Source organism: Vipera berus, assembly GCF_964194415.1.
Source record: "Vipera berus genome assembly, chromosome: 4".
NCBI classification, from domain to species: Eukaryota; Metazoa; Chordata; class Lepidosauria; order Squamata; family Viperidae; genus Vipera; species Vipera berus.
Window position 1 is genome coordinate 4,935,409 of NC_138206.1, and position 139,364 is coordinate 5,074,772.

At 46.2% G+C, this 139,364-nt stretch overlaps 5 protein-coding genes across 6 annotated transcripts in view; 1 reads left to right on the forward strand and 4 right to left on the reverse strand.

Annotated features, from left to right (window-relative positions):
* Window positions 1–8,769: 8,769 nt before the first annotated feature.
* Window positions 8,770–29,693, forward strand: LOC308668077 (2-acylglycerol O-acyltransferase 2-A-like; the record flags this gene model as incomplete). Its single annotated transcript, XM_081327734.1, has 6 exons — window positions 8,770–8,863; window positions 12,204–12,382; window positions 24,030–24,231; window positions 26,980–27,154; window positions 27,495–27,694; window positions 29,539–29,693. The coding sequence occupies 6 exons, from the start codon at window positions 8,770–8,772 to the stop codon at window positions 29,691–29,693; spliced, it is 1,005 nt and encodes a 334-aa protein (XP_081183860.1).
* Window positions 29,694–36,333: 6,640 nt separating this feature from the next.
* LOC308668165 (2-acylglycerol O-acyltransferase 2-A-like) lies at window positions 36,334–51,073 on the reverse strand (the record flags this gene model as incomplete). Its single annotated transcript, XM_081327865.1, has 6 exons — window positions 36,334–36,699; window positions 37,912–38,111; window positions 44,220–44,394; window positions 45,526–45,727; window positions 47,532–47,710; window positions 50,980–51,073. 6 exons carry the CDS (start codon window positions 51,071–51,073, stop codon window positions 36,545–36,547), a joined length of 1,005 nt encoding a protein of 334 aa, XP_081183991.1. The 3' UTR covers window positions 36,334–36,544.
* A 10,283-nt stretch (window positions 51,074–61,356) lies between these two features.
* On the reverse strand, window positions 61,357–76,241 carry LOC308668163 (2-acylglycerol O-acyltransferase 2-A-like; the record flags this gene model as incomplete). The annotated part of the gene is made up of 6 exons (XM_081327863.1): window positions 61,357–61,511; window positions 63,358–63,557; window positions 63,899–64,073; window positions 71,856–72,057; window positions 72,799–72,977; window positions 76,148–76,241. The coding sequence occupies 6 exons, from the start codon at window positions 76,239–76,241 to the stop codon at window positions 61,357–61,359; spliced, it is 1,005 nt and encodes a 334-aa protein (XP_081183989.1).
* Window positions 76,242–81,205: 4,964 nt separating this feature from the next.
* Window positions 81,206–111,822, reverse strand: LOC308668038 (uncharacterized protein; the record flags this gene model as incomplete). The annotated part of the gene is made up of 13 exons (XM_081327698.1): window positions 111,686–111,822; window positions 107,889–108,067; window positions 105,096–105,300; window positions 103,834–104,008; window positions 99,898–100,097; window positions 95,892–96,037; window positions 94,504–94,731; window positions 91,833–92,112; window positions 86,812–86,990; window positions 84,208–84,409; window positions 83,062–83,236; window positions 82,573–82,772; window positions 81,206–81,360 (listed from the first exon to the last, which is right to left on the reverse strand). Exons 1-13 carry the CDS (start codon window positions 111,777–111,779, stop codon window positions 81,206–81,208), a joined length of 2,418 nt encoding a protein of 805 aa, XP_081183824.1. The 5' UTR covers window positions 111,780–111,822.
* Window positions 111,823–129,203: 17,381 nt separating this feature from the next.
* Window positions 129,204–139,364, reverse strand: part of PAK1 (p21 (RAC1) activated kinase 1) — an 83,331-nt gene continuing 73,170 nt past the window's right edge. For both annotated transcript variants that reach the window (XM_081327831.1, XM_081327832.1), the window contains 5 exons: window positions 137,257–137,374; window positions 136,488–136,587; window positions 134,374–134,570; window positions 133,343–133,480; window positions 129,204–131,323 (listed from right to left, as the gene is read on the reverse strand). In XM_081327831.1, the coding sequence (XP_081183957.1) occupies window positions 131,237–131,323; window positions 133,343–133,480; window positions 134,374–134,570; window positions 136,488–136,587; window positions 137,257–137,374 (640 nt within the window). In that variant the 3' untranslated portion in view covers window positions 129,204–131,236. The remainder of the gene's footprint in view (window positions 131,324–133,342; window positions 133,481–134,373; window positions 134,571–136,487; window positions 136,588–137,256; window positions 137,375–139,364) is intronic.

The following is a 139,364-nucleotide window of genomic DNA, read 5'->3' on the forward strand; positions in this document are numbered from 1 at the left end:
CCAGATTTCCAGATGTTAAGTGAGTTTGTCCCCATTTTACAACCTTCCTTGCCACTGCTGTTAAGTGAATCACGGCAGCTGTTAAATTATTAAGATGGTCGTTCAGTGAAACTGGCTCCCCCCTGTTGTGTAGTGGGTTCTGGAGAGCAGGAAGGATGCCGAGACGATGAGTATAGCATAGCAGCTCTTTATTAGGTGGAAGGGACTGTACTGGGGAATAGGGGCTACCTGCACTCTTATATATACCTGGCCAGCACCTGGCCAGCTACTCAACCAACCAATCGGTTTGAACCTCTTTCCTGCCAAAATGCTTCCCGCCAAAACAGTTACAGTTCAATGCCTCCTGGTGGTGATTCTTATACACAGCTTTAGATGTTGCAATAAAGCTTAATACATAACACCCCTTCCCCCTTAAGGATGGAACTATATACACAAACAATGAACGTACATTCATGGCAACAACTTCCCCATGGACCCAGCCACCCGGCTTCCCTTATTTACACACATAGTCCGTGAGGTACGCAGGTGGCCTATGGGACCGCGAGGAACTGGAGAGTCAGCAGGTAAAATCTGGCTGGCCGTCTCTGGTGGACCCACCCCATAGTCAGACCCTGTGGCAGGGTTAGTCTCCCGGTCCTGGGGGTTTTGCTGTCCAGGTTGATCGGGGTTCTCCTGGTCCTCCTCGGCCTCGGATGCAGTTGTTTGTTGGTGGTGCTGGTGGGGGGACTGTGAGCTAGCTTGTGTGCCAGCTTGGAAACTCCATGAGGAGTAATTTTCCCAGTGGTTGCTTGTTGACCATTCTGGAACTCTTTTCCTCACTTGGTCTATGTGCCGTCTGACCTGACGACCCCCCCACTACGTAAGATAGGGGCCCAGTTTTGTCAACCACCACCCCCGAAATCCACAAGTGTCCCGGACCATAGTTTCTGGCCCAAACCAAGTCACTCGGTTGCAGTTCTCTTGGGGTTTTGGGCTGCACAGCCTCAGAAGCCACTCTGTCGGGGTGAGGCCTGTCCAGTTTGGTGATGAGGCATCTGCCCCAACGGAACTCCACAGGATTGTTCCCCGTGGCTGTGCATGGTGTGGTGTGCTCTGATAATAGGAATTCCGAATCACTGACGATAATGCGCCTGAGTGCGTCTTTGGTTGTTCTCACCATCCTTTCTGCTTGTCCATTAGTCGACGGGTGGAAGGGCGCGGATGTGACGTGTCTAATCAAGTTTGCTCTCATGAAGGCCTGAAACTCAGCAGCGGTAAATTGAGCCCCATTATCTGATACCATAACGTCAGGCAGACCATGTGTGACAAAAAGTCTCCTGAGCACTTGGATTGTTTTGGCTGTGGTCATATTTGGGACTGGCACTACCTCCAGCCATTTTGAGTGGATGTCTACCACTATTAGGAAAAGCTGTCCTTGAAATGGACCAGCGTAACCTATATGGACCCTGGACCAGGGTGTATGTGTTGCCTCCCATTTGTGGACAGGCGCTTGGGGCATCTCAGGTCTGGACCTTTGGCAAGTGTAGCATCCCTGTACCTGTTCTTCCACTGCCTTATCTAACCCTGGCCACCAAAGGTACCTCCTTGCTAAAGCCTTCATGCGAACTATGCCAGGGTGCCCTTCATGTAAAGACTGCAGAATTCTATCTCTCAGTGTTGATGGTATAATAACCCTACTACCCCACAACAAGCATCCTGGGCCTGGGCTTTTATCCTGCCACCCTGTGAATACTCAGGACTGAACTCTGCTCAGGATCTTGTCTGAGGCTGTGTCAGCTGCTATGTCCCCTGCATGGAGGGGGCATTCAGGTAGCTCCTGGATTGCTAGTATCTGGGCAGCCGGCGCCAGATCTGGCTCTATGTTTGCTAGGGGTAGCCTACTTAGGTCATCTGCACGGCCCATTTCTTTCCCTGGCTTATGAATCAGTTTAAAATTGTAAGCCAATAGGAATATGGACCATCTGAGCATCCTAGGGGAGAGTATTTGTGGAGTTTGTTTGTCAGTGGTGAATAAGCCTAATAGAGGCTTATGGTCCGTGAACACTGTGAATTCCCTACCATACAGGTAGTCATGGAACTTTTTGACCCCAGCCACTATTGCCAGGGCTTCCTTGTCTATTTGTGCATAGTTCCTCTCTGCCCCTGACAAGGTTCTCAAGTAGTATGCAATGGGGATCTGTTTGCCATTTTCCTCCAGATGACTTAGCACTGCTCCCACTCCATATGGTGAAGCATCGCAAGCAATGCAGATGGGCTTTGTTTCTATGAAATGTGTGACTGTTGAATTGCTAGACAGTAAGCCTTTTAGGTCCTGGAAGCTTTTTTCATGGACATCGGTCCATTACCATGCAGCTTTTTTTATCCAGAAGCCTATGCAGTGGTTCAGCTATTACTGCTTTGTGGGGTAGGAAAGAGTGATAAAAATTTAATAATCCCCAAAAGGCTTGCAGTTCAGCCTTGTTTTTGGGAGTTGGGGCCATCTTGATTGCCTTCACTTTGGATTCTGCGGGGTGTTGCCGCTGTACGCCGCGCCCTCGTAGTGTACCGATTCGTCGGCCTTGTGCAGGGGTGTCTGGACCGCTCGTACCGCGCCTCCAGCCGCCTCGTTGGCAAAGATCTCGTCTTGGGCATCTTGGAGGGTGATATTGGGCCTTGCAAAGAGCCTCTGTTGCAGTCGCTTGTCTCTTAGGCTGCACACAAGCCTGTCTTGAAGCCTCTCGTCCAGGTTGGAGAACTGGCAGAGGCGGGCAGCCAACCTTGGCTCTTTTATGAGTCACGGATTTCAACTCCCAGAATTCCTGAGCTGGTATGGGGCAACTATGGCCCCTTCATGACTAGTGGACTTCAACTCCCAGAATTCCTGAGCCAGCGTGGCTCAGCTTGGAAACTCTCCCTTTCCCCTCAGCATGGCTGGCTCAGGAATTCTGGGAGTTGAAGTCCACCAGTCATAAAAGAGCCACGGTTGCCCTAACCCTGCCCTAGGAGCCCTCCTGGATCACCTGCGCCATGTGGATTCATCCTGATTGCCGGGTTTTAGCAGCCTGTGGGAACAAAGCCATTCGAATGCAGCCTTGGTCCCGGACCTGACCTGCATGACCCTCTTCGGGGAATCCCTCTCTTCCTGGGTGACCCCTCCCCTGTGTACCCCCTCATTCTGTCTTTGTCTGGTCCTGGCTCCCCCCGTCTTTTAAGTGACCCCCCTCCCATGTGTATCCCCCTCTTTCTGCCTGCCCCTGGTCTTGGGTCCCCCCCCCTTCTGGGCTCCCCCCGGGGCATTTTGGCCCTGGCGCCCCCTCCCCTCCCTCCGCACCCCCTCCTCGCCGGACGGGCAGGGGGGGCGGAGGGCAGCAGGGGGGGGTCGCACAGCCTCACAATGCCCGGGCGGCGCACAACGGCCCCGGCTCCTCCCGCCCACCCAACTCCACCCCGGGCAGCTGCTCTAAAGGGCGGCGTGGCAGGCGCTGCGCTGGCCGAGCCGAGCCGAGCCGGGCGGCAGAGATTCCCCCTCGGCCTGCCTTTCCTCCTCCACTGCCCGCCGCGGCATAGATGGGCGCTGAAGCCATGAAGACGCTTCTTCCCGCCTACGCGGGGGTCCTGCGAGGTAGGGCGGGGGGCTGGGGGGGCACGGAGGATGTGGCCGGTTTTTCCGCAGTTCCGGCATTTTGCGTTGCGGAACCTGCAGGTTGCCCGGGGGTGGTTGCCTCCGCAGCTTCTGCACTTAGCTTCGGGGTCTCTCTTGTCGGTTCGGACCCTCCCTCGGTGGTCTGTGCAGTTGCGGTGGTGGTTGTCTCCTGGGGCAGTCGGCGCCTTCCGAACGGTTGGTCCTCGCTGGAATTTTACCGACTCTCCGGGTGATCTCATCGATGTCTGTTTCCCATGGGTAGTCCTCCTCCCCACCGTCCACATGGCTCTCTTGGTTGATTTCACCCGCTGCTCCATTGCTGTTGTGGGGGGGGGTCGCGTTTCGTACGTGATTCGTACGTGAGCAGTTCATCCAGAACTTCTTGTAAGTTTCCGGTGGGCTTCGCGATGATTCTGTTTTGTAATTGTTCATCGCGTAGCCCTAGGACCACTCTGTCCCTGATTCGCACTTCCAGGTTGTCGTATTTACAACGGAGTGCAGCTTCCCTTACTGCGGCCACAAATTCGGTTATAGATTCGCCCGGTTTCTGGTTCCTTTTTTCGAAAATCCTTCTCCAGAAGAGCTCCGACCTCTTGGGGGTGAAGTGCTCCTTGAGTTTGGCTAAGAGTTCGGTGTACGACACGCTGGCAACGGCGGCCGGTTGGCACAACCCCACGGCGACCCGGTAGACTGGTGTGCCGCTGATTGTTAGGAGTGCTGCAGCCTTCTTCCGGTCATCGGTTATGCCATTCACCAACATGTACCCCTCGACCTGGCCGACGTACTCGTCCCAGTCCTCCGGGTGTCTGGGGTCAAATTCCTTTACTGAGCCGACTTGAGCCATGCTTACTTCCTGTCTGCGATTCGGCACCGCTGGGCTGAAGACACGCTGTGCAGCTGACAGCTATTCGAATTTCCCGCTCCGCGCGCTCCTTGCTTCCGCGCCTTTTCTCCGCTGTTCTGCCGCGATCCCACCTTCGTCGCCACTGTTGTGTCTGGATCAACGACATTAACAGGGAGGCGGATTCAGGTTACATTGCTTTATTGACTGCACGTGGAGACCTGGGACTGGCAAGTCCTGGGTAGCTTTTATGCCCAGCAGCCGCTGGACACTAGCCAACCCCCTGGCTGGAATCTCCCGCCTTGCCTCTGGCACCCAACCCGGTGTCCAGGAATACCTGCCAGTAGGAGTGACCAATCCCAGGCTGATTAACTATGTACATAACAGAGGGGGTACACAGGACCAGGGACACCCAGGAAGAGGGGGACATCCAGAAGGGGTCATCCAGGTCAGCTCCGGGACTAAGGCTGCATTCGGATGGCTTTGTTCCACAGGCTGCTAAAACCGGGTAATCAGGATGAATCCACCTGGCACAGGTGATCCAGGAGGGCTCCTAGGGCAACCGTGGCTCTTTTATGACTGGTGGACTTCAACTCCCAGAACTCCTGAACCAGCCATGCTGAGGGGAAAGGAAGAGGTTTCCAGGGTGAGCCATGCTGGCTCAGGAATTCTGGGAGTTGAAGTTCCCAAGTCATGAAGGGGCCATAGTTCCCCCATTCTTGCTCAGGAATTCTGGGAGTTGAAGTCCGCAAGTCATGAAGGGGCCAAAGTTTCTCTCACACTGGCTCAGGAATTCTGGGAGTTGAAGTCCATGAGTCATAAAAGAGCCAAGGTTGCCTACCTCTGCCTTATACCATTTCTATACCATTTGATGTACATCGTTTGATGATAAAAATGGAACAAACGTTCTAATTCAAAAAAGATGTTGAGACTATGGGATGGGGAAAAATGTGCAAAGAAGAGCAACTAAGGTGATGAAAGGCCTGGAGGCTAAAATCTATGAAGAACGGTTGCAGGAATTAATTATGTCTAATTTAATGAAAAAACGACTGTTTTATATTCTATGTCAGGGGTGTCAAACTCAATTTCATTGAGGGCCGCATCAGCATTGCAAGGGGCCGGGTGGGTATGGCCAGGGTGGGCGTGGCCTACTGGGTGGGCGTGGCTAGAGTGCGTATGGCCTACTGGGTGGGCGTGGCCAGCTCTGCATCGTTCACATCAAGGGTGCCTATGGGGGCCTGGGCAGGAGTGGGACAAATCTGAGGGTCTCTGGCAGAAGGAGGGTCTCTGGGCCAGGGCCAAGTCAGCGGGGGCCGTTCCCTCACTGTTTCCAGGGTGGCTTCGGGGGCCACATGAAACCACTTCATGGGCCGGATCCGGCCCCCGGGCCTTGTGTTTGACATGTCTGTTCTATGTTCTATAACTAAGGAGGAATTTCCTGAGAATAATTAATCAGCGAAGCTCCAGATTTTCTGCAAACGTGGGACCTTTGACATGTTATTCTTCAATCTGCTTTAGAAAAGCTACACAGGAGAGAGCTTGTTTGTTCTGGGGTCCTTGGAGCTCTCTGAGCTTGGTTGTCTTCTGGCAGACGTTTCATGACCCCACTAGGTCACATCATCAGTGCACTGTTGAGTGTTGGGACATGAAACATCTACCAGAAATCAACCAAGCTCAAGAGAGCACCAAGGACCCCACAGTTCAACCTGGAGCCACAATTATTCTCTTCTCTTGAGACCTTGTTCTCCAAAAGAGGCACCCGAGAATCTGTTCAATTCCGGGGGTGGGCAAAGCAGAGAGCTGGGAGAAGGACAACGCTCCAGAAAGTGTCGCCTCTAACCAGGAATCCAAACCTAGATTTGCTCCCCTGCCCTACCCCAAATTCATTCATCTTGCGTTTGCGACGTGATTTTTTTGGCTTCCTCTTGACGGCCTGTGTTATGCCAGTTTGCTCTATTTTTACACATGGCTCCATATGCGGCTTTGGCAATTGGTGCCAAAATATTCACTGTGTTCCTAGAGAGGCACCACATTAATTCTACATTGTTGGGAATCTGTTTGCCCCCTTTTGGGGCAGTAAATTCTGATTTTTTTGTTTTTTTCCTTTAGACTTTTAATCCATTTTTATTACTTTGTAAATAACTCAAGGCACTGGGTATACATAATACGTCTTCCTCCTTTTTCCCCACAACAACATCCCTGCGAAGTGGGCTGGGCTGGGAGAGAGGAACCAGCCCAAAGTCACCTAGTTGGCTTTCCTGCCTAAGGCGGGACTAGAACTCATAATTTCTTGGCGATTGGTCCAAAGTCAACCCAGTTGGTTTTCCTGCTTGGCAGCTGGCATGTACTTAGGACGGTTGCAGCGTCCCGGGGTCACGTGATCCCTTTTTGCGACCCTCGGACAAGCAAAGTCAATGGGGGAAGCCAGTTTCACTGAACGACCGTCTTAATAATTTAACAGCTGCCCTGATTCACTTAACAGCAGTGGCAAGGAGGGTTGTAAAATGGGGCCAAACTCACAACATCTGGAAAACTGGGGTTCAGCTGAGGTCGTAAGTCGAGGATTGCCTGTACTGTCTGTTTCCACTTTTGCACAATTGTGATATTTAACCCTGACCAGGGTTTTTCTTCCTAAGACAGACCGTCAAGCAGAAACTTCCTAAGGATGGCGACATGTCAGTCACAGCCACACTGGAAGACTTGCTTTTTTGTTGTTTTTCCCAAGGTGTGCGAGGGACAGGTTGGGCGACCCCACCCCAGCCTCATTCTTCTCTTGCTTGCAAGTACATGCAGCCCACGACATAAGACCACAATTGGGCTAAAAATTCCTCTTGCTAAACGAGTCAAGTCTCGTTGAGTGAATTTTGCCCCATTTTATTACCTTTCTTGCCAGAACTGTTGTGAACCTTTGCAGTTAACTTAATAACACGGTTCTTCATTGGTTTCCCCCTTGACTTTGCTTGTCAGAAGGTCGCAAAATGAGGACACTGAAACCGTCATAAATATGAGTCGGTGGCCAAGTGTCCGAATTTTGATCACGTGACCACGGGGGATGCTGCATCTATTGTCATGTGTGGAAAATGGTCATCAATCGCTTGGGTGCCGTTGTAACTTTGGACGGTCAGTAAACGAACGGTTGTAAGTCCAGGACATTAATTTTTCTCATCTTCTGGATCTCTGTCGAGCAGAAGAACGTTCTTCTGCAAGGTAAAGAAGGAAATAAACGTGGCAAAGGTTTCGTGTGGGTTGTGGATTTTTTTTTAGTTAGGACAAAGTGGTGTCTGGGTGTGTAAATGTCCCGCCTCTCCTTGCACAATTCTCTCTGTAGCCCTCTGCAGAGTGCAAGGCATGGCCATTTGACCACCACCGCTGGATGTCTTCGGATTGGGACACCAGGCAACATGGAACGTTCCCTCGGGACAGAAGGACACGCCGGATGGAAAAAAAATCAGCTTCAACGTTTCTGCCGTCTCCATAACAAGGCAGGCTCTAAAACCAGCATTCCAATATTTCAAATATTTGAGGATTCTGATCGTGGGAAGAAGCATTGGAAAAACAGGAGAGCTGGCTCAGCAGAAGACTCCGACCCAGGAGTGGCTCCTTAAAGGTGCTTTGGGCATAGGAGTCTGGTCTAGTGGTTAAGGTGCTGGCCTAGAAACTGGGAGACAGTGAGTTCTAGTCCCGCCTTAGGCATGGAAGCCTGCTGGGTGACTTTGGGCCAGTCACCAGGAGATGGTGAGTTCTAGTCCTGCCTTAGGAGATATGAAAGCCAATTGGGAGACTTTGAGCTAGTCCCTCTGTCTCCCAGCCTATCCCACCTCACAGGGTTGTTGTTCTGGGGTTCGCAGGGAAGAAGGAATATTATGTATGTTTGCCCCTTTGTATTACTTATAAACTAATAAAGCCAGGTTAAAAGGAATCTAATAAATCCATGAAGAGGGGTGCAGCGTGCTTTCCAATGCGCCGTTGGCATCTTTGCGAAGAGGAGAAGGCGTACCAGAAGGAAGATGGGTCCCTTCCAAAAGTTCTCGTGAACTTTTCTGCTGCTTTTGGGTGAGGTGGTTGAGACACAACAGAGAAGCAAGAATTTATGACCCAGCCCTACACACTTAACCGGTCCAGTGTGCCAAAAAAGGGGCCGAGTTTCCTCCAGATTTCCACATTAATTACTGTAATTGCACCCAGCACCCTGTTCCTGCTGGACGGGCAGAAGCCACAGACTTTGCCCCTTCCTTCCGCGACCAGCGCCACAACACTGGGTCAGCGTCTTCAGTCCGAAGACAGTGGAACGGGCTCGGCTGCTAGGATGAAGATTGAATTCGCTCCTCGCCACATCCCGTGGGAGAGACGGCTTCAGACGGCTGCCGTGCTTCAATGGCTCTTCTGTTTATTATGCTTGGGTAAAAAAAGAGATGGTTACTCCTAATTAAGGGGACGTTTTTAAGGATATGGAGGTTGCCGGGGGGGCAGGAGGAAGGGTGGGGGCTGTCTTAAGGCAGAGGTCCCAACTTTTGGGCACCAGGGACCGGTTCCGTGGAGAGAGGTTTTTCCGTGGACTGGAGGGTGCGTGGTTTTGTGTGCTGCCAGCATCCCACGGATGGGGCTTTGCTTGTTTGTGCGGACCACTTGCAGGCACGCCACAGCCATATACCGGTCCACAGACCGGGGGTTGGGGACTCCTGTTTTAAGGGGTTGCCAGAAAAATCTCCACTGGTGGCTGCATTGTGCATCAAAACCGAGGGGTAGATTTTGCAGAAATAAGACTCTTGAGATGGACAGGGATCAGTTTTCCAAGCTCCCTCAGGCAGGCATCTGGTTTTCTTTCCTGTTGGCCTCGACGTACAATAATTCATTTAGTGACCGACACAGCAATGTCACTGGAAAAAAGTGTCTTATAACTGTTTTTTTCAAGCTGACAACTGTCACAGCAGTCCCTCGGTCAGGTGATCAAAATTTCAAACACTTGGCAACCGACTCATATTTATGACGGTCGCAGTGTCCCCGGGGTGTGTGTCAGGTGATCCCTTTTGTGACCTTCTGACAAAGTTAATGGGGGATGCCGGATCCACTTAACAACTGTGTGTCTACCTTAACTACAGTGTTTCATTTGTGGCAAGAAAGGAGTAATACAGGGCAAAATTCACTTCACAGCTCTCTCGCTTCATTTTGAGTTCAATAGGGGTCGTAAGTCGAGGACTACCTTTATAACATATCCTGGATGAAGCTAATCAAGTAGAAAAGCAATCTGGAATGAAGGAGAAATTTCCTGACAGTGAGAACAATGAATCAGCAGAGTGACTTTTCTCCAGAAATTGTGGGGGCTCCATCCTTGGACGTTTTTAAGGAGAGATTGGACAGTGTTTATCAGGAATGGCATAAGATCTCCTGCTTGAGTAGGGGGTTGGACTAGAAGACCTCCAAGGTCCCTTCCAACTCTCTGTTATTCTGTATTCTAAATTGCATCATGGGAGGCAGGGGGTAAATCTGCATTTCTACTCACCACCAGCACTTATTTAATTTACCAAGAGAAAGTCCGTGCAAAAAAGGTTTTCATGGGGTAGGACAGAGGTAGGCAACCTTGGCTCTTTGACTCGTGGACTTCAACTCCCAGGATTCCTGAGCCAGCATGGGGGAACTATGGCCCCTTCATGACTTGTGGACTTCAACTCCCAGAATTCCTCAGCCAGCGTGGGGGAACTATGGCCCCTTCATGACTTGTGGACTTCAACTCCCAGAATTCCTAAGCCAGCATGGGGGAACTATGGCCTCTTCATGACTTGTGGACTTCAACTCCCAGAATTCCTCAGCCAGCATGGGGGAACTAGGGCCCCTTCATGACTTGTGGACTTCAACTCCCAGAATTCCTGAGTCAGCATGGGGGAACTATGGCCCCTTCGTGACTTGTGGACTTCAACTTACCACGCTGCTTTTATTTTGAAATAGAGCACTGAAATGTTTTTCCATTGAAAAAATGAACAGGGGTCAGTTTGGAAGCGTAGATCAAGGGGGCACTTCTTGTCCCCAAATATTTGGCATCTGTTGCCAAGGGTGCATCTCTATCCTCAAAGGTCATAACTGTCCCAAAGGTGATTTTTCAAGAGGCAACTACTAGACTTTCTTGTTTTTCCTTTGAAGATGTTTCGCTTCTCATTCGAAAAGCTTCCTCAGGTTCTGACTGGATGTTGGGGAATGGAAGGATTTATACCCCTTGCAGTAAACACTGGTCATTTGCATCCTTTTAGAGAATCGCTGAGGCCACTTGGAGGTTTATCTGTGTCCTCAGGGTCACCTGATTGGTGGAAATGGGGGTGGAGCCTTCTTGGAACTGCTGAAAGGACTGTGCTGTAGACTGGAGAGAGATAGAATCCCATCCATGGTTCTCCTGCTCGAGCAGGGGGCTGGACTAGAAGACCTCCAAGGTCCCTTCCAGCTCTATTCTATTCTATGCAGAAGGTGTGCACACTGATCTGTTCTTCAGGTTCTATTTATATGGTGCCTGGTTGTGTGTTGCTTTTAGTTGCTAATTAGGGTGTTGGTGGGTAGCTATTAAGTTGTTAATTGCCACGCCCTTGGCTCCTAAGTACCTGGTAGGCAGTAATAAATCAGCATGCCTATTGGCTGACAAGGGGCCCGTTTCTCAGGCTTCAATAATTTCTCTGGCTGTTTTTCCCCCTGCTTGGCCAACAATCTTAATAGATGTGAAATTGAATGCATGTCCTTTTTCACCGCAGTGTGAGACTTCCAATGAGTCTGGGTCTCTTCATTTAACCCAGGGGTAGCAACCTTGGCTCTTTTATGACTTGGGGACTTCAACACCCAGAATTCCTGAGCAACTACATTTAAAGTTTCACCCACCTCCAAATAATCTTTGTAGTTCACTAACATTTGATCTAGGTTTGGGAGAGACCAACACAGGATTGCATAACTGTCCAATATCTTAAAAAACCACCTTTCCACGCTTCAGTTACGGACTAGGTGAATCTTGGCTTAACAGCAGTAACTGCAAAAGGGATCTCAGAGTCTTAGTGGACCATCCCTTAAATATGAGCCAGCCATGTGTTGCAGCTGCCAAAAAGGCCAATACTTTCCTACAGTACATTAACACAGGGATAGAATCAAAATTACGTGAAGTGTTAATTCCACTTTTTAATGCCTTGGTAAGGCCACTCTTGGAATACGGCATCCAGTTTTGGTCACCACGATGTAAAAAAGATGTTGACACTCTAGAAAGAGGGCAGAGAAGTGCAACAAAGATGATTGGGGGACTGGAGGCTAAAACATATAGGGAGCGGTTGCTGGAATTGGGGATGTCCAGTTTAATGAAGAGAAGGGCGAGGGGGGACAGGATAGCCGATGTTCCAATATCTCAGGGGTTGCCCCAAAGAAGAGGGAGTCAAGCTGTTCTCCAAAGCACCAGAAGGCAGGACAAGAAGCAACGGATGGAAACTGAACAAAGGGAGAAGCAACCTCGAACTAAGGAGAAATTTCCTGATAGTGAGAACAATTAACCAGTGGAACAGCTTCCCTCCAGAAGTTGCAGGACATCCATCACTGGAGGCTTTTAAGAAGAGACTGGACAGTTGCTTGTCTGACATGGAGTAGGGTTTCCTGCTGGAGCAGGGGGCTGGACTAGAAGACCTTCAAGGTCCCTTCCAGCTCTGTTATTCTGTTATTCCTGATTAGGGAACCAAACGTGTTAATGTGAAAGACCCCTAACAGTTCTCCCTTCTTTTCCTCCAGGTCCGTGCTCCGTTGCCGTCTTCATCCTCCTCCTCTTCACGCGCTTCTGGCTGATCTGCGCCCTCTATGCTGCCTGGTGGGCGTTCGACTGGGACACCCCAAGGAAAGGGGGGCTGCGCTCCCACTGGATGCGGAACAGCGTCGTCTGGCGATACATGAAAGACTATTTCCCGATCACGGTATGTGTCCCCCTACAGGGAAGGAGTATAATGGCGGGGGAGAAAGACCTTGGGAGACTGGGACAAAGAGATGCTGCGTAGGGGACAAGCGGAGAAGAGGCAGCACAGCCTCCAGCTGCATAATGGGGTGGAGAAAGAGGCTGTCAAGGAGATGACGGGAGATTGATACAAGGAGTCCTTGACTTACAACCGTTCATTTAGTGACCGCTTGAGGTTACAACGGACCTGAAAAAAAGTGAGCACTTTACACAGTGCTCATTGCGCTGTGGCTAGTAAACAGCTGGGATCTGCTTGATGCGCCTGGTGATCAATTAAATGCAGTGAGCAGAAGGAGCTTGGAAGTTCAGGAGGGGAAAAAACGTTAGGTTAATTTACAATTGGCTCAGATCAATGAGTGTGGCGGGGGGGGGAAAGGCAGCTGTGCTTTGAGAAACAAGGCGAAGGGTCATCTTAGCCTCATAGAATGAAAGACTCAGAAGGGACCTTAGAGGCCATACAATCCAACCCAGTATAACCCATCCTTTCAACCTCTTTCTTACAAAGCAGAGCCGAGACAGCATAAAAGATCCAGTTTGGTCTAGACTCTAGTGGTTAAGGCATCAGGCTAGAAAGCAGGAGATGAGGAGTTCTAGTCCCGCCTTGGGCATGAAAGGTGGCTGGGTACTTTGGGCCAATCACCAAGAGATGCTGAGTTCTAGTCCTGCCTTAGGCATTGTTGAAAGAAAAATCTTCATCAGGGTCCAGTCCAAGCCAGGGAAAAATAAAATGGAGGCTGACAGAAGGTACTTGTTTATTGAAGAGCAGAACCACAACAGCATATGGCTCTGGGGCAACTGACCACATGTTGCTGGGAGTGGTGGGTTTTTATACCTTCTTGGGCTTTTGTGTTTGGACTCGTTCTTGTTCCTGGGGCATGAACTTTGACCTGAGGTCCAGTGTGCCCTTTTGGTATCCTGATGGTGTCGGGTTAATCCTATTATGTCCTAAAGGTCATATCCTGCTTCCCTGGGGTTGTGGCTGACGGCTATGTCCTGTGTTGGATTTTGGGGTGAGGGGTTGCTGATTCTAGGGGCCTTTTTCTAATCCCATCAGCTCCAAGCTTCCTGGCTCCAGTCTTTCTGAAAGGATTATCAAACCTGCATTTCTACAGAGCTGGTTTCTGCTTGGAGCAGAGAGACTTCTGGGAGAGTTGTTTCTGACTAAGATTTTCTCCATTATTCCTTTGGGGAAATATAATATTCTGCCTTTTTAATAGTCCCCAAAATATTTCTTTCTCTGGGGAGAAAGCTGGCTGGGTGACTTTGGGCATCTCTCTTTCTCTCTCTTTCTCTCTCTCTCTCTCTCTCTCCCCCTCTTTCTTTCTCTTTCTCGCTTTCTTTCTCTCTCTCTTTCTCTCTCTCTTTCTCTCCCTCTCTTTCTCCCTCTCTCTCCCTCTTTCTTTCTCTCTCTTTCTCTCTCTCTCTCTCAGCCCAACCTACCTTACAGGGTTGTTGTTGTGGGGAAAATAGAAGGAGGAAAGTGGGCTGGATATGTGGATATTTTTTTGCCCAAAATAATGGAATTGGATTGGATCAGATTGAACTGAATCCTTTATTCGGCCAAGTGTGATTAGACACACAAGGAATTTGTCTCCGGTGAGGAAACACATGCAAAGCAACAGAATCCTTATCATCATCATCATCCCACTAATAAAAGGAAGAGGGGAAGTAATTAAGGCTGGATATAAATAAAATAAATAAATAAGAAATGGAACAAGTGTTATGTTCGGATTGACGCGCACACACAGCGAGGTTGGTAACAGTAGTGTTTATTCAGTACACGTGCAGTCAACTGGGGATCCCCGTCCGGGTGGCCAATATATACGTCCAGCAGCCGCTTGACGCTAGCCAACCCCCGGCCGGGAATCTCCCGCCAAGGAAACAACACCCAACCCCAGCTCGTGGATTTCCCGCCGGTGGAAAACCACTCCCCTGCTAGTCTACCAACACAACACCCCTTCCCCCCCAGATAAGTGTTATTATCTAACATAGTCCTTTAAGTAAATTGGTGGCTTATGAACTCTGGCAGGGTATCTCCCTGTTGGACTGTCCGCTCTGTTGTTTGTTTCCTCGTCAGGCCTTGCTGTCTGTAGGGGTGTCGCTATTGGTGGAGCACCTGTGGGTTTTTGTGTTACTATGAGTGCCGATGACTGTGGGGTCGTGTTCCCCTGAGGGGATGGTTCCGCCCCTCTGGGTTGTGTTTCTGACCCCCCCCCACAAGGTGCTATGACCCCCCGGTCCTGTCTGTTGTTGTCGTTGTGTGTTAGGACGTCCCTATCATTCGCCACCTGCGAGAATTCAGGAGACCTTTTCCTCAGTTGATCAATGTGCCTCCTGATCAGTCGGTCCCCTTCCCCCTCTATGATGTAGGATAGAGGCCCCGTTTTGTCAATGACTACCCCTTGTGTCCACTTATCCCCCTGCCCATAGTTCCTGGCCCACACTAAGTCCCCAATGTTCAGAGACCTGGTTGTGCTGTCCTGTTCAGGTTCCACAGGTAGCCTGTCAGGGTGGAGTCTGTCTAATTTAGTTGTCAACCGTCTGCCCCACCTCATCTCTGCTGCGCTTTTTCCCGTGGCCGTGCAGGGTGTGGTATGTTGAGCCAACAAGAACTGGGCCAGTCTCTGGTGCCAATCACCCTGGATGATCATTTTCAGTGCTTCCTTGGTAGTCCTGACATTCCTCTCGGCCAATCCGTTGGAGGAGGGGTGGAAGGGTGCCGACGTCGCGTGCCTAATCCAGTTGGCCTTGAGGAAATCCTGAAATTCATTAGACGTGAATTGGGGCCCATTGTCGGAGACTAGCACGTCGGGTAACCCGTGGGTGGCAAAGAGTCCCCGCAAGACCTGTATAGTTTTGGCGGAGTTCATGGACTTTACAGGCACGACCTCCAACCACCGGGAGTAACTATCTACTACAACCAAGAATATCAGGCCTTGGAATGGTCCCGCGAAATCTATATGTATGCGGGACCATGGGTTGCGAGCCACCTCCCACTTGTGTACTGGATTGTGTGTCTGTTCTGGCCTGGACCTCTGGCACTGGTAGCACCCTGCTATTCTTTCCTCGATGGCCTTGTCCAGCCCTGGCCACCATAAATGACTTCTGGCTAGGGCCTTCATTCGCACTATCCCTGGGTGCCCCTCATGCAGTTCCCCGATGACTGTCTTCCTTTGTCCCTCTGGTATGACTACTCTATTCCCCCACAATAGGCACCCGTGGTGTGACGACATTTCGTCCTTCCTCCTGAAGTAAGGTGTGAATTTGGGGTCTGGGTTCTTGTTGGGCCACCCCCCTTGGACCCATGCTGCGATCCTGCTGAGTATGTGGTCCTTACTGGTGGCTATGGCGATGTCCCTAGCTGTCAGTGGGCATTCAGGCAGTTCTTGTAACGAAAGGATTTTCCCTGCTGGTGCTGGGTCTGGTCCAGTATCTAATAGTGGCAGTCTGCTAAGGGCATCAGCGTGACCCATCTCCTTCCCCGGCCTATGTTTGATGGTGAATGTGTAAGCTGCTAAAAAAATGGACCATCTGAGCATCCTAGGGGACATGATTTGGGGTGTCTGTTTGTCTGTAGTGAACAGGCCTAACAGGGGTTTATGGTCTGTATATATCGTGAAGTCCCTGCCATAAAGGTAATCATGGAACTTTTTAACACCAGCCACTATGGCTAGTGCTTCCCGGTCAATTTGCGCATAATTCCGTTCAGCTTTGGTTAGGGTTCTGGAATAGTATGCGATTGGTCTCTGTTGCCCCTGGTCATCCATGTGGCTTATTACTGCTCCCACCCCATAAGGTGAGGCATCGCAGGCAAGATAGATTGGTTTGTCCTCAATGAAATGTATGACAGTGGACCTGCTGGACAATATGTCCTTCAGTGTTTGGAAACTCTGTTTGTGTTTTTCTTGCCACTGCCACGGGGTCTTTTTGTCTAACAGCCTGTGTAGGGGTTCAGCTATAGCTGCTTTATGTGGCAAGAATGAGTGATAGAAATTTATTAGACCTAGGAATGCTTGGAGCTCTGCCTTATTTTTGGGTTCAAGTTAAAGTTAATGGGGAGGCCCTTGTATTTCCCTAATGACCCATCAAATACGTCTGCGAAATTATCGCAGACGGATTTGAGGGTCCGTCGGTGTATTGTGTTAATTCCCCCCACCCAAATACCGAGGGCCGTGAACCAATTGAGGCCTACTAGGCTGGTTCTCTGGCCTTCGGTGACCAAGAGATCTAAGGGGCCCCTGAATCCCTTGTAGCTAACGATGACCGTGGCCTTCCCTTTTATGTTTATGGGTGATTTTTGGAAGTCGGCTAATTGGATTCGGGTTGGTTTTAGGGGAATTCTTTGGCCGCTTCTGCTTTCGATGTATTTCAAGGTACTGCCTGAAATAATCGATACTGAGGCCCCCGAGTCTACTTCCATCTTGCAGGGAATACCTTGCAGCAAGACTTCTATTTTTAATTTGGGGCTCAGTATGTGGTTGATCCTAGGGTTCACTATATGGTTGACCCCCACCCCCTCCCCGCGGTTGGAAGAACGTGCCGTCGGCCTGGGGGTCTCTCTGCTACTATGTCGGGGGGTTACCTTACCTGCGGCCCACGCGTCGATGTCGTGCAGCTGGTTGTCGCAGGGTCTGCCACGGCAGATTGCCTGGATGTGGCCCGTTTTTCCGCAATTTCTGCATTTAGCGTTGCGGAATCGGCAGGTTGCTCGGGGGTGGCTGCCTCCACAGCTGCCACATCTTGCTTCGGGGTCTCGCAGTCGGCTTTGGTTGTCCCTCTGGAATCTTTGTTGCGGTCGTGGTTGTTGTCTTTTCCCGCGGTCGGGGCTGTCTGCGCGGGGGGGCCTTGCCGCCATCTTCCCAAACCTCCAGGCGATTTCGTCAACGTCAGCTTCCCACTGGTAATCCACCTCCCCACCGTCCACATGGCTTTCTAGGTTAATTTCTGCTGTGGCGCCCATGCTGTTGTGGGGGGGGTCTCGTCTCCCGGTCGATTCGTAAGTAAGGAGTTCGTCTAGGACTTCTTGCAGATCCTGTGGGCTTCGCGATTATCCTATTTTGTAACTGCTCGTCTCGCAGCCCCAAGACCACTCTGTCGCGGATTCTGATTTCTAGATTGTCATACTTGCAGCGCAGGGCAGCTTCCCTGACTGCAGCCACAAACTGCGTTATCGTCTCGCCCGGCTTCTGGTTCCGTTTCTCAAATATTCGCCTCCAGTATAGCTCCGATCTCTTTGGGGTGAAGTGAACTTTTAGCTTAGCCAGCAGATCGGCGTACGATACGCTGGACACTGGCAACGGTTGGCAGAGTCCTACGGCGACCCGGTAAACCGGTGTGCCGCTAATGGTGAGGAGTGCAGCCACTTTTTTTCCGGTCGGTTATGCCGTTTACAAGCATGAATCCCTCGACCTGGCCGACGTACTCTTCCCAGTCTTCGGGGTAGTTCGGGTCGAATTCCTTCAGAGATCCGACTTGTGCCATGTTCCTTCTTTCCGTTCGCGGTGATCGGCTACTTCGGTTGACTGTGATTCGAATTTCCCGCTTCGCGCGTTGCTAGCTTCCGCCGCTTCCTTCGTTGTTCCGTCGTCGATCCCACCTTCGTCGCCACTTGTTTTTTTTTTTTTTATTGAAAAGTTTTAAAAATACAGTTTTCCTTTAAAAAAACCCCTTCCCCCTCCCTCCTCCCCTCCCTACCTCCCCCCTTCCCCCCCTCCCCCCCTCCCTCCTCCCCCCCCACCTCCCCCTAACCCCCCTCCCCCCCCCGGACTTCCCAGAGCTAAATACAAGGTATATATATATAAAAAAGCAATCATAAACAACCATATACTAACAACTATAAATTCTAAAATCCCTCACTCTCTAACTTATATAGGATCAAACAAAACTTAACATTATTAAATATATATAGAAGACAAAATAAAAAAGAAAAAAGAAAACGAAAGAAGACTTATTCAAATGCTAGATAAAACTTCTTGACCCTATACTTATTCTGGATAAACTCAATCCATTTTCTCCATTCCATAATATAATGTTCTTGCGAGTAATCTTTCAAATAGGCCGAAATCTTCGCCATCTCTGCCAAGTCGGAAACCTTTAAAATCCACTCTTGTATAGTCGGCAGTTCCTCTTTCTTCCAATATTGACCTATCAAAAGTCTTGCTGCCGTAACTAAATTCAACATCAACTTAGAGTCCACAACTGTAGCGTCAACAATTATTCCCAACAAAAAAAATTGCGGACAAAACTTTATCCTCCGTTTAAAAATCTTCTGCATATTCCACCAGACTTTTATCCAAAAAGCCTTGACCTTTTTACATGTCCACCATATGTGAAAATATGTTGCCTCTTCATCACCACACCTCCAACATTTAGGCTGATAATTCGGATACATACTTGCAAGCTTTTTAGGATCTAGATGCCATCTATAAAACATTTTGTAAAAGTTCTCTCTTAAACTTTGAGCTTGAGTGAATTTTACATTCCTCACCCAGATCTTTTCCCACGTGTCCATTGTAATAACTTCCTGAATGTTTTGGGCCCATTTTATCATACAATCCTTAACAAGCTCTGTTTCTGAATCGATCTCTATCAATGCAAGATATATCCGTTTAATATGTGCTGGTCCTTGATTTCTAATTTGCTTTATCAAATTTTCATCAGTCGTTGCAAATCCATTTTTTTGGTCTTCTTTCCACCTGGCCTGTAACTGAATATATTGAAACCAAGTCTGAACAACCTTCTCTTCTCGCAAGAAACTATATGATTTCAAGCACCAAATATTCCTTTCCAAACTTAAAATTTCCTTGTAAGTAGTCTCATCATGTTTGAAACCAGCATGTATATTTTCTATTGCGTGTTTTGGGATTGCCCACAATGGTATCTTGCTGCTTAACTTATGTCTATACTTCTTCCAAACTCTCAGCAATGCCTGTCTTAAAATATGCATCCTAAACACAGTATCTACCTTCTTATCATACACCAAATATGCATGCCAGCCAAACAACAGATCATGGCCCTCAAGATTTAATAACCTCGATTGTGTCAAATTAATCCAATCACTTATTCCCACTAGTGCAGCAGCTTCATAATATAATTTAAAATTAGGCATTTTAAGGCCACCTCTCTCACGAGTATCCTGCATAATCTTAAGTTTAACTCGTGGCTTTTTCCCTGCCCACACAAATTTATTGATACCACGCTGCCATTCCTCCAAGTTAGAGTCTTTCTTAAGAATCGGTATCATTTGAAATAAGAATAAAAATTTGGGCAGGACATTCATTTTCACTGCTGCAATCCGTCCCAACAAAGACAATTGCAATTTTTCCCAACTCTCCAGTTCTTTTTGAATTTTCCCCCATAACTTTTCATAATTATTTTTATATAGCTTTGTATTAGAGGGCGACAAAATCACCCCCAAATATTTAACCCTTTTAACAATCTCAAATCCAGTTAATCCTTCTAGGAGAGCCTTCTGCGAAACTGTCATATTTCTAGCCAAAATTTTAGTTTTCTGTATATTTACTTTAAATCCAGAAACCTTCCCATATTGTGTTATTATCTCCATCAGGTCCACAACAGAGTTCTCTGGCTGGGTCACTGTAACAACCAGATCATCTGCAAATGCTCTCAATCTGTAATCCTGATCTCCAACTTGTATCCCCTTAATTTTTTCCGAATTCCGAATCTTAACCAATAATATCTCTAATGTTAATATAAATAACAAGGGCGATAGCGGACAGCCTTGCCTTGTGCCCTTCTCAATATTACATACTGTTGTCAAACTATTGTTAACTATAATTCGGGCAGTTTGTTTTTGGTATAATGCCCTAATCGGTTGTAAAAAATTTTCCCCAAAATCCATTTTGTCTAAAACTTTCAACAAAAATTGCCAGTTCAATTGATCAAAAGCCTTTTCAGCATCTAAAAAGATTAGCGCAGCAGAGATCTGGTTGTGCCTTTCCAAAAACTCTAACACATCAACTATATGTCTCACATTAGTTTTCATTTGTCTTCCACTAATAAACCCCGTTTGGTCCCCATGAATCACCTGTTGCAGAACCCTCATCAGTCTATTAGCCAAAACCTTAGCAAATATCTTATAATCTGTATTTAAAAGCGATATCGGTCTGTAATTTTTAACTAAAGTAGCATCCTGGTCTTCCTTCGGAATCAAAGAGATAAAAGCTGTTCTCCAAGACGGGGGCACCTTTCCCCCCCTCTGGATTGTCTGGAACAGTTCCTTTAACGGTTTTATCATCTCTAATTGTAAGTTTTTATAATAGGCCGCAGTCAAGCCATCAGTGCCTGGTGCTTTATCCACCTTCAGTTCCTTAATAGCTGTAAAAATTTCTTCTTCTGTAATCAGTTGGTTAATCCCCTCTTTTTGTACTTGCGTAAGAACCGGGATGCTAGCCTTCTCCAAATACGTATCAATATCTTTTGCATTAATGTCCTCTTTAGTATATAATTTCGAATAAAAATCCACAAAGGCATCCTTAATAAGATTCTGTTGATACACAACCCTTCCTTTATGCTCAATCTTATCTATATTAGATGCCCTTTGTTTTTTCCTCAGTCTATAAGCCAACCATCTGCCTGGCTTATTAGCATTGCAAAAAGTATTATGCCTAGCAAACCGCAGATTGGTCGCCACTTGATCAGCCATTAATTTATCAAATTGTCCTCGTAACAGTCTAATAGCCTCCTTGATCTTCACCTCCTCTGGGTTCAAAATCAAAGCCTTTTCTTTTTCCTTTATTTCATTCTCCAGTTCTTTCCTTCTAGTTTCCACTGCACGTCTATGTCTATTATTCATATATATCAACACCCCTCTCATATAGGCCTTGCTAGCATCCCAAACCATATCCATAGAGGTACCCTTATTCATATTCATCTCAAAAAAATCCTTCATCCGCTGTTTGCATTCTTCCACATTTCTCTGATTTCTAAACAAATTCTCATTTACGCGCCATGAGCGTCTATCTCCTCTTTCCTTATCAATCTCCAACCACACTGGACTGTGATCAGAGATAATTCTTGCGCAGATTTTCACCTTTTTAGTTCTCAAAAGAAGATCATTAGTCAACAAAATAAAATCAATCCTCGAAAAAGATTGGTGTCTATCAGAATAAAATGTATAATCCTTCTCCCGCAAATGTCTCTCACGCCAAATATCTCGCAATTCCAGGTCATCCTTCATTTCAAAAAAAGATTTAGGCAGTCTAGCGTGACTTGGAATGCGTTTAAAGGCTCCAGCCTTATCCAACTGTACATCCATAACTCCATTCCAGTCCCCCATAAAAATAAAGGATTTATAATCCAACTGGGTAAGCTTTGTATGAAGTAAACTAAAAAAGTCAGCTTGTTGTTGATTTGGAGCATATAATCCAACTAAAAGCGTCTTTTTACCTTCAAACAACAGCTCGATCATAACATATCTTCCATGCTTATCTGCTTCAATTAGGTCCGCTGTTAAGGCACTTTTAACATAAACAACCACTCCATTTTTCTTATTCTCTGCAGAAGCAACAAATTGCGTACCCAGCCTCGAGTTCAATAAATACTTTTGATCCAAAACTCTAATATGCGTTTCTTGCAGGCATATAACATCTATCTTAAATTGTTTTAAATATTGAAAAACTTTCTTCCTCTTCTGCGGTGAGTTTAGTCCATTAACATTCCAGGTTAAAAATTTAGTTGCCATGTATATCCTCGAGAAGCTCTTGGACCACAGCTTTGATAGGACTGGTTACTTTAGGCCGTGCTCCTCCCACAGCTTGGCTATGAATGCGATGTGAAGAATCTGAAGACTTTTGCTGATCTTGTTCTTTTATTTTCTTTGCTCGTTTTAAAGCAGCACGCGTCACTCTTTGCTCTCTAGGATCATCCAAAGAGATTGTAGCTTGATCTCCTCCAGCACCATTTTCCTCTGTTTCCTCCTCTTGTTGTTCTTCTTCTCCAGATCCCTTTCCAGCTTCCAGGAGCGTTAATGGGGTTGCTTTTAAGACATTATTGTAGAAATCACGTGCTTGTTTCACAGTAATCAGCCTATACCTTTTACCTTCATACATCACCATCAGCCCCTCTGGAATCTCCCATCTGAACCTTATATCTCTTTGCTTGAGCTCTTGCACAAGAAATGTATAGTCCTTTCTTCCCCTTAAAATCCTTGGAGGAATTTCTTTTAAAACCAAGACTTCTTGTTCAGCAATCACAACCTTAGCATCATAGGCAGCTTGTATAACTTGATCTCTAATTTCTCTTTTTGCAAAATAAACCACCACATCTCTAGGCAACTTTCTCTGTCTGGCAATCCATGAATTCACCCGAAACACTTTATCCATAGCTGCTCTTATTTCAGATGCTGGCTGGTTCAATACCCCTTCGAGAGCCTCAGAGATCAGCTGCTTTAAATCTTCTTTAACATTCTCTTTTAAGCCTCTAATTCTGACAGCAAACTGCATCTGGTAATATTGGGCATGGCTTAACTCCCTTTCCAACTTGCCTCTTTCAATTTCATTCTCCCGTGCTTTTACTTCTAGTATAGCATTCCTTTGAGCCAAATCATCCACTTTTTCATCTAAATCTTCCACACATTCCGCCACTTTATGCACTGAAGTCAAAATGTCTACCTTCATCACGCTGTACTTCTGTTCCATCCTCTCTTCCATTCTTTCCTCAAATTTCTCCAATTTCTCCTCCATCTGTGCAAATTTATCAGCAATTGATTGATTAATTGATTCCAAAAGTACCTGGGCATGTTTATCCAAGGCATCTCGCAAATCCTTCGATGTCAGCACTTCAGGAGGGTGCAATGCCTGTAGTGATGATTGTTGCACCGGCGAGGATCCTCCACTCCGAAGAGTTTTAGAGGGAGGTTTAGCCGCCATCTTTTAATCCTCAATTATGACGCACTTTCAATTAAAGTTTAAAAAGTCCAACAAGTTAGAGAGTACAGTAAAATAGTCCTCTTCACCTTTTCCTCTTGTACCGCTCTGCCTGCTCCTTTAAATCATAGTCCTTTCTTCAGGCAGGGATGGTTCGCAGACGCCTGGCTCTGCTCCAGGAAGCTCGGAGCAGAGACGACGGCCAGCTGGGAGCAACCCAGGCTTCGGGGGAGTTCGATCCTTCAGCCGCCCAAGCTCGAAGCTCAGGCGGCCTCGGAGAACTCTACCCCTACCTGGGGCCTCACCCCCTCCTCTTCTCCCGAGGAGGGGGCTTCAATTTTGCCCGAACAGCTGATCGGCGCTGTTTCGGGCGAAAAAACAAACAGCTGAGCCGCGGGCAGCCAGGGGAGGCTGTCTTCAGCGCCGCGCCGCCAGCGGAAGTCCTCCGTCGCCACTTGTTATGTTCGGATTGACACGCACACATAGCAAGGTTGGTAACAGTAGTGTTTATTCAGTACACGTGCAGTCAACTGGGGATCCCCGTCCGGGTGGCCAATATTTACGTCCAGCAGCCGCTTGACGCTAGCCAACCCCCGGCCGGGAATCTCCCGCCAAGGAAACAACACCCAACCCCAGCTCATGGATTTCCCGCCGGTGGAAAACCACTCCCCTGCTAGTCTACCAACACAACAACAAGTATCCTAAATGTCTTTGGTCTTCCAGCTAGTGAAGACGGCAGATTTGGATCCATCCAAGAACTACATCTTCGGCCTTCACCCTCACGGCATCGTGGCGATTGCCATCTTTAATTTCTGCACCGAAGCCACCGGTTTTTCCAAGCAGTTCCCAGGCCTGAAGCCTCACCAGATGGCGTTGAATACTTTTTTCCGAGTCCCCGTTTTCCGGGATTACTTGATGAGTATGGGTAAGCCGACTTTAAAGGGGTTTCTGATTCATTGGGACACTTTTGGAAGAGCAAAATCAATCAATCAATCAGAATAGAGCTGGAAGGGACCTTGGAGGTCTTCTAGTCCAACCCCCTGCTCAAGCAGGAGACCCTATGCCATTTCAGACAAATGGATGTTCAGTCCATTCTTAAAAACCTCCAGTGATGTAGCACCCACAATTTCTGGAGGCAGGTTGTTCCACTGGTTGATTGTTCTCACTGTTAGGAAGTTTCTCCTTAATTCCAGGTTGCTTCTGTCCTTGATCAGTTTGTCCTGCCTTTAGGCGCTTTGGAGAATAGCTTGACTCCCTCTTCTTTTTTTTTTATTGAAAAGTTTTAACATACATTTTATCTTTAACAGTCCCCCCTCCCCCTCCCTTCTCCCTCCCTCCCTACCCCTCTCCCCCTCCCCCCCCCCGACTTCCCAGAGCTAAGTACAAGGTATAAAAACAAAAAAACAAACGATCATAAACATCCATATGCTAACAACCATAAACTCTAAAATCTATCACTCTCTGGCTCATATAGGATAATACAAACACTATTAATATTAAATATATATAGAAAAAAAAGGGAAAAAAGAAAAAGAAAAGGAAGACTTATTCAAATGCTATATGAAACTTTTTAGTCCTATATTTGTTCTGGATATACTCAATCCATTTTCTCCATTCCATAATATAACATTCTTGCGAGTGATCTTTCAAATAAGCCGAAATCTTTGCCATCTCTGCCAGGTCAGAAACCTTTAAAGTCCATTCTTCTATGGTCGGCAGTTCCTCTTTCTTCCAATACTGACCTATTAAGAGTCTTGCTGCGGTAATTAAATTCAACATCAACTTAGTGTCCACAACCGTAGCATCTGTAATTATTCCCAACAAAAAAAGTTGCGGGCAAAACTTTATCCTTAGCTTGAAAATCTTCTGCATATTCCACCAAATTTTTATCCAAAAGGCCTTAACCTTTTTGCAAGTCCACCATATGTGAAAATATGTTGCATCTTCATCGCCACACCTCCAGCATTTTGGCTGATAATTCGGGTACATACTTGCAAGCTTTTTAGGATCTAGATGCCATCTATAAAACATTTTATAAAAGTTCTCTCTTAAATTTTGAGCTTGTGTACATTTTACGTTCCTCACCCAAATCTTTTCCCACGTGTCCATTGTAATAACTTCTTGGATGTTTTGGGCCCATTTTATCATACAATCCTTAACAAGTTCTGTTTCTGAGTCAATCTCTATCAATGCAAGATATATCCGTTTAATATGTGCTGGTCCCTGATTTCTAATTTGCTTTATCAGATTTTCATCAGTCATTGTAAAACCAGTTTTCTGGTCTTCTTTCCACCTGGCCCGTAGCTGAATATATTGAAACCAAGTTTGAACAATCTTCTCATCTCGCAAGAGGCTGTATGGTTTCAGACACCAGACATTTCTTTCCAAGCTTAAAATCTCCTTATACGTAGTCACATCATGTTTAAAACCAACATTTATATTTTCTATTGCGTGTTTTGGAATTGCCCACAAAGGTATCTTACAGTCTAACTTATGTCTATACTTCTTCCAAACTCTCAGCAATGCCTGTCTTAAAATATGCACTCTAAACACATTATCTACCTTCTTATCATACAACAAATATGCATGCCAGCCAAACAACAAATCGTGGCCCTCAAGATTTAATAATCTCTCTTGTGTCAAATTAATCCAATCACTTATACCTGCTAACGCAGCAGCTTCATAATATAATTTAAGATTAGGCATTTTAAGACCACCTCTTTCACGAGTATCCTGCATAATCTTAAGTTTAACTCGTGGCCTTTTCCCTGCCCAGAAAAATTTATTGATACCTCGCTGCCATTCCTCCAGATTAGAATCTTTCTTAAGAACCGGTATCATTTGAAATAAAAATAAAAATTTAGGCAGGACATTCCCTCTTCTTCTTTGTGGCAGCCCCTCTGATGCTGGAGCTCTGCTATCATGTCTCCCTTATTTCTTCTTTTCTTTAGACTAGCCAAACCTAAATTCTGCGACCGTTCTCCATACGCTTTAGCCTCTAGGCCTTTAATCGTGTTAGTTGCTCTTCTCCTCTTCTTTGTGGCAGCCCCTCAGATACTCCATCTCTGCTATTATGTCTCTCTTATTTCTTCTTTTCCTTAAACTAGCCAAACCTAAATTCTGCAACCGTTCTTCATGTTGTGTATGGTTTTGGGGGACAACATAGCAACAGTGCTACTTATACCACCAGGTGGCGCTGTACCGGGACTGATGCGGATTGGGCTATTTCTCGGTGGGAATACCAGGTTCAAATGGATTGGCCAGGTGGATACCTGGCCAGGTATATATAAGGACTCAGGTAACCCCAAATCCTCAGTATAGTTCTACCATCAATAAAGAGCTGCTATGCTGTACTCATCGGTCTGGCGTCATTCCATGCGGTCTAAAACCCACTACACAATACTTCATACGCTTTAACCTCCAGGCCTTCAATCATCTTAATTGCTCTTCTCTGCACTTTTTCCAAAGTCTCAACATCTTGAGACTGAAATAGTAGGGTCTCCTGCTTGACCAGGGGGCTGGACTAGAAGACCTCCAAGATCCCTTCCAGCTCTGTTATACTCTGTTAATGCTATTTAGTGTGTGTGTGTGTGTGTGTGTGTGTGTGTGTGTGTGTGTGTGTGTGTTGTACAGGGCTTTAATGTTCTTCTTTTTCCTGCTTTGCTTCACCCAGGTTGTATTGCCTCGGACAGGGAATCTGTTTCCTATGTCTTGAGGAAGAAGGAAGGAGGGAATGTCGTAATTATAGCTGTGGGAGGGGCCCAAGAAGCCCTAGACGCCCGTCCTGGAGCTTACACCCTCTTGTTAGAGAACCGCAAGGGCTTCGTTCGGCTGGCCATAGAGAATGGGTGAGTAGGAGCAGCTTCTGGGGGGTCCTGACCTTCTTGTACAATGTACATCACATGCAGCGGTGGGATTTAGCCGGTTCGCACCACTTCGGCAGCACTGGTAGCTAATTCATTGTTGCCCAGGCCCAGAATGGACTTCCGGAAGCAGCATCCACGCAGAGAACCGGTTGGTCACAGATTTGAATCCCACCACCGATCTCAAAAGTATTACCGTGTTTCCCTTAAACGTGCAAAGGTTGAGAAAGAGGGCTGGGATCCATTATTTGCAGCCACCCAGCCTTCCTCAGTTATCTCAACCGGTTTGGTTCCGTCTCTCCTTCTGCTTCCGCTCCGTTCCCAGCACTCCGCTTGTCCCCGTCTTCTCTTTCGGAGAGAACGAGCTGTATGATCAGGTCGAAAACCCCAAAGGATCCTGGCTGAGGTGGACACAAGATCGTTTGCAGAAGATCGTGGGAATCTCCCTGCCTCTCTTCCACGCCAGAGGGATCCTCCAGTACACTTTTGGGTTTATTCCATACCGGAAGCCGATCTTCACCGTGGGTAAGTCCGTGTTTCTCCCGTGGGATCCAGAAATGAGAGACAGGTAAAACGAGGAAAGATCAGCTGGACGCGTTCTTCCTTCTTTGAGGATTGTTCGAGGTTTCCTGTTATTAGCCTTCCCAGGTAGGCGAGAGAGGAAACACAACCGGATCTGCTAAGGCGACATTAGGTAAAGGTAAAGGTTCCCCCGCACATGCGTGCTAGTCGTTTCCGACTCTAGGGGCCGGTGCTCATCTCCGTTTCAAAGCCGAAGAGCCAGCATTTGTCCAAGGACGTCTCCGTGGTCATGTGGCCGGCATGACTAGACGCCAAAGGTGCACGGAACGCTGTTACCTTCCCACCGTAGTGGTCCCTATTTGTCTACTTGCATTTTTACGTGCTTTCGAACTGCTAGGTTGGCAGAAGCTGGGACGAGTAACAGGCGCTCACTCTGTTACGCGGCACTCGGGATTCGACCCGCCAAACTGCCGACCTTCTGATCGACAAGCTCAGCGTCCTAACCCACTGAGCCACCGCGTCCCTTAAGGCGACATTACTCGACTTATAAACATTAAAGGTTAAATTGGAATATCAATGAGAAATTAAAAATTGAGTAAAAATTAATAACAGGATAGGGATTGTTTATGACGATTGAATGTAATTAAGATAAGCTAAAAATGTTGATAAATGTACTAATGATGTTTTTGATTGAGTTGATATAATTAGAAATGTGCTAACTCGAATACGAGACAGTAAATGTTAAGGGGAAAAAGAGGAGAAATATCTGATGTTGTAACCTAGACTAAGATTTTTCTATTGAACTATTTATTAACCGTCACTGCATTGCTTTTTAAATATTCAAACGTAAAATTGGAAAATTAGTAAAATATTTAAAGAAAAAGAAAAAAAAGAAGAAAAGAAAGTCCTCGACTTATGACAATTGTGCCCGACTTTTCTGTGACTGGGACATTTGTGAAGTGAGCGATGTCCCATTTTATAACATTTCTTATCACGCTCTTTAAGTGGATCGCTGCAATTGCTAAGTTAAATCAAACAGTTGTTAAGTGGATCTGGCTTCCCTCTTGACTTTGCGTGTCACAAGGTCGCAAAAGGGGATCACGCGTGACCCCAGGACGCTGCCACCGTCGTAAGTACATGCCAGTTGCCAAGCCTCTGATGTTTGACTATGTGACCATGGGGAGGCTGCAACGGTCGTAAGAGTGAAGAGTGGTCATAAGTCACTTTTTTCAGTGCCGTTGTAACTTTGAACAGTCACTAAACGAACTGTTGTAAGTCAAGGACTAGCTGTAGTGCATTCTAAACAATGTCTGTACATTGCCTATAGTCGCTTTTGGTGAAATGGGTGGCACACAAGTTTAAATAAAATGAAATAATAAAATGAAGTAATAAAATAAAATAAAAAGTTCGTCAAATAAAATAAAGAATAGAGTAGAATAGAATAGAATAAAATAAAATAAAGTAAAATAAAGAATAGAATAGAAATAATAGAACAGAACAGAACAGAACAGGTCAAAACAGAACAGAACAGAATAGAATAAATTAAACAATTAATCAGTGGAACCACCTGCCTCCAGAAGTGGTGAATGCTCCAACACTGGAGGTTTTTAAGAAGAGACTGGACAGCCATTTGCCTGAAATGGTATAGGGTTTCCTGCCTGAGCAGGGGGTTGGACTAGATGACCTCCAAGGTCCCTTCCAACTTTATATTATTATTATTATTATTATTATTATTATTATTATTATTATTATTATTATTATTATTATTATTATTATTATTATTATTATTATTATTATTATTATTTACATTACATTACATTAAATTAAATCCTGTTTGGTCCCTCCAGTGGGAAAACCCATCCAGGTGGGGAAGAAGCACAATCCCAGCCAAGACGAAGTTGATGAGCTGCATAAGAGATACCTGGAGGAGCTTTGCAAGCTCTTTGAGGAGCATAAATTGAAGTACAACGTGTCAGAAGACACGCATCTCTCTTTCATATGAGGCACCAAAACCCACAAAGTTTGGCACCGACAACAACGATCTGAAAACATCGAAGCCGCAAGAGACAAGCGAATCTTCCATGGAAACCAAGAGATATATTCCTTTTGGGTCAACGGACAAATCGTTGGAAAAAAATAAAACCTCACGCAGATTTGTTTTTATTTAGGATAACAGTCGTGAGACTTTTGTGGGCATAACAGTGAAAAGATTTCACACGACCCACAATGGAAGAAAGGATGGTGGAGTCAATGGAACTGGCAGAGACGGCAAAAATTGGCAGCTTTGGTTTTATTCAGGGTAATCAATGTGGCCCCTTTAGACCTGTGGACTTCAACTCCCAGAATTCCCGAGCCAGCCAAGGAAATTCTGGCTCCGGAATTCTGGGAGTTGAAGTCCACCGTTGGTAAAGGGGCTATATAGATGAGCCACCCCTGGATTAGAGAAAAGATTCATTTTAATGCCGATTGGAATCCCCTTTGGGACTTTCTGTGTGAAACAGGGAAAAAATGAAATTACGAAATATGAATTCGATGATTAGATAGGGTAGAAAACAAAAATGAAAGCTATGTTGTCAATTTAGATTAAGAGGTTCCTGGAAGCTGATATTTACGTCTTGTGGGGAAAAAGTTGGAATTTTTTTTGGTATATTTCTGCTTAATTCTGCACTTTTGGCTTTGTAACCTGTTTCACTCTTTGCTTCCCCCCTCCTTTTCTATCTTAATTATTGGTTCCTGATAATTTTCATCTCTCTCGTTTAAAACAGGGATCTTCAAACTTGGCCCTTTTATGACTTGTGGACTTCAACTCCCAGAATTCCTCAGAGTCTGGCTGAGTTGAAGTCCATAAGTCATAAGACCTGAAAACCTGGCTTTTCGATCTATCTGGCCTGGACTGAGGGGGTTTTTAGTTTTAAGTTTTAACATCGTTTTATTGTTGGGCTATTATTAATTTAATTCTTTTTAATTCTATTTGTATCTTAATTTATATTGTCTTTTAAATATTGCCCTGTAAACTGCCCTGAGTCCTTTGGGAATAGGGCGGTATAGAAAACTAATTAAATAAAATAAATAAAATAAAATAAAATAAAAGGGCCAAGTTTGAAGACCCCTGGTTTAAAAGTTCTAATGAAGCTGTTTAAGAAAAAGAATCTGCAAGTGACAGATCAAACAGGAAACAATTCTTCCTATCCCAGTGGCTGTCAGACTGTTTCTTTCTTCACCCCTGTTCTGTATCGCTCCTTTTTTTGTTATAGGGGTGGGGATTAAAAATAGGTTTTTGAGTTCACGAGAGCATTTATAGTCTGAACTGGACAAGAATTGGAAGAAAATGAAGAATGTATAACTTATATTGTATTTCACATTATATCATATTAGCTTATCTCTTATCTTATACCTTTATCTGATACCTTCCTCTTATATCTATTTCTTATATTACTTATACTGTGTATCTTGTATATATCATATTAAATCCTATAAGATCCTATATGTGTTGTTATCATCATCATCATCATCATCATCATCATCATCATCATCATCATATTATTATTATTATTATTATTATTATTATTATTATTATTATTATTATTATTATTATTATTATTATTATTATTATTATTATTATTATTATTATTATTATTATTATTATTATTATTATTATTATTATTATTATTATTATTATTATTATGCTCAGGATCTCCATAAAGAGGAAAGTCGGGCGAAATAATAGGCTGATCCTAGGAGTCTGGAGGAGGGGAAGGGGCGGTTTCAGAGGTCCGGATCCTTCGCCTCCCAATCTCCCCTTCCCACCTTACCCTGGTGCCGGTCCCGCCACGGGAAGCCCCCAAAGGAGTATGGAGTATGCCTGGAGTATGCCCTTACTTTGATGATGTATTGATTGCAGGAAAAACCGAGGAAGTCCTAGCAGAGAGACTGGAAAAGGTACTGGGGAAATTTAGAGCTGCAGGGCTCAAATTAAAAAAAGAAAAATGCTCCATTGGGGTAAAATCCACTGAATTTTTAGGATACAGGATTGATGCTCAAGGCATACATCCTACTGAGGGGAAAATTAAGGCAATCAAATTAGCTCTAGAACCAAAAAATAAAGCAGAAATTCCAAGCATTTTTAGGTCTCATAAATGTTTACCATACATTCTTACCACACAAAGCAGCCATAGCTGAACCATTACACAGACTACTTGACAAAAAGACCACCTGGCAGTGGCAGGAACAACACAAACGGAGTTTCCAAACACTGAAGGACATACTGTCCAGTAGGTCCACAGTCACCCACTTCATCGAGGGCGAACCAATATACTTAGCATGCGATGCATCACCATAAGGGGTGGGGGCAGTGATCAGCCACATGGATAGCAATGGGGAGCAAAGGCCTATAGCATACTATTCCAGAACTCTGACCAAGGCAGAGAGGAATTATGCACAAATCGACAAAGAAGCACTGGCAATCGTGGCAGGTGTAAAGAAGTTCCACGATTATGGTAGGAGCTTCACAATATTCACAGACCACAAACCCCTCTTAGGTCTGTTCACAACCGACAAACAGACTCCCCAGATTATGTCACCCAGAATGCTGAGATGGTCAATCTTCTTATCAGCATATACATTTTCCATCAAACATAGACCGGGGAAGGAAATGGGCCATGCAGACGCCTTAAGCAGGCTACCCCTACCAGTCACAGACACGGACCCAGCTCCAGTGGGCCAGATCTTCACACTACAAGAACTCCCAGAATGCCCTCTGACGGCCAGGGACATCGCCACTGCCACCAGCAAGGACCCAATACTAAGCAGAGTAGCAGCATGGGTCCAAGGGGGGTGGTCAAAGGAAAGCCTAGACCCAAAATTTGCGCCATACGTCAGAAGAAGGGATGAAATGTCATCACACTTAGGGTGTCTACTATGGGGAAACAGGGTAGTAGTGCCAGAGAAGCATAAGGACAAGGTCATCCAAGAACTACACGAGGGACACCCGGGGATTGTTCGCATGAAAGCATTGGCCAGGAGTCATCTGTGGTGGCCGGGATTAGACAAGGCAATCGAGGATAGGGTAGCAGGGTGTTACCAGTGCCAGAAGTCGAGGCCAGAACAAGCACACGCACCAGTACACAGGTGGGAGGCAACACACAACCCCTGGTCCCGTATACATATAGACTTTGCGGGGCCCTTCCAGGGCCAGACCTTCTTAGTAGTGGTAGACAGCTACTCCTGGTGGTTAGAAGTAGTGCCTGTTAAATGCATGACGTCTGCAAAGACGATACAGGTCCTGAGGGGACTCTTTGCCACTCACGGGTTACCTGATGTAGTTGTATCCGACAATGGTCCTCAATTCACATCTAATGAATTTCAGGATTTCCTCAAGGCCAACTGGATTAGGCACGCAACATCAGCACCCTTCCACCCCTCCAGCAACGGATTGGCTGAAAGGAACGTGAGGACAACCAAGGACGCTCTGCGAAGAATTATTGTTGGGGACTGGCACCAAAGACTGGCTCAGTTCTTGCTGGCACAGCACACAACACCGTGCACGGCAACTGGAAAAAGCCCAGCGGAAATGAGGTGGGGCAGAAGGCTGACAACCAAATTAGACAGGCTTCACCCAGATAAGTTGACAGCGGAAACTGAACAGGACTGCTCAGCCAGATCGCTGAACATTGGGGACTTAGTGTGGGCCAGGAACTATGGCCAAGGGGACAAGTGGACACAGGGAGTGGTAGTTGACAAACTGGGGCCTCTATCATACATCATAGAGGGGGAAGGGGAACGTCAGATCAGGAGGCACATTGACCAACTCAGGAAAAGGGCTCCTGAGAACACCCCATTGGGCCCCGGAGAGACTCAATCACTGCATAACAACACACAATTCGAACCACTTCAATATCAGATGCAGACGACCCAACTGAACACGGTGGGCCGGGTCAACCCACCAGCGGCCAGGTCCCAGAGGTCACCCTCGAGTGGGGCAGAACCTACTGAGGTTACCACAGTCAGTGCCGAGGGTTCTCACAGGAGCACCGCAGCCAGAGGGTCCCCGGCAAGGGGGGGTCCCACAACAGACCAATAGGCCAATCCTGGAGAGGAGCAATAGGCCGGACAGTCCACCCGGGAGATACCCTGTCAGGGAACATAGACCTCCGGCATACCTAAGGGATTATGTAAGAAAATAATTCCACAATTGGGGGGGGAAGGGGTGTTATTGTTGTGATTCAGGGTCAGCCTGTGGGTTCGGCAGTTGGGTTGGACGACTCAGAGGAGGAGGGGGGTGTTGAAGAGCTTGCTGAGGGGATTGGACAGCTTGATGAGAGCCCCCAGCCAGGCCCCTCTCATCTGGTCACGACGCAGACCCAGCTGTGTGAGCCTGACAGCGTGGATGAAGATGACCCACAGCTGGCCCTGTTCAAGGACGCCCGATGCAGGAGGCAGTCAATCAGGAGTAAACAGAGGAAGGCAATGGGGCTCCTCGGAAGGAGGCAGAGAGAAGCCACGCCCTGAACTGTATTTAAGGGGGAATGCGTGGGAGGGCTGGTTTGCTGAAGGCAACCACTTGAAAAGCTCCTGTTTCTTGTTTTGTGTCTTGTTCTATTTGTTTTTGTAGCAATAAATTTGGCAGGCGTAATTCCAGCCTCTTGCCTTCTTGTAAAAGGGGTTGTCCCTGCTTTTTCTGCAGGGCCGGTAGCAGGCTGGTACAGAACAGTTATGTACATAGTTAATCAGCCTGGGATTGGTCACTCCTACTGGCGGGAATTCCTGGACACCGGAAGCTACCCAGGACTTGCCAGTCCCAGGTCTCCACATGCAGTCAATAAAGCAATGTAACCTGAATCCGTCTCCCTGTTAATGTCGTCGATCTGGACACAACACCCTCATTCTGTCTTTGTCTGGTCCTAGGTCCCCCCCTCTTTTAAGTGACCCCCTCCCATGTGTATCCCCCTCTTTCTGCCTGTCCCTGGTCCTGGGTCCCCCCCTTCTCGGCTCCCCCCACCGGGGCATTCCTGGCCTGGGAGCCCCCTCCCCTCCCTCCGCGGCCCCTCCTCGCCGGACGGGCGGAGGGCGGAGGGGGGGCACAGCCTCACAATGCCCGGGCGGCGCGCAACGGCCCCGGTTCCTCCCGCCCGCCCAGCTCCGCCCCGGGCAGCTGCTCTAAAGGGTGGTACGGCGGGCGCTGGGCTGGGCTGGCCGAGCCGAGCGGGGCGGTGGAGATCGGAGCGCCGCGCTTCCCCCTCGGCCTGCCTTTCCTCCTCCGCTGCCCGCTGCGGCATGGATGGGTGCTGAAGTCATGAAGACGCTCCTCGCCGCCTACACGGGGGTCCTGCAAGGTAGGGCGGGGGACTGGGGGGCCCAGAGGATGCCACGCATCTCTTTGGGGGCTCCTTCCCCACGTGGATTCCCGTGGCGGGACCGGCGCCGGTGTAAGGTGGGAAGGGGAGATCAGGAGGCGAAGGATCCGGACCTCTGAAACCGCCCCCTCCGCCCCAGATTCCTAGGATCAGACCTGGATGGGATTGGGCTGCTCGGTGGGACGCCTCGAAAGAAATAATAATAATAATAAAAACAACGGATGATCATGATAACACATATAGGATCTCATAGGATTTAATATGATATATACAAGATACACAGTATAAGTTATATGAGAGATAGATATAAGAGGAAGATATCAGATAAAGGTATAAGATAAGAGATAAGCTAATATGATATAATGTGAAATACAATATAAGATATACATTCTTCCTTTTCTTCCAATTCTTGTCCAGTTCAGGCTATAAATGCTCTTGCGAACTCAAAAACCTATTTTTAATCCCCATCCCTATAACAAAAAAAAGACCGATACAGAACAGGGGTGAAGAACGAAACAGTCTGACAGCCACTGGGATAGGAAGAATTTTTTCCTGTTTGATTTGTCACTTGCAGATTCTTTTTCTTAAACAGCTTGATTAGAACTTTTAAACCAGGGGTCTTCAAACTTGGCCCTTTTATGACTTCAACTCCCAGAATTCCTCAGCCAGGCATGCTAGCTGAGGAATTCTGGGAGTTGAAGTCCACAAGTCATAAAAGGGCCAAGTTTGAACACCCCTGTTTTAAACGAGCGAGATAAAAATTAACAGGAACCAATAATTAAGATAGAAAAGGAGGGGGGGAAGCAAAGAGTGAAACAGGTTACAAAGCCAAAAGTGCAGAATTAAGCAGAAATATACCAAAAAAAATTCCAACTTTTTCCCCACAAGACGTAAATATCAGCTTCCAGGAACCTCTTAATCTAAATTGACAACATAGCTTTCATTTTTGTTTTCTATCCTATCTAATCATCGAATGCATATTTCGTAATTTCATTTTTTCCCCTGCTTCACACAGAAAGTCCCAAAGGGGATTCCAATCGGCATTAAAATGAATCTTTTCTCTAATCCACGGGTGGCTCATATATGTAGCCCCTTTACCAACGGTGGACTTCAACTCCCAGAATGCCTGAGCCAGAATTTCCTTGGCTGGCTCAGGAATTCTGGGAGTTGAAGTCCACAGGTCTAAAGGGGCCACATTGATCACACTGAATAAAACCAAAGCTGCCAATTTTTGCCATCTCTGCCGGTTCCATTGACTCCACCATCCTTTCTTCCATTGTGGGCCGTGTGAAATCTTTTCACTGTTATGCCCACAAAAGTCTCACGACTGTTATCCTAAATAAAAGCAAATCTGCGTGAGGTTTTATTTTTTCCCAGCGATTTGTCCGTTGGCCCAAAAGGAATATATATCTGGGTTTCCATGGAAGATTCGCTTGTCTCTTGCGGCTTCGATGTTTTCAGATCATTGTTGCCGGTGCCAAAGTTTGTGGGTTTTGGTGCCTCATATGAAAGAGAGATGCTTGTCTTCCGGCACGTTGTACTTCAATTTATGATCCTCAAAGAGCTTGCAAAGCTCCTCCAAGTATCTCTTATGCAGCTCATCAACTTCGTCTTGGCTGGGATTGTGCTTCTTCCCCACTTGAATGGGTTTTCCCACTGGAGGGACCAAAAAGGATTTAATTTAATGTAATTTAATTTAATTTATTCTGTTCTGTTCTGTTTTGACCTGTTCTGTTCTGTTCTATTATTTCTATTCTATTCTTTATTTTATTATTCTATTCTATTCTACTCTATTCTTTATTTTATTTGACAACCTTTTTATTTTATTTTATTACTTCATTTTGTTATTTTATTTTATTTAAACTTGTGTTCCACCCATTTCACCAAAAGCAACTATAGGCAATGTACAGACATTGTTTAAAATGCACTACAGATAGTCCTTGACTTACAACAGTTCGTTTAGTGACTGTTCAAAGTTACAACGGCACTGAAAAAAGTGACTTATGACCACTTTTCACACTTACGACCGTTGCAGCCTCCCCAGGGTCAAGTGGTCAAACTTCAGAGGATTGGCAACTGGCGTGTACCTACGACGGTTGCAGCGTCCTGGGGTCACATGTAATCCCCTTTTGCGACCTTGTGACACGCAAAGTCAAGAGGGAAGCCAGATCCACTTAACAACCGTTTGATTTAACTTAGCAATTGCAGCGATCCACTTAAAGAGCGTGATAAGAAATGTTATAAAATGGGACATCGCTCATTTCACAAATGTCCCAGCCACAGAAAAGTCGGGCACAACTGTCATAAATTGAGGACTTTCTTTTCTTCTTTTTTTTCTTTTTCTTTAAATATTTTACTAATTTTCCAATTTTACGTTTGAATATTTAAAAAGCAACGTGGTGACTGGGCTAATAAATAGTTCAATAGCAAAATCTTAGTGCAAATCTCAGGTTACAACATCAGATATTTCCTCTCTTTTTCCCCTTAACATTTACTGTCTCGTATTCGAGTTAGCACATTTCTAATTATATCAACTCAATTAAAAACATCATTAGTACATTTATCAACATTTTTAGCTTATCTTAATTACATTCAATCATCATAAACAATCCCTATCCTGTTATTAATTTTTACTCAATTTTTAATTTCTCATCGATATTCCAATTTAACCTTTAATGTTTATAAGTCGAGGACTTCGTGTAATGTCGCCTTAGCAGATCCGGTTGTGCTTCCTCTCTCGCCTACCTGGGAAGGCTAATAAGAGGAAACCTCGAACAATCCTCAAAGAAGGAAGAACGCATCCAGCAGATCCCTCCTCGTTTTACTTGCCTCTCATTTCTGGATGCCATGGGAGAAACACGGACTTACCCACAGTGAAGATCGGCTTCCGGTATGGAATCAACCCAAAGGTGTACTGGAAGATCCCTCTGGCATGGAAGAGAGGCAGCGAGATTCCCATGATCTTCTGCAAACGTTCTTGTGTCCACCTCAGCCAGGATCCTTTGGGGTTTTCGACCTGATCATACAGCTCGTTCTCTCCAAAAGAGAAGACAGGGACAAGCGGGGTGCTGGGAACGGAGAGGAAGCAGAAGGAGAGACGAAACCAAACCGGTTGAGATAACTGAGGAAGGCTGGGTGGCTGCAAATAATGGATCCCAGCCCTCTTTCTCAACTTTTGCATGTTTAAGGGAAACAGGCTAATACTTCGTGTGATCTTTGGTGGGATTCAAATCTGTGACCAACCGGTTCTCTGCATGGATGCCGCTTCCAGACATCCATTCTGGGCCTGGGCAACAAAGAATTAGCTACTGGTTCTGCCGAAGTGGTGCGAACCGGCTGAATTCCACCACTCTATCTGTCTATCGTCTGTCTGTCTATCTATCTGTGTGTCTGTCTATCACATTTATCTATCTATCTACCTATCTTATCTACCATATCTATCTATCTATCTATCTATCTGTCTGTCTATCTATCTATCTATCTATCTATCTATCTATCTATCTATCTATCTATCATCTATCTATCTATCTATCTATCTATCTATCTATCTATCTATCTATCTATCTATCATCTATCTATCTATCTATCTATCTATCTATCTATCTATCTAGTGGTGGGATTCAAATCTGTGAACCACCGGTTGGTTCTCTCTGTGGATGCCGCTGTTCTGAACCAGCCTGCTACCGGCCTTGCAATAAGGCAAACCCCTGTTCAAACAGTAGAGACTGGAGAGCGTCTGAGGCTGAAAAGCGTCTGCCAAGATTTATTACTCAAACAACAGAACAAGAAACAAAAACACTGGAACTTGAATCTTCAAACGGAAGGGTTGCTTTCAGCAACCAGCCCTTCCCCAAACACTCCTTTTATTTAGAGATCAGGGCGTGGCCTCCCTGTGCCTCCTCCCGAGGAGTCCCACAGCCTTTCTCTGTTTGTTCCTGCTCGACTGCCTCCTGCGTCGGGCGTCCTTGAACAGGGCCAGCTGTGGGTCATCATCCTCCGCACTATCGGGCTCAGGCAGCTGAGAAGAGGGCCCCGGCTGGGGGCTCTGCGAAGCCTCCAAACCATCATCAGCCGGTTCGTCTTCCACACACTCCTCCTCCCCCTCATCTGAGTCATCCGAGACATCTGAGCCGGCTGCCGGACCCACAGGCTGGCCCTGAGTCACAACACTATCCCGCACCGCAGGGCCCTTCCCCCGGGGCTGCCGATCCGGATGCGGTCGAGATGGGAATTGTTCGTGAAAAGCAGTCACCAACGCAGGGGCATGAACGGCGGTCGCGTCTTCCCATGTGAAGTCCTCCGGCCCGTACCCTTTCCACTCGATCAGGTACTGGAAGCGACCTTTCAGCCAACGGGAATCCCTGATGCTGGTGACCTCGTACTCAGGGGTGCTGCCTCCATCACGAGGTCCTGATGGGGGAGGTTCCGCTTGGCGAAGTGGACAAGCCGGTTGTTTGGGGACCAACAAGGACCGATGGAAGACGGGGTGCACGCGCAGGGAACGTGGCAGAGTTAAACGATAGGCGACCGGATTGATGACAGCCTCGACTGGGAACGGTCCAAGGTAACGGTGGTCCAGCTTCCTCGCCGGCCGTGTGGATGGTAGGTTCCTGGTGGACAGCCAGACCCGATCCCCCACCGCTAGTGGAGGCGTATCCCTTCTCGACCGATCGGCGAACCTCTTGTAGTCGGCCTTGGCCTTCTCCAGCTGCCGTCGCACCAACCGATGGATCGCCTGTAACTCCGCCATGAAGTCGTTCACTGCCGGCTCCGGTGAGTCCACGGGAGAAAGGGGGAAAAACCGGGGGTGATAACCCACATTGGCCAAGAATGGTGTCATCTGCGTGGAGGTGTGCTGCGAGTTGTTAAAAGCAAACTCGGCTATGGCCAAATAGTCCACCCAATTGTCCTGCTGCAGGTTAACGTAGCAGCGCAGATACTGCTCTAAGATACCGATGACCTTCTCGGTACCCCCGTCAGTTTGAGGATGATGCGCGGACGAGAGGCAAACCTTAATGTCCAACGCACGCATCAACTCCTGCCAGAAGCGGGCTGTAAACTGGGCCCCCCTATCGGAAACGACTCTATCGGGAAGGCCGTGCAGCCGGAACACCTGTTGGATGAACATGCGACTAGTGGCGCGAGCTGACGGTAAGCCGCGACAGGGGATGAAGTGCGCCATCTTGGTCAGCATGTCCACCACCACAAACACTGTCGTGAAGCCGGAGGATGGGGGTAGATCCATCAGAAAGTCCATAGACACAGCCCCCCAGGGTCTCTTGGGTGTTGGCAAAGGCTGCAGTAAACCAGGCGGGGCCCCTGTCGCTGACTTGGCCTGCCTGCATGGGATGCAGGAGGTGACATAAGACTGGACGTCGTGTCGGACTCGGGGCCACCAGAAGGTACGGGAGACCAGGTTCAGAGTCTTGAACAGGCCAAAATGCCCCGCAGCCGGGTTATCATGACACTGGCTGAGGACGAGTCCCCTGAGTGGCCCTCCCGGAACATAGAGCCGGTCACGATAATACAGAAGTCCATCCGTGACCGACCAAGGCGAATCTGGCCCCACCTCTTCCTTCCGCTGAGCCACCCACGCCTCCTGCTGCTGCGCCTCCCAGATCCGAGCCCGTATATCAACCGGCTCCCGCACCGCAGCAAAAGACTCGACGGGGATCACTGTCCTGGGCAGAAGCTTGTCTTCCACTCGGGTGTATTCGGGCTTCCTGGACAGAGCATCCGCTCTCTGATTGTGCCCGCTTCGTATGTACCGCACCCGGAAGTCAAACCTCGCAAAGAAAAGGGACCACCGGATCTGGCGTTGGTTCAAATTCTGAGCGGTCTGCAGGCTTTCCAGATTCTTGTGGTCCGTCCGGACCTCGATTTGATGCCGCGCCCCCTCCAGATGATGCCTCCAAGCCTCGAACGCCGCCTTGATGGCCAACAGCTCCTTCTCCCAGATGGTATAGTTGCGCTCCGAGGGGTTCAATTTCCGAGAGTGATACGCGCAAGGGAAAAGGGTACCGCTGGGCGTCGTTGCCTGGAGTAACACGGCCCCAATGGCAATGTCGGAGGCGTCCGCCTCCACGACAAACGGCCGTTGCAGGTCGGGATGCTTCAAGATGGGCTCCTTCATGAAAGCGTCCTTCAAAGCCTGGAACGCCTGTTGTTCGGGGGCGTTCCACTGGAACCGAGTCTTCTTCTGCAGGAGCCGGGTGAGGGGGGCTGTCAAGGCAGCAAAGCCAGGGATGAATGTTCGATAGTAGTTGGCAAATCCAAGAAGTCGCTGAACATCCTTCACGCGACGCGGGGGTTGCCAACTCTGCAACGACTCAACTTTACTCGGCTCCATGGCGATGCCCTCAGGAGAAATGCGGTGACCCAGGAAATCGATGGTCACCTGGTAGAACTGGCACTTCTCCAACTTGGCAAACAGCCGATGTTCCCGGAGGCGCTGCAGGACCTGACGGAGATGCTGATGATGCACTTCACGCGACGGGGAGTAAATCAGGATGTCGTCCAGATAGATCACGACAAACTGGTCCAACAGATCCCGAAAGATGTCGTTCATAAAATGCTGAAACACAGCGGGGGCGTTGGTCAGGCCAAACGGCATCACCGTGTACTCGAAATGTCCATAGCGAGTACCAAACGCCGTCTTCCACTCATCACCCGGCCGAACCCTGACGAGGTTGTAAGCTCCACGCAGGTCCAGTTTCGTGAAGATCTTAGCCTCCCGGAGTCGGTCCAAGAGCTCGGGGATGAGGGGCAGCGGGTAACGGTTACGCACCGTGATGGCGTTGAGTTTCCGGTAGTCACAGCAAAGCCGTAACTCGCCCGACTTCTTTTTGACGAAGAGCACGGGCGCAGACACTGGCGAGGACGAGGGCCGGATGAAACCACGAGCCAAATTCTTTGTCAGGAAGTCCCGCAATGCAGCCAACTCGGGCTCCGACATGGAGTACAAACGCCCCACTGGGAGAGGCGCATCAGGGACTAGATCAATGGAGCAGTCATAGGGCCTGTGCGGGGGTAATTGATCCGCCTCTGACTCGCTGAACACATCAGCAAAGTCGGACAGTTCGGGAGGCAAGGAAACCCCTGGGGAACCCTCCACCTGGCCGGCACAGATATGGCGGGTGTGGTCCACGCACTGCAAACTTGGGAAGGTGACCAAGTTCTGAGACCAATAGATCTGTGGATCATGCGCCCGGAGCCACGCCAGTCCCAAGACCACGGGGAAGTGCAGATCCGAAGTGATGTAGAACTGGATGGCCTCCACATGGGAGCTGATGGCCATACACACTGGTTGCGTGGCGGCCGTAATAGGCCCGGACAGGAGCACTCGACCATCGATAGTCTCCACTAGCATGGGCGGATCCACCGGACACTGGGGAACAGCCCATTTGGCCACAAAGGCCGAGTCCATAAAGTTTGTGGTAGCCCCAGAGTCAATTAAGGCATGGACCGGAATCCCCTCTGGCTTGCCAGGAAGGATCAGACGTGCCTCCAAAATCAAATGCCGTGGAGGTTCACAGGCACCATCGGAACGGCGTCGCTCGGTGTGGTCGTTGTGGGTCGCCCGATCTATCACACCGTCTAGATCGGGCTCGGGCCGTTTCCCGACAGCAAAGTAGGGGACTTTCTCGGGGCAGGCTTGGTCACTGATGCCCGCTGACGCTTCTTTGGGCAAGAAGCAGCCAAATGTCCAGGGTCCCCACAGTAAAAACACAACCCCCCCGATCGTCGTCTGTCCATTTCCGTCACCGATAGACGGGACCTGGCGGCACCCAGCTCCATTGGCTCCTCCCTCTGGACTGGGGGCTCACGCTCAACAGGGGCGGCAGGGGTCTGTGGGGTGGCACGGCGACTCTTTCGCTGCTGCAGCCGGGCATCGATCCGCAGACAAAGATGGATCAGCCCATTCAGGTCTGAGGGAATGTCCACGCGGGCCAGCTCATCCAACATCTCCTCCGACAATCCATCCTGGAAGGCATCCACGAGCGCAGCCTCATTCCAGGCGGAATCCTGGCTAAGCAGCCGGAAATCGCTGATATAGGCCTGTAGGGGGCGCTGACCCTGCCTCAGAGCTTTCAGGCGTCGGGTGGCAGTCTGCGCCTTAATTGGGTCCTCGTACATGAGGCGCATATGGTCACAAAACCCCACAAAGTTATCCAACAAAGGGCTAGGTTGTGCCAGCAGAGGCGTGCCCCAACGAGCTGCATCCCCCGACAGAAGGCTTAACACGAATCCCACCTTATCCCGGTCAGTGGGGAAATCAGCTGCTCTCACGCTGATAAAAAGCTGGCATTGTCCCAGGAAGGCAGGAAACAGTTCTGGATTGCCAGCAAATTTATCCGGCATAGCTATCTGACATTTCCTCCTGGGTGGGGGTGCAGCATGTACCTGAGCTTGCAGTTGAGCCACCTGAGCTGCCAGCAAAGTGAGTTGCTGGGTGAGCTGAGCATTCTCGGCACGAAGCTGCTCCATCGTAGTAATAAGGGGTGGGAGGCTGAAAGCAAACTGTTCTAAACCAGCCTGCTACTGGCCTTGCAATAAGGCAAACCCCTGTTCAAACAGTAGAGACTGGAGAGCGTCTGAGGCTGAAAAGCGTCTGCCAAGATTTATTACTCAAACAACAGAACAAGAAACAAAAACACTGGAACTTGAATCTTCAAACGGAAGGGTTGCTTTCAGCAACCAGCCCTTCCCCAAACACTCCTTTTATTTAGAGATCAGGGCGTGGCCTCCCTGTGCCTCCTCCCGAGGAGTCCCACAGCCTTTCTCTGTTTGTTCCTGCTCGACTGCCTCCTGCGTCGGGCGTCCTTGAACAGGGCCAGCTGTGGGTCATCATCCTCCGCACTATCGGGCTCACGCAGCTGAGAAGAGGGCCCCGGCTGGGGGCTCTGCGAAGCCTCCAAACCATCATCAGCCGGTTCGTCTTCCACACACTCCTCCTCCCCCTCATCTGAGTCATCCGAGACATCTGAGCCGGCTGCCGGACCCACAGGCTGGCCCTGAGTCACAACAGCCGCTTCCGGAAGTCCATTCTGGGCCTGGGCAACAAAATATTAGCTATCGGTTCTGCCGAAGTGGTGCAAACCGGCTGAATCCCACCACTGCATGTGATGTACATTGTACAAGAAGTTCAGGACCCCCCAGAAGCTTCTCCTACTCACCCATTCTCTATGGCCAGCCGAACGAAGCCCTTGCGGTTCTCTAACAAGAGGGTGTAAGCTCCAGGACGGGCATCTAGGGCTTCTTGGGCCCCTCCCACGGCTATGATTACAACATTCCCACCTTCCTTCTTCCTCAAGACATAGGAAACAGATTCCCTGTCCGAAGGAATTAAACCTGGGTGAAGCAAAGCAGGAAAAAGAAGAACATTAAAGCCCTGTACAACACACACACACACACACACACACTAAATAGCCTTAACAGAGAATAACAGAGCTGGAAGGGACCTTGGAGGTCTTCTAGTCCAGCCCCCTGCTCAAGCGGGAGACCCTACTCTTTCAGTCTCAAGATGTTGAGACTTTGGAAAAAGTGCAGAGAAGAGCAACTAAGACGATTGAATGCCTGGAGGTTAAAGCGTATGAAGTATTGTGTAGTGGGTTTTAGACCGCATGGAATGACGCCAGACCAATGAGTACAGCATAGCAGCTCTTTATTGATGGTAGAACTATACTGAGGATTTGGGGTTACCTGAGTCCTTATATATACCTGGCCAGGTATCCACCTGGCCAATCCATTTGAACCTGGTATTCCCACCGAGAAATAGCCCAATCCGCATTAGTCCCGGTACAGCGCCACCTGGTGGTATAAGTAGCACTGTTGCTATGTTGTCCCCCAAAACCATACACAACATGAAGAACGGTTGCAGAATTTAGTTTTGGCTAGTTTAAGGAAAAGAAGAAATAAGAGAGACATAATAGCAGAGATGGAGTATCTGAGGGGCTGCCACAAAGAAGAGGAGAAGAGCAACTAAGACGATTGAAGGCCTAGAGGCTAAAGCATATGGAGAACGGTCGCAGAATTTAGGTTTGGCTAGTCTAAAGAAAAGAAGAAATAAGGGAGACATTATAGCAGAGATGGAGTATCTGAGGGGCTGCCACAAAGAAGAGGAGGGGGTCCAGCTATTCTCCAAAGCGCCTAAAGGCAGGACAAAAAGCAATGGATGGAAACTAGTCAAGGAGAGAAGCAACCTGGAACGAAGGAGAAACTTCCTAACAGTGAGAACAATCAACCAGTGGAACAACCTGCCTCCAGAAATTGTGGGTGCTCCATCACTGGAGGTTTTTAACAAAAGACTGGACAGCCATTTGTCTGAAATGATACAGAGTCTCCTGCTTGAGCAGGGGGCTGGACTAGAAGACCTCAAAGGTCCCTTCCAGCTCTATTATTATTATTATTCTGATTGATTGATTGATTTTGCTCTTCCAAAAGTTTCCCAATGAATCAGAAACCCCTTTAAAGTCGGCTTACCTATACTCATCAAGTAATCCCGGAAAACGGGGACGCGGAATAAAGTATTCAACGTCATCGGGTGAGGCTTCAGGCCTGGGAACTGCTTGGAAAAACCGGTGGCTTCGGTGCAGAAATTAAAGACGCCAATCGCCATGATGCCGTGAGGGTGAAGGCCGAAGATGTAGTTCTTGGATGGATCCAAATCTGCCGTCTTCACTAGCTGGAAGACCAAAGACATTTAAGATACTTGTTCCATTTCTTATTTATTTATTTTATTTATACCCAGCCTTAATTACTTCCCCTCTTCCTTTTATTAGTGGGATGATGATGATGATAAGGATTCTGTTGCTTTGCATGTGTTTCCTCACCAGAGACAAATTCCTTGTGTGTCTAATCACACTTGGCCGAATAAAGGATTCAGTTCAATCCGATCCAATCCAATTCCATTATTTTGGGCAAAAAAAATCCACATATCCAGCCCACTTTGCTCCTTCTATTTTCCCCACAACAACAACCCTGTAAGATACGTTGGGCTGAGAGAGAGAGAGAGAGAAAGAAAGAGGGAGAGAGAGAAAGAGAGAGAGAGGGAGAAAGAGAGGGAGAGAAAGAAAAAGAGAGAAAGAGAGACAGAAAGCGAGAAAGAAAGAGGGAGAGAAAGAGAAAGGAGAGAGACAAAGAGAGAGAGAGAGAAAGAGACAGAGAGAGAAAGAGAGAGAAAGAGAGAGAGAGAGGACCAAAGTCACCCAGGCAGCTTTCTCCCCAGAGAAAGAAATATTTTGGGGACTATTAAAAAGGCAGAATATTTTATTTCCCCAAAGGAATAATGGAGAAAATCTTAGGCAGAAACAACTCCCTCACAAGTCTCTCTGCCCCAAGCAGAAACCAGCTCTGTAGAAATGCTGGTTTGATAATCCTTTCAGAAAGACTTGAGCCAGGAAGCTTGGAGCTGATGGGATTAGAAAAACACTCCTAGAACCAGCAACCCCTCACCCCAAAATCCAACACAGGACATAGCTGTCAGCCACAACCCCAGGGAAGCAAGATATGACCTTTAGGACATAATAAGATTAACCCGCCACCGTCAGGATATCAAAAGGGCACACTGGACCTCCGGTCAAAGTTCATGCCACAGGAACAAGAACGAGTCCAAACACAAAAGCCCAAGAAGGTATAAAAACCCACCACTCCCAGCAACATGTGGTCAGCTGCTCCAGAGCCACATTCAATAAACAAGAACCTTCTGTCAGCCTCCATTTTATTTTTTCCTGGCCTGGACTGGACCCTGATGAAGATTTTTCTTTCAACAATGCCTAAGCAGGACTAGAACTCAGCATCTCTTGGTGATTGGCCCAAAGTACCCAGCCAGCTTTCATGCCCAAGGCGGGACTAGAACTCCTGATCTCCTGCTTTCTAGCCTGATGCCTTAACCACTAGAGTCTAGACCAAACTGGCTCTTTTATGCTGTCTCAGCTCTGCTTTGTAAGAAAGAGGTTGAAAGGATGGGTTATACTGGGTTGGATTGTATGGCCTCTAAGGTCCCTTCTGACTCTTTCATTCTATGAGGCTAAGATGACCCTTCGCCTTGTTTCTCAAAGCACAGCTGCCTTTTCCCCCCCTGCCACACTCATTGATCTGAGCACATTATTTATTTTATAAATAACCTAGTTTTTTCCCCCTCCTGAACTTCCAGGCTCCTTCTGCTCACTGCATTTCATTGATCATCAGGCGCATCAAGCAGATCCCAGCTGTTTAGTAGCCACAGGGCAATGAGCACTGTGAAAACTGCTCACTTTTTTCAGGACCGTTGTAACCTCAAGCGGTCACTAAATGAACGGTTGTAAGTCAAGGACTCCTTGTATCAATCTCCCGTCATCTCCTTGACAGCCTCTTTCTCCAGCCCATTATGCAGCTGGAGGCTGTGCTGCCTCTTCTCTGCTTGTCCCCTACGCAGCATCTCTTCGTCCCCGTCTCCCAAGGTCTTTCTCCCGTACCATTATACTCCTTCCCTCTAGGGGGACACGTACCGTGATCGGGAAATAGTCTTTCATGTATCGCCAGACAACGCTGTTCCGCATCCAGTGGGCGCGCCGCCCCCCTTTTCTTGGGGTGTCCCAGTCGAACGCCCACCAGGCAGCATAGAGGGCGCTGATCAGCCAGAAGCGCGTGAAGAGGAGGAGGATGAAGACAGCAACGGAGCACGGACCTGGAGGAAAAGAAGGGAGAACTGTTAGGGGTCTTTCACATTAACACGTTTGGTTCCCTAATCGGGAATAACAGAATAACAGAGCTGGAAGGGACCTTGAAGGTCTTCTAGTCCAGCCCCCTGCTCCAGCAGGAAACCCTACTCCATGTCAGACAAGTAACTGTCCAGTCTCTTCTTAAAAGCCTCCAGTGATGGATGTCCTGCAACTTCTGGAGGGAAGCTTGTTCCACTGGTTAATTGTTCTCACTATCAGGAAATTTCTCCTTAGTTCGAGGTTGCTTCTCTCTTTGTGCAATTTCCATCCGTTGCTTCTTGTCCTGCCTTCTGGTGCTTTGGAGAACAGCTTGACTCCCTCTTCCTTGGGGCAGCCCCTGAGATATTGGAACATCGGCTATCCTGTCTCCCCTCACCCTTCTCTTCATTAAACTGGACATCCCCAATTCCAGCAACCGCTCCCTATATGTTTTAGCCTGCAGTCCCCCGATCATCTTTGTTGCTCTTCTCTGCACTCTTTCTAGAGTCTCAACATCTTTTTTACATCGTGGTGACCAAAACTGGATGCCATATTCCAAGAGTGGCCTTACCAAGGCATTAAAAATGGTATTAACACTTCACGTAATTTTGATTCTATCCCTGTGTTAATGTACTGTAGGAAGGTGTTGGCCTTTTTGGCAGCTGCAACACATGGCTGGCTCATATTTAAGGGATGGTCCACTAAGACTCTGATGTCCGTTTTGCAGTTACTGCTATTAAGCCAAGATTCACCTAGTCTGTAACTGAAGTGTGGAAAGGTGGTTTTTTTAAGATATTGGACAGTTATGCAATCCTGTGTTGGTCTCTCCCAAACCTAGATCAAATGTTAGTGAACTACAAAGATTATTTGGAGGTGGGTGAAACTTTGAATGTAGTTGCTCGGGAAATCTGGGTGTTGAAATCCCCAAGTCATAAAAGAGCCAAGGTTGCCTACCCGTGGGTTAAATGAAGAGACCCAGACTCATTGGAAATCTCACACTGCGGTGAAAAAGGACATGCATTCAATTTCACATCTATTAAGATTGTCGGCCAAGCAGGGGGAAAAACAGCCAGAGAAAATATTGAAGCCTGAGAAACGGGACCTTTGTCAGCCAATAGGCATGCTGATTTATTACTGCCTACCAGGTACTTAGGAGCCAAGGGCGTGGCAATTAACAACTTAATAGCTGGCCACAAACACCCTAATTAGCAACTAAAAGCAACACACAACCAGGCACCAAATAAATACAACCTGAAGAACAGATCAGTGTGCACACCTTCTGGATAGAATAGAATAGAGCTGGAAGGGACCTTGGAGGTCTTCTAGTCCATCCCCCTGCTCGAGCAGGAGAACCAGGGGTGGGATTGTATCTCCAGTCTACAACACAGTCCTTTCAGCAGTTCCAAGAAGGCTCCACCCCCATTTCCACCACTCAGGTGACCCTGAGGACACAGATAAACCTTCAAGTGGCCTCAACAACTTGCTAAAAGCAGGCAAATGACCAGTGTTTACTGCAAGGGGTATAAATCCTTCCATTCCCCAACATCCAGTCAGAACCTGAGGAAGCTTCTCGGATGAGAAGTGAAACATCTTCAAAGGAAAAACAAGAAAGTCTTGTAGTTGCCTCTTGAAAAATCACCTTTGGGACAGTTATGACCTTTGAGGATAGAGATGCACCCTTGGCAACAGATGCCAAATATTTGGGGACAAGAAGTGCCCCCTTGATCTACGCTTCCAAACTGACCCCTGTTCATTTTTTCGATGGAAAAACATTTCAGTGCTCTATTTCAAAATAAAAGCAGCATGGTAAGTTGACGTCCACAAGTCATGAAGGGGCCATAGTTCCCCCATGCTGGCTCAGGAATTCTGGGAGTTGAAGTCCACAAGTCATGAAGGGGCCATAGTTTTCCCCATGCTGGCTCAGGAATTCTGGGAGTTGAAGTCCACAAGTCATGAAGGGGCCATAGTTCCCCCATGCTGGCTGAGGAATTCTGGGAGTTGAAGTCCACAAGTCATGAAGGGGCCATAGTTCCCCCATGCTGGCTCAGGAATTCTGGGAGTTGAGATCCGCAAGTCATGAAGGGGCCAAGGTTGCCTACCTCTGTCCTACCCCCTGAAAACCTTTTTTGCACGGAATTTCTCTTGGTAAATCAAATAAGTGCTGGTGGTGAGTAGAAATGCAGATTTACCCCCCTGCCTCCCATGATGCAATTTAGAATACAGAATAACAGAGAGTTGGAAGGGACCTTGGAGGTCTTCTAGTCCAACCCCCTACTCAAGCAGGAGATCTTATACCATTCCAGTTAAACACTGTCCAATCTCTCCTTAAAAACTTCCACGGAAGGACCCCCCACAATTTCTGGAGAAAAGTCACTCTGCTGATTCACTGTTCTCACTGTCAGGAAATTTCTCCTTCGTTCCAGATTGCGTCTCTCCTTCATTCGCTTCATCCAGGATATGTTATAAAGGTAGTCCTCGACTTACGACCCTTATTGAACTCAAAATGAAGCGAGAGAGCTGTGAAGTGAATTTTGCCCTGTTTTACCCCTTTCTTGCCACAAATGAAACAATGCAGTTAAGTTAGACACACGGTTGTTAAGTGGATCTGGGTTTCCCCGTTGACTTTGTCAGAAGGTCACAAAAGGGGATCACCTGACGCCCCCCCCCCCGGGGACACTGCGATCGTCATAAATATGAATCGGTTGCCAAGTGTTTGCAATTTTGATCACCTGACTGAGGGACTGCTGCGACGGTTTTCAGCCTGAAAAATACTGTCATAAGACACTTTTTCCAGTGCCGTTGCGATATCGGTCACTAAATGAATTGTAAGTTGAGGCCAACAGGAAAGAAAACCAGATCCCTGCCTGAGGGAGCTTGCAAAACAGATCCCTGTCCATCTCAAGAGTCTTATTTCGGCAAAATCTACCCCTCGGTTTTGATGCGCAATGCAGCCACCGGTGGAGATTTTTCTGGCAACCCCCAACTCCTGGTCTGTGGACCGGTATATGGCTGTGGCATGCCAGCAACCGGTCCGCACAAACAAGCCAAGCCCCATCCGCGGGATGCTGGCAGCACACAAAACCACACACCCTCCGGTCCGCGGAAAAACCTCTCTCCACGTAACCAGTCCCTGGTGCCCAAAAGGTTGGGGTCCTCTGCCTTAAGACAGCCCCCCCTTTCCTCCTGCCCCCCCCTTGGTAACCTCCATATCCTTAAAAAGGTCCCCTTAATTAGGAGTAACCATCTCTTTTTTTACCCATGCACAAAGCACAGAAGACCCATTGAAGCACGGCAGCCGTCTGAAGCCGTCTCTCCCACGGGATGTGGCGAGAAGCGAATTCAATCTTCATCCTAGCAGCCGAACCCGTTCCAGTGTCTTCGGACTGAAGACGTTGACCCAGTGTTGTGGTGCTGGTCGCGGGAGAAAGGGGTAAAGTCTGTGGCTTCTGCCCGTCCAGCAGGAACAGGGTGCTGGGTGCAATTACAGTAATTAATGTGGAAATCTGGAGGAAACCCGGCCCCTTTTTTGGCACACTGGACTGGTTAGGTGTGTAGGGCTGGGTCATAAATTCTTGCTTCTCTGTTGTGTCTCAACCACCTCACCCAAAAGCAGCAGAAAAGTTCACGAGAACTTTTGGAAGGGACCCATCTTCCTTCTGGTACGCCTTCTCCTCTTCGCAAAGATGCCAACGGCGCATTGGAAAGCACGCTGCACCCCTCTTCATGGATTTATTAGATTCTTTTTAACCTGGCTTTATTAGTTTATAAGTAATACAAAGGGGCAAACATACATAATATTCCTTCTTCCCTGCCAACCCCAGAACAACAACCCTGTGAGGTGGGATAGGCTGGGAGACAGAGGGACTAGCTCAAAGTCTCCCAATTGGCTTTCATATCTCCTAAGGCAGGACTAGAACTCACCTTCTCCTGGTGACTGGCCCAAAGTCACCCAGCAGGCTTCCATGCCTAAGGCGGGACTAGAACTCACAGTCTCCCAATTGATAGACGAGCACCTTAACCACTAGACCAGACTCCTATGCCCAAAGCACCTTTAAGGAGCCACTCCTGGGTCGGAGTGTTCTGCAGAGCCAGCTCTCCCGTTTTTCCAATGCTTCTTCCCACGGTCAGAATCCTCAAATATTTGAAATATTGGATTGCTGGTTTTAGAGCCTGCCTTGTTATGGAGACGGCAGAAATGTTGAAGCCGATTTTTTTTCCATCCGGCGTGTCCTTCTGTCCCGAGGGAACGTTCCAGGTTGCCTGGTGTCCCAATCCGAAGACGTCCAGCGGTGGTGGGTGAATGGCCATGCTTTGCACTTTGCAGAGGGCTATAGAGAGAATTGTGCAAGGAGAGGCGGGGCATTTACCCACCCAGACACCACTTTGTCCTAACTAAAAAAAACCCCACAACCCACACGAAACCTTTGCCAGGTTATTTCCTTCTTTACCTTGCAGAAGAACATTCCAGAAGATTAGAAAAATTAATGTCCTGGACTTACAACCGTTCATTTACTGAATGTCCAAAGTTACCACGGCACCCAAGCGATTGATGACCATTTTCCACACATGACAATAGATGCAGCATCCCCTGTGGTCACATGATCAAAATTCGGACACTTGGCAACCGACCTTCCTTGCCACTGCTGTTAAGTGAATCACGGCAGCTGTTAAATTATTAAGACGGTCATTCAGTGAAACTGGCTTCCACCATTGACTTTGCTTGTCCGAGGGTCGCAAAAAGGGATCTCGTGACCCCGGGACGCTGCAACCGTCCTAAGTACATGCCAGCTGCCAAGCAGGAAAACCAACTGGGTTGACTTTGGACCAATCGCCAAGAGATTATGAGTTCTAGTCCCGCCTTAGGCAGGAAAGCCAACTAGGTGACTTTGGGCTTGTTCCTCTCTCCCAGCCCAGTCCACTTCGCAGGGATGTTGTTGTGGGGAAAAAGGAGGAAGAAGTATTATGTATACCAAGTGCCTTGAGTTATTTACAAAGTAATAAAAATGGATTAAAAGTCTAAAGGAAAAAACAAAAAAAAATCAGAATTTACTGTCCAAAAAGGGGGCAAAAAGATTCCCAACAATGTAGAATTAATGTGGTGCCTCTCTAGGAACACAATGAATATTTTGGCACCCATTGCCAAAGCCACATATGGAGCCATGTGTAAAAATAGAGCAAACTGGCATAACGCAGGCCGTCAAGAGGAAGCCACAAAAATCACATCGCAAACGCAAGACGAATGAATTTGGGGTAGGTAGGGGAGCAAATCTAGGTTTGGATTCCTGGTTAGAGGTGATACTTTCTGGAGCGTTGTCATTCTGCCAGCTCTCTGCTTTGCCCACCCCCGGAATTGAACAGATTCTCGGGTGCCTCTTTTGGAGAACAAGATCTCAAGAGAAGAGAATAATTGTGGCTCCAGGTTGAACTGTGGGGTCCTTGGTGCTCTCTTGAGCTTGGTTGTTTTCTGGTAGATGTTTCATGTCCCAACACTCAACAGTGCACTGATGATGTGACCTAGCTGGCTCAAGAAATGTCTGCCAGAAGACACCCAAGCTCAGAGAGCACCAGGGACCCCACAGATCTTCTCTATCACTCCTCCTCCTCCAGCCCCACTACATATTATCACCGATGATGTTACCTAGTTGGATCATGAAACGTCTGCCAGAAGACAACCAAGCTCAGACAGCACCAGGGACCCCAGAACAAACAAGGTCTCTCCTGTGTAGCTTTTGTAAAGCAGATTGAAGAACAAAATGTCAAAGGTCCCACGTTTGCAGAAAATCTGGAGCTTCACTGATTAATTATTCTCAGGAATTTCCTCAGTTATAGAACATAGAATATAAAACATAGTCCTTTTTATTAAATTAGACATAACCAATTCTTGCAACCGTTCTTCATAAGTTTTAGCCTCCAGGCCTTTCATCATCTTAGTTGCTGCTCTTTGCACTTCCCCCCCCCCATAGTCTCAATATCTTTTTTGAATTAGAACGTTTTTTCCATTTTTATCACCAAATGATGTACATCAAATGGTATAGAAATGGTATAAGGCAGAGGTAGGCAACCTTGGCTCTTTTAGGAGTCACAGATTTCAACTCCCAGAATTCCTGAGCCAGCGTGGCTCAGCTTGGAAACTCTCCCTTTCTCCTCAGCATGGCTAGCTCAGGAATTCTGGGAGTTGGTCCACCAGTCATAAAAGAGCGACGTTTGCCCTCCTGGATCACCTGCGCCAGGTGGATTCATCCTGCTTACCCGGTTTTACCAGTCTGTGGGAACAAAGCCATCCGAATGCAGCCTTGGTCTGGATGACCCTCTTCTGGGGATCCCCCTCTTCCTGGGTGACCCCTTCCCTGTGTATCCCCCTCATTCTCCCTGGTCCAGAGTCTCCCCCTCTTTTAAGTGACCCCTCCCCTGTGTATTGAAATGTCTTCACAAAGACAAGAGCGAGACCGTAGGCAAGGGTTCACAAGTTTATTCGGTTCAGCTCCGGGCAGCTGACTGTCAAAACAATCCCGGCTTTTATAGAGAACTGTCAAACGTTACAACCAATCAGATAACAGTATTTTTCCCGCCGCTCGGACGACAGCCAATCGTCATGCGGCATTCTGACAGCTCGTCGGCTGTCGGGGAATTCCTCTCAGCTGAGCGCTTGGCTCGGTTCGGAGGACCAGATTGTGAACTGCCGATTTGACAGTTCCGGGAACTGTCAAATCTGGCACGTGCGTGTTTGGTCCCGGCAGCCCGTTTGACAGCTGTCAACGGGAATGGCGGCCGGCGGGGCGGCGCGCATGCGCTGTTGCTTCCGGCAGCCATTTGACAGCTGTCAACTGTCAAAAGTCTGCCGGGCCGGTGTTTCTCTTGCTGTTTGGAAGCCCCTGGGTTCCTGATATGAATCACCCCCTTTCCCCCCCCCTGAACTGGTATGTTATTTGTAACAACAGTTGAACTTTTAAAACAAGTACTATTAACGGGGTTCTTGTCTGTCGGCGAGTTTCCCTCCCATTCAAAGTCCGCAAGGTATGCGGGGGGTCTTCTGACTCGGCTGGACCGTCGGAGGCAGGGGGTGCTTTCTTCGGGTTGCGTTGCCGGTGGAATTATTTCTGGAGGGATTTCGGCTGGCGGTTGTAGGTCCTGGGGGGGGGGAAAGTTCGATGGGTCCGGGGGTGTCGGATGGCGCAGGCTCCTCCGGGGTCGGTTGCAGAGTGGGGTTGGGGGGGTGACCTGGGTCGGAGCTGATCTGCGTGTCTGCGTTGTGCTAGCCCCGTCCCCGTGTCCACTGTGTATGACAATGGTCCTGTTTGGTCCAGGATAACCCCCTGGACTCACTTATCCCTTCCCCCATAATCCCGAGACCAGACATTTTGACCCTTGGAGAATGTTTTTGGCTGGGCGTTGGGGGTCATTTCGGCTGCAGGTCTGTCTGGGTGGAGTCTGTCGAGCCTTGTCACCAGGCGGCGGCCCCAACGCAGTTCGGCAGGGCTTTTGCCGGTAGAGGAGCAGGGTGTAGCGTGGTGGGCCAAGAGAAATTGTGCCAGGCGACGGTGCCAGTTCCCCGTGATGATTCTTTTGAGGGCGTCTTTGGTGGCCCTCACCATAACCTCCGCAAGGCCGTTGGACGATGGGTGGAAGGGAGCCGACGTTGAGTGCCTAATACAATTGCTCCTCATGAAGATCTGAAAGTCATGAGAAGTAAATTGAGGGCCATTGTCTGATATTATAACGTCGGGGAGACCGTGTGTCGCGAAGATTCCCCTGAGGGCTTGGATGGTTGCGGCGCTTGTCGTGCTGTGAACCGGGAGAACCTTCCTGCCCTTGGAATGGTCCAGCATAATCTATGTGGATGCGGGACTAGGGGTTTTTTGTGAGTTCCCATTTGTGAATTGGAGCCCTGGGTTGGAGCGGGCGGGACTGCTGGCACAAATAGCAGCCAGCGATGTGTTTTTCTATGTCTTGGTCGATTCCAGGCCACCAAACGTAGCTGCGGGCCAAGGCTTTTGTTTTTACGATGCCAGGGTGGCCCTCATGTAACGTGTGCAGGACCTTGGGTCTGTGTTTGGGTGGCACGATTACCTTACACCCCCAGAGTATGCATCCCAGGTGAGAGGTTAATTCATTTTGCCTGGAAAAGTATGGCTGGAATTCTGTGCCTGGACAGGAGGATTGCCAGCCAGTATGTACCCACGCTAACACTCTGCTAAGTGTCTGGTCTTGAGATGTTGCAGCAGCGATATCGTTCGCAGTCAGTGGGCATTCCAGGAGTTCCGGGAATGGCCAAGATGTTGCTTGCCGGGGCTGGGTCTGGTTCCATGTGGGGTAAGGGAAGCCTGCTGAGGCCATCAGCGTGACACATTTGGTGTCCCGGTTTATATATCAGTTGATATGAGTATGCTGCGAGGAACGTTGTCCAGCGCAGCATCCTGGGGGACAAGATTTGAGGGGTTTGGCGGTCCCAGGTGAACAATCCTAACAGGGGTTTGTGGTCTGTGTAAATCAAGAATGGGCGGCCGTAAAGGTAGTCGTGAAATTTTTTTATTCCCGCCACTATTGCCAGGGCTTCCTTATCTATCTGGGCATAATTTCTTTCCGTTTTGGAAAGGGTCCTAGAATAATAGGCCACCGGGGCTTGAGTGCCGTCACTGTCTAAATGGCTTAAAACTGCTCCGATCCCGTATGGGGATGCGTCGTAGGCTATGCAGAGAGGTTTGTCTTCTTTGTAGTGGGAGATGGTGGTGTTGCTGGATAGCATTTGTTTGAGCGATTTGAAACTGTTGTCATGGACTGTTGTCCACTGCCAGGCTGCTCCTTTATCGAGCAGCCTGTGGAGAGGCTCTGCGATTGTTGCCTTTCCAGGTAGGAAGGCATGATAAAAATTCAAAAGCCCGAGGAAAGCCTGGAGCTCTGTTTTATTTTTGGGAGTAGGGGCGGCTTTGATCGCAAGGATTTTTGAGTCGGTGGGGTGGATTCCTTGCGAGTCAATTTTGTAGCCCAAAAAAATCTGCGGATGGGACGCCTATAGAACATTTTTCCCGTTTGAGTTTTAACCCCGCTTTCCGAAATCTGGATAGTACCTCTTGCAGCCTGGTTGCTAGGTTGTTTTCTGATTCCCCTGCGATGAGCACGTCATCGAAATAGGGGCAGACCCCTGGGATTCCCTTTAAGGTTTTTTCCATGACTTCCTGGAAGATACCAGGAGCCACTGAGATACCAAATTGAAGGCGGTTTACCTTAAAGGCGCCGCGGTGTGTGACAATGGTTTGGGCCTCAGCTGTTTCTTGGGTGACAGGTAGCTGAAGGAAAGCATGCGCCAGGTCGAGTTTGGCGAATATTGAGCCAGAACCTATTTCAGAGAGCACGTCCCTAACTGCGGGGACTGGGTATGCATGGGGATTTAATGCGCGGTTTAGAGTTGCCTTATAGTCTGCGCATATTCTCACGTCCCCATTTGGTTTGACTGGTGTCACGATGGGTGTTTCCCAGGTTCCCCCATCTGTTGGTTCTAGGACCCCGAGGGCGACTAAACGATCTAATTCGGCCATGATTTTTTGTTTCAGCGTGAAGGGGACCCTTCTTGCCTTAATGCGGATGGGACCCACTTCAGGTTTAAGTTTGAGGTCGATAGGGGTGCCGGTATATTTGCCAAGCGTCCCGTCGAAGACATCAGCGAACGCTTGGCAAACCTTTTCTAGGGTTTGGGATTGTATGCGGTTGGTGCCCTCCAGGTGGATGCCCAGAGCCTCGAACCAGTCTAAACCGATGAGGCTAGTTCTGGGTGCCTCTGTGATCTGGACTGTTAAGTGCCCTAGGAATTTTTTGTATTCCACTTTTAGTTGTGCTTGTCCCTTTAATTGGATGGCGGCCCCCTGGAAGTCTGCGAGGAGTATTTTGGAGGGCTGAAGGGAAATACGGCGTCTGCTTTTAAAACCAATTTTTTTGAGAGTGTCCCAGGACATTATTGAGACGGAGGACCCGGAGTCAACCTCCATTTCGCAGGGCACCCCTTGAATCTTAACCCAGATCTTAATTTTGGGTTGTAAATGGTGGATGGACGAGATTTTTTGTTTGGCCCTGATAGACAATACTGAGGGCTGGGAGGTTTCCCTGGCAGGGGGAGGGATTTTGGTCCTACCTGCCGGAATTTCCTCAAGCTCGTGGAGGGTTTCCCGGTTCAGGCTGCGGCACGCGGAGCGAATGTGCCCGGTCTTTCCACATCCGTGGCATTTTGCGTTTCTGAAACGGCATGTAGCTCTGGCATGAGCCCCGCCGCAGCTGGCACACTTCGGCTTGGGGCCGGTGGAGGTGGGTCTTTGGCCTGGACCGGCCGGTTTGAATGGCCTGCGGTTCCTTCCATGGTCGGCGCTCATTTTGTTGAAGCGGGACATGATGTCGTCGATGCCGGTGTAGGCCTCCGGTTGCTCGTTGTCCGGTTCCCAGGCGTGGTGGACTGACCCGGCCGGGCTGCCTCTGAACACAGGGGAGCCCTCATGGTGGCTGTCTTCGTAGGCCATGATCTCTAATGTGAGTTCAGCGAGGTCCATCGTGGGCCTGGCTACCAATTTCCGCTGGAGCCGCTCGTTAGAGAGACCGGCGATAACCTGGTCTCTGATGTGGTCTTCCAGGTCGGGAAATTGGCACCTGCGGGCGGCGTGACGTACCCCAGCAATGAAGGCTGTGGACGTTTCGCCCGGTTGCTGGCGGCGGCGGGCGAAGTGGAGGTGCCAATACAGCTCAGACCGACGGGGCATGAAGTGCTTGCTGAGGCGGTCGGTCAACACAGCGTATGGGACGGTCGCGACGGGGTCTGGACTGCAGAGCCCTACAGCGATGTCGTAGACGGCGGGCCCGCTGAGACACAGAAGGGCTGCAGCTTTGTGGCAGTCCTCCATTATCTTGTTGACAACGAGGTAGCCTTCAACTTGCCCCCAGTGCGACTCCCATCCCTCGGGATGGCGGACGTCGAATTCTCTGACGTGACCCAAATTTGCCATGGTCTGGGTCCACAGTACTGTTAAAGCTGCAGAAGGGTTCCTTTGCCCTCAAAGTGGCTTCAGCAGTGACTTGTCAGCGAGAGGGATCGGAACTCCTTCGCGGTGTGAGTTAGCTCAGCAGGCAGCTCTGTAGTACCGGGATCCCATCCTCGTCACCAGGTGAAATGTCTTCACAAAGACAAGAGCGAGATCGTAGGCAAGGGTTCACAAGTTTATTCGGTTCAGCTCCGGGCAGCTGACTGTCAAAACAATCCCGGCTTTTATAGAGAACTGTCAAACGTTACAACCAATCAGATAACAGTATTTTTCCCGCCGCTCAGACGACAGCCAATCGTCATGCGGCATTCTGACAGCTCGTCGGCTGTCAGGGAATTCCTCTCAGCTGAGCGCTTGGCTCGGAGGACCAGATTGTGAACTGCCGATTTGACAGTTCCGGGAACTGTCAAATCTGGCACGTGCGTGTTTGGTCCCGGCAGCCCGTTTGACAGCTGTCAACGGGAATGGCGGCCGGCGGGGCGGCGCGCATGCGCTGTTGCTTCCGGTAGCCATTTGACAGCTGTCAACTGTCAAAAGTCTGCCGGGCCGGTGTTTCTCTTGCTGTTTGGAAGCCCCTGGGTTCCTGATATGAATCATGTATCCCCCTCATTCTCCCTGTATCTCAGGGGTGTCAAACTCAATTTCATTGAGGGCTACATCAGCATTGCGGTTGCCCTCAGGGGGCCGGGTGGGCATGGCTAGAGTGCGTATGGCCTACTGGGTGGGCGTGGCCAGCTCTCCGTCGTTCGCATCAAGGGTGCCTATGGGGGCCTGGGCAGGAGTAGGACAGATCTGAGGGTCTCTGGCGGAAGGAGGGTCTCTGGGCTGGGGCCAAGGCAGAGGGGGCCGTTCCGTCACTGTTTCCAGGATGGCTTCGCGGGCCATATGAAACCACTTCGCGGGCCGGATCCGGCCCCCGGGCCTTGTGTTTGACATGTCTGCTGCATCTGGTCCGGAGTCTCCCCCTCTTTTAAGTGACCCCTCCCCTGTGTATCCCCTCTTTCTGTCTGTCCCTCGTACTGGGTCACCCCCCCTTCTGGGCTCCCCTCCCCTGGGGCATTTCTGGCCCGGGCGCCCCCTCCCTGCCGGATGGGCGGAGGGCGATGGGGGGGCGCAGCCTCACAATGCCCGGGCGGCACGCAACAGCCCCGGCTCCTCCTGCCCGCCCAGCTCCGCCCCGGGCAGCTGCTCTAAAGGGTGGCACGGCGGGCGCTGTGCTGTGCTGGCCAAGCCGAGCCGGGCGGCAGAGATCGGAGCGCCGCGCTTCCCCCTCGGCCTGGCTTTCCTCCTCCGCTGCCCGCCGTGGCATGGATGGGCACTGAAGCCATGAAGACGCTCCTTGCCGCCTACGCGGGGGTCCTGCGAGGTAGGGTGGGGGCAGGGGGGGCGTGGAGGATGCCACGCATCTCTTTGGGGGCTCCTTCCCCGCTTGGCTTCCCGTGGCGGGACCGGCGCTGGTGTAAGGTGGGAAGGGGAGATCGGGAGGCGAAGGATCCAGACCTCTCAAACCGCCGCCTCCCTCCCAGATTCCTAGGATCAGCCCTGGATGGGAGTGGGCTGCTCGTTGGGACACCTAGAAAGAAATAATAATAATAATAATAATAATAATAATAATAATAATAATAATAATAATAATAATAATAATAATAATAATAATAATAGGATGATCATGATAACAACACATAGGATCTCATAGGATTTAATATGATATATACAAGATGCACAGTATAAGTTATATAAGAGATAGATATAAGAGGAAGATATCAGATAAAGGTATAAGATGAGAGATAAGCTAATATGATACCATGTGAAATACAATATAAGATATACATTCTTCATTTTCTTACAATTCTTGTCCAATTCAGGCTCTAAATTCTCATGTGAACTCAAAAACCTATTTTTAATCTCCACCCCTATTAAAAAAAAGGACCGATACAGAACAGGGGTGAAGAAAGAAACAGTCTGGCAGCCACAGGGATAGGAAGAATTTTTTCCTGTTTGATTTGTCACTTGCAGATTCTTTTTCTTAAACAGCTTGATTAGAACTTTTAAACCAGGGGTCTTCAAACTTGCCCCTTTTATGACTTCAACTCCCAGAATCCGTCAGCCAGGCATGCTAGCTGAGGAATTCTGGGAGTTGAAGTCCACAAGTCATAAAAGGGCCAAGTTTGAAGACCCCTGTTTTAAACGAGCAAGATAAAAATTAACAGGAACCAATAATTAAGATAGAAAAGGGGGGGAGGGGAAGCAAAGAATGAAAGAGGTTACAAAGCCATCATTTTTGTTTTCTATCCTATCTAATCATCGAATGCATATTTTGTAATTTCATTTTTTTTCATATTTCACGCAGAAAGTCCCAAAGGGAATTCCAATCGGCATTAAAATGAATCTTTTCTCTAATCCAGGGGTGGGTAACTATATAGCCCCTTTACCAACTGTGGACTTCAACTCCCAGAATGCCTGAGCCAGAATTTCCTAAATAATCTGCGTGAGTTTTTATTTTTTACGATTGTCCGTTGGCCCCAAAAGGAATATATCTCTGGGTTTCCACAGAAGATTTGCTTGTCTCTTGCGGCTTCGATGTTTTCAGATCCCTGTTTGTGCTTTTTCGTGTCTTATATGAAAGAGAGATGCATGTCTTCCGGCACGTTGTACTTCAATTTATGCTCCTCAAAGAGCTTGCAAAGCTCCTCCAAGTATCTCTTATGCAGCTCATCAACTTCATCTTGGCTGGGATTGTGCTTCTTCCCCACCTGAATGGGTTTTCCCACTGAAGGGACCAAAGAGGAGAAATAATAGTTTAGTTTAATTTAATTTAATTTAATTTAATTATTTAATTTAATTTAATTTAATTTAATTAATTTAATTAATTTAATTTAATTTAATTTAATTTAATTTAATTTAATTTAATTTAATTTTTTCTATTCTTTTTTATTCTATTCTGTTGTTGTTAGCTGCAAATTCATGTCCGATCCATCACGACCCCATGGACAACGTTCCTCCAGGCCTTCCTGTCCTCTACCATCTTCTGGAGTCCATTTAAGCTCACGTCTCCTGCTTCAGTGACTCCATCCAGCCACCTCATTCTCCGTCGTCCCCCTCTTCTCTTGCCCTCAATCTTTCCCAGCATTAGGCTCTTCTCCAGTGAGTCCTTCCTTCTCATTAGGTGGCCAAAGGATTTGAGTTTCAACTTCAGGATCTGGCCTTCTAAAGAGCAGTCAGGGTTGATCTCCTCTAGGACCGACCGGTTTGATCGCCTTGCAGTCCAAGGGACTCGCAGGAGTCTTCTCCAGCACCATAGTTCAAAGGCCTCGAATCTTTGGTGCTCAGCCTTTCTTATGGTCCAACTTTCACAGCCATACATTGCATCTATTCTATTCTATTCTATTCCATTCCATTCCATTCCATTCCATTCCATTCTATTCTATTCTATTCTATTCTATTCTATTCTATTCTATTCTATTCTTGTTGTGTTCTGTTCTATTATTCTATTCTATTATTCTATTCTACTCTATTCTATTCTTTATTTGACTTGATTTTATTTTATTATTCTATTCTATTCTTTATTTTATTTGATGACTTTTTATTTTATTTTATTACTTCATTTTATTATTTTATTTTATTTAAACTCGTGTGCCACCCATTTCACCAAAAGCAACTACAGGCAATGTACAGACATTGTTTAAAATGCACTACAGATAGTCCTTGACTTACAACAGTTTGTTTAGTGACCGTTCAAAGTTACAACGGTACTGAAAAATGTGACTTATGACCACTTTTCACACTTACGACCGTTGCAGCCTCCCCAGGGTCACCTGGTCAAACATCAGAGGCTTGGCAACTGGCGTGTACTTATGACGGTTGCAGCGTCCTGGGGTCACACGTGATCCCCTTTTGCGACCTTGTGACATGCAAAGTCAAGGGGGAAGCCAGATCCACTTAACAGCTGTGTGATTTAACTTTGCAATTGCAGTGATCCACTTAAAGAGCGTGATAAGAAATGTTATAAAATGGGACATCGCTCACTTCACAAATGTCCCAGCCACAGAAAGGTCAGGCACAATTGTCATAAGTTCAGGACTTTCTTTTTTTTCTTTTTCTTTTTTCAAAATACTTTATTAATTTTCCAATTTTACATTTTAATATTTAAAAAGCAATGCAGTGACTAGGTTAATAAATAGTTCAATAGAAAAATCTTAGTCCAGGTTACAACATCAGATATTTCTCCTCTTTTTCCCCTTAACATTTACTGTCTCGTATTCGAGTTAGCACATTTCTAATTATATCAACTCAATTAAAAACATCATTAGTACATTTATTGACATTTTTAGCTTATCTTAATTACATTCAATCGTCATAAGCAATCCCTATCCTGTTATTAATTTTTACTCAATTTTTAATTTCTCATCGATATTCCAATTTAATGTTAATAAGTCGAGGACTTTTTGTTATGTCGCCTTAGCAGATCCGGTTATGTTTTCTCTCTCACCTACCTGGGAATGCTAATAAGAGGAAACCTCGAACAATCCTCAGAGAAGGAACAACGTGTCCAGCAGATCTTTCCTCATTTTACCTGCCTCTCATTTCTGGATGCCATGGGAGAAACACGGACTTACCCACAGTGAAGATCGGCTTCCGGTATGGAATCAACCCAAAGGTGTACTGGAAGATCCCTCTGGCGTGGAAGAGAGGCAGGGAGATTCCCATGATCTTCTGCAAACGGTCTTGTGTCCACCTCAGCCAGGATCCTTTGGGGTTTTTGACCTGATCATACAGCTCGTTCTCTCCAAAAGAGAAGACGGGGACAAGCGGAGTGCTGGGAACGGAGCGGAAGCAGAAGGAGAGACGGAACCAAACCGGTTGAGATAACTGAGGAAGGCTGTGTGGCTGCAAATAATGGATCCCAGCCCTCTTTCTCATCCTTTGCACGTTTAAGGGAAACACGGTAATACTTTGTGTGATCGGTGGTGGGATTCAAATCTGTGAACCACCGGTTCTCTGTGCAGATGCCACTTCCGGAAGTTCATTCTGGGCCTGGGCAACAAAATATTAGCTACCGGTTCTGCTGAAGTGGTGCGAACCGGCTGAACCCCACCGCTGCATGTGATGTACATTGTACAAGAAGGTCAGGACCCCCCAGAAGCTGCTCCTACTCACCCATTCTCTATGGCCAGCCGAACGAAGCCCTTGCGGTTCTCTAACACGAGGGTGTAAGCTCCAGGACGGGCGTCTAGGGCTTCTTGGGCCCCTCCCACAACTACCACTACAATATTCCCACCTTCCTTCTTCCTCAAGACATAGGAAGCAGATTCCCTATCCGAGGGAATGCAACCTGGGTGAAGCAAAGAAGGAAAAGGAAGAATATTAAAGCCCTGTACAACACACACACGGACACACAAACAAACACTCACATACACACTAAATAGCCTTAACAGAGAATAACAGAACTGGAAGGGACCTTGGAGGTCTTCTAGTGCAGCCCCCTGCTCAAGCGGGAGACCCTACTATTTCAGTCTCAAGATTTTGAGACTTTGGAAAAAGTGCAGAGAAGAGCAACTAAGACGATTGAAGGCCTGGAGGCTAAAGCGTATGAAGAACAGTTGCAGAATTTAGGTTTGGCTAGTCTAAAGAAAAGAAATAAGAGAGACATGATAGCAGAGTTGCAGTATCAGAGGGGCTGCCACAAAGAAGAGGATGTCATTGCATTTTTGTGTTTGTCAGCTAAGCACGTTGCAGTTTGCTCTTTGCCAGCTGTGTTATTATCTTATCATTGTAACTATGGTGTTTGTCACATATTCAATTTTAGTTTAATCTCTGTCTCTACTATTGCATGCACATGTCTCCGGTTTAATCTCTGTCTCTACTACTGCGTGTGCATGAAAGAAAAAACAATTGTTTGTTTTCCTTCCTTCCTTCCTTCCTTCCTTCCTTCCTTCCTTCCTTCCTTCCTTCCTTCCTTCCTTCCTTCTCTTTGTGCTGTTCGGTAAGCCAGAACATGTAGTCAGTTAAGAGTTTTTTGATTAAAGTGTTGTTATAGTAAATATGTTTCGGGTTTTCTTTATCTTACTTGCTTTGTACCATGTTTCGGATGAACCACGGTTCATCGACCTCTGATAAACAAAGATACGGAGTTTTTGATTTACACTTCCGACATGGTAGCAGAGGATGGTTTGTTTTCACATTTAAGAGATAATTTTTTGATGCTGATAAGCATATAGGCTATTAGTCGGTTAGTTAGTTCAGCGACTGAGGAACGCTGTGATTAATTACCGGAATATGCCAAGAAAAAAGAGCAGGAAGAAAGGCAGAAAGGAGGCTAGTTATTAGTCTGATGAAGAGGATGAGGCCACTTCAAAGAGGCATCTCCCTTCAAGTTTACAGACTCCACTTGCTTCTGCAACGCGTCTTGGAGAAGAAACTGCAGCCCCTGTCAATGATTTAAGGTCAGTTACACCGTCTTTGGATTTTACAAACTCAAGCAGTTGCCCCTGAAAGAGTTCACACTCAAGAGGCCCATGCAGATTATGAGAGGTTCGGTGCTAGACCTAAAGTTTCACTAGGAAAAGATGAAATTTATTATTCACCTCTTAGCCTGCATGGGAAGGCTGTGCAAAGTTATTTTGACCAAATAGAGGCATTTGAATAGGGGCTGCTTCAGGCAAAGGTATATGCATCATTGATTAAGCAGAATAAGAGGGATTCTAATGTGATTCAAATCCCAGAATCCACCATATTGCCTTCTTCTTCCAAGCCAAAGTCACTCTCACAAGTGGGTGTTGTGTCAGACGAATGGGAACAGAAAGCATCTACATCGCAGTCCCATGATGCTGTGCAGGATCAAATGATACACAACATCGTCAAGGCTACAGTGATGCCTGAATCTAATGTTATAACACCATCTGCTGGTGAATCCGTTCTACAAAATAGAAATGAATTACTATATGTACTACAGGAGCAAATACAGAGATTGCAGCACATTTTTTCACAGATGTCTATTAATCATTGCTCCAAGCTGCAACACCTCCTCGAAACGTTGTATCTGTACAAAACCCAATCCATTCATCGGGAGCCTCAGCCCCTGGTGGTGCTAGAATTCCTATTAATATTGCTACTATCCAAGTTCCTGTTCCAGATGGAGCACAGCAGTGTTCAGCCCAGGTGCAGCTACCACTGGGCTCTCAAATACAAAGACCAGTGCCATCTGTAGGCCAATTTAATGTTTCAGCTCAAGCGCCAGCACTTCCTGCTGGCCAGGGTGAAATTGCAGCTCAAGTACAGCTACAGCCAGCACCGGTACCTGCGACAGCTCCAATTCAACTGCTGCAAGTCCTGGCACAGGTGCCACTGGCGCCTCCTGCAGGTCAAGTTCACATTGCGCAACCTGCACAGCCAGTACCTCAAATGCATGTTTCTCAAGAGGCATCTTCTATTGTACCACTGGTTGGTGATTCGAAATTGAAGCGGTCAGGACAAAACTATAAGGCATGGGTCAGTGAAGTTGGACTTTTGCTCCACAGATAAGGTACCCATTGCATGGTTTTTAATCCTCCTGACCAGCCGTGGACTCCTGACATATGGGACTTAAATACTAGAGCATGCACAACATTATTGATGTCAATGGACACTGAATTACGGCTCACTTTTTCACAAGATACAACTGCCCAACAAATTTGGACTCAATTAGAAGCATGCTATCGACCTACTTCAATTGAGTCTACATGTGTACTTTTGTCTGAGTTCCATGGTTCAAGATTAAAACCTGGTGAACAGATTGGAGAACATTTAACTAAAATGAAAGGAATAAGAAAAGAACTGGGTGAAAAAGGCTATCCTATTGATGATTTTCAAATGATCAGCATTATTATTAACTCATTGAATTATGAATGGAAAGATGCTATTACAAAAATTAATCAAGTGCCCATTACTCAATGCACAGTGGATCATGTATGCAGAATTTTAACCGAAGAAGTGGCACTTATGCAAGCCGCGCCACATTTAAGAGGACCACCTACATCAAGAGCTCCAGTGAGGCGTCCTTTCCGTGGAAGAGCCTATGGAAGAGCCTACGTTCCAAGGATGCCAAAATGCTACGTCTGCAATCGTGTGGGATATATTATCCGGGATTGTCCCCAATGATTTCAAGCGCCCCCCACGTACCATCCTAGAGGACCAGAGTCCAGAGGGGGCATAGGTAGAGGCGGACAACAAGGTCGTCGTGGTCCCAGGCATGATCCGCAAACTCCACTTGCCACATTAGCTTTAACTAACGATCCACAATCTCAACCAGAGTACGACAGACGACTACTTTGGACTTTAGACAGTGGAGCAGCATTACATGTTACTTATAGAAAGGAGCTTTATACAGAAATGCACGAGCCTGAACCTGAACTTCGTGAACTTTACTCTCTTTCAAATCTTCCTGTTCAGGTTATGGAAAAAGGAACTGTTTATATTGAAGAGCTCGATGCATTTATTCCTGATGTTTATTATGTACCATCAGCAAATAGTAGTTTGCTTAGTCAGAGCCACTTGTCTAGAGTATTAAAATTTCAGGTCCACCATCTTGAAAAAGCAAGCTATTTAGTTAAAGACGGAGATATTATTGCTGAAACCATGTTGATTGGTGGTCTTTATTACATAAAGCCAAAGTTTAAGCCGCAAGAGCAGGCAAATATACAAGATCCAAAAGAGGAGAGTGCAGGCTCAGTGAGAGATGTCCCAGAGAGAGATTCTGTTGCTACTCCAAAAGCTCCTAAAACCAACAACAACAACAAAAAAGACACAGATTGCTCACAGCAAGCCTGAGGTTTTTAATAAAAATGTTAACGTTGAGAATTCACTAATAGGTAAAACTTTGCATTACAGATGTATCCATAAATGGCATAGACAATTAGGTCATGCCAGTTTCTGTGTTCTTAAGAAGATGCCAGAATTTGTAAGAGGTTTAGATCTAAAGAGGTGTAAGGTGTTTTTGGATTGTGCTGTCTGCAAAAAATCCAAATCCAAAGCAGCAGCCATTCCAAAGCGCGCTACACGCCTGTCAACATGCATTTTTGATTTGGTACACACTGACATAATGGGTCCTTTTGCACCAACAATTGGTCGTAAAAAATATTTCTTGACAATTGTTGATAATTATTCTAGATATGGATATGTATTTCCTATGAAAGAAAAATCTGAGACCTTTCAGATCTTTAAAGACTTTGCCGCTCTTGTCTATACCCAACACGATGTTAGCATAGCTAGAATTCAGAGTGATCGCGGTGCTGAATTCATGTCTCAGCGTTTTCAGGACTGGATGCGTAAGAATGGTATACTACACCAGACCTCAGCTCCTTACACTCCAGCTGAAAATGGAGTGGCAGAACGCAGAAATGGGGTTCTGCAAACAATGATGCGTTTGTTGTGATTCAGGGTCAGCCTGTGGGTTCGGCAGTTGGGTCGGATGACTCAGAGGAGGAGGAGGGGGGTGTTGAAGAGCTTGCTGAGGGGATTGGACAGCTTGATGAGAGCCCCCAGCAAGGCCCCTCTCATCTGGTCACGATGCAGACCCAGCTGTGTGAGCCTGACAGCGTGGATGAAGATGACCCACAGCTGGCCCTGTTCAAGGACGCCCGACGCAGGAGGCAGTCAGTCAGGAGTAAACAGAGGGAGGCAATGGGGCACCTCGGAAGGAGGCTCAGAGAGGCCACGCCCTGAACTGTATTTAAGGGGAATGTGTGGGAGGGCTGGTTTGCTGAAGGCAACCGCTTGGATTGTTCCTGCTTCTTAGCTCGTGTTTTATGGTTGGTGTCTTGTCTTGCTCTGTTTTATGTGAATAAATTTGGCAGGCGTAATTCCAGCCTCTTGCCGTTTGTAGAGGGGTTGTCCCTGCCTTTTCTGCAGGGCCGGTAGCAGGCTGGTACAGAACAGCGTTGCCTCCTTGAAGATGCCAACCTCAGTCTCCCAGACTGGGGTGAGGCTATTAAATATGCCAATCATATTATCAACCGTACTTGGAGTAGTGTAATAAGTCAGACCCCTTACTTCATGTTATATGGATACAAGCCTGATCTCTCGCATCTCCATATTTTTGGTTCATACGCTATGGTGAACATTCCTTTAGCTCAAAGAAAGAAAGGAGGTCCTGCGGCAAAAAGAATGAAATTTATGGGTATTGATGATAATTCAAAATGGAGCAAATACATCGACTCTTCTCATGTAATAGTGATTTCCCAATCCGCTACTTTTGAGGAAGATGCTGACTGGTCCAGGATTCATTCTAACGATCCTGGAGTTTATTTTCCTAGAGATGATGCTGTTGATGCCACGCAGCCTGATGATCAAGATTCACAGGCAAATGTTCCTTCCACGAGTTCTTATCAACCTACTGTTCCGTCTTCGCAAGCCGCCGATGCTAATGCTAGCGACGATGATGAAGACGAGGACGAAATGGAAGAAGAATAGACGGTTGTTCCAAGACGTTCCAAGAGGACCACAACGGGGATCCCTCCAAAACGGTATTCATGGCAAGTAACGAAAGCACCTTAACCTTTGATTTGTAATGTTACACTTCCTCCTGAGAAGTTCACACAAATCAAACATCTTCCTGAACCAGAGCAAGATAAATGGTATAAGGCAATGCAGGCTGAAATGGACAGTCCAAAGAAACTTCAGGTGTTTACGCCTGCAAGCCCTCCAGCAAACAAGAAAGTTATTGGCACTCGGTGGATCTACAGAATTAATAAGAAGCCGAATGGTGAGTCATTGTATAAAGCCAGACTTGTAGCTCAGGGTTTCACTCAACGTTATCCTGAGGATTATACAAATACTTATTCACTTTCGGAATGAAAGTGTGAAAGTGTCACTGCAACTATTCTTGATTTAGAAGTTTTCCAGTTCGATGTTGAAACGGCTTATCTACATGCTGACCTAGATGAAGAAATCTACGTGAAAGGTCCTCCAGGATTCCGACAGCAAGAAGGAGATACGTGGATTTTACACAAAAGTTTTTATGGTCTGAAAAAAGTCTGGTTTAATGTGGTACTTATGTCTTTCGGACAAACTAAATTTAACGGGCTTTATTAAGTCCGAATCTGATGAATGCGTGTTTACTAAAAGATCTGACAATAGGTATGAGATAGTTCTTGTTTATGTCGATATTGTTTATATTGGTCCAAATAAGCAGATGAGTGAGAACTTTGCTAAAGCTTTACAAAAGTATTTCACATTGAAGTCTTTAGGATATATTAATAATTATTTGGGTGTTCAGGTTGTCAAAACGCAGAAGGGTTAGGGTTAGGTTTAGGTTTGAACAACTTTTGCATCACTGTAACATGAAGGATGCTAAGACAGTGAGTGCGCCTGCCCTCTGGAACCAGCTGCCTGCGGAGCTTAGGACAGCCCCCGACCTCCGTTCGTTCCGCCGGGACCTGAAGACCTGGCTCTTCGAGCTCTCTGGCCCAGGTTGAGAATTTTAATTTTAATTTTAATTTTAACTGGGGTTTTATTTGTTCAGGGATGGATATAATTTTTTAATCTGTTTTTAACTTTTGTATTTTTTGTTTTAACCACCCTGTAAACCGCCCTGAGTCCTTCGGGAAAGGGCGGTATATAAATATTATATAATAAAATAAATAAAAATAAATAAATACCCATGCAAACTGATTTTCACAACTTGGCATATGAACCAAGTCCTGAGTTCGAAGAGCAAACACTTTATCACTCAGTAATTGGGTCGCTGCTGTATATTAGTAGTTGGACTAGACCTGACATTGCACTTAGTGTTAATCTCTTATCATGACATGTAGGCAAGGCAAAACAGTTTCATTGGACATGTGTTAAGAGATTATTGAGATACCTAAAACACACTAAAAACATAAATTTATTATTAGAACCCACACATAATGATTATGTAGAGTTATGTTGTTATGCAGATTCTGATTGGGCAAGTGATAGGAAATCACGTAAAAGTACTTCAGGTTGTATGATGTTTTTAAATGGATGTCCTGTTTACTGGCATGTACGTAAACAGAATTTTGTTTCCTGTTCATCTACTGAAGCTGAATATGCTTGTGTTTCAGATGCATGTAATTCTTTAACGTGGTTTGATGCTTTAGTCACAGATATCTGGACACACCCAATTTGACCAATCACTGTGATGGAAGACAACGAATCTGTGGTTTATATATCTGAAACACGATTTTCAGGTTCTAGGTCTAGACACATTGACATCCGTTATAAAAATATAAAACAAGTAGTTAAACAGGGCTTTGTGAAATTGCAGTATGTGCCTACACACGATCAGATTGCTGATATGCTTAATAAGCCACTTCCTACAGCTCAGCATAAGTATCTGGGTAAGAAAATGTGCCTTACCTGAGTTCTGCTTTACTGACAAAGAAGGGGTTGTCACTGCATTTTTGTGTTTGTCAGCTAAGCACGTTGCAGTTTGCTCTTTGCCAGCTGTGTTGTTATCCTATCATTGTAACTATGGTGTTTGTCACATATTCAACTATGTTTTAGTTTAATCTCTGTCTCTACTACTGCGTGCGCATAAAAGAAAAAACAATTGTTTGTTTTACTTCCTTCTTTCCTTCTCTTTGTGCTGTTCGGTAAGCCAGAACATGTAGTCAGTTAAGAGTTTTTTGATTAAAGTGTTGTTATAGTAAATATGTTTCAGGTTTTCTTTATCTTACTTGTTTTGTACCATGTTTCAGATGAACCACGGTTCATCGACCTCTGATAAACAAAGATACGGAGTTTTTGATTTACACAGGAGGGGGTCAATTTATTTTCCAAAACGGCAGAAGGCAAGACAAAAAGCAACGGATGGAAACTAATCAAGGAGAGAAGCAACCTGGAATTAAGGAGAAACTTCCTAACAGTGAGAACAATCAACCAGTGGAACAACCTGCCTCCAGAAATTGTAGGTGCTCCATCACTGGAGGTTTTTAAGAATGGACTGGACAGCCATTTGTCTGAAATGGCATAGGGTCTCCTGCTTGAGCAAGGGGTTGGACTAGAAAACCTCCAAGGTCCCTTCCAGCTCTATTCTGATTGATTGATTGATTGATTGATTTTGCTCTTCCAAAAGTTTCCCAATGAATCAGAAACCCCTTTAAAGTCGGCTTACCTATACTCATCAAGTAATCCCGGAAAAAGGGGACTCGGAATAAAGTATTCAACGTCAGCCCGTGAGGCTTCAGGCCTGGGAACTGCTTGGGAAAACCGGTAGCTTCACTGCAGAAGTTAAAGACGCCCATCCCCAAGACGCCGTGAGGGTGAACGCCGAAGATGTAGTTCTTGGATGGATCCAAATCTGCCGTCTTCACCAGCTGGAAGACCAAAGACATTTAGGATACTTGTTTCATTTCTTATTTATTTATTTTATTTATATCCAGCCTTAATTACTTCCCCTCCTCCTTTTATTGGTGTGATGATGATGATGATGATGATAAGGATTCTGTTGCTTTGCATGTGTTTCCTCACCAGAGACAAATTCCTTGTGTGTCTAATCAGACTTGGCCAAATAAAGAATTCAGTTCAATCCGATCCAATCCAATTCCATTATTTTCGGCAAAAAAATATCCACATATCCAACCCACTTTCCTCCTTCTATTTTCCCCACAACAACAACCCTGTAAGGTAGGTTGGGCTGAGAGAGAGAGAGAGAAAGAGAAAGAGAGAGGGAGGGAGAAAGGGAGAGAAAGGAGAAAGAGAAAGAGGGAGAGAAAGAGAAAGAGAGAGAGAGAGAAAGAGAGAGAGAGAGAGAGAGACATCTGAATTTCAATCAGATCACCTCGGGGATGCTGCAGCATCTGTGTGAAACGCTCACAGGTCACTTTTTTCAGGCCCGTTGTAACCTCAAGCGGTCACTAAATGAACGGTTGCAAGTCAAGGACTCCTTGTATCAATCTCCCGTCATCTCCTTGACAGCCTCTTTCTCCACCCCATTATGCAGCTAGAGGCTGTGCTGCATCTTCTCTGCTTGTCCCCTAGGCAGCATCTCTTTGTCCCCGTCTCCCGAGGTCTTTCTCCCGTGCCATTATACTCCTTCCCTCTAGGGGGACACGTACCGTGATCGGGAAATATTCTTTCACGTATCGGCAGGCGACCCAGTTCCGTATCCAGTGGATGCGCCGCCCCACTTTGCTCGGGGTGTCCCAGTCAAAAGCCCACCAGGCAGCATAGAGGGCGCTGATCAGCCAGAAGCGCGTGAAGAGGAGAAGGATGAAGATGGCAACAGAGCACGGACCTGGGGGAAAAGAAGGGAGAACTGCTAGGGGTTTTTCACATTAACATGTTTGGTTCCCTAATCGGGAATAACAGAATAACAGAGCTGGAAGGGACCTTGAAGGTCTTCTAGTCCAGCCCCCTGCTCCAGCAGGAAACCCTACTCCATCTAAGACAAGCAACTGTCCAGTCTCTTCTTAAAAGCCTCCAGTGATGGATGTCCTGCAACTTCTGGAGGGAAGCTGTTCCACTGGTTAATTGTTCTCACTATCAGGAAATTTCTCCTTAGTTCGAGCTTGCTTCTCTCTTTGTGCAATTTCCATCCGTTGCTTCTTGTCCTGCCTTCTGGTGCTTTGGAGAACAGCTTGACTCCCTCTTCTTTGGGGCAGCCCCTGAGATATTGGAACATCGGCTATCCTGTCCCCCCTCGCCCTTCTCTTCATTAAACTAGACATCCCCAATTCCAGCAACCGTTCCTGATATGTTTTAGCCTCCAGTCCTCTGATCATCTTTGTTGCTCTTCTCTGCCCTCTTTCTAGAGTCTCAACATCTTTTTTACATCGTGGTGACCAAAACTGGATGCCGTATTCCAAGAGTGGCCTTACCAAGGCATTAAAAAGTGGTTTTTAACGCTTCATGTGATCTTGATTTGATCCCTCTGTTAGTGTACTGTAGGAAAGTGTTGGCCTTTTTTGCAGCTGCAACACATGGCTGGCTCATATTTAAGGGATGGTCCACTAAGACTCTGAGATCCCTCTTACAGCTACTGCTGTTAAGCCAAGTTTCACCTAGTCTGTAACTGAAGCGTGGAAAGGTGGTTTTTTAAGATATTGGACAGTTATGCAATCCTGTGTTGGTCTCTCCCAAATGTAGATCAAATGTTAGTGAACTACAAAGATTGTTTGGAGGTGGGTGAAACTTTGAATGTAGTGGCTCAGGAATTCTGGGAGTTGAAGTCCACGAGTCATAAAAGAGCCAAGGTTGCCTACCCCTGGGTTAGATGAAGACACCCAGACTCATTGGAAGTCTCACACTGCAGTGAACAAGGACATGCATTCAATTTCACATCTATTAAGATTGTCAGCCAAGCAGGGACAAAAATAGCCTGAGAAATTATTGAAGCCTGAGAAACGGGACCTTTGTCAGCCAATAGGCATGCTGATTTAATACTGCCTACCAGGTACTTAGGAGCCAAGGGCATCGCAGTTAACAACTTAATAGCTGGCCACCAACACCCTACTTAACAACTAAAAGCCACAACCAGGCACCATATAAATACAACCTGAACAACAGATCAGTGTGCACACCTTCTGGATAGAATAGAATACAGCTGGAAGGGACCTTGGAGGTCTTCTAGTCCAGCCCCCTGCTCGAGCAGGAGAACCATGGATGGGATTCTATCTCTCTCCAGTCTACAGCACAGTCCTTTCAGCAGTTCCAAGGAGGCTCCACACCCATTTGCACCACTCAGGTGACCCTGAGGACACAGATAAACCTCCAAGTGGCCTCAACGAATCTCCAAAAGGAGGCAAATGACCAGTTTTTTTCTGCAAGAAATATAAATCCTTCCATTACCCACCATCCGGTCAGAACCTGAACAAGCTTCTCGGATGAGGAGAGAAACATCTTGAAAGGAAAAACAAGAAAGTCCAGTTGCCTCTTGAAAAATCACCTTTGGGACAGTTATGACCATTGAGGATGGAGATGTGCCCTTGACAACACATGCTGGATATTTGGGGACAAGAACCACCCCCTTGATCTACATTTCCAACTGACCCCTGTTCATTTTTTCGATGGAAAAACATTTCAGTGCTCTATTTCATAATAAAAGCAGCGTGGTAAGTTGAAGTCCACAAGTCATGGGCCAAAGTTTCCCCATGCTGGCTGAGGAATTCTGAGAGTTGAAGTCCACAAGTCATGAAGGGGCCATAGTTCCCCCATGCTGGCTGAGGAATTCTGGGAGTTGAAGTCCACAAGTCATAAAAGGGCCAAGGTTACCTACCTCTGTTGTGCCCCCTGAAAAACTATTTGGCACGGAATTTCTCTTGGTAAATCAAATAAGTGCTGGTGGTGAGTAGAAATGCAGATTTTTCCCCCCCTGCCTCCTATGATGCAATTTAGAATACAGAATAACAGAGAGTTGGAAGGGACCTTGGAGGTCTTCTAGTCCAACCCCTACTCAAGGAGGAGACCTTATGCCATTCCAGATAAACACTGTCTAATCTCTCCTTTAAAACGTTTTGGGATGGACCCCCCCCCCCCTACAATTTCCGAAGAAAAGTCACTCTGCTGATTCATTGTTCTCACTGTCAGGAAATTTCTCCTTCGTTCCAGATTGCTTCTCTCCTTGATTAGCTTCATCCAGGATATGTTATAAAGGTAGTCCTCGACCTACGACCCCTATTGAACTCAAAATGAAGCGATAGAGCTGTGAGGTGAATTTTGCCCTGTATTACTCCTTTCTTGCCACCAATGAACCTCTGTGGTTACGTTAGACACACGGTTGTTAAGTGGATCCGGCTTCCCCCATTGACTTTGTCAGAAGGTCACAAAAGAGGATCACCTGACACACACACCCCGGGGACACTGCGACCGTCATAAATATGAGTCGGTTGCCAAGTGTTTGAAATTTTGATCACCTGACCATGGGACTGCTGTGACAGTTGTCAGCTTGAAAAAAACAGTCATAAGACACTTTTTCTCCAGCGCCATTGCGATATCGGTCACTAAATGAATTATTGTACGTCGAGATCAACAGGAAAGAAAAGTAGATCCCTGCCTGAAGGAGCTTACAAAACTGATCCCTGTCCATTTCAAGAGTCTTATTTCTGCAAAATCCACCCCTCAGTTTTGTTGCGCAATGCAGCCACCGGTGGAGATTTTTCTGGCAACCCCTTAATACAGGGGTCCCCAACCCCGGGTGTGTGGACCGGTACCGGGCCGCGGCATGCCAGCAACCAGTCTGGACAAACAAGCAAAGCCCCATCCGCAAGATGTGGGCAGCACACAAAACCACACACCCTCTGGTCCGCGGAAAAACCTCTCTCCACGGAACTGGTCCCTGGTGCCCAAAAGGTTGGGGAACTCTGCCTAAAAAGATAGCCCGCTCCCTTCCTCCTGCCCACCCCCCTCGGCAACCTCCATATCCTTAAAAAGGTCTCCTTAATTAGGAGTAACCATCTCTTTTTTTACCCAAGCATAATAAACAGAAGACCCATTGAAGCACGGCAGCCGTCTGAAGCCGTCTCTCCCACGGGATGTGGCGAGGAGCGAATTGAATCTTCATCCTAGCAGCCGAACCCGTTCCACTGTCTTCGGACTGAAGACGCTGACCCAGTGTTGTGGCGCTGGTCGCAGGAGGAAGGGGCAAAGTCTGTGGCCTCTGCCCGTCCAGGAAGAACAGGGTGCTGGGTGCAATTACAGTAATTAATGTGGAAATATGGAGGAAACCCGGCCCCTTTTTTGGCACACTGGACCCGTTTAGTGTGTAGGGCTGGGTCATAAATTCTTGCTTCTCTGTTGTGTCTCACCCAAAAGCAGCAGAAAGTTCATGAGAACTTTTGGAAGGGACCCATCTTCATTCTGGTGCGCCTTCTCCTCTTCACAAAGACGCCAACGACGCATTGGAAAGCACGCTACACCCCTCTTCATGGATTTATTAGATTCTTTTTAACCCGGATTTATTACTTTATAAGTAATACAAAGGGGTAAACATGCCTAATATTCCTTCTTCCCTGCCAACCCCAGAACCACAACCCTGTGAGGTGGGATAGGCTGGGAGACAGGGACTAGCTCAAAGTCTCCCAATTGGCTTTCATATCTCCTAAGGCAGAACTAGAACTTACCGTCTCCTGGTGATTGGCCCAAAGTCAAGGATTGCCGGTGGGTGATCCCCAGGGGGAGGGTGTTCTCTGTGGGACTAGAACTCACCATCTCCTGGTGACTGGCCCAAAGTCACCCAGCCGGCTTCCATGCCTAAGGCAGGACTAGAACTCACAGTTTCTAGGCCAGCACCTTAACCACTAGACCAGACTCCTATGCCCAAAGCACCTTGAAGGAGCCACTCCTGGGTCGGAGTCTTCTGCTGAACCAGCTCTCCCGTTTTTCCAATGCCTCTTCCCACGATCAGAATTCTCAAATATTTGAAATATTGGAATGCTGGTTTTAGAGCCTGCTTTGTTATGGAGACGGCAGAAACGTTGAAGCTGATTTTCTTTCTATCCAGCGTGTCCTTCTGTCCCGAGGGAACGTTCCAGGTTGCCTGGTGTCCCAGTCCGAAGACGTCCAGCAGTAGTGAGTGAATGGCCATGCTTTGCACTCTGCAGAGGGCTATAGAGAGAATTGTGCAAGGAGAGGCGGGACATTTACACACCCAGACACCACTTTGTGCTAACTAAAAAAAAAAAAACCCACAACCCACACGAAACCTTTGCCACGTTTATTTCCTTCTTTACCTTGCAAAAGAACGTTCTTCTGCTCGACAGAGATCCAGAAGATTAGAAAAATTAATGTCCTGGACTTACAACCGTTCGTTTACTGACCGTCCAAAGTTACAACGGCACCCAAGCGATTGATGATATAAAAATTTAATAAATAAATAAATAAATGACCATTTTCCACACATGACAATAGATGCAGCATCCCCCGTGGTCACGTGATCAAAATTCGGACACTTGGCCACTGACTCATATTTATGACGGTTTCAGTGTCCCCATTTTGCGACCTTCTGACAAGCAAAGTCAAGGGGGAAACCAATGAAGAACCGTGTTATTACGTTAACTGCAAAGGTTCACAACAGATCTGGCAAGAAAGGTGATAAAATGGGGCAAAATTCACTCAACGACTTGACTCGTTTAGCAAGAGGAATTTTGAGCCCAATTGTGGTCTTATGTCGTGGACTGCATGTACTGCCAAGCAAGAGAAGAATGGGGTGGGGGTGGGGTCGCCCAACCTGTCCCTCGCACACCTTGGAAAAAACAACAAAAAAGCAAGTCTTATATTTTATATTTATATTTTATTACGTTTATATACCGCCCTTTCCCGAAGGACTCAGGGCTTCCTTCCAGTGTGGCTGTGACTGACATGTCGCCATCCTTAGGATGTTTCTGCTTGACGGTCTGTCTTAGGAAGCAAAAACCTGGTCAGGGTTAAATATCACAATTGTGCAAAAAGGGAAACAGACAGTGCAGGCAGTCCTCGACCTACGACCTCAGCTGAACCCCAGTTTTCCAGATGTTGTGAGTTTGGCCCCATTTTACAACCTTCCTTGCCACTGCTGTTAAGTGAATCACGGCAGCTGTTAAATTATTAAGACGGTCGTTCAGTGAAACTGGCTTCCCCCATTGACTTTGCTTGTCCGAGGGTCGCAAAAAGGGATCACGTGACCCCGGGACGCTGCAACCGTCCTAAGTACATGCCAGCTGCCAAGCAGGAAAACCAACTGGGTTGACTTTGGACCAATCGCCAAGAGATTATGAGTTCTAGTCCCGCCTTAGGCAGGAAAGACAACTAGGTGACTTTGGGCTGGTTCCTCTCTCCCAGCCCAGCCCACTTCACAGGGATGTTGTTGTGGGGAAAAAGGAGGAAGAGGTATTATGTATACCAAGTGCCTTGAGTTATTTACAAAGTAATAAAAATGGATTAAAAGTCTAAAGGAAAAAACCAAAAAAATCAAAATTTACTGCCCAAAAAGGGGGCAAAAAGATTCCCAACAATGTAGAATTAATGTGGTGCCTCTCTAGGAACACAATGAATATTTTGGCACCCATTGCCAAAGCCACATATGGAGCCATGTGTAAAAACAGAGCAAGGTGGCATAACGCAGGCCGTCAAGAGGAAGCCACAAAAATCACGTCGCAAACGCAAGACGAATGAATTTGGGGTAGGTAGGGGAGCAAATCTAGGTTAGGATTCCTGGTTAGAGGCGACACTTTCTGGAGCGTTGTCCTTCTGCCAGCTCTCTGCTTTGCTCACCCCCAGAATTGAACAGATTCTCGGGTGCCTCTTTTGGAGAACAAGGTCTCAAGAGAAGAGAATAATTGTGGCTCCGGGTTGAACTGTGGGGTCCTTGGTGCTCTCTTGAGCTTGGTTGATTTCTGGTAGATGTTTCATGTCCCAACACTCAACAGTGCACTGATGACGTGACCTAGTGGGGTCATGAAACGTCTGCCAGAAGACACCCAAGCTCAGAGAGCACCAGGGACCCCACAGATCTTCTCTATCACTCCTCCTCCTCCTCCTCCTCCTCATTCTTCTTCTTCCTCCTCCTCCTCCAGCCCCACTACATATTACCACTGATGATGTGACCTAGTTGGATCATGAAACATCTGTCAGAAGACAACCAAGCTCAGAGAGCACCAAGAAGCCCAGAACAAACAAGGTCTCTCCTGTGTAGCTTTTGTAAAGCAGCTTGAAGAACAAAATGTCAAAGGTTCCACGTTTACAGAAAATCTGGAGCTTCGCTGATTAATTATTCTTATTCTCAGGAAATTCCTCCTTAGTTATAGAACATAGAATAAAAAACATAGTCCTTTTTTTTATTAAACTAGACCTAACCAATTCCTGCAACAGTTCTTCATATGTTTTAGCCTCCAGGCCTTTAATCATCTTAGTTGCTCTTCTTTGGACTTTCCCCCCCCCCCATAGTTTCAACATCTTTTTTGAATTAGAACGTGTGTTCCATTTTTATCACCGAACGGTGTACATCAAATGGTATAGAAATAATAATAATAATAATAATTTAATTTCTATACCGCCCTTCTCCCGAAGGACTCAGGGTGGTGTACAGGGCAAATACAATAAAAATACAATGTACAAAAGTTAAAGAATTAAATAATGTAGCCCAATTACAATAAAAATTAATACAATTAATATTAAAATACCCCAGACCCATCAGACCATGCCGGATTGTAAGGTGGGAAGGGGAGATCGGGAGGTGAAGGATCCGGACCTCTGAAACCGCCCCCTGCCCCCCAGATTCCTAGGATCAGGCTATTATTTCGCCTGACTTTCCTCTTTATGAAGATCTTGAGCGTTAAAGAGCCCTGGATGGGAGGGGGCTGCTCGTTGGGACGCCTCGAAAGAGGAATAATAATAATAATGATGATAATAATAATAATAATAATAATATAAGGATGATCATGATGACAACACATATAGGATCTCATAGGATTTAATATGATATATACAAGATGCACAGTATAAGTTATATAAGAAATAGATATAAGAGGAAGGTATCAGATAAAGGTATAAGATGAGAGATAAGCTAATATGATATAATGTGAAATACAATATAAGATATACATTCTTCCTTTTCTTCCAATTCTTGTCCAGTTCAGGCACTAAATGCTCTCGTGAACTCAAAAACCTATTTTTAATCCCCATCCCTATAAAAAAAGGAAACAGTCTGACAGCCACTGGGATAGGAAGAATTGTTTCCTGTTTGATCTGTCACTTGCAGATTCTTTTTCTTAAACAACTTGATTAGAACTAACGAGCAAGATAAAAATTAACAGGAACCAATAATTAAGATAGAAAAGGGGGAGAGGGGAAGCAAAGAGTGAAAGAGGTTACAAAGTCAAAAGTGCAGAATTAAGCAGAAATATACCCAAAAAAATTCCAACTTTTTTCCCACAAGACGTAAGTATCAGCTTCCAGGAACCTCTTAATCTAAATTGACAACATAGGTTTCATTTTTGTTTTCTATCCTATCTAATCATTGAATGCATATTTCGTAATTTCATTTTTTTTTCCTGTTTCACGCAGAAAGTCCCAAAGGGGATTCCAATCGGCATTAAAATGAATCTTTTCTCTAATCCAGGGGTGGCTCATCTATATAGCCCCTTTACCAACGGTGGACTTCAACTCCCAGAATGCCTGAGCCAGAATTTCCTTGGCTGGCTCAGGAATTCTGGGAGTTGAAGTCCACAGGTCCAAAGAGGCCATATTGATCACCCTGAATAAAACCAAAGCTGACAATTTTTGCCATCTCTGCCAGTTCCATTGACTCCACCATCCTTTCTTCCATTGTGGGCCGTGTGAAATCTTTTCACTGTTATGCCCACAAAAGTCTCACGACTGTTATCCTAAATAAAAGCAAATCTGCGTGAGGTTTTATTTTTTCCCAACGATTTGTCCGTTGGCCCAAAAGGAATATATCTCTGGGTTTCCATGGAAGATTCGCTTGTCTCTTGCGGCTTCGATGTTTTCAGATCCTTGTCGCCGGTGCCAAAGTTTGTGGGTTTTGTTGTCTCATATGAAAGAGAGATGCTTGTCTTCTGGCACGTTGTACTTCAATTTGTGCTCCTCAAAGAGCTTGCAAAGCTCCTCCAAGTATCTCTTATGCAGCTCATCAACTTCGTCTTGGCTGGGATTGTGCTTCTTCCCCACCTGAATGGGTTTTCCCACTGGAGGGACCAAACAGGATTTAATTTAATGTAATTTAATTTAATTTATTCTATTCTGTTCTGTTCTGGTTTGACCTGTTCTGTTCTGTTCTATTCTATTATTTCTATTCTATTCTTTATTTTACTTGATTTTATTTTATTATTCTATTCTATTCTACTCTATTCTTTATTTTATTTGACGACCTTTTTATTTTATTTTATTACTTCATTTTGTTATTTTATTTTATTTAAACTTGTGTGCCACCCGTTTCACCAAAAGCAACTATAGGCAATGTACAGACATTGTTTAAAATGCACTACAGCTAGTCCTTGACTTACAACAGTTCGTTTAGTGACCATTCAAAGTTACAACGGCACTGAAAAAAGTGACTTATGACCACTTTTCACTCTTACGACCGTTGCAGCCTCCCCAGGGTCACCTGGTCAAACATCAGAGGCTTGGCAACTGGCGTGTACTTATGACGGTTGCAGCGTCCTGGGGTCACACGTGATCCCCTTTTGCGACCTTGTGACACGCAAAGTCAAGAGGGAAGCCAGATCCACTTAACAACCGTTTGATTTAACTTAGCAATTGCAGCGATCCACTTAAAGAGCGTGATAAGAAATGTTATAAAATGGGACATCGCTCACTTCACAAATGTCCCAGCCACAGAAACGTCGGGCACAACTGTCATAAGTTGAGGACTTTCTTTTCTTCTTTTTTTCTTTTTCTTTAAATATTTTATTAATTTTCCAATTTTACATTTGAATATTTAAAAAGCAATGCAGTGACGGTTAATAAATAGTTCAATAGGTTACAACATCAAGATATTTCTCCTCTTTTTCCCCTTAACATTTACTGTCTTGTATTCGTGTTAGCACATTTCTAATTATATCAACTGAATCAAAAACATCATTAGTACATTTATCAACATTTTTAGCTTATCTTAATTACATTCAATCGTCATAAACAATCCCTATCCTGTTATTAATTTTTACTCAATTTTTAATTTCTCATCGATATTCCAATTTAACCTTTAATGTTTATAAGTCGAGGACTTCGTGTAATGTCGCCTTAGCAGATCTGGTTGTGTTTCCTCTCTTGCCCACCTGGGAAGGCTAATAAGAGGAAACCTTGAAAAATCCTCAAAGAAGGAAGAACGCGTCCAGCAGATCTTTCCTCGTTTTACCTGCCTCTCATTTCTGGATCCCACGGGAGAAACACGGACTTACCCACAGTGAAGATCGGCTTCCGGTATGGAATCAACCCAAAGGTGTACTGGAAGATCCCTCTGGCGTGGAAGAGAGGCAGGGAGATTCCCACGATCTTCTGCAAACAATCTTGTGTCCACCTCAGCCAGGATCCTTTGGGGTTTTCAACCTGATCATACAGCTCGTTCTCTCCGAAAGAGAAGACGGGGACAAGCGGTGTGCTGGGAACGGAGCGGAAGCAGAAGGAGAGACGGAACCAAACCGGTTGAGATAACTGAGGAAGGCTGGGTGGCTGCAAATAATGGATCCCAGCCCTCTTTCTCAACCTTTGCACGTTTAAGGGAAACACGCTAATACTTTGTGTGATCGGTGGTGGGATTCAAATCTGTGACCAACCGGTTCTCTGCGTAGATGCCGCTTCCGGACGTCCATTCTGGGCCTTGGCAACAATGAATTAGCTACCGGTGCTGCTGAAGTGGTGCGGACCCCCCAGAAGCTGCTCCTACTCACCCATTCTCTATAGCCAGCCGAACGAAGCCCTTGCGGTTCTCTAACAAGAGGGCGTAAGCTCCAGGACGGGCGTCTAGGGCTTCTTGGGTCCCTCCCACAGCTATGATTACAACATTCCCACCTTCCTTCTTCCTCAAGACATAGGAAACAGATTCCCTGTCCGAGGCAATACAACCTGGGTGAAGCAAAGCAGGAAAAAGAAGAACATTAAAGCCCTGTACAACACACACACACACACACACAAACACACTTAATAGCCTTAACAGAGAATAACAGAGCTGGAAGGGATGAAGTATTGTGTAGTGGGTTTTAGACCGCATGGAATGACGCCAGACCGATGAGTACAGCATAGCAGCTCTTTATTGATGGTAGAACTATACTGAGGATTTGGGGTTACCTGAGTCCTTATATATACCTGGCCAGGTATCCACCTGGCCAATCCATTTGAACCTGGTATTCCCGCCGAGAAATAGCCCAATTCGCATCAGTCCCGGTACAGCGCCACCTGGTGGTATAAGTAGCACTGTTGCTATGTTGTCCCCCAAAACCATACACAACATGAAGAACGGTTGCAGAATTTAGGTTTGGCTAGTTTAAGGAAAAGAAGAAATAAGAGAGACAAAATAGCAGAGATGGAGTATCTGAGGGGCTGCCACAATGAAGAGGAGCAGAGCAACTAAGACGATTAAAGGCCTAGAGGCTAAAGCGTATGGAGAACGGTCGCAGAATTTAGGTTTGGCTAGTCTAAAGAAAAGAAGAAATAAGGGAGACATGATAGCAGAGCTCCAGCATCAGAGGGGCTGCCACAAAGAAGAGGGAGTCAAGCTATTCTCCAAAGCGCCTAAAGGCAGGACAAACTAATCAAGGAGAGAAGCAACCTGGAATTAAGGAGAAACGTCCTAACAGTGAGAACAATCAACCAGTGGAACAACCTGCCTCCAGAAATTGTGGGTGCTCCATCACTGGAGGTTTTTAAGAAAAGACTGGACAGCCATTTGTCTGAAATGATACAGAGTCTCCTGCTTGAGCAGGGGGGTGGACTAGAAGACCTCCAAGGTCCCTTCCAGCTCTATTCTGATTGATCTATTGATTTTGCTCTTCCAAAAGTTTCCCAATGAATCAGAAACCCCTTTAAAGTCGGTTTACCTATACTCATCAAGTAATCCCGGAAAACGGGGACGCGGAAAAAAGTATTCAACGTCATCGGGTGAGACTTCAGGCCTGGGAACTGCTTGGAAAAACCGGTGGCTTCGGTGCAGAAATTAAAGACGCCAATCGCCACGATGCCGTGAGGGTGAAGGCCGAAGATGTAGTTCTTGGATGGATCCAAATCTGCCGTCTTCACTAGCTGGAAGACCAAAGACATTTAGGATACTTGTTCCATTTCTTATTTATTTATTTTATTTATATCCAGCCTTAATTACTTCCCCTCCTCCTTTTATTGGTATGATGATGATGATGATGATGATGATGATGATGATGATGATGATGATGATGATGATGATGATGATGATGATGATAAGGATTCTGTTGCTTTGCATGTACTCTGAGTGTTTCCTCACCGGTGTCAGAATCCATTTATATCATATTCATAAATGGAATGTTTCAAACATTATTCCATGGATTCTGCCATTTCCCAAAGAGAAGAGGATAGATGTGTATAGAACCGGTATTAGGCATTTCAAAGGAAAGGAGAAGCCTTTTGAACTGGGGAAACAAAAGGGGGGGCTAGCATCTGGCTTTTGTCACGGAAGACAGCAATAAACATGAAGGGTCCTAAGTTCCTTTTTCCCACGAGATGGATGATACGAGAGAAAGGATGGGGGACTGACCAAATGGGGTTAAGGGGGGTTAAGCCAGGAACTCTTTATAAGGGTTTACTTCATGGGAATATTAAGTCCTGTCTCTTTTCCTACAACCAAGCATGTCATAGTAAAGATTCTTTTTGGAATAGATTTGACTCCAAGAATTTTGTCTTCCTAAGACGTGGTTTGGGGTGGGTCCTGACAACCGGAGACAAATTCCTTGTGTGTCTAATCAGACTTGACCAAATAAAGGATTCAGTTCAATCCGATCCAATCCAATTCCATTATTTTGGGCAAAAAAATATCCACATATCCAGCCCACTTTCCTCCTTCTATTTTCCCCACAACAACAACCCTGTAAGGTAGGATGGGCTGAGAGAGAGAGAGAGAGAGAAAGATAAAGAGCGAGTGAGGGAGAAAGGGAGAGAAAGGAGAAAGAGGGAGAGAAAGAGAGAAAGAGAGAGAGAGAGGCCCAATGTCACCCAGCCAGCTTTCTCCCCAGAGAAAGAAATATTTTGGGGAATATTAAAAAGGCAGAATATTATATTTCCCCAAAGGAATAATGGAGAAAATCATAGGCAGAAACAACTCCCCCACAAGTCTCTCTGCCCCAAGCAGAAACCAGCTCTGTAGAAATGCAGGTTTGATAATCCTTTCAGAAAGACTGGAGCCAGGAAGCTTGGAGCTGATGGGATTAGAAAAAGACCCCTTAGAACTAGCAACCCCTCACCCCAAAATCCAACACAGGACATAGCCATCAGCCACAACCCCAGGGAAGCAGGATATGACCTTTAGGACATAATAAGATTAACCCGCCACCGTCAGGATATCAAAAGGGCACACTGGACCTCAGGTCAAAGTTCATGCCACAGGAACAAGAACGAGTCCAAACACAAAAGCCCAAGAAGGTATAAAAACCCACCACTCCCAGCAACATGTGGTCAGCTGCTCCAGAGCCACATTCAATAAACAAGAACCTTCTGTCAGCCTCCATTTTATTTTTCCCTGGCTTGGACTGGACCCGGATGAAGATTTTTCTTTCAACAATGCCTAAGGCAGGACTAGAACTCAGCATTTTTATTAACGACTTCAATTTTAAATTTGTATTATCTCTGGGCATTGTTTAATTATGTTTTAATAATCTAATTTTAACTTTTGTATCTAATTTTTATGTATTGCCCTGTTCACCGCCCTGAGTCTCTTGAGAGAAGGGCGGTATATAAATTAAATTAATAAATAAATTAATAAATAAATCTCTTGGTGATTGGCTCAAAGTACCCGCCAGCTTTCATGCCCAAGGCGGGACTAGAACTCCTGATCTCCTGCTTTCTAGCCTGATGCCTTAACCACTAGAGTCCAGACCAAACTAGCTCTTTTATGCTGTCTCAGCTCTGCTTTGTAAGAAAGAGGTTGAAAGGATGGGTTATACTGGGTTGGATTGTATGGCCTCTAAGGTCCCTTCTGACTCTTTCATTCTATGAGGCTAAGATGACCCTTTGCCTTGTTTCTCAAAGCACAGCTGCCTTTTTCCCCCCTGCCACACTCATTGATCTGAGCACATTATTTATTTTATAAATAACCTAAAGTTTTTTTCCCCTCCTGAACTTCCAAGCTCCTTCTGCTCACTGCATTTAATTGATCATCAGGCGCATCAAGCAGATCCCAGCTGTTTACTAGCCACAGCGCAATGAGCACTGTGTAAAGTGCTCACTTTTTTTCAGGCCCGTTGTAACCTCAAGCGGTCACTAAATGAACGGTTGTAAGTCAAGGACTCCTTGTATCAATCTCCCGTCATCTCCTTGACAGCCTCTTTCTCCACCCCATTATGCAGCTGGAGGCTGTGCTGCCTCTTCTCCGCTTGTCCCCTACGCAGCATCTCTTGTCCCAGTCTCCCAAGGTCTTTCTCCCGTACCATTATACTCCTTCCCTCTAGGGGGACACGTACCGTGATCGGGAAATAGTCTTTCATGTATCGCCAGACGACGCTGTTCCGCATCCAGTGGGAGCGCAGCCCCCCTTTCCTTGCGGTGTCCCAGTCGAACGCCCACCAGGCAGCATAGAGGGCGCTGATCAGCCAGAAGCGCGTGAAGAGGAGGAGGATGAAGACGGCAACGGAGCACGGACCTGGAGAAAAAGAAGGGAGAACTGTTAGGGGTCTTTCACATTAACATGTTTGGTTCCCTAATCGGGAATAACAGAATAACAGAGCTGGAAGGGACCTTGAAGGTCTTCTAGTCCAGCCCCCTGCTCCAGCAGGAAACCCTACTCCATCTAAGACAAGCAACTGTCCAGTCTCTTCTTAAAAGCCTCCAGTGATGGATGTCCTGCAACTTCTGGAGGGAAGCTGTTCCACTGGTTAATTGTTCTCACTATCAGGAAATTTCTCCTTAGTTCGAGCTTGCTTCTCTCTTTGTGCAATTTCCATCCGTTGCTTCTTGTCCTGTCTTCTGGTGCTTTGGAGAACAGCTTGACTCCCTCTTCTTTGGGGCAGCCCCTGAGATATTGGAACATCGGCTATCCTGTCCCCCCTCGCCCTTCTCTTCATTAAACTAGACATCCCCAATTCCAGCAACCGCTCCCTATATGTTTTAGCCTCCAGTCCCCCAATCATCTTTGTTGCTCTTCTCTGTACTCTTTCTAGAGTCTCAACATCTTTTTTACATCATGGTGACCAAAACTGGATGCCATATTCCAAGAGTGGCCTTACCAAGGCATTAAAAAGTGGTATTAACACTTCACGTAATTTTGATTCTATCCCTGTGTTAATGTACTGTAGGAAAGTGTTGGCCTTTTTGGCAGCTGCAACACATGGCTGGCTCATATTTAAGGGATGGTCCACTAAAACTCTGAGATCATTCTCGCAGTTACTGCTGTTAAGCCAAGATTCACCTAGTCTGTAACTGAAGCGTGGAAAGGTGGTTTTTTAAGATATTGGACAGTTATGCAATCCTGTGTTGGTCTCTCCCAAACCTAGATCAAATGTTAGTGAACTACAAAGATTATTTGGAGGTGGGTGAAAATTTGAATGTAGTTGCTCAGGAATTCTGGGTGTTGAAGTCCCCGAGTCATAAAAGAGCCAAGGTTGCCTACCCGTGGGTTAAATGAAGAGACCCAGACTCATTGGAAGTCTCACACTGCAGTGAACAAGGATATGCATTCAATTTCACATCTATTAAGATTGTTGACCAAGCAGGGGAAAAAACAGCCAGAGAAATTGAAGCCTGAAAAACGGGACCTTTGTCAGCCAATAGGCATGCTGATTTATTACCTGCCTACCAGGTACTTAGGAGCCAAGGGCGTGGCAATTAACAACTTAATAGCTGGCCACCAACACCCTAATTAGCAACTAAAAGCAACACACAACCAAGCACCAAATAAATACAACCTGAAGAACAGACCAGTGTGCACACCTTCTGGATAGAATAGAATAGAGCTGGAAGGGACCTTGGAGGTCTTCTAGTCCATCCCCCTGCTCGAGCAGGAGAACCAGGGGTGGGATTGTATCTCCAGTCTACAACACAGTCCTTTCAGCAGTTCCAAGAAGGCTCCACCCCCATTTGCAGCACTCAGGTGACCCTGAGGACACAGTTAAACCTCCAAGTGGCCTCAGCAATTCTCTAAAAGGATGCAAATGACCAGTGTTTACTGCAAGGGGTATAAATCCTTCCATTCCCCAACATCCAGTCAGAACCTGAGGAAGCTTCTCGGATGAGAAGTGAAACATCTTCAAAGGAAAAACAAGAAAGTCTAGTAGTTGCCTCTTGAAAAATCAACTTTGGGACAGTTATGACCTTTGAGGACAGACACGCAGATGCCTGATATTTGGGGACAAGAACCGCCCCCTTGATCTACGCTTCCCAACTGACTCCTGTTCGTTTTTTCAATGGAAAAACATTTCAGTGCTCTATTTCAAAATAAAAGCAGCATGGTAAGTTGACGTCCACAAGTCATGAAGGGGCCATAGTTCCCCCATGCTGGCTCAGGAATTCTGGGAGTTGAAGTCCACAAGTCATGAAGGGGCCATAGTTCCCCCATGCTGGCTCAGGAATTCTGGGAGTTGAAGTCCATGAGTCATGAAGGGGCCAAAGTTTCTCTCAGACTGCCTCAGGAATTCTGGGAGTTGAAGTCCACAAGTCATGAAGGGGCCATAGTTCCCCCATGCTGGCTCAGGAATTCTGGGAGTTGAAGTCCACGAGTCATGAAGGGGCCATAGTTCCCCCATGCTGGCTCAGGAATTCTGGGAGTTGAAGTCCATGAGTCATGAAGGGGCCATAGTTCCCCCATGCTGGCTCAGGAATTCTGGGAGTTGAAGTGCACGAGTAAAAGAGCCAAGGTTGCCTACCTCTGTCCTACCCCATGAAAACCTTTTTTGCACGGAATTTCTCTTTTGGTCAATCAAATAAGTGCTGGTGGTGAGTAGAAATGCAGATTTTTCCCCCCTGCCTCCCATGATGCAATTTAGAATACAGAATAACAGAGAGGTGGAAGGGACCTTGGAGGTCTTCTAGTCCAACCCCCTACTCAAGCAGGAGATGTTATACCATTCCAGATAAACACTGTCCAATCTCTCCTTAAAAACGTCCACGGAAGGACCCCCCACAATTTCCGGAGAAAAGTCACTCTGCTGATTCATTGTTCTCACTGTCAGGAAATTTCTCCTTCATTCGAGATTGCTTCTCTCCTTGATTAGCTTCATCCAGGATATGTTATCAAGGTAGTCCTCGACTTACGACCCTTATTGAACTCAAAATGAAGCGAGAGAGCTGTGAAGTGAATTTTGCCCTGCTTTACTCCTTTCTTGCCACAAATGAAACACTGTAGTTTATTTATTTTATTTTTTATTTAGTTATATTTATATACCGCCCTATTCCCTGAGGACTCAGGGCGGTTTACAGGGAATTAAAAATCCAAAATACAAAAATTAAGAACCAAATTAAAAAATATTAAATTAACCCTGTAGTCAGTTAAAAAGAACCCCAAATTAAAAATTTCTCCTCAGCCTGGGCCCGAGAGCTCAAAGAGCCAGGTCTTCAGGCCCCGGCGGAATGATCGAAGGTCGGGGGCAGTTCTCAGCTCCACCGGCAGCTGGTTCCAGAGGGCAGGCGCTCCCACCGAGAAGGCCCTATCCCTGGGTGTCACCCGCCGGCAGTCTCTTACCGGCGGGACCCTGAGCAGACCCTCCCTGTGGGAGCGCACTGGGCGAAGGGCATTTGATGCCGGCAGCAGGTGTTCCCTCAGATATCCCGGACCCAAGCCATGTAGGGCTTTATAGGTGATAACCAGCACCTTGAATTTCACCCGGAGGGCAACCGGAAGCCAATGCAGCTCACGGAGTAGAGGTGTTACATGGGAGTATCGGGAAACCCCCATTACAACTCGCGCGGCCGCATTCTGCACACAGTTGTTAAGTGGATCTGGCTTTCCCCGTTGACTTTGTAGGAAGGTCACAAAAGGGGATCACCTGACACACACCCCGGGGACACTGTGACCGTCATAAATATGAGTCGGTTGCCAAGTGTTTGCAATTTTGATCACCTGACCGAGGGACTGCTGCGATGGTTTTCAGCCTGAAAAATACTGTTATAAGACACTTTTTTCCAGTGCCATTGCGACATTGGTCACTAAATGAATTATTGTATGTCGAGGCCAACAGGAAAGAAAACCAGATCCCTGCCTGAGGGAGCTTGCAAAACTGATCCCTCTCCATCTCAAGAGTCTTATTTCTGAAAAATGTACCCCTCGCTTTTGATGCGCAATGCAGCCACTGGTGGAGATTTTTCTGGCAACCCCTTAAAACAGGGGTCCCCAACCCCTGGTCTGTGGACCGGTACCGGGCCGCAGCATGCCAGCAACCGGTCCGGACAAACAAGCCAAGCCCCATCCACGGGATGCTGGCAGCACACAAAACCACACACCCTCCGGTACGTGGAAAAACCTCTCTCCACGGAACCGGTCCCTGGTGCTCAAAAGATTGGGGACCTCTGCCTTAAAAGATATCCCCCTCCCTTCCTTCTGCTCACCCCCCTCGGCAACCTCCATATCCTTAAAAACATCCCCTTAATTAGGAATAACCATCTCTTTTTTTACCCATGCAGAAAGCACAGGAAACCCATTGAAACACGGCAGCCGTCTGAAGCCGTCTCTCCCACGGGATGTGGCGAGGAGCAAATTCAATCTTCATCCTAGCAGCCGAACCCGTTCCACTGTCTTCGGACTGAAGACGCTGACCCAGTGTTGTGGCGCTGGTCGCAGGAGGAAGGGGCAAAGTCTGTGGCTTCTGCCTGTCCAGGAGGAACAGGGTGCTGGGTGCAATTACAGTAATTAATGTGGAAATCTGGAGGAAACCCGGCCCCTTTTTTGGCACACTGGACCGGTTAAGTGTGTAGGGCTGGGTCATAAATTCTTGTTTCTCTGTTGTGTCTCAGCCACCTCACCCAAAAGCAGCAGAAAAGTTCACGAGAACTTTTGGAAGGGACCCATCTTCATTCTGGTGCGCCTTCTCCTCTTCGCAAAGACGCCAACGGCACATTGGAAAGCACGCTGCACCCCTCTTCATGGATTTATTAGATTCTTTTTAACCCGGCTTTATTAGTTTATAAGTAATACAAAGGGGCAAACATGCATAATATTCCTTCTTCCTTACCCTCTCCGTGACCAACAACCCTGTGAGGTGGGATAGGCTGGGAGACAGAGAGACTAGCTCAAAATCTTCCAGTTGGCTTTCATATCTCCTAAGGCAGGACTAGAACTCACCTTTTCCTGGTGACTGGCCCAAAGTCACCCAGCCGGCTTCCATGTCTAAGGCGGGGCTAGAACTCACCATCTCCTGGTGATTGGCCCAAAGTCACCCAATCAGCTTCTATGCCTAAGGCAGGACTAGAACTCACCGTCTCCCAGTTTCTAGACCAGCACCTTAACCACTAGACCAGACTCCTATGCCCTGCTAGGATCCGTCACTCAAAGCACCTTGAAGGAGCCACTCCTGGGTCGGAGTCTTCTGCAGAGCCAGCTCTCCCGTTTTTACAATGCTTCTTCCCACGGTCAGAATCCTCAAATATTTGAAATATTGGAATGCTGGTTTTAGAGCCTGCCTTGTTATGGAGACGGCAGAAACGTTGAAGCTGATTTCTTTTTCCATCAGGCGTGTCCTTCTGTCCCGAGGGAACGTTCCAGGTTGCCTGGTGTCCCAATCCGAAGACGTCCAGCGGTGGTGGGTGAAAGGCCATGCTTTGCACTCTGCAGAGGGCTATAGAGAGAATTGTGCAAGGAGAGGCAGGACATTTACACACCCAGACACCACTTAGTCCTAACTAAAAAAAACAACCCACAACCCACACGAAACCTTTGCCACATTTATTTCCTTCTTTACCTTGCTGAAGAATGTTCTTCTGCCCGACAGAGATCCAGAAGATAGAAAAATTAATGTCCTGGACTTACAACCGTTTGTTTTACTGACCATCCAAAGTTACAACGGCACCCAAGCGATTGATGACCATTTTCCACACATGACAATAGATGCAGCATCCCCCGTGGTCACGTGATCAAAATTCGGACACTTGGCCACCGACTCATATTTATGACGGTTTCAGTGTCCCCATTTTGCGACCTTCTGACAAGCAAAGTCAAGGAGGAAACCAATGAAGAACCATGTTAGTAATGTAATAACTGCAAAGGTTCACAACAGTTCTGGCAAGAAAGGTCGTAAAATGGGGCAAAATTCAATCAACAACTTGACTCGTTTAGCAAGAGGAATTTTGAGCCCAATTGTGGTCTTATGTCGTGGGCTGCATGTACTGCCAAACAAGAGAAGAATGAGGCTGGGGTGGGGCCGCCCAACCTGTCCCTCGCACACCTTGGGAAAAACAACAAAAAAGCAAGTCTTCCAGTGTGGCTGTGACTGACACAAATCTCTAGGAAGTTTCTGCTTGACGGTCTCTCTTAGGAAGCAAAAACCTGGTCAGGGTTAAATATCACAATTGTGCAAAAAGGGAAACAGACAGTACAGGCAATCCTCGACTTACGACCTCAGCTGAACCCCAGTTTTCCAGATGTTGTGAGTTTGGCCCCATTTTACAACCTTCCTTGCCACTGCTGTTAAGTGAATCACGGCAGCTGTTAAATTATTAAGACGGTCGTTCAGTGAAACTGGCTTCCCCCATTGACTTTGCTTGTCCGAGGGTCGCAAAAAGGGATCACGTGACCCCGGGACGCTGCAACCGTCCTAAGTACATGCCAGCTGCCAAGCAGGAAAACCAACTGGGTTGACTTTGGACCAATCGCCAAGAGATTATGAGTTCTAGTCCCGCCTTAGGCAGGAAAGCCAACTAGGTGACTTTGGGCTGGTTCCTCTCTCCCAGCCCAGCCCACTTCGCAGGGAGGTTGTTGTGGGGAAAAAGGAGGAAGAAGTATTATGTATACCCAGTGCCTTGAGTTATTTACAAAGTAATAAAAATGGATTAAAAGTCTAAAGGGAAAAAACAAAAAAAAAACAGAATTTACTGTCCAAAAAGGGGGCAAAAAGATTCCCAACAATGTAGAATTAATGTGGTGCCTCTCTAGGAACACAATGAATATTTTGGCACCCATTGCCAAAGCCACATATGGAGCCATGTGTAAAAACAGAGCAAGCTGGCATAACGCAGGCCGTCAAGAGGAAGCCACAAAAATCACGTCACAAACGCAAGAGGAATGAATTTGGAGTAGGGCAGGGGAGCAAATCTAGGTTTGGATTCCTGGTTAGAGGCGACACTTTCTGGAGCGTTGTCCTTCTGCCAGCTCTCTGCTTTGCCCACCCCCGGAATTGAACAGATTCTCGGGTGCCTCTTTTGGAGAACAAGGTCTCAAGAGAAGAGAATAATTGTGGCTCCGGGTTGAACTGTGGAGTCCTTGGTGCTCTCTTGAGCTTGGTTGTTTTCTGGTAGATGTTTCATGTCCCAACACTCAACAGTGCACTGATGATGTGACCTAGCGGGGTCATGAAACGTCTGCCAGAAGACAACCAAGCTCAGAGAGCACCAGGGACCCCAGAACAAACAAGGTCTCTCCTGTGTAGCTTTTGTAAAGCAGCTTGAAGAACAAAATGTCAAAGGTCCCACGTTTGCAGAAAATCTGGAGCTTCGCTGATTAATTATTCTCAGGAAATTCCTCCTTATAGAACATAGAATATAAAACAGTCGTTTTTTCATTAAATTAGACATAATCAATTCCTGCAACCGTTCTTCATAGATTTTAGCCTCCAGGGCTAGCCCTATGGTGGCAGCCAATAGGATTGAACCCGCCCTTGCCGCTTGGGGCTGACCAAAATACAGGACCAGAGCCCAATACATAACATCCTTGTACCTGGGTCTCCCCACTTTTCTGGGTGACCCCTCCCCTGTGTACCCCCTCATTCTGTCTTTCTCTGGTCCTGGGTCCCCCCCTCTTTTAAGTGACCCCCTCCCCTGTGTATCCCCCCCTTTCTGCCTGTCCCTGGTCCTGTGTACCCCCTCATTCTGTCTTTGTCTGGTCCTGGGTCCCCCCCCTCTTTTAAGTGACCCTGGTCCTGTGAATGCCCCTCTTTCTGCCTGCCCCTGCCCCTGGTCCTGGGTCCCCCCCTCTTCTGGGCGCCCCCTCCCCTCCCTGCGCGCCCCCTCCCCACCGGCAGCCTCACAATGCCCGGGCGGCGCGCCCCGGCCCCGGCTCCTCCCGCCCGCCCGCCCAGCTCCGCCCCGGGCAGCTGCTCTAAAGGGCGGCGCGGCGGGCGCTGCGCTGGGCTGGCCGAGCCGAGCCGGGCGGCGGAGATTCCCCCTCGGGCTGCCTGGCCTCCTCCTCCGCTGCCCGCCGCGGCTCGGATGGGCGCCGAAGCCATGAAGACGCTGCTCGCCGCCTACGCGGGGGTCCTGCGAGGTAGGGCGGGGGGCTTCCCGTGGCGGGACCGGCGCCGGTGGAAGGGGGGAAGGGGAGATCGGGAGGCGGAGGATCCGGACCTCTCAAGCCGCCCCCTCCCCAGATTCCTAGGATCAGGCTATTATTTCGCCCGACTTTCCTCTTTATGGAGATCCTGAGCATCATAATTGATAATGATAATGATAATAATAATAATGATAATAATAATAATGATAATAATAATGATAATAATAATAATAATAATAATAATAATAATAATAATAATAATAATAATAATAATAATAATAATAATATCATGATAACAACACATATAGGATCTCATCGGATTTAATATGCTATATGCAAGATGCACAGTATAAGTTATATAAGAGGTTGATATAAGAGGAAGGTATCAGATAAAGGTATAAGATGAGAGATAAGCTAATATGATATAATGTGAAATACAATATAAGATATACATTCTTCCTTTTCTTCCAATTCTTGTCCAGTTCAGGCACTAAATGCTCTTGTGAACTCAAAAACCTATTTTTAATCCCCATCCCTATAACAAAAAAAGGACCGATACAGAACAGGGGTGAAGAAAGAAACAGTCTGACAGCCACTGGGATAAGAAGAATTTTTTCCTGTTTGATCTGTCACTTGCAGATTCTTTTTCTTAAACAGCTTGATTAGAACTTTTAAACCAGGGGTCTTCAAACTTGGCCCTTTTATGACTTCAACTCCCAGAATTCCACAGCCAGGCACGCTGGTTGAGGAATTCTGGGAGTTGGGCCAAGTTTGAACACTCTGTTTTAACCGAGCGAGATAAAAATTAACAGGAACCAATAATTAAGATAGAAAAGTAGGGGGGGAAAGCAAAGAATGAAAGAGGTTACTAAGCAGAAATATACCAAAAAAAATTCCAACTTTCCACACGTAAGTATCATTCTTCACTGTTATGCCCATAAAAGTCTCACGACTGTTATCCTAAATAAAAACAAATATGCGTGAGGTTTTAATTTTTACAACGATTTGTCCGTTGGCCCAAAAGGAATATATCTCTGGGTTTCCATGGAAGATTCGCTTGTCTCTTGCGGCTTCGATGTTTTCAGATCCTTGTCGCCGGTGCCAAAGTTTGTGGGTTTTGGTGCCTCATATGAAAGAGAGATGCTTGTCTTCTGGCACGTTGTACTTCAATTTGTGATCCTCAAAGAGCTTGCAAAGCTCCTCCAAGTATCTCTTATGCAGCTCATCAACTTCGTCTTGGCTGGGATTGTGCTTCTTCCCCACCTGGATGGGTTTTCCCACTGGAGGGACCAAACAGGAGAAATAATAGTTCAATTTAATTTAATTTAATTTAATTTGATTTAATAATTTAATTAATTTAATTTAATTTAATTTAATTTTTTAATTTAATTTAATTTAATTTTTTAATTTAATTTTTTAATTTAATTTAATTTAATTTTTCTATTCTATTCTTATTCGAATATTCTATTCTATTCATTCTGTTCTATTCTATCATTCTATTCTATTCTATTATTCTATTATATTATTATTCTATTCTATATTATTCTATTATTATTCTACATATTCTATTCTATTCTTTATTTTATTTTATTTTATTTTATTCTATTCTATTCTGCTCTATTCTTTATTTTATTTGATGACTTTTTTAATTTAGTTTTATTTCTTCATTTTATTATTTTATTTTATTTAAACTTGTGTGCCACCCATTTCACCAAAAGCGACTATAGGCAATGTACAGACATTGTTTAAAATGCACTACAGCTAGTCCTTGACTTACAACGGTTTGTTTAGTGACCGTTCAAAGTTACAACGGCACTGAAAAAAGTGACTTATGACCACTTTTCACTCTTACGACCGTTGCAGCCTCCCCAGGGTCACATGGTCAAACATCAGAGGCTTGGCAACTGGCGTGTACTTACGACGGTTGCAGCGTCCTGGGGTCACACATTTTTTGCGACCTTGTGACACGCAAAGTCAAGAGGGAAGCCAGATCCACTTAACAACCGTTTGATTTAACTTAGCAATTGCAGCGATCCACTTAAAGAGCTTGGTAGGAAATGTTGTAAAATGGGACATCGCTCACTTCACAAATTTCCCAGCCACAGAAAAGTCGGGCACAACTGTCATAAATTGAGGACTTTCTTTTCTTTTTTTTTATTTAAAAAGTTTTACAATACATTTTGACTTTAATCCCCCCCTCCCCCACCCCTATCCAACCCTCCCTATCCCTCTCCCCCACTCCCTCCTCCCCCCCCCCGACTTCCCAGAGCTAAATACAGGGCATAAAATCGAAAAACAAACATAAACACCCCTATGTTATCAACAATAAACTATAAATTCTATCTCTCTCTAGCTCATATAAAATGAGTACAAACAATATTAATATTACAAATAAAGTAGAAAAGAAAAAGAGGAAAACAGAAAAAGAGCTTTACTCAAAATAAATTTTCTTAATCCCAGTCCTTATTCATATTAATTTCAAAAAAAAAAGAAAAGAAAAAAAAACTTTCACCTGCTATTTGCATTCTCCCACCTTTCTCTAATTTCCAAACAAATTCTCAGTTACGCGCCAAAAGCGCCTATCTCTGTTAATCTTAATAATCTCCGACCAAACTAAACTATGATCAAAAATAGTTCTTGCATGTATCACGCCAAATGTCTCGCAGTTCCAAATCATCCTTAAGTTCAAATAAAAGTTCAAATATAAAAAGTATATGTAAAAAAAAGATTTAGGCAATCTCTAAGACAACTTGTTGTTAATTAGGAGCTTACATACCCATTCTTAGTTCAACACATACTTTAAGTCCATAACCCTAATATACTTTTCTAGCAAACAAATAACATCAATCTTAAATTGTGTGAAATATTAAAAAAAAAAATTTCTTTCTCCTCTATAATAGTTTTACTCCATTGACATTCTAATCTAAAAATTTAATCAGCAATCTTAACGCCCCAAAACCTTTGGAGCACCTCTGTCATCACCCCCAAAACTTCTTTAGACCGTTCTCCTCCCACATCTTCACTGTAAGCACACTTTGAAGATTCCATAACTTTCTGCTGGTCTTGCTCTTGCTCTCGTCTCGCTCTTCTTAGGGCGGCGCGCGTCATCTTCTGGCCTCCTGCAGCAACCGATGAGACTGTGACTTGATCCCCTCCAACACCATTGTCCTCTGTCTGTCTATCTGCAACATCTTGAAGCTTTCCCACACCGTATCCTTTTGCAGCTTCCAAAGATGATAGGGGGGTTGCTTTTAACACATTACTATAAAAATCACGTGCCTGAGCCACAGTAACCAAACGATGTCTTTTACCTTCGTGCGTCGCCACCAATCCAACTGGAATCTCCCATCTAAACTTAATATAACGTTTCTTAAGTTCCTGTACTAGAAATGCAAAATCTTTCCTTCTCCTTAGGATCTTCGGAGGAATCTCTTTTAAAACCAAAACTTCTTGCTCAGCCACTACCAAATTAGTATCATAAGCAGCTTGAATGACTTCATCTCTAATTACTCTCTTTGTAAAATAGACCACCACATCTCTGGGTAACTTCCTCTGTCTTGCAATCCATGAATTTACACGAAAAACTTTGTCCATATTTCCCTCAATTTCAGATGCTGACTGGCCCAGTACCCCTTCCAGAGCCTCAGAAATCAGCTGCTTTAAATCTTCTTTACCATTCTCCTTTAAACCCCTAATTCTAATAGCATACTGCATCTGATTATACTGAACAAGGCTCAATTCATCGTCCATTTTATCCCTTATATTTTCATTTTCTAATACCTTTGCTTCTAATATAGAGTTCTTTTGACTGAGATCCTCCACTTTTATATCCAGCTGTAGCACACATTCAGCTACGGATTCAACCATAGACAAGATGTCCACCCTCATTGCTCTCAGCTTCTCTTCCATCGTCTTCTCCAATTTCTCCATTTTCTCCTCCATTTTCTCCTCCAGCTTTTTCAACTTTTCATCCATCATATCAGACATCAATTGTGCATGCTTTCCAAGAGCGTCTTGTAAATCCTTAAGCGTCAATACCGGGGGAGATGCAGGAGGAAGCAAAGCTTGCAATGAGGTCTCTTGCACCAGGGAAGACCCCGCATTCCGAAGAGCTTTAGAAGTTTTAGCCGCCATCTTCCCCCACTTTCACTTATTACGCACTTTCACTTTAAAGCTATAAAATCTATTGAGCTAGAGAGTAAAAATAAAGAGTCCACTTCACCTTGACCTCCTGTACCGCTCTGCCTGCATCTTGATAATCAAAAGTATTTCCTTTTGGCAGGGGTGGTTGCTAACGCCTGGCTCTGCTCCAAAAATCCCAGAGCAGAGGCGCTGCGCAGCTCGGAGCAACCCAGGCTTCGGGGGGGCTCATCCTTCAGCCGCCCAAGCTCTCATCTCAGGCGGCCCCGGAGAGCTCAACCCCTACCTGGGGCCTCACCCCCTCCTCTTCTCCCGAGGAGGGGGCTTCAAATCCATCTAAACAGCTGATCGGCGCTGTTTACGATGGAAAAACACAGCTGCGGAGCGGGCAGCCCGAAAACGGCTGTCTTTCAGCGTCGCGTCGCCACCGGAAGTCGAGGACTTTCTTTTCTTCTTCTTTTTTTCTTTTTCTTTAAATATTTTACTAATTTTCCAATTTTACGTTTGAATATTTAAAAAGCAACGTGGTGACTGGGCTAATAAATAGTTCAATAGCAAAATCTTAGTGCAAATCTCAGGTTACAACATCAGATAGATATTTCCTCTCTTTTTCCCCTTAACATTTACTGTCTCGTATTCGAGTTAGCACATTACTAATTATATCAACTCAATTAAAAACATCATTAGTACATTTATCAACATTTTTACCTTATCTTAATTACATTCAATCGTCATAAACAATCCCTATCCTGTTATTAATTTTTACTCAATTTTTAATTTCTCATCAATATTCCAATTTAACCTTTAATGTTTATAAGTCGAGGACTTCGTGTAATGTCGCCTTAGCAGATCCGGTTGTGCTTCCTCTCTCACCTACCTGGGAAGGCTAATAAGAGGAAACCTCGAACAATCCTCAAAGAAGGACGAACGCGTCCAGCAGATCCCTCCTCGTTTTACTTGCCTCTCATTTCTGGATGCCATGGGAGAAACACGGACTTACCCACAGTGAAGATCGGCTTCCGGTATGGAATCAACCCAAAGGTGTACTGGAAGATCCCTCTGGCATGGAAGAGAGGCAGCGAGATTCCCATGATCTTCTGCAAATGTTCTTGTGTCCACCTCAGCCAGGATCCTTTGGGGTTTTCGACCTGATCATACAGCTCGTTCTCTCCGAAAGAGAAGACGGGAACAAGTGGCGTGCTGGGAACGGAGCGGAAGCAGAAGGAGAGACGGAACCAAACCGGTTGAGATAACTGAGGAGGGCTGGGTGGCTGCAAATAATGGATCCCAGCACTCTTTCTCAACCTTTGCACGTTTAAGGGAAACAGGCTAATACTTCGTGTGATCTGTGGTGGGATTCAAATCTGTGACCAACCGGTTCTCTGCGTGGATGCTGCTTCCGGACGTCCATTCTGGGCCTGGGCAACAAAGAATTAGCTACCGGTTCTGCCGAAGTGGTGCGAACCGGCTGAATCCCACCACTCTTATCTGTCTATCTTCTGTTTGTCTGTCTGTCTATCTATCTGTGTGTCTATCATCTGTCTGTCTATCTATCACATCTATCTACCTATCATATCTATCTATCTATCTATCTATCTATCTATCTATCTATCTATCTATCTATCTATCTATCTATCTATCTATCTATGTATCCACCCAGTGGTGGGATTCAAATCTGTCAAGAACCGGTTCAAAATAATATGAAATTGGATGCCAAAATGACGGATGCTGAAATGGTGATGGAAAAGATAGACGACGATTTATTATTGGTCCAGCATAGAGAGATGGAGTTTGCTGTGAGAATTAGAGGGTTGAAGGAAGATTCTAAGGAAAATTTGAAAAAAGTAGTCTCAGAAGCCCTTGAACAGGTTTTGGGGCGCTCAACAAAAGAGATCATGGTGGATATAGACAAAATATTTCGTGTTAATTCCTGGATTGCAAGACAAAGGAAGCTACCTAGAGATGTGGTGGTGTACTTTACAAAGAGAGCAATCAGAAATGAGGTTATTCAAGCCTTTTATAATAATAAATTTCCAGTTGCAGAGCAAGAAGTTTTAATTTTAAAAGAGATCGCTCCAAGAATTTTGAGGAGAAGGAAAGAATTTTTCTAGCAATTAAACAATTAAAAGTGGGTAAAGCACCGGGAACAGACGGTTTGACTGCCGTTTATTATAAAAATTTCCAGTTAGAAATGGTGGAACCTCTTAAGAGAATTGTTTAAGACAATTCAATTGGGAGGAGGAGTGCCCCCATCGTGGAAAACGGCCTTTATTTCGTTGATCCCGAAGGAAGATCAGGATGCTACTCAAGCCAAGAATTATAGACCAATATCGCTTTTAAATACTGACTATAAGATATTTGCAAAAATTTTAGCCATTAGATTAATGAAGGTAATGCAACAAGTGATTCATAGTGATCAAACTGGATTTATAAGTGGTAGACAGATGAAGAATAATGTGAGGCATATTGTGGACCTATTGGAATTTTTGGAAAGAAATAACCAGATCCCAGCAGCGCTGATCTTTTTGGACGCTGAAAAAGCTTTTGACCAATTGGACTGGCAATTTTTAATGAAGGTATTAGAGAAAATGGAATTTGGGGAGAAATTTCTACAACCTATTAGGGCAATATATCAGAAACAAACAGCTCGTATAATAGTAAATAACAGTTTGACAGAATCTTGCAATATTGAAAAGGGTACAAGACAGGGGTGTCCGCTGTCACCTTTGCTGTTTGTTTTAACATTGGAAATATTACTGATTAAAATACGAGAGTCAGATAAAATTAAGGGAATTCAAATAAGGGACCAGGATTACAGATTGAGGGCGTTTGCGGACGATCTGGTTATTACAGTAACTCAGCCGGATTACTCAGTTGTAGAATTGATGGAGATAATAATGTCATATGGGAAAGTCTCTGGATTTAAGATAAACATACAAAAAACTAAAATATTGTCTAAGAATATGACTGTATTATAAAAGGTTGCTTTAGAAGAGCTAACGGGATTTGAAATAGTTAAGAGGATTAAATATTTGGGGATTTATCTGTCAGCCTCTAATGTAAAGTTATATAAAAATAATTATGAACTTTTATGGGGGAAAATACAAAAAGAATTAGACAGTTGGAAAAAATTACAATTGTCTTTACTGGGAAGAATTGCAGCAGTGAAGATGAATGTTCTGCCAAAATTTTTGTTTTTGTTTCAAATGATACCTTAAAAAGGACTTAAATTTGGAGGAATGGCAAAAAGGGATTAACAAATTTGTCTGGGCAGGGAAAAAGCCATGAGTTACACTTAAAATAATGCAAGATACGCGTGAAAGAGGTGGTCTTAGAATGCCTAATTTTAAATTATATTATGAGGCTGCTGCTTTGTCATCGATAAGTGATTGGTTTAATTTAACTCAAGGGAGATTATTAAATCTTGAGGGTCATGATTTGTTATTTGGATAGCATGCATATTTATTGTATGATAAGAAGGTGGACAATGTATTTAAAATACATATTTTAAGGTATGCTCTGTTGCGAGTTTGGAAAAAGTATAGACATAAGTTAAATTATAAGATACCCACTTGGGCAATACCTAAACACGCAATAGAAAATATAAATGTGGGATTTAAACATGATGAGATTACATATAAGGAAAATTTAAGTTTAGAAAGAAATGTATGGCAAATAAAGCCATATAATATCTTAAAAGAAGAAAAGATTGTACAAACCTGGTTTCAGTATGGGCAATTACAGGCAAGATGGAAAGAGGATCAGAAAGTTGGTTTTTCGATGACTGATGAAAATTTGGTAAAACAAATTAGAGATCAAGGTCAAGCACATATTAAAAGGATATATAATGCATTGATAGAAATTGACTCAGAAACGGAACTTGTTAAAGATTGTATGATAAAGTGGGCCCAGAATTTTCAAGAAGTTATAACAATGGATAATTGGGAAAAGATCTGGGTTAGAAATGTGAAATTTACACAGGCCCAAAACTTAAGAGAGAATTTTTATAAAATGTTTTATAGGTGGCATCTAGACCCTAAAAAATTAGCAAGTATGTATCCGAACTGCCAGCCTAAATGTTGGAGGTGTGGTTGTGAGGATGCAACGTATTTTCATATATGGTGGACTTGTAAAAAGGTTAAAGTTCTTTGGATTAAAATTTGGTGGAATATGCAAAAGATATTTAAGAAAAGGATAAAGTTTTCTCCGCAATTGTTTTTATTGGGTATTATTACAGATACTACTGTTATAGATACAAAGTTGATGTTGAATTTAATTACGGCAGCGAGACTTTTAGTAGCTCAATATTGGAAGAAGGAAGAACTGCTGACTATAGAAGAGTGGACTTTGAAAGTTTCTGACTTGGCGGAAATGGCAAAGATCTCAGCATATTTGAAAGATCAGTCGCAACAGAGATATATTGTGGAATGGAGAAGATGGATTGAATATATTCAGAATAAATATGGGACTAAAAAGTATCATTTAGCATTTGAATAAGTAGCGGATTTTTATGACGCATAATTAGTTAGCAGTTATTTTATTAATATTTTGACTATGGAGAGTTAAAGTGTGATAGAATTTGATGTATTATTATTGTTGTTAGCATATTTTAGATTATATTTGTTTGTATTATTATACCCTGTATTCAGCTCTGGGAAGTCAGGGAGGGGGGAGGGGAGGGTTGGGGAGGATGGGGGAGAGGGGAGGGGGAGGAGGGGTTTTTTTGTATTTAAAAATGTACTGCAAAACTTTTCAATAAAAAAAAAGAACCGGTTCTCTGTGTGGATGCTGCTTCCGGAAGTCCATTCTGGGCCTGGGCAACAATGAATTAGCTACCGGTTCTGCCGAAGTGGTGCGAACTGCCTGAATCCCACTGCTGCATGTGATGTACATTGTACAAGAAGGTCAGGACCCCCCAGAAGCTGCTCCTACTCACCCATTCTCTATGGCCAGCCGAACGAAGCCCTTGCGGTTCTCTAACAAGAGGGTGTAAGCTCCAGGACGGGAGTCTAGGGCTTCTTGGGCCCCTCCCACGGCTATGATTACGACATTCCCACCTTCCTTCTTCCTCAAGACGTAGGAAGCAGATTCCCTATCCGAAGGAATTAAACCTGGGTGAAGCAAAGCAGGAAAAAGAAGAAGATTAAAGCCCACACGCACAACACACACAAACACAGAGCTGGAAAGGGACCTTGGAGGTCTTCTAGTCCAGCCCCCTGCTCAAGCGGGAGACCCTACTATTTCAGTCTGAAGATGTTGAGACTTTGGACAAAGTGCAGAGAAGAGCAACTAAGACGATTGAAGGCCTGGAGGCTAAACCGTATGAAGAACGGTTGCAGAATTTAGGTTTGGCTAGTCTAAAGAAAAGAAGAAATAAGGGAGACATGATAGCAGAGTTGCAGTATCTGAGGGGCTGCCACAAAGAAGAGGAGGGGGTCAATTTATTTTCCAAAGAAGCAGGAGACAAGACAACAAGCAACGGATAGAAAGTAATCAAGGGGAGAAGCAACCTAGAACTAAGGAGAAACTTCATGACAGTTGGAACAATTAACCAGTGGAACCACCTGCCTCCAGAAGCTGTGAATGCTCCAACACTGGAAGTTTTTAAGAAGAGACTAGACAGCCATTTGTCCGATATGGTATAGGGTTTCCTGCCTGAGCAAGGGGCTGGACTAGATGACCTCCAAGGTCCCTTCCAGCTCTATTCTGATTGATTGATTGATTAATAATAATAATAATAATAATAATTTTATTTATATACCGCCCTTCTCCCGGAGGACTCAGGGCGGTGAACAGGGCAACCATATAAAAATACAAAAAATACAAAAGTTAAAAAAGAATTAAACATATGCCCAAGCTAAAAAGCAGTGAATACATATATTCAAATGACAATAAAAACCCAACCCATTCCCCCATCAGGCCAAGCCGGCTTGTTCAAATAAATGCGTCTTCAGATCGCGCCGGAAGGAGCGAAGGTCGGGCGCCATCCGGAGCTCCACCGGCAACCGATTCCATAAATCTGGGGCGCCCACAGAGAAGGACCTCCCCCTGGGGGCCACCAAACGACATTCTCTGATCGGTGGCACCCTGAGGAGGCCCTCTCTGTGGGAACGCACAGGGCGGAGGGAAGTTGATTGATTGATTTTGCTCTTCCAAAAGTTTCCCGATGAATCAGAAACCCCTTCCAAGTCAGCTTACCTCCACTCATCAAGTAATCCCGGAAAAAGGGGGCTCGGAACCATAGATTCAACATCATCAGGTGAGGCTTCAGGCCTGGGAACTGCTTGGAAAAACCAGTGGCTTCGGTGCAGAAATTAATGGAGGCACCAGCCACCAAGACGCCATGAGGGTGAAAGCCGAAGATGTAGTTCTTGGATGGATCCAAATCTGCCGTCTTCACCAGCTGGAAGACCAAAGAATTCTGGGAGTTGAAGTCCACAAGTCTTAAAAGTAGCCAAGTTTGAAGACCCCCAATTTACTGTAACCAACAGCAAAACTTTTCATGAGCATAAACTTTCCCGTTTATTGATTTGTCACTGCAGGTCAGTCTCGGCTCTTCACAATTGCCTGAATTGGTCCTTGCCGCTGTTGTTTGTTTTGTTGATTTGTACAATTTCCTAGTCTGCAAAAAACTACATCTAGACTCCGGGGGTTTTTCCCCAATAGCATGCCACCAGGGGGCAGCACCTGGCTGCTTTGCCTGTACTGAAAAGCTAATTTATTTTATTTATTTTATTTTATTTTATTTTATAATTGAGGTCAGGGCTGGTATCACCAGCTTTGTTTATGGCAGGGGTCTTCCAACCTGGCCCCTTCCTAATGTGCAGACTTCAACTCCCAGAATTCCTCAGCCAGCATGGGGGAACTATGGCTCATAAAATTATCATCTGTCCAAAAGATTCTTTTCTTTTTTTTCTCACAAGGCAATTAATTGGACTTCCTAGTTTTCCTTTGAAGACGTTTCGCTTCTCACCCAAGAAGCTTCTTCAGCTCTGTCTTCAAAGAAAAACAAGAAAGTCCAGTTGCCTCTTGGAAAAAAAAACACCATATTTGGGATAACTGTGACCTGGATGACTGAGAATCTCCATAGATATCATATTGTGGGCAGTTCCCTGACACCACTGGATGACCTCGCCAGGGCTCGTTGCCTTGGAAGAGTGAGGAAGATTCTCAGGGATGACTCACACCCTGGACGGTATCTCTTTACTCTCCTACCATCCGGTAGGAGATATAGGAATATAGCCAGCCGTACCAACAGGCTGAAAAATAGCTTTTATCCGTGGGCTGTTAGGCTTTTGAATGGGATATAATCTTATGCAGAATTGACTTGGGAGGCCGGTGTGTGGTGTAGTTGGTTCACATGGTGTGGTAGGATGGAGGGTTTGTTGTCACTGTGTGTTGGGGGGAGAGAGCACGGGGGGAGGCTAAGCTAATCTCAATGTACACATGTTGTACTTTGACAATAAAGGTTTATTTATTTAATATGATCCAGTTTGGTACAGCAATCAAACAGGGCAGGCACGGACTCCATCAGATAGTTAGGACTGCAGAAAAAATACCCGTTGCAGCCAGCCTTCCTTCCATCAGAGCCTGTATATTGTGGGGGTCAGAAGGAGGGCTGAGAAAATATCTACAGGCCCCTCGCATCCTGGACGTAAACAGTTTCAGCTCCTCCCTTCTGGCTGCCGCTATAGGGCATTGCATGCCAAAACAATTAGACCCAAAGACAGTTTTTCCCCCATGCTATCACTCCGCTGAATTCCCACAGTACTGTCCTACATCCAAGTACCAAGTATATTTACCCATGTTGTAAGGCTGGCGTATCCTTATCATCGTCTCTATTACCCGCTTTTATTGGTATCATTATTATGTACTCTGTTGCTTTGCATGTACACTGAGAACTTCTGCACCGGAGACAAAATTCCTTGTCCCCAAATATCTGGCATCTGTTGTCCAGGGACTTTCTGCATCTTCCGGGTCATAACTGTCCCAAAGGTGCTTTTTCAAGAGGCAACTGGACTTTCCCACCACTGAATAGAAATAGAATGGAATAGAAGAGAACTAAATAGAATAATTGAGCTGGAAGGGACCTTGGAGGTCTTCTAGTCCAACCCCTTGCTCACGCAGGAAACCCTATACTATTTCAGACAAATGGTTGTCGCATCTCTTCTTAAAAGCTTCCAGTGTTGGAACAGAACAGAACAGAATAGAATACAGAATAATGGGGAAAGGATGGAATGGAATAGAATGGGAGGGAATGGGATTGGATGGGAGGGAAGGGGAGAAGAGAAGAGAAGAGAAGAGAAGAGAAGAGAAGAGAAGAGAAGAGAAGAGAAGAGAAGAGAAGAGAAGAGAAGAGAAGAGAAGAGAATTTTTTTATTGGCCAAGTGTGATTGGACACACAAAGAATTTGTCTCCACTGCAGAATCTCTCAGTGTACATGCAAGCAACAAGCGATAAATCATGATTGTAATCATAAAATACAACCATCATTTATCAGTTAAAGGACAGTAATTAAATGAGTTTTACCCCATTTTGTGACCTTTCTTGCCACAGTGGTTAGGTGAAACACTGCAGTGGTTAAGTTAGTAACACCGTTGTTAAGTGAATCTGGCTTCCCCCATGGACATTCCTTGTCAGAAGGTGGCATACGGAAACACTGCAACCGTCCTAAATACATGCCAGTTGCAAAGCATCTGAATTTCAAAGTTCACCCCGGGGATGTTGCAGCATCTGTGAAAAGCGCTCATAGGTCACTTTTTTCAGGCCTGTTGTAACCTCAAACGGTCACTGAATGAACGGTTGCAAGTCAAGGACTACTTGCATCAATCTCCCGTCATCTCCTTGACAGCCTCCTTCTCCATCCTATTATGCAGCTGGAGGCTGTGCTGCCTCTTCTCCGCTTGTCCCCTAGGCAGCATCTCTTCATCCCAGTCTCCCAAGGTCTTTCTCCCACGCCATTATACTCCTTCCCTGTAGGGGGACACGTACCGAGATCGGGAAATAGTCTTTCATGTATCGCCAGACGATGCTGTTCCGCATCCAGTGGGCGCGCCGCCCCCCTTTGCTCGGGGTGTCCCAGTCGAGCGCCCACCAGGCAGCATAGAGGGCGCTGATCAGCCAGAAGCGCGTGAAGAGGAGGAGGACGAAGACGGCAATGCAGCACTGCGCTGGAGGAAGAGAAGGGAGAACTGTTAGGGGTCTTTCACATTAACACGTTTGGTTCCCTAATTGGGAATAACAGAATAACAGAGCTGGAAGGGACCTTGGAGGTCTTCTAGTCCAGCCCCCTGCTCCAGCAGGAAACCCTATGCCATTTCAGACAAATGGTTGTCCAGTCTCTTCTTAAAAACTTCCAGTGTTGGAGCATCCACAACTTCTGGAGGCAACTAGTTCCACTGGTTAATTGTTCTTACTGTCAGGAAGTTTCTCCTTAATTCGAGGTTGCTTCTCCCTTTGTTCAGTTTCCATCCGTTGCTTCTTGTCGTGCCTTCTGGTGCTTTGGAGAACAGCTTGACTCCCTCTTCTTTGGGGCAGCCCCTGAGATACTGGAAGACTGTTATCATGTCCTCCCTCATCCTTCTCTTCTTTAAACTAGACATGCCCAATACCAGCAACCGTTCCTTATACGTTTTAGCCTCCAGTCCCCTGATCGTCTTTTTTGCTCATCTCCGCACTCTTTCTAGAGTCTCAACATCTTTTTTTACACTGTGGTGACCAAAACTGGATGCCGTATTCCAAGAGTGGCCTTACCAAGGCCTTGTAAAGTGGTATTAACACCTCACGTGATCTTGATTTTATCCCTCTGTTAACGTACTGTAGGAAAGTGGTGGCCTTTTTGGCATCTGCAACACATCGCTGGCTCATATTTAAGGGATGGTCCACTAAGACTCTGAGATCCCTTTCGCAGTTACTACTGTTAAACCAAGTTTCACCTAGTCTGTAACTGAAACTTGGAAAGGTGGCTTTTTAAAATATTGGACAGTTATGCAAACCTAGATCAGATGTTAGTGAGCTTTCAGCAGTTCCAAGAAGGCTCCACACCCATTTGCACCACTCAGGTGACCCTGAAGACACAGATAAACCTCCAAGTGGCCTCAACGACTCTAAAAGGAGGCAAATGACCAGTTTTTTCTGCAAGGAGTATAAATCCTTCCATTCCCCACCATCCAGTCAGAGCTGAAGAAGCTTCTTGGATGAGAAGTGAAACATCTTCAAAGGAAAAACAAGAAAGTCCCGTTGAAAAAGCACCAGTTATGACCTGGAAGATGGAGAAGCTCCCTGGACAACAGATGCCAGATATTTGGGAACAAGAAGCGCCCCCTTGATCTACGCTTCCAAACTGACCCCTGTTCATTTTTTCATAATAGTAGTAATAGTAAAGTTGGAAGGGACCTTGGAGGTCATCTAGTCCAACCCCCTGCACAGGCAAGGGTTACCTGAGAGGTGCAAATGGGTGGTGTATCCGCTCCCATAGAAAATTTAAGGCGATTTTGGAACCCATCACCCTAGCCTAACAGGGTTGTTAGTAATGTGGGAAAATGAATTTTATCTGTGTTCAGTTCTTGGAGAAAAAGCAGGATGTCCATCTAACCAATACAGGTAGTCCTCGACTTACGATCACAATTGATCACAAATTTTCTGTTGCTAAGTGAAACACTGGTTAAGTGAATTTTGCCCCATTTTACGACGTTTCTTCTCATGGTTGTTAAAGTGAATCAGCGCAGTTATTAAGTTAGTAACACGGTTGTTAAGTGAATCTGGCTTCTCCCATTGACTTTGCTTCTCAGAAGGTCGCAAAAGGGGATCATGTAACCCCAGGACATGGCAACCGTCATAAATATGAGTCACTTGCCAAGTGTCCGAATTTGATCACGTGACCCTGGAGATGCTGCAATAGTTGTGCGAAAAACAGTCATAAGTCACTTTTTTCAGCGCCGTTGCAACTTAATAGTCACTAAACGAACTGTTGTTAAGTCGAGGACTATAAAAGCAAAGGGCGCGAGCACACACACACACAGACACACAAACACACAAACGTTGGCAATGCATCACATTCCGGCTGTGGAAACTTCACCAACTTTGTCCTAGCCCAGGGGGGGGGGGGTAAGCAACCTTGGCTCTTTTACGACTTGTGGACTTCAACTCCCAGAATTCCTGAGTCAGCCATGCTGAGGGGAAAGGGAGAGTTTCCAAGCTGAGCCGTGCTGGCTCAGGAATTCTGGGAGTTGAAGTCAGCAAGTCATGAAAGGGCCATAGTTCCCCCATGCTGGCTCAGGAATTGTGGGAGTTGAAGTCAGCAAGTCATGAAAGGGCCATAGTTCCCCCATGCTGGCTCAGGAATTCTGGGAGTTGAAGTCCACGACTCATGAAGGGGCCAAGGTTGCCTACCTCTGTCCTACCCCCTGAAAAACTCTTTTTGCACGGAATTTCTCTTTTGGTAAATCAAATAAGTGCTGGTAGTGAGTAGAAATGCTGTTTTTTTTCCTGCCTCCCATGATGCAATTTAGAATACAGAATAACAGAGAGTTGGAAGGGACCTTGGAGGTCATCTAGTCCAACCCCCTACTCAAGCAGGAGACCTTATACCAGTGGTGGCGAACCTATGGCACGGGTGCCAGAGGCGGCACTCAGAGCCCTTCCTGTGGGCACCCACGCCATGCCTCGGAGGTGGCAACTTCCCCCCACAGGTGTCCCTCCCCACGAGCGACATTGAGGTGACCACACCCACCTTGACCACACCCAATCTACCATGACCACCACAGCCACACCCACCCAGTAGGCCACTCCCACCTGGTACCCAACAATACATAAGTGGGCTTTCGGTTGCAGTTTGGGCACTCGGTGTCTAAAAGGTTCGCTATCACTGCCTTATACCATTCCTTAAAAACTTTTTGGGATGGACCCCCCCACAATTTCCGGAGAAAAGTCACTCTGCTGATTCATTGTTCTCACTGTCAGGAAATTTCTCCTTCGTTCCAGATTGCTTCTCTCCTTGATTAGTTTCATCCAGGATGTGTTATAAAGGTAGTCCTCGACTTACGACCCCCTATTGAACTCAAAATGAAGCGAGAGAGCTGTGAAGCAAATTTTGCCCTGTTTTAACTCCTTTCTTGCCACCAATGAACCTCTGTGGTTACGTTAGACACACGGTTGTTAAGTGAATCCGGCTTTCCCCATTGACTTTGCTTGTCAGAAGGTCGCAAAAGGGGATCACCTGACCCCCTCGGGGACACTGCGACCGTCATAATTATGAGCCGGTTGTCAAGCGTTTGAATTTTGATCACCTGACCATGGGACTGCTGCAACGGTTGTCAGCTTGAAAAAAACAGTCATAAGACACTTATTTTCCAGCCCTGCTGCGACGTCAGTCACTAAATGAATTATTGCAAGTCGAGGCCAACAGGAAAGAAAAGCAGATCTCTGCCTGAAGGAGCTTGCAAAACTGATCCCTGTCCATCTCGAGTCTTATTTCTGCAAAATCTACCCCTCGGTTTTGATGCGCAATGCAGCCACCTGTGCAGATTTTTCTGGCAACCCCTTAAAACAGGTCCCCAACCCCCAGTCTCTGGACAGATACCGGGCCGCGGCATACCAGCAACCAGTCCGCACAAGCAAAGCCCCATCCCCGGGATTCAGGCAGCACACAAAACCACACATCCCCTCCGGTCCACGGAAAAACCCCTCTCCACGGAAGACAGCCCCCTCCCTTCCTCCTGCCCCCCCCCGCAACCTCCATATCCTTAAAAACATCCCCTTAATTAAGAATAACCTTCTTTTTTTTTTACCCATGCACAAAAAACAGAAGACCCATTGAAGCACGGCAGCCGTCTGAAGCCGTCTCTCCCACGGGATGTGGCGAGGAGCGAATTCAATCTTCATCCTAGCAGCCGAGCCCGTTCCACTGTCTTCGGACTAAAGACGCTGACCCAGTGTTGTGGCGTTGGTCACGGGAGGAAGGGGCAAAGTCTGTGGCCTCTGCCTGTCCAGGAGGAACAGGGTGCTGGGTGCAATTACAGTAATTAATGTGGAAATCTGGAGGAAACCCGGCCCCTTTTGGCACACTGACTGGTTAAGTGTGTAGGGCTGAGTCATAAATTCTTGCTTCTCTGTTGTGTCTCAACCACCTCACCCAAAAGCAGCAGAAAAGTTCATGAGAACGTTTGGAAGGGACCCATCTTCATTCTGGTGCACCTTCTCTTCGCAAAGATGCCAACGGCGCATTGAAAAGCACGCTGCACCCCTCTTCATGGATTTATTAGATTCTTTTTAACCCGGATTTATTACTTTATAAATAATACAAAGGGGCAAACATGCATAATATTCCTTCTTCCTCCCCCCCCCTCCATGACCAACAACCCTGTGAGGTGGGATAGGCTGGGAGACAGAGGGACTAGCTCAAAGTCTCCCAATTGGCTTTCCTATCTCCTAAGGCAAGACTAGAACTCACCATCTCCTGGTGACTGGCCCAAAGTCACCCAGCCGGCTTCCATGACTAAGGCGGGACTAGAACTCACAGACTCCCAATTGATAGATGAGCACCTTAACCACTAGACCAGACTCCTATACCCAAAGCACCTTTAAGGAGCCACTCCTGGGTCGGAGTCTTCTGCGGAGCCAGCTCTCCCGTTTTTCCAATGCTTCTTCCCACGGTCAGAATCCTCGAATATTTGAAATATTGGAATGCTGGTTTTAGAGCCTGCCTTGTTATGGAGACGGCAGAAACATTGAAGCTGATTTTTTTTGCATCCGGCGTGTCTCTGTCCCGAGGGAACGTTCCAGGTTGCCTGGTGTCCCAATCTGAAGACGTCCAGCGGTGGTGGTCAAATGGCCATGCCTTGCACTCTGCAGAGGACTACAGAGAGAATTGTGCAAGGAGAGGCGGGGCATTTACACACCCAGACACCACTTAGTCCTAACTAAAAAAAAATCCACAACCCACACGAAACCTTTGCCACATTTATTTCCTTCTTTACCTTGCAGAAGAACGTTCTTCTGCCCGACAGAGATCCAGAAGATGAGAAAAATTAATGTCCTGGACTTACAACCGTTCGTTTACTGACCGTCCAAAGTTACAACGGCACCCAAGCAACTGATGACCTTTTTCCACACCTGACAATAGATGCAGCATCCCCCGTGGTCACGTGATCAAATTCGGACGCTTGGCCACTGACTCATATTTATGAGGGTATCGGTGTCCCCACTTTGCGACCTTCTGATAAGCAAAGTCAAGGGGGAAACCAATGAAGAACCGTGTTACTAACGTAACAACTGCAAAGGTTCACAACAGTTCTGGCAAGAAAGGTCGTAAAATGGGGCAAAATTTACTCAACTCGTTTAGCAAGAGGAATTTTGAGCTCAATTGTGTTCTTATGTCGTGGACTGCATGTACTTCCAAGCAAGAGAAGAATGGGGTGGGCGTGGGGTCCCCCGGCCTGTCCCTCGCACACCTTGGAAAAAGGACACCGGAGGGATGAAGTAACAGCAAGTCTTCCATCCAGTGTGGCTGTGATTGACATGTCGCCATCCCTAGGAGGTTTCTGCTTGACGTTCTGTCTTAGGAAGCAAAAACCTGGTCAGGGTTAAATATCACAATTGTGCAAAAAGGGAAACAGACAGTGAAGGCAGTCCTCGACTTACGACCTCAGCTGAACCCCAGATTTCCAGATGTTAACTGAGTTTGGCCCCATTTTGCAACCTTCCTTGCCACTGTGGTTAAATTATTAACACAGTCGTTCTGTGAACCTGGCTTCCCCCTTTGACTTTTCTTCTCTGAAGGTCGCAAAAGGGGATCATGTGGCTGAGGAATTCTGGGAGTTGAAGTCCACAAGTCACGAAGGGGCCGTAGTTGCCCCCATGCTGGCTCGGAAATTCTGGGAGTTGAAGTCCACGAGTTATGAAAGGGCCATAGTTCCACCATGCTGGCTGAGGAATTCTGGGAGTTGAAGTCCACAAGTCATGAAGGGGCCATAGTTCCCCCCATGCTGGCTGAGGAATTCTAGGAGTTGAAGTCCACAAGTCATGAAGGGGCCATAGTTCCCCCATGCTTGCTGAGGAATTCTGGGAGTTGAAGTCTGCAAGTCATGAAGGGCCCTAGTTCAGGAATTCTGGGAATTGAAGTCCACAAGTCACAAAGGGGCCATAGTTCCCCCATGCTTGCTGAGGACTTCTGGGAGTTGAAGTCCACAAGTCATAAAAGGGCCAAGTTTGAAGACCCCTGCTGTATGATGAACAGAACAGCTGAGGGAACTAGCTATGTCTAGCCTAACTTGGAGGCTGGTCTTTAGCTTTCTAGTCTCAAAATGTCATTTGCAATTGCGTTTAAAAATTAAAAATGACGTTCCGAACTAAAAAACAGGGTGCTCAAGTGGGAATCAGCTGATAATCCCAGAGCCCATAAGGGCCCTGTTGGAGATGATGTGATGATTGTGCCAACAGCATGTGGCTGGAGTAGAGCAGGGCTTTTCAACCAGTGGTACGCGTACCACCTGTGGCACATTGGCACCTGGCAGGTGGTATGCAACCATCCTAGAAAAGTGGTAGCGGGGGAGGAGAATGAGCTGGAACGGTGGCAGCACCGCACAAGCCAGAGCAAGAGCTGCAGGGCTGTCCAGGCTCAGCAGAAGCGCCAGGATCAGCGCCAGGATCCAGCTGAAGCTCGGCACTGATCCTGGCGCTTCTGAGCCCAGAAGAAGCTCCGATCAGCTGGAATGTTGCAACTTTTCCAGGGTCTTGTGATTTACATTCAGATGCTTAGCAACTGATTCATATTTATTTATTTATTTTAATACTTTATTAAATTTATTATTTAAAAACATTGGACACGGTGCAAACGGACTGACATACCTTCTTGTCTACAATATTCATATATATATATATGTACACAACTGATTCATATTTATGATGGTCACAGTGTCCCAAGGTCATGTGAAGTGACCAAAACCTGCTGCAACCACCCAGCAGAGGGGGGGGGGGAATAAAAACCAAACACCCCACCCCACCCCTGCTTCCAATCCTCAACAGAAATGCTCACAACAATGAAACCCTCGGACAGGAGGAAGAGCGCCGCCAGGTGGGCAGGTGGATGTCTTGCTCAGATGTGGCTTGGGGGGCACTTTTTTCAGTGCCATTGTAACTTTGAACAGTCACAAAGCGAAGTGTTGTAAGTCGAGGAGTACCTGGACTTCATCACTTTTTTCTTCTTTTTTTTTTGGTCATTAAGTTTTTGACACCTCGCTAGGTGACTGGTGGTACTCGGATGTTGCCATATCCTAAAAGTGGTACAGTGGGTAAAAAGTTTGAAAAGCCCTGGAGTAGAGTCACCACAATACAAAACAGATGTTGAGACTCTGGAAAGTGCAGAGAAGAGCAACAAAGATGATCAGGGGACTGGAGGCTCAAACATATAAGGAACGGTTGCTAGAATTGGGTATGTCCAGTATGAGCCTTGGTGGAGCAGTGGGCTAATGCCTCCTTAAGTAACACCAGCTGCCTGCAATTAGTGCAGGTTCGCATCCCACCAGGCTCAAGGTTGACTCAGCCTTCCATCCTTCCGAGGTAGGTAAAATGAGGACCCAGATTGTTGGGGGCAATTAAGCTGACTTTGTAATAATGCTGCTTGGGGTGTGTGTGAAAGCCCTCATAAGCAGGATATACATAGAATGAAGGCTACTGCTAAGCTTGTAAGCCGCCCTGAGTCTTCGGAGAAGGGCGGGATATAAATGGAATTAAAATTAAAATTAAAAATTAAATGAGGAAGAAAAGGACAAGGGGGGACGAGATAGCAGTCTTCCAGTATCTCAGGGGCTGCCCCAAAGAAGAGAGAGTCAAGCCATTCTCCAAAGCGCCCGAAGGCAGGAGAAGAAGCAACGGATGGAAACTCATCAAGCAACCTGGAACTAAGAAGGAATTTCCTGACAGTGAGAAGAATTACTCAACCTTCCCTTCTCCACACATTCCGCCCCCCCCCCCTCAGTAGCACAGCTTCCCACCACAAGGACAACACCAGATAAGGAAATAACACCCTTATCCATCCAGGCAAGTGTGCAAGTTGCACCAACGGACAGATTAGCTGGTTTATAGCCGTTTTCTTTGATGGCAAGCGGTCAAGTTCTGACTCTTGCCTTATCGGATAAGAAAAGCAGATTGCACCCAGAAGAACACAAAGTCTGAAGGTTGACTAATGTGACGTTTTTTACAGATTGGAAGAAGGAGCTGAACATGGAAAGGCTGGGAGGGGGAGGCAATGGAGCCAAAGGCACAACGGCGGGAAATCCAGAGAACCAAACTTTTTTTTTTTTTTTTGCAGAGCATTTCGTGACCGTTCAAAGTTACAGTGGCACGGAAAAAAGTGACTTACGACCGTTTTTTACACATACGACGGTTGCAGGGTCCCCATAGTCACGTGATCGAAATTCAGACACTTGGCGAATGACTCGTATTTATGACGGTTTCAGTGACCTTTTGTGACCTTCTGACAAGCAAAGTCAATGGGGAAGCCACAGTCACTTCACAACTGTGTTGCTAATTGAACAAATGCTGCCTGCAATTAGTGCAGGTTCGAGTCCCACCAGGCTCAAGGTTGACTCAGCCTTCCATCCTTCCCAGGTAGGTAAAATGAGGACCCAGATTGTTGGGGGCAATTAAGCTGACTTTGTAATAATGCCGCTTGGGGTGTGTGTGAAAGCCCTAATAAGCAGGCATATACATAGAATGAAGGCTACTGCTAAGCTTGTAAGCCGCCCTGAGTCTTCGGAGAAGGGCGGGATATAAATGGAATTAAAATAATAAATAAAAAAATAATAAAATGCAGTGATTCCCTGAAGTGTGGCAAGAAAGGTCGTAAAATAGGGCAAAACTCACTTAACAACTGTCTCACTCAGCAGTACATCGTGGCGACCAAAACTGGATGCCGTATTCCAAGTGTGGCCTGACCGAGGCCTTGTAAAGTGGTATCAACACTTCACCTGATCTTGATTCTGTCCCTCTGTTAATGCAGCCTAGGATTGTGTTGGCTTTTGTGGCAGCTGCAGCACACAGCTGGCTCATATTTAAGTGATTGTCCACTAGGTAAGGTAAAGGTAATGGTTCCCCCCGCACATGCGTGCTAGTCGTTTCCGACTCTAGGGGCCGGTGCTCATCTCCGTTTCAAAGCCGAAGAGCCAGCGCTTGTCCGAGGACGTCTCCGTGGTCATGTGGCCGGCATGACTAGACGCCAAAGGTGCACGGAACGCTGTTACCTTCCCACCGGAGTGGTCCCTGTTTTTCTACTTGCATTTTTACGTGCTTTCGAACTGCTAGGTTGGCAGAAGCTGGGACGAGTAACAGGCGCTCACTCTGCTACGCGGCACACTAGGTACCACCTAATAATCTGTTTAAATGTAGGACTTTCTTTTTCTCACGCCTGAATGCCCAGTGTTGTTATGAAGTCAGGCAGGTTTGGAAGCCAGTAAATAAAATAAATCCTCCCTGAAATGTCTTTAAATGAACAAGGACTGAAAGCTCACACAAATGTGTGCTTCAGCAGCTGCTTTAAATTTCTCTTATTTGAAGTACAATTAACTTTTAGTTGCTGAAACACAGCATTCCTTCTGTTTCAGGCACTCCTCTGCTAATATCATGTTTCTGAAAAGATTGCTTATCTGCATTTTAACTAGCCGGGGCTACAGAATTTGGGTCAGTTAGAAATATTTGTGGGGGGGGGGGCTTTTGAGGGTGAAGAAACACTCATTGACTTTCCTCTCTAGAAGTCCTTGTTTATTCAGGGTCTATGACAATTCGCTGTGACCAACTCACCGCAGACATGTTGCCGTGGGAAAACTCACTGCAGGACGAGAGTTACGTTAAATATTGAAGAAATGGTGGGATAGAATCATTGAAGAAAGGATGCAAAAGGAGCGACAGGACAGGACAGAACAGAACAGAACAGAATAGAATAGAAAATATGGAACGGAATGCAATAGAATAGAATAGAATAGAATAGAATAGAATAGAATAGAATAGAATAGAATAGAATAGAATAGAATAGAATAGAATAGAATAGAATAGAATAGAATAGAATAGAATAGAATAGAATAGAATAGAATAGAATATATGGAATAGAATAGAATAGAAAATATGGAATGGAGTGGAATGCAATAGAATAGAATAGAATAGGTAATAGGATATAGAATAGAATAATAGAGTTGGAAGGGACCTTGGAGGTCATCTAGTCCAACCCCCTGCTCTGGCAGGAAACCCTAGACCATTTCAGACAAATGGCTGTCCAGTCTCTTCTTAAAAACTTCCAGTGTTGGAGCATCCGCCACTTCTGGAGGCAGGTTGTTCCACTGGTTGATTGTTCTAACTGTCAGGAAGTTTCTCCTTAGTTCCAGGTTGCTTCTCTCCTTGATTGGTTTCCATCAGTTCCTTCTTTTCCTGCCTTCGGGCCCTTTGGAGAACAGCTTGACTCCCTCTTCTTTGGGGCAGCCCCTGTTCTATTCACATCTACGTTCTATTCTAGAATGTGTTGTTCCTTGTGCTTAAGGCAAAAAGAGGGTCCTGGATATCCATCTTCAAGACCTCAAAGACCTGGGAACGCCTTGTCTCTCTTTGCGGCTGTCCTCACAGGACTGTCCTACTAACCCCTGGCCATCTTTGCAAGTTTTCATCAGCTCTGTCACTCCACCCGCGCTTACCTTTATCCATTGGCTTCAATTAGTTGCCTTGCGTGCTCCTCTGTGGTGCTTCTCCTGAAACCCAGCTGGTTTCTTTGTAATTTGAGATTCATGGGGTGGGTTAAATCAACCTTTTAATCCTTGGCTTCCTCGCGTGATCAAAGAATAGTTTAGGGGGCAAACTTGCAAGTCTGAACTTGGGCCTTAACCAATCTGAATCAGTTTGTTAAGATCCCGGTCCCTTACTTGAACTTGAGATACCATACCGATCTAATCGGATAACCCAAGCGGAGACTTTTCGATCAAGCAGCGCTTTATTATTTGATCAAATTAATCAGCTGGGTGGCCAACAATCTGGAACGCTGGCAGAGTTACATCCAGAAGTGCCACACCTTAGAAAGATGGTAGCGTTGCTTTTATAAACTTTTGTTAGCCAATGAAAATCAGACACTAGAGCCGTTACATCATAAGGAAGACATCAATCATTCCTGTACGTTCCCATATTCCCTCCTTCAGCACATCCCATCCATGTACATGTTTCCCACGCTTGTATGAGATTTCTCTGGTGCAAAAGCCGGTTACAAAAAGCAAGAAAGCAACAGGGGTGTCAAACTGCCGGCCCGCGGGTTGGATGTGTCACGCGGAAGCCGCACCCACCCCATTGCCAGCAATGGCAAAACAGTCCCGATACATCGCGTGACGTCATGTGACATCGCGAGTTTGACACGTCTGAATTAGACTAAACATAAACTGGAGAATAGCCTAATGCTGGGAAAGGTTGAGGGCAAGAGAAGAAAGGGACGACAGAGAATGAGGTGGCTGGATGGAGTCACTGAAGCAGGAGGCGTGAGCCTAAATGGACTCCAGAAGATGGTAGAGGACAGGAAGGCCTGGAGGAAAGTTGTCCATGGGGTCGCGATGGGTCGGACACTTCACAACTAACAACAGAGGAACAGAAAGGAAGTGAAAAGCATGAATGGAAAAGATGTGTATCTGGAAGAGGGAGGGAAAGAGGGAGGGAGGAGGAGGAGAAGGAGAAGAGGAGGAGGAGGAGGAGGAGGAGGAGGAGAAGGGGACGACAGAGAATGAGCTGGATGGATGGAGTCACTGAAACAGGAGGCGTGAGCTTAAATGGACTCCAGAAGATGGTAGAGGACAGGAAGGCCTGGAGGAACGTTGTCCATGGGGTCGCGATGGGTCGGACATGACTTTGCACCGAAGAAGGAGGAGGAGGAGGAGGAGGAGGAGGAAGAGGAAGAAGAAGAGGAAGAAGAAGAAGAAGAAGAAGAAGAAGAAGAAGAAGAAGAAGAAGAAGAAGAAGAAGAAGAAGAAGAAGAAGAAGAAGAAGAAGATGGTAGAGGACAGGAAGGCCTGGAGGAACGTTGTCCATAGGGTCGCGATGGGTCGGACACGACTTTGCAGCTAACAACCACAACAACAAAAATTTCCTTTTGTTCCAGCACCTTTCCAGTTAAAATCTAGAGCCATTACAGGTAAGTCCTTGACTTATAACCCATTCGTTTTGCGATGGTTCCAAGTTACGGCAGCACTGAAAAAAGTGTCTTATGATCACTTTCACACTTATGACCATTGCGGCATCCCCGTGGTCACGGGATCAAAATTCAGATGCTTGGCCACTGGCCTGCATTTATGACAGTGTCCCGGGGTCACGTGATCCCGACGAGCAAAGTCACCTGAAGGCAGGACAAGAACCAAGGGATGGGAATTAACTAAACAGAGAAGCAACCTAGAACTAAGGAGAAACTTCCTGACAGTTAGAACAATTAACCAGTGGAACAACCTGCCTCCAGAGGTGGTGAATGCTCCAACACTGGACATTTTAAAGAAGAGACTGGATAGCCATTTATCTGAAATGGTATAGGGCTTCCTGCCTGAGCAGGGGTTGGACTAGATGACCTCCAAGATCCCTTCCAACTTTATTGTTGTTGTTGTTGTTGTTATTTCCATGGGGAAGCCAGATTCACTTAACAACCATGTGACCGACTTAACAACTGCAGTGATTCTCTTACCAACCGTGGCAAGAAAGGTTGTGAAATAGGGCAAAACTCACTTGAGAACTGTCTCGCTTAGCAACAGAAATGTTGGGCCCCATTGTGGTCGTAAGCCGAGGACTTAACAGGTGAGTTGTCCAAGACTCCCTGTAATAGCTTCAGATTTTACTGAACCAATTTTAGGTTTTCATCCCAGTATTGGTGGAGCAGTGGGCTAATGCCTCCTTAAGTAACACCAGCTGCCTGCCATTAGTGCAGGTTCGCGTCCCACCAGGCTCAAGGTTGACTCAGCCTTCCATCCTTCCCAGGTAGGTAAAATGAGGACCCAGATTGTTGGGGGCAATTAAGCTGACTTTGTAATAATGCCGCTTGGTGTGTGTGTGAAAGCCCTAATAAGCAGGCATATACATAGAATGAAGGCTACTGCTAAGCTTGTAAGCCGCCCTGAGTCTTCGGAGAAGGGCGGGATATAAATGGAATTAAAATAAAAATAAAAAATAAATGAAAGAACTACATTGCATTTCCTGGACGTAGAAAAAGGAACAACCCTTTTTTCCTTTATTTACTAGCTTTTTACATTTTTCCCCCCCACCCAGGATTCTCGCTCAAAAAGGCAACAAGGTTTTCAACTTCCAGAGGCGTAATTCGGGGACATGATGTCCGATCCCTACCCAACAAATTCACAAATGTCAGCGGTCAGTTCTCAGGCACCACGAATTTACCAGGGCGGGCAACAGGTTTGAAAATCCCAGGCCAACGATTAAAGCCACCAGCATCCAGGCCCCTCCGGATAAGACAGAAAACAGACTATTTCCCATCAGTGGTCCCAGTTGCTCCTCCAGAAAAAGGATCTCGTTGTCCAGAGCCTTGGAGATCCCTTCCAGTTCAACCATCATGCGTTCCAGCTTGGCGGACTGCTGCTTCTCCTCCTCGTACCTCTGCTTGGCCGTCTCCATTTTCGCCTCCAGCTGTTTAACGTCCGCCACAGTGTTCTCCACCTCCTGCTTCATGCGCAAAATATCCTGGTCCCGACTAGCCTTGGAGGCCTGAAACCTGACAAGGTTGTTGGAGACCTTCCTGATTTGGGAATGGAGCACCTTGTTGGTCTGTGTCAAGGTCTGGTTTTGCACCTCCAGAGTTGCCCTTGCGTCCTCCAGTTCTCGGAAAATCTCCTGAAGTTTGTTCTCTTCTTTTTCCAGACAAATGGTTTGGCTTTCCAGGCTCCTGTTCTGCTCTTTCCTGACCGTAATCTTGACAATTTCCGGGTTTTCCGCTTCATGGTTGGCCACCTTGACTCTTAGGTCCCTGATCTCCTTCGTCAAGCTTTCTCGGGTGTCCATCAGAAGGGACGCTGCCGATTTCATCGTGGTTTCGGGGGACGAAAGGGATCGGTTTTGGCACCGTTCTCTGCTGAGGGACAAGCAGAGTTAGAATATGTAAGAAGACTCTTTAATTTCACAATGGGTGGACAGATTTAACCATGGTTTCAAGTGACAAATTGTGACCATCCTAGACCAAGCCAAACTTGAACAATGGGCCCTATCCAACAAAATGAGGTTCAGTGTGGAGAAAAGCCAAGTCTTACACTTAGGCAGGAAAAAACAAAGGCACAAATACAGATTGGGCGAGACCTCTCTCAACGGTGAGAGAGACCTTGGAGTCCTAGTAGTGGACGTTCACTTGACCGTGAGCCAGCCGTGTGCAGCAGCAGCCAAAAAAGCTAATACAATCCTGGGTTGTATAAACAGAGGCATAGAATCAAGATCACGCTAAGTATTAGCTTTATAAAACCCTAGTAAGACCACATCTGGAATACTGCAGATAATTTTGGTCACCTTATCACAAAAAAGACTTTGAGAGTTTGGAAAAAATTCAGAGAAGAGCAACTGAGACGATCCAAGGCCTGGAGGCTAAAACATACGAAGAACGGCTGCGGGACTTGGGTTTGGCTAGTCTAAAGAAAAGAAGAAATAGGGGAGACATGATAGCAGTGCTCCAGTATTTGAGGGGCTGCCCCAAATAAGAGGGGGTCATGTTATTCTCCAAAGCACCAGAGGGAAGGACGAGAAACAATGGTTGGAAACTGATCAAAGAGAGAAGCAACCTGGAATTAAGGAGAAACTTCCTGGCAGTGAGGACAATCAACCAGTGGAACAGCTTGCCACCAGAAATCGTGGGCGCTCCATCATTGGAGATTTTTAAGAAGAGACTGGACATTCACCTGTCTGAGATGGTATAGGTTCCCCTGCTTAAGCAGAGGGCTGGACTAGAATATCTCCAAGGTCCTTCTATTCTGTTCTGTTCTGTTCTGTTCTATTCTATTCTATTCTATTCTATTCTATTCTATTCTATTCTATTCTATTCTATTCTATTCTATTCTATTCTATTCTATTCTATTCTATTCTATTCTATTCTATTCTATTCTATTCTATTCTATTCTATTCTTTCCTGTTCTATTCTATTCTATTCTATTCTGTTCTGTTCTGTTCTGTTCTGTTCTATTCTATGTCCAGAAATGATAAAGATTTACTGGAAGCCTGGCACACTGCCTAATTGGCCATCAACAGCCACATAGACATAAACAACACCTACATACTATGCAAAAGAGAATTGACAAACCGAACAGAAAGATCGAAAAACCTCCCCACCAGCAGTCAACATCCAGATGAGCAGTGATTAATATCAAAATGCCAATTAAAGGAAATTAAATCGACACATTCTTCAGAACTGGGTCAGCGCATTAGCCGAGGTTCCCGGTGAGATATGCTTGTTTATTGTGGGGGTTAGAGGAACCATCATTTTGCCTACTCACTGAAGGATACTCAGTTCCAACCAGAGAAATGGCCTCTCCCAAACAGCCCAGCATCAACCAGAGCTCAGTCCAAACACAACAGTCAGACATTGCCTTGCAGCTGATGTCACAAACCACAATCTTCAGCCAATCAGGACCTTTTATGGATCGCATCCCTCCCAAATAGCTTGACATTTCGAGAACATCTTTTGAAGGATGGCTTACAATTAAAAATATAAGGGGAGATTCCAGACCTTTGAGCCCACCCTCCCAAAAGAATCATGCCCCAGAAAAGATACAGTATTTATTTGTGTTTTTGTTTGTATCCCACCTTTATTACTTTACAAGTAACTTAGAGTGGAAAGCATGCTTAATATTCCTTCCTCCTCCTATTTTCCCCGCAACAACCAGAAGAACAGAGTTGGAAGGGACCTTGGAGATCTTCTAGTCCAACCCCCTGCTCAGTCAGGAAGCCATATATAGCATTTCAGACAAATGGTCCTCTTAAAAACTTTCAGTGTTGGAGCATCCACAACTTCTGGAGGCATGTTGTTCCACTGGTTACTTGTTCTGTCAGGACGTTCCTCCTTAATTCCAGGTTGCTTCTCTCCTTGGTTAATTGCTTCTTGTCCTGCCTTCGGGTGTTTTGGAGAAGAGCTTGACTCCCTCTTCTTTGGGGCAGCCCCTGAGAGATTGGAAGACTGCTATCATGTCACATTAGTAGTCCTTCATTAAACTAGACATGCCCAATTCCTGCAACCGTTCTTCGTATGTTTCAGCCTCCAGGCCCCTGATCATCCTTGTTGCTCTTCTCTGCACTCTTTCCAGAGTATCAACATCTTTTTTATATTGTGGTGACCAAAACTGGATGCCGTGTTCCAAGTGTGGCCTGACCAAGGCCTTGTAAAGTGGTATTAACATTTTATGTAATCTTGATTCTATCCCTCTGTTAATGCAGCCTAGAACTGTTTTTGGCTTTTTTTGGCAGCTGCAGCACAATGTTGACTCAACTAACATAACCAATTTATCTATCACACCAATTATCCCATGGTGCACCCTTCCTTAAAGGTTCTTGCAAAATGATTAAATGTATGTATTGCAGCATCTATTGTGTGTCTTGGACAAAGTGATCATGGTTTATGAAAGTGTAAGGATGAATCTATAGAATGTACACTGAGAGATTATGCAACGGAGACAAATTCCTTGTGTGTCCAATCACACTTGGCCTATTCTATTCTATTCTATTCTATTCTATTCTATTCTATTCTATTCTATTCTATTCTATTCTATTCTATTCTATTCTATTCTATTCTATTCTATTCTATTCTATTCTATTCTTTCCTTATTCTATTCTTTCCTTATTCTATTCTATTTTATTCTATTCTTTCCTTGTTCTATCCTTATTCTGTTCTATTCTATTCTTTCCTTATTCTATTCTATTTCCTTATTCTATTCTATTCTATTCTATTCTGTTCTGTTCTGTTCTGTTCTGTTCTGTTCTGTTCTGTTCTGTTCTATTCTAACCATAGATGTAGCTGGACCATTTCCAAGAGTTTACCATCCAGATGACCCAGGCCTGCGACTCCTTGCGTGTTCCAAGTTGTGTCCAAAAGAAATTCCCGGTCTCGTGGAGTAGAGCACAACTGGGGTGTCTTGTTCCCCCCCCCCAATTCTCTCCACAGCAAGACCACTGCAGAACTTGGATTCAAGCACAGCATAACACAAGTACAGGTAGTCCTCGACGTACGACCACAACTGAGCCCAAAATTTCTGTTGCTGAGTGAGACATCTGTCAAGTGAATTTTGCCCCATTTTACAACCTTGCTTGCCACCGTCGTGAATTCACTGCAGTTGATGAGTTAGTAACTCAGTTGTTAAGTGAATCTGGCTTCCCCCATTGACTTTTGTTTTTCTGAAGGTCCCAAAAGGGGATCACGTGACCTTGGGGCACAGCAACGGTCATAAAACCACCCCAGTGATGCCCTCGACGTGATGTCCCGGTGCCTGGAGGCGGTCCGGGTCTGGATGGGGAGGAATAGGCTTCGTCTCAACCCTGACAAGACGGAGTGGCTGTGCGTACCGGCATCTCGGGATATTCAGGATATCCCACCCCTCATTATGGGGGGTGAGTCTTTATCTCCTGTATATAGGGCTCGCAACTTGGGAGTCCTCCTAGACTCACAACTCTCCTTAGAAGATCATATTGTAGCTGTGACTAGGGGGGCGTTCGCCCAGGTTCGCCTGGTGCGCCAGTTGCGGCCCTATCTAGACCGGGATGCCTTGCGCACGGTCACTCATGCGCTCGTGACCTCTCGTCTTGATTACTGCAACGCTCTCTACATGGGGCTACCCTTGAAGACCACTCGGAGGCTCCAACTGGTACAGAATGCAGCCGCGAGAGTTGTATTGGGAGTCTCCCGATACTCCCGTGTTACACCTCTGCTCCGCGAGCTGCATTGGTTACCAGTTGTCTTCCGGGTGAGGTTCAAGGTGTTGGTAATGACTTACAAAGCCCTCCATGGCATGGGTCCAGAATACCTTGGGGAGCACCTGCAGCCGGCGTCAACTTCCCTCCGCCCAGTACGCTCCCACAGAGAGGGCCTCCTCAGGGTGCCGCCGGTCAAAGAATGCCGACTGGTGGCCCCCAGGGGGAGAGCGTTCTCTGTGGGTGCACCGGATTTATGGAACCATCTTCCGGTTGAGCTCCGGATGGCGCCCGATCTCCGCTCCTTCCGGTGCGATCTTAAAACCCATCTCTTTAAACAAGCTGGCCTGGCCTGATGGGACGGGGTGGGATTTTTATTAACGACTTCAATTTTAAATTTGTATTATCTCTGGGCATTGTTTAATTATGTTTTAATAATCTAATTTTAACTTTTGTATCTAATTTTTATGTATTGCCCTGTTCACCGCCCTGAGTCTCTTGAGAGAAGGGCGGTATATAAATTAAATTAATAAATAATAAATAAATAAATAATAAATATGAACCAGTTGCCAAGCATCTGAATTTTGATCACATGTTCATGGGGATGATGCTGGAAAGGTCGTAACTGTGAAAAACAGCCGTAAGTCGCATTTTTCAGTGCTGTTTGAACGGTCACTATATGAATTGTTTTACTTCGGTCACTATATGAACTGTTGTAAGTCGAGGACTACCTGTAATCTATCTTCCTCCAATCCTCTTTAGCACCTTCTTTCTCTTCCCTGCCACCCCTGGTTTCACCTCTGTCCCCATGATTCCCACCCCAGAACAGGTGCCTGAAACGTACTTTTTTGGCTTGTGCCTGCATCTAACCCAGGTTACACATTCAGATGAAATATGTATTTGGGCAGGTTCACGGACCACTCAAAATTGCTGGGGAATGCACAGCACATTTGGCGTACCCCTAAGAGGAGTGGGATGGCTCAGCGGTTAAAGACACCAAGCTTGTTAGCCGGAGATCTGACAGCCCGAGTTCAAGAGCTGAGCGTTGCACGAGGGGGTAAGCTCCCGTCCCTTGCTCCAGCTCCTGCCCACCTTGCAGTTCGAAAGCATGCAAATGCGAGTAGATAAACAGGCACCGCTTCGGTGGGAAGGTAATGGCGTTCTGTACAGCCGCGCTGGCCACATGACCACAGAAATGGTTTTCAGACGACGCTGGCTCATCTTGGCTTTGAGATGATGCTGTTGGACTTTTTCATTTTTCCCTTCCCTACTTTCCCACGAAACTAGGCAAGTTTCACGAAGGGGCACGATGGCTCAGCGGTTAAAAGCCACTGAGCTTGTCAGATGAAGAGCTGACATCCCGGGTTCGACACCGGAGCACCACGTGACGGGTTGAGCTCCCATTACTTGCCTCAGCTCCTGCCCACCTAGCAGTTTGAAAACTTGCAAATGCGAGTAGATAAACAGGTACCAGTTCGGTGGGAAGGTAACAGCGTTCTATGTGCTTTTGGCGTAGTAGAGCCATGCTGGCCACATGACCACGGAAATTGTCTTCAGACAACCATCTCTCTTGGCTAAGAAACTGAGATGAGCATTGCACCCTGGACACAACTGGACAAGAAAACTTTTTAGATGTTCTTATCTGTTTTGTTGCCATGTTAATTTATAAGAATATTTTCCGAGCTTCGTTGTCTTCTTGGAGAAGGGAGCCCCAAGGACCCCCTCATTCATCTCTGAGCTACAAATATTCACCCTTATTGTTAATTAATTATAGTTTTATGGAGGTAGTCCTCATTTTATGGTTGCCTATTGGCTTAGTGACGATTTCAAATTCCAATGGACCCACCAGAGGGATACGTACAACCCATATTGTGTTTCCCTGAAAATAAGACCGGGTATTATTATTATTATTATTATTATTAGCTTCCAAAAGAAGCACCAGGTCTTATTTTTGGGGTCGGCCTTCCCTCACCTCTGGCACCCACTCAGCCGGTCCACTTCTTCTGGGGCCGAAGTTCTGCAGCTGCATTCGGGTCTGCATTTTACAGTCAGGCCTTACCAGAAGGCCTAAGCAGCTGAATACCGAGCTATGGATTCAATCCATAGTTTGGTGCTCAGCTGCAGAGATCTTGCAGAACTGAGCTATGGACTGAACCCATAGCTCAGTGCTCGGCTGCAGAGGCCTTCTGGAAAGGCCTGTGACTGAGAAATGCAGGCCTGGCTGCAGAAGAGGCCTCAGAAGAAGTGGGCCAGCGAAGAGAGGCCTAGCTGCAAGGGAAGTGGGTGCAGGGTGTTTGGGGGAGCTCCACACCTTCACACCCTGCCCTACCTTGATTTTTAGGGCTTATGTTTGGGGTAGGGCTTATATTAGGCCCACTCCCCAAAATCAAGCTAGGGCTTATTGTTGGTGTAGGCCTTATTTTCGGGAAAACACAGTAGTTGAAGTTCCAATGCCCGCTCCCCCCCAGGTCACATGATCAATTTTGGGGTGCTTAGCAGCCGGCATTTATGGCCATTTGCTGCGTCCTGAGGTCATGTGAATGCACTTTTATAAGGGTTTTGCCGAAAACTGGCATTTACGTCTGATTTTTGACAAAACCACACCCATACCAAACAATTGGTTCAGTTAAGGACTGTGGTGTTCACTTAACAACTGTGGCATTCTGTATTTAATGAGAGCCGCAAAAAAGACTATTAAAATTGGATCAGTCATGCACTGGCCCGCTTTGTGTCCGTGATGGGCAGGCTCCATTACGGTCATAACTTGAGGACTACCTGCATTTTGCTTTGGTTTTTGAATGATGTGAACCACCTTGAGGGCTCATCGTGACACAAAGCAGGAAATGTAAATAAACACCTCCTGGCAAGGTATATCGGTAGTCCTCAATTTACAACAATTGAGCTCAACCTTTCTATTGTTAAGTGAGTTTTGCCCTATTTTGTGCCCTTTCTTGCTGCAAATGTTAAGTGAATCACTGCCGTGAAGTTAGTAAGAGGGTTTGTGAAATGAATCTGGCTTCCCCCTTGACTTTGCTTGTCAGGGGGTCGCAAAAGGGGACACAGCGACCGTCATAAATATGAGTCAGTTGTCAAGCATCTGAATCGTGATCACGTGATCGTGGGGATGCTGCAACAGTCGTTAAGAGTGAAAAACAGTCATTTTTTTCCAGTGCCGTTGTAACTTCAGTCACTAAATGAACTGCTGTTAAGTGGAGGACTATCACAGACTATCACTATTAAGTGGAGGACTATCCTTGCACATGTTTGGAATACTCTTTCCTGTCTCAACTGCACACAGAGGGCTAGTCTATTTTCAGCACATGGAGAAAGGGGTTCCCTAAAATCCAGACTGCAATTCAAAGCTTGGGCTTCTGGATGCTTTTTAATATTTGTTGTGTCAAAACCTGTGCCAGCGTTCTTTTCCATGCATTTATATTCTTTCGCCTCATGATGTTCTCGCTTTTTACAAACCGAATCAGTGTGAAACATCCACAATCTAGTTTATTCAAAACTTGATTTGGCATCCATCGCTTTCGTATAACACAAATTACAAGGTTGTTCTACACAAAAGTTCCCGGTATGCCGATGCTCACCCGTACCTGGATCTGTAAAGACTGAATTCTCAGTAGCTCAAAGGCCCAGATAAACGAGTCCTGACATACAGTTGTTGTGTTGGGTTTTTTTGCAAATTTTGAAATGGGAAACCCTGGTATTCTTTACCAGAGCTAGAAGGCAGCAAAGAAATAACCCCTCAAAATCAACCCTTTTCTTCACTGCAAACCTTGGCTCTTTTATGACTCGTGGACTTCAACTCCCAGAATTCCTGAGCCAGCATGGCTCAGCATGGCAACCTCTCCATTTCTCCTCAGCTTGGCTGGCTCAGGAATTCTGGGAGTTGAAGTCCACGAGTCATGAAAAGGCCATAGTTCCCCCATGCTGGCTGAGGAATTCTGGGAGTTGAAGTCCACAAGTCATGAAGGGGCCAAAGTTTTCCCCATGCTGGCTCAGGAATTCTGGGAGTTGAAGTCCACAAGTCATGAAGAGGCCATAGTTCCACCATTCTGGTTGAGGAATTCTGGGAGTTGAAGTCCACAAGTCATGAAGGGGCCAAAGTTTTCCCCATGCTGGCTCAGGAATTCTGGGAGTTGAAGTCCACAAGTCATGAAGGGGCCAAAGTTTTCCCCATGCTGGCTCAGGAATTCTGGGAGTTGAAGTCCACGAGTCATGAAAGGGCCATAGTTCCACCATGCTGGCTGAGGAATTCTGGGAGTTGAAGTCCACGAGTCACGAAAGAGCCAAGGCTGCCTACCCCTGGCCTAGCCCTATTTTTAAAGCAAGGGTCAAAGGAGCAAATTTCTGTATTATTTAATCTGAGATCATAAAAAATCCAAGACCACTTACAGCAGCTTTTCCCCCATCTGTGGTACCTTCCAGCTGTCCGGGACTTCAACTCCCATCATTCTTTTGCTCAAGAGGGATTCTGGGAACTGAAGCTCCAATCCATCCGGAAAGTCCTGTTCTAATCTATTAACTAAACGGGCAGATTAGGCAGAACTAAACTGCAGGTTAGGATGGGGGAAAAGCCGTCGGGATTTAATCAGAGGACAATTTCTTTCTCATACGCCTACTCACACACATAGGGCTATAAACACACATACAACTCACACAAAACCCCAAACACATTGCATGATCATCACCGATTAATTAATCTTCCAAAAAGGGGTGGGGCGGGGCGGGGTGGTAGTATTCATCCTAACTAACTTCAATCTTTGACGCATGCAAACTTCGTCCAAACATCCAGCGGAGTCAGAGGGAATATGTCAACCTCTTTCCCTTGAGATTATAAAAACAGTCCACGTTTCTCTTTGCCTAGCCTAGTTTTCAAGTAATTTAAACAAACTTTTCAGTAGTTTTAAGAACCGAGCTCTTCGAGAGGTAATAAAAGGAGGCCTAAAGAACTGTTATCTTGCTTAGGAAAAAAAGAAAAGTCATTTAAAAAGTTTCTGCGGAATATTCTTCTTTTTCGTTTCCGAAATCCGTACATTAAAAGATCCGGAAGCTTGCAAGAGTTCGTTTTGGCAAGAACACAGCTTTTCAGATCAGAACAGCCTTTTTCACGGGTGTGTGTGTGTGTGTGTGTGTGTGTCTGTCTGTCTTGCAATACCCAAGACCAGAGTTAACTCCGTGCCGTACGTCCGTTTTCTGAATTCTCCATCCAAATTTCGCGATTCCAGTTACCCACCCACACCCCCACACACCCCAAAAAAAATTAAAAAATAAAAAAGATTAAAAGGCTTCTGCACAGGGCAGAAATCCTGAAAGAGGAACTTTTTTAAAAAAACGGTCTCTTAAAAAAAGAAAGAAAGAAAAACCCGAAGGATAAAACAGAAACCGTTAAGCGGAACGATTCGGAAACAGCTGGTTGTGTGGTTGTGTGTGTGTGTGTTGTTTTTTTCTCAGTGGTTGTTCTTCGTGGCCTCTTTCGCCGCAACGATCAGAGGGGTGAGGCTGGACAGGGGCTTGGCAATTTTCAGGAACTGGTGCTAGGAAAAAAAAAAGAGAGAGAGAGAGAGAGAAAAGCAACATGGGAAAACATTCACAACTTTTGTGGGCCTTTTAATCTGTCAATAGAAAAGAAACGTGTGTTGTATTTATAAAGTTGCTGCCTTGTTGTGTGGAAAAGCTTCAAGGGTGAAATGCCGTCCATGCTCTTTTGTAGGTCGCCCTCGACTTACAACCACAGCTGAGGCCGAAATTTCTGTCATTAAGCGAGACAGTGGTTAAGTGAGTTTTGCTCTGTTTTACGACCTTTCTTGCCACGCTTGTTAAGCAAATCACCGCAGTTATTCAGTTAGCAACACGGTTGTGAAGTGAATATGGCTTCCCACCACCACCACCACCACGGACTTTGCTTCTCAGAAGGTCGCCAAAAGGGGAATCACGTGACCCCGGGGATGCTGCGACCGTCATAAATACGAGTCAGTTCGCCGAGCGTCTGAAATTTGGATCACGTGATTGTGGGGATGCTGCAACGGTCGTAAGTGCGAAAGCCGGTCACAAGTCACTTTTCCCTGGGTTGTCGTAACTTTGAACGGTCACTTAAACGAATGCAAGTCAAAGGTTAGCTTTAAGCAATGGCAAGGGGATTCTGGGAGTTGAAGTCCACTCATCTTAAAGAGGCCGTGCTTGAAAAGCACTGGGTCAGTTAACATTTCTGTTATTCAGCAAAGCTAACGAGGCAGTCAAACCACAGACTCTTAATATAGATCGATGGAATTAAGTTGGTTAGTTTCTTTGTCTATGGAGATTCACTGACCCAGGTCATGGTTTTTTCAGGAGGCAACTGGACTTTCTTGCTTTTCTTTGAAGACGTTTCCCTTCTCCTCCAAGAAGCTTCTTCGGCTCTGACCTGGGCAACACCACAGGGTCATGTGCACCACTCAGATGACCCTGAGGACACAGCCTAACCTCCCAGTGGCCTCAACGACTCTCTCAAAGGATGCAAATGACCAGCTCTCTGCAAGGAGTATAAATCCTTCCATTCCCCACCATTCAGTCAGAACCTGAAGAAGCTTCTTGGAGGAGAAGCGAAACGTCTTCAAAGAAAAACAAGGAAGTCCAGTTGCCTCTTTGAAAAAAAGCTCCTTTCATTTCTTTTATTTCCATCCTATGGAACCAGCTGCCCGTAGAGCTCAGGACTGCCCCTGACCTTCGCTCATTCCACCGGGACCTGAAGACCTGGCTCTTCGAGCTTTCTGGCCTAGACTGAGAGTATTAACTGGGGTTTTAATTGCATTTTTAATTGTAATTGGGTTATATTTCAAGGTTAGTGTAATTATTTTAATTGTTTTTAATTTTTGTAACTTGTCGCATTGTTTTAAAAAACCTTGTGAACCGCCCTGAGTCCTACGGGAGAAGGGCGGTATATAAGTTTAATAAAATAAATAAAACAATTAACCAGTGGAACAACCTGCCTCCAGAGGTGGTGAATGCTCCAACACTGGAGGTTTTTAAGAAGAGACTGGACAGCCATTTGTTTGGAATGGTATAAGGTTTCCTGCCTGAGCAGGGGGTTGGACTAGATGACCTCCAAGGTCCCTTCCAACTTATTATTATTATTATTATTATTATTATTATTATTATTATTATTATTATATAAAATAAATAAATTAATTAATTTTCCATTTAGGATTTCAAGGTGGCATCTACGTTGTCCCCCCCCCTCCTCTTTTTCCCCACAGGGGCTGCCTTGCAAAATAGGCAGGTTTAAAATGAAAGGGACAGCCATGAGTTGTCGCTTCGGGTGGCTAGGTAACAATCTGGTTTCCTCACTCCTAATCCCACCCTTTTGAGACTATATAGCTCTTTCAGCCAGCCTGGCTGGTTGGGGAATTCTGGGAGTTGGAAGTCCACACGCCTTAATGTGGCCCGGGTTGAGAAACGCTGACCTACTGCACAGCCGTTGTAGTGTAAAAATGGGCAGCTGTGTAAGTTGTAATGTAGAAAAAAAATATGTTCAATAACTCAAATTCCGGCTCTCTTCATCTGGATCCCCGTGTTACCTGGAGCAGCTCTTTAGCAGAACCTCGCTTCTCCACATCCATTTCCAGGCAGCGATTAAGGAAGTCTCTGAATATGGGAGAGAGCTTCTCTGGATTTTGTAGCTCTGGGGTCCCGTTGGTAGCAATGAGATACAAAGCCTGAAATAAAATGAAGAAATAAAGAAGTAGAGAATAAGAGAAAGCAGGGGGAGGGGGGGGAGGGAGGGAAGGAAGGAGGGAGGGAGGGAGGAGAAGGGGGGGAAAGATGGATGAGAAGGAAGGAAGGAGAAAGGCAGGGAGAGAGGGAGGGAGGGAGAAGGAAGGAGGGTGAGGAAGGAAGGAAGGAGAAAGGGAGGGAGATGGATGGAGAAGGACGGTGAAGGAAGGAAGGGGAGAAGGAGGAAGGAAGGAGAAAGACAGAGGGAGGGAGGAAGATGGGTGGAGGAAGGTGAGGAACGAAGGAAGGAGAAAGGGAGGGGGAGGAAGGAAGGAAGGAGGAAGGGAGGGAGGAAGTAAGGACAAAGGGAGGGAGAGAGATGGATGGAGAAGGAAGGTGAGGAAGGAAGGAGAAAGGGAGAGGGAGGGAGGAAGGAAAGAAGGAAGGGGAAAGGGAGAGAGAGGGAGGGAGGAAGATGGATGGAGAAGGGTAAGGAAGGAAGGAAGGAAGGAAGGAAAAGGGAGGGAGGGAGGGAGGAAGGAAGGAAGGAAGGAGGGAATAATTGAATTGTTGATCTAACAACTGGCAGCATATTTCTTTTGTTAGCAATGTCTTGGTTAGCAAAGCTGGAAATTGCAACCAGGGGACGATGCAACAAGCATTAAGAACCAGCTGGAACCCCAATTCTTGATCTCTGCTCGTCGGGCCGTTTAAGCATGCCTCCTTTATACCTCCATCCAAATCCTTGCTCGGTCTCCTTAGGCAGAGAATGTTTCCCATCCTCTTTTCGCTGGGAGGGCTCACCGAAGGCGGAAAGGTGAGACCTGCCCCCGAGGCACAGCTCCGTCTTGAAGCGCAGTGGGGAGGACTGACATCACCGATGCCCAAAGCTTACCCTCAGGGGATTCTCGTTGAGGTACGGGGGTTCCCCCTCAATCATCTCAATGGCCATAATGCCCAGAGACCAGATGTCCACCTTGGGGCCGTAGGCTTTCCTTGTGACCACTTCGGGAGCCATCCAATAGGGCGTCCCCACCATGGTGCTGCGCTTACTCTGCTCCGGAGTGATTTGGGCACAAAAGCCAAAATCAGCTGGAGGAGAAGGAACAAACAAACGAACAAACAAAGGAGCAAAACATTTATGGATGAAAAAGGTTCATGTACCCAATCTTCTAGACCAGACATGTCAAACACAAGGCCCGGGGGGCCGGATGCGGCCCGCGAAGTGGTTTCATGCGGCCCGCGAAGCCATCCTGTAAACAGTGAGGGAACGGCCCCCACTGCCTTGGCCCTGGCCCAGAGACCCTCCTCCTGCCAGAGACCCTCAGATCTGTCCCACTCCTGCCCAGGCCACCATAGGCACCCTCGATGCGAACGATGTAGAGCTGGCCATGCCCACCCAGTAGGCCACACACACTCTAGCCACACCCACCAAGTAGGCCACGCCCACCCTGCCCATGCCCACCCGGCCCCCTGAGAGCAACCGCAGTGCTGATGCGGCCCTCATTGAAATTGAGTTTGACACCCCTGTTCTAGACATTCCAATCTCTTCATGCAAAACTGCCAACGCTGCTAACATGGAATGTTATTGCTTGACAAGAGATGAAGAAGTAGCCATTTCAAATGTTAAACTTGTGTATTGCTTTAAGAGATTGGGTTTAAGGTTGGGAGGGGGAAGGAGGAGGATTGCACCTTCAAGGCCATCTCTCTAACTAAAGAAGCTAACGGAAGGGAAACTGGTTCTTTAAATTAATTGGAGAATATGATTCATGACAAAATTAGAAAGGTGGAGAATTGTGTTTTAATATATTGTGCAAGGGGCGGAGATGTCAGATTCCAGCTTCCTTCGAGCAAGCATGTGCCGGTGTATTAGGCTAATAAAGGACTTTTAAGGTAAACAATGCCTCAGAGTCACTTGAAAAGCCCATACGTCAGAAACTTGACAAAAACTTTCTTGAATATATTTTTCGGCACGTATGAAAGCCAAACCAGCTCTAGCAAGCCCCTATAGTAAAAGTATAGAATTCCCCCTCCTGCCCTTGAACAGTTCACACCGCCCAATGAAGTGTAAATGTATTGTTATGAGAAAAGGTCTCTGAGACGGGCCAGACACCTGGCGAATCGTCCTTGAATCTCAGGGTCCGCCTTCTTTATCTCGGCAGACCTGCCTTCCATTTCCCCATCCTCCCCCCAAGTTCGTTGGCAAGCTAAGAAGCAGTAATTGTTGCACCAGCAAAGCGAGCTTTGAAGATTGACAGGTGCTACCCAAGAAGGAACAGCAATTCCCAGAACTTCTAGCCACCGTGGGCAATTCCACTCTACCCTTGGAGAAGAGCAAAAATATATATACTTTTTCCTACACTCGGGGCCATACCAGGCCCTTCAGAAAGGTATTAGAGGGTTTGGTATAGTGGGGAAGGTGCTTGTCTAGAAACCAGGAGATGTGGAGTTCGAGTGCTGCCTTAGGCAGGAAAACTGACTGGGTTGACTTTGGACCAATCCCCAAGAGATTATGAGTTCTAGTCCCGCCTTAGGCAGGGAAATGGATTGGGTTGACTTTGGACCAATCAGCAAGAGATTATGAGTTCTAGTCCCGCCTTAGACTGGAAAGCCAACTGGCTGACTTTGGGCTGGTTCCTCTCTCCCAGCCCAGCCCACTTTGCAGGGATGTTTTTTGTGGGGAAAAAGGAGGAAGAAGTATTATGTATACCCCTTGCCTTTTTATTACAAAGTAATAAAAATGGAACAAAAGTCTAAAGGAAAAAAACAAAAAAATCAGAATTTACTGTCCAAAGAGGGGGCAAACAGATTCCCCACAAAGTAGAGTTAATGTGGTGCCTCTCTAGGAACACAATGAATATTTTTTTCACCTTTTGCCCACTGAAAATTAATATTAGATCCCAGCGTTGGGATCAAAGGCTTCTATTATTCCTTCATTAGGAGGGGGATCTCCCCACTGGCAAAGCATCCCCCAGACCCACAGTTGTCGCCAACCATCCAACCACATACTTAGCTTGACAGACCCGTCCATTCCAAGCAGGATGTTGTCACTTTTGATGTCCCGATGGATGACTTGGTTGCAGTGCAGGAATTCCAGCGCTTGAAGGCACTGTGGGGAAACATAGATGGAGGCCTGTGGGCATCTGTGGGGCGTCTGCGCATTTCCCAGTACTGACACACACCTAACGATGCTGGTGTCAGAAAGGCAGAGGTGGGGTAATGGTATGTGAGAATGACCTTGGGGGACAGAGCAAAGAGTCCGCCACCAGGAGAACAGCCAGGACAGGAAGGAAGGAAGGAAGGAAGGAAGGAAGGAAGGAAGGAAGGAAGGAAGGAAGGAAGGAAGGAAGGAAGGAAGGGCAGAATGGATGGATGGATGGATGGAAGGAGTAAGGAGAGTGGGAAGGAAGGAAGGAAAGGAGGGAGGGAGGGAGTAAAGAAGGAAGGGCAGAATGGATGGATGGATGGATGGATGGATGGAAGGAAGGAAGGAGTAAAGGAGAGGGAAGGAAGGAAGGAAGGAAGGAAGGAAGGAAGGAAGGAAGGAAGGAAGGAAGGAAGGAAGGAAGGAAGGAAAATTCTACAGGCTATACAGTTCAACCTGGGCTATTTTCAGGGCAGATGCATCTCTGAATATCTCCCCGAATTTTTAAACAACTTTTCCAGTACATTTGAAGCTCTGGTGCTGTTGGGGCCATCGGCCAATCTGGGAAGGAAATGTCTCTCACCCCCTGACCCAAAGGGACACAGGCTGTCTAGTCTTCATTAAAAGTCTTACCTCACGGCACACGGCCGCTATCTGTCCTTCATCCATGCAGGTCTCCGTTACAACGTCTGTCAACGAACCGCCAGCCAAATACTCCATGACCACCCACAGCTCGTCTCCCACCAGGTAACTGCAGCGAAGCCAAGAAAGAGGCGTTTGTCAGCCAAACACAAACACACCCATTGCCAAAGCCACATATGGAGCCATGTGTAAAAATAGAGCAAGCTGGCATAACGCAGGCCGTCAAGATGAAGCCACAAAAATCACATCGCAAACGCAAGACCAATGAAATTGGGGTAGGTTGGGGAGCAAATCTAGGTTTGGATTCCTGGTTAGAGGCGACACTTTCTGGAGCGTTGTCCTTCTGCCAGCTCTCTGCTTTGCCCACCCCCAGAACTGAACAGATTCTCGGGTGCCTCTTTTGGAGAACAAGGTCTCAAGAGAAGAGAATAATTGTGGCTCCGGGTTGAACTGTGGGGTCCTTGGTGCTCTCTTGAGCTTGGTTGTTTTCTGGTAGATGTTTCATGTCCCAACACTCAACAGTGCACTGATGATGTGACCTAGTTGGCTCATGAAATGTCTGCCAGAAGACACCCAAGCTCAGAGAGCACCAGGGACCCCACAGATCTTCTCTATCACTCCTCCTCCTCCTCCTCCAGCCCCACTACATATTAGCACTGATGATGTTAACTAGCTGGCTCATGAAACGTCTGCCAGAAGACAACCAAGCTCAGAGAGCACCAGGGACCCCAGAACAAACAAGGTCTCTCCTGTGTAGCTTTTGTAAAGCAGATTGAAGAACAAAATGTCAAAGGTCCCACTTTTGCAGAAAATCTAGCTTCGCCGATTAATTATTCTCAGGAAATTCCTCCTTAATTACAGAACATAGAATATAAAACATAGAATAAAAGGGTTGGAAGGGACCTTGGAGATCTTCTTGTCGAACTACTTTTCAAGCAGGAGATCCTATAAATGGTTGTCCAGTCTCTTCTTCAAAACTTCCAGTGTTGGAGCATTCACAACTTCTGGTGGCAAGCAGTTCCACTGGTTAATTGTTCTCACTGTCAGGAAATTAATCCTTAGTTCTAGGTTGCTTCTCTCCTTGATCAGTTTCCATCCGTTGCTTCTTGTCCTGCCTTCAGGCGCTTTGCAGAATAGCTTGACTCCCTCTTCTTTGGGGCAGCCCCTGAGATATTGGAACACTGCTATCATGTCCCTCCTCACCCTTCTCTTGGTTAGACATGACAATCAACAGGAGAGCATGTTCTACAGCCAAGCAGAGAAGTTTGAAGAGCCATATTATAAGAGCCTAGTTCTCAGTCCTCATCATAAATTGCCAGAGGTCTCACGTAACTGACTTCTGAGCATGAAATTATAATTGCGCCTCATAAAGAGGCTCGAAAATCACACTTTGTTCATTTCTGATCTCACCTCCCTCGTTTCCCATCAAGCGTTTTTCAGAGGTCCCAGTTTTGATTATTTCAGAAATCCCTCCTCGTTTAACTCTGGAAAAAACAGATTTGATGACCGTTTTTCAAACGTAAGACCATGGCACCCCATGGTCAGGTGCTGAAAGTTCAGATGGTTGGTAACTGACTCATATTTATGACAGTCGCGGTGTCCTGGGGGTGGGGGTGGTCATGTGATCCCCTTATGCAACTAAGAAGAGCAACGAAGATGATCCAAGGCCTGGAGATCAAAACATAGGAAGAACGGCTGCGGGACCTGGGTCTGGCTAGTCTGAAGAAAAGAAGAAATAGGAGAGACATGATAGCAGCATTCCAGTATCTGAGGGGCTGCCACAAAGATGAGGGGGGGTCACATTATTCACCAGACCACCAGAGAGCAGGACAAGAAACAATGGTTGGAAACTGATCAAAGAGAGAAGCAACCTGGAATTGAGGAGAAACTTCCTGACAGTGAGGACAATCAACCAGTGGAACAGCTGGCCTTCAGAGGTTGTGGGCGCTCTATCATTGGAGGTTTTTAAGAAGAGACTGGACAGTCACTTATCTGAGATGGTATAGGTTCTCCTGCTTGAGCAGGGGGCTGGACTAGAAGACCTCCAAGGTCCCTTCCAGCTCTATTCTATTCTATTCTATTCTATTCTATTCTATTCT